The following is a 113424-nucleotide window of genomic DNA, read 5'->3' on the forward strand; positions in this document are numbered from 1 at the left end:
ATGGTGAGCGAAGGAGTGTGAAGTCAATGGTGTGCGAAGGTGGGTGAAGTCAATGGTGAGCGAAGGAGGGTGATGTCAACGGTGGGAGGAGGGTGAAGTCAATGGTGAGCGAAGGAGGGTGATGTCAACGGTGGGAGGAGGGTGAAGTCACTGGTGAGCGAAGGAGGGTGATGTCAACGGTGGGAGGAGGGTGAAGTCAACGGTGGGAGGAGGGTGATGTCAACGGTGGGAGGAGGGTGAAGTCAATGGTGAGCGAAGGTGGGTGATGTCAACGGTGGGAGGAGGGTGAAGTCAATGGTGAGCGAAGGAGGGTGATGTCAACGGTGGGAGGAGGGTGAAGTCAATGGTGAGCGAAGGAGGGTGATGTCAGCGGTGGGAGCAGGGTGAAGTCAATGGTGAGCGAAGGAGGGTGATGTCAGCGGTGGGAGCAGGGTGAAGTCAATGGTGAGCGAAGGTGGGTGAAGTCAATGGTGAGCGAAGGAGGGTGATGTCAACGGTGGGAGGAGGGTGAAGTCAATGGTGAGCGAAGGAGGGTGAAGTCAATGGTGAGCGAAGGAGGATGATGTCAGCAGTGGGAGGAAGGTGATGTAATTGATGGGAAAGGAGAACAGGGCACAGCCGGGCAAGGAGAGGCGAGCTCAACGGCGGGAGGAGGAGGGCAAAGCTTGCTCCGGCCGCCGCCGCCGAGCCGGCCTCTCTCTACCGACAGCCGCACTCCTCGGCCACCATGTCGGGGTAGGCCTTCACCTTCATGCCTTGGTCGTTGGTGAAGGTGACGATGATGCTCCTGGAGTACCTGACGGGGACGCAGCAGGGGGCTCTCTCCAGGGGCAGGCCCTGCTCCTGCACCCGCAGCAGGAAAAGCGTGTGCGAGTAGTAGTCGGGGACGCGGGACGAGAGCGGGAAGCGGCAGGGCCCAGCGCAGTTGTTGGCGTCGTACCACTCGGGGAAGATGATGTACCCCGTGGACACCAGCTCGATCCGCAGCTTGCGCAGCCGACAGTAGTCGTCTCGCTCCTGGGTGCTGCGGTTGGCGCGGGGGGCCGCCTTCCAGGACTCCCGCCAGCGGGCGCGCAGGGCCTGCAAGGCTTTGAGAAGCAGCAGGCTGTGGATCTTCCGCCGCCCAGGAGAGCCGTCTGAGGATCCCTCGGGATCGCCGCCACCGGAGACCCCGGGAGGGTAGTAGCAGAACGCCAGGAGGCCGTGGAAGAGGGTCTCGTGGTCCCGGAAAGACGGGGAGGCTGCCAGCTCCCGAATCACCTCCCGCAATTTCTGCAGCAGTTGCCGCAGCAGTTTCCCCTCCAGCGCCCAGTGCGCCAGGTGGCTCTCCATCAAGGCCTGGCTGTTTTCGGGGAACAAGACCACCAGGGGGTCTTCGGACTGCACCAGCCGCTCCAGCGCCACCTTCTCAGAGAGGTTGAGCACCCGGTGAGGGAGGGCTTCCATGGTGTCAAAGTTCAGCCGCAGCTGCGGCCCGGGGGCCGGTGGGGGCTCTCCGGAAGGGCTCAGGACCTTGTTGACGAACTGGGAGAGAGCGGCGAGGAAACGGCCGGTGCTGGAGGGTGCTGGGTGGGCGGAGGTGGCGTTCACCTGGGGCGCCAGGGAGGGCTGCACATCGGCCGTGGAAGACGTTGGGGGTACACTGCGGAGAGAAGGACGTCAGAAGGGCAGCTGCATTAGGCCAATGGCCTCACAGTGGCCAAATAAATAAAATAATAATAATAATAATAATAATAATAATAATAATAATAATAATAATAATAATAATTTATTATTTATACCCCGCCCATCTGGCTGGGTTTCCCCAGCCACTCTGGGCGGCTTCCAACAGAATATTAAAATACAATGACCTATTAAACATTAAAAGCTTCCCTAAATAGGGCTGCCTTCAGATGTCTTCTAAAAGTCTGCTACAGTGGTACCTCGGGTTACATACGCTTCAGGTTACAGACTCCACTAACCCAGAAATAGTGCTTCAGGTTAAGAACTTTGCTTCAGGATGAGAACAGAAATCGTGCTCCGGCGGTGCGGCGGCAGTAGGAGGCCCCATTAGCTAAAGTGGTGCTTCAGGTAAAGACAGTTTCAGATTAAGAACGGACCTCCGGAACGAATTAAGTACTTAACCCGAGGTACCACTGTAGTTGTTTTTCTCTTTGACATCCACAGGGCAGGTGCTACCACCAAGAAGGCCCTCTGCCTGGTTCCCTGTAACTTGGCTTCTCACAGGGAGGGAACCGCCAGAAGGCCCTCAGCACTGGACCTCCGTGTCCGGGCAGAGCGATGGAGGTGAAGATGCTCCTTCAGGTATACCCCATAGAACCTAGGGGTCCAGATAGACTGCCTCTGGACCTGGAGGTTCCATAAGGGCGATCCTTCTGGATCAGGGCAAAGGGGGTCCGTCTTGTCCCCCGTCCTGTTCTCGCAGTTTCCAAAGGGAAAGGCGCCAACTCCTGCCGCTTTGAATGTGCGTCACGTGCGCAGCCGGAGAGAGGAGGGAGAGAAATGCTGGTTTTCAAGGGAAGGAGATCAGCCGAGGTCTCCTGAGCATAGACAGAGTGCCCTCCCTTTTGAGCAAATCAAGCACAGCCCTCGGCGGGGAGGGGAGGGGTCTCACCTGGGGTTCAGGTAAGGGACCACGTCCAACTTGCCATCGGCGGCGAGGAAAGATGAGGAGGGAAGAAGGATTGGAGCGGCTCGGGGTCTCAGCCTGGCCAGGAGCAGCACAGCCGGAGTCATGCGGGTGAAGCACTTTGGGTCGAAACCGAACAGGAGGTTTTGGGTTTCGTGTTGGGAGAGGCCGGTGCCTGCAAGGGAGGCAAAGAGGAAGAGGAGGAGGAGGAAAGGTTTTCTTCCTGCAGAGTAGAAGAAATGGAAGGTCTCTCTCTCGGCTGTAGCTAATAAAGACCCCTCCTCTAATTCCTGAAAAGACGGCTGCTGCTGCTGCTATTATTATTGTTTTCTACTGCTATTATTTAACATTATCAAATGAGAGGCAGTGTGGTGCAGTGGTTAGAGCATAAGTCTTGGAAGACCAGGGTTCGAATCCCCCGCTCAGCCACATGCAGCTTAGTGGGGGGGGGACCTGGGGGGCCAGCCACTGTCTCTCTGCCTGTCCTACCTCACAGGGTTGTTGTGGTGGAGAGCATGAAATTGTAGAATTGTAGAATTGGAAGGGACCTTTGTGGGTCATCTAGTCCAACCCCCTGCAATGCAGGAATCTCAGCTAAAGCATCCATGACAGAGGGCCACCCAATAATAATAATAATAATAATAATAATAATAATAATAATTTATTTACACCACGCCCATCTGGCTGGGTTTCCCCAGCCACTCGCAGCGGCTTCCAACAGAATATTAAAATACAATAACCTATTAAACATTAAAGGCTTCCCTAAACAGAGATTTAGGGAGATTTTAAAATCTCTGCTTAAAAACCTTCAAAAAAGGAGAGAGTCCACCAGTTCTATGATTCTCTGAAAATAAACAACTTATGTCAAATAAAGTAATATTAAATAATCCGTTAGAATATAATAGCGCACAGTAAAATTAAACATCGGCAGATAATAATTAAACAGAACTTCACTCCTAACGGTCACAATAAACAATTTCCGAACTATAATCAATAAAATCCACGGTGCAATGCAAATTGGGAAGCAAAGGCACAAAACTTATAAAGGTATTTTTTAAAAATAAACATATCCCTGAACTCCTCTTCTAAACCCCATGTAAGTTCAACAGAGGATTTACTCCCGTGTAAGGATTGCAATGTGGTGAGGATTGGGCCTTTTGTGATCTCAGGTGCAGACGATGTCAAAGCATGTTATGCATTTAAAAGGATTTATTTTGATGAACTTTCTATGCAAGAATGGAGGCCTTTTGTGGACTATTTGGAAAAGCACTACAAACAAGTGAAATTGCAGGCAGGATCCAAGAGAGGAGCATTGGAAGGATAATAATAATAATAATAATAATAATAATAATAATAATAATAATAATAATAATAATAATACCCCGCCCTTCCCGGTTCAAAAACCGGGCTCAGGGCAGCTAACAACAAATTTAAAACACTTAATTGTAAAAGCACCATAAAATACAGTATAAAAACATGAATAACAGTAAAATTCAAAATGATAAAGTAATTGCATTACAGGGATTTTTGTAATAGGTAAGAGTTGGATATATAATGCAAAACGAAAACACTTTGGAGCTGGAAGTGAAAAGTCAATACATTAAATGTCTATTGAATTTGAAGTTAATTTGGAAATTCAATAAAAATACGTATTGAGAAGGGAATTTATTTTGCATATACTTGTGTGCTATGGAAAGTGCGATCCTGAGCGGTGCTCAGGATGAAAGCCCCCCCCCCCCCCAATGCTTGGCTTGCGTGTCAAAGGTTTGTTTCTATTCCATTTTATGCAATAGGGGTCCTACCATTGCTGCTCTGCCTCCTGATTGCCAAGGAAACCTCAAAGCTGAGCTGCCCCAGTGAATGTCTGCCTGACATCGCCGACCCCTGAAGGACAAGGTACTGGGTTCTGCTGGAGAGACAGACGACCTGTGGGGTGGAAATGAGACAGCATCCAAGATTTGCAAAAAATGGCTAAAGGCAGCAGCACCCCACGCACTTAGCATCGCCTCCGCTAGGCAGAAGTTCAACGGGTGACGTCTCTCTGCCAATGGCTTCCTCTAGAATTCGGGGTTGCCCAAACTCGGGTCTCCAGCTGTATTGGGACTACAACTCCCATCGTCCCTAGCTAGCAGGACCAGCAGTCAGGGATGATGGGACTTGTAGTCCCAAGGCAGCTGGAGACCCAAGTTTGGGCAAGGCTGCGGATGGCAGGGGAAGGCCTTACCAGTTGGATTTCCGCAGGGCTGTGCTTGCAGAGCAACGAAATAACAACAATGATAACTGAGAGTCAAAACATTGCCCTCATTTATGTTTCTTAAAGTATCAGTTTAGGAAAAACAGGGCCCAGGAATCTATTTAGGCCAGCTTTTATGCTCTCTGGTAGCGTGGTCCTGGACATGGAGGCTCCATTTCATTCATTCACCCAGCCTTTATTGGCACAATTCAGACAATAAAATCATAAAAGAGAAGCATGCATAAAACATTGGTGATCAAGGTCTATTAAACACGTGAAATGTACAAACAAATCAGTAGCCACCATTAAGTAAAATTTAGTAGTTTCAAATTTGACTTTAAAAATCTCGGCTGAATATCCTGAAACAACCTCAGTAGATCTGGGTATATCATCCCACAACAGATACTGGATTCCAAATTCTTTGCAAGCAGATACTTTAAGCTTCAAGAGAGTCGCCAGTAGGTCTATCCTAAGAATGTCGAAAAGAGGGAAGTCCAAAATTATACGGTATATCGTATCTGGCGTATTCATTCCACCAGAGCAAAGTCTATTCTGGAAGGGGATTTTCTGAAGCCTTCCAGGCAGTAAAAAGGAAGGGGATGCATTTGAACAGGCTAGCATAATAAATCTGCGGTGCAAAGGGGTATCTGAACCATGGGTAGGCAAACTAAGGCCCGGGGGCCAAATCCGGCCCAATCGCCTTCTAAATCCGGCCCCCGGACGGTCCAGGAATCAGCGTGTTTTTACATGAATAGAATGTGTCCTTTTATTTAAAATGCATCTCTGGGTTATTTGTGGAGCATAGGAATTCATTCATTTTTTATTTCCCCCCCAAAATGTAGTCCGGCCCCCCACAAGGTCTGAGGGACAGTAAACCGGCCCCCTGCTGAAAAAGTTTGCTGACCCCTGATCTAAACTATAAAAAATAGTTGGGTTCTATTTCCCTGAAATGGCAGCTGTATTGGAAAATTTATATAGAAAGGTTTATTGTTTTGTGTACATTCGATTGTAAGATAAAATATATGCAAAGGGACGTGACAGGAAGTCAAAGTTGAAGAAAAGATTTTGGAAGATAGAAGGGGGAAAAATATTTACTTTCATTATTATCATTTTGTGTGCAGGTGTGGGTGTCTGCACATATGTTTTTGTATGGAATGTTTGGGAGGAAATAAGACAGTAAATAACAAATAAACTAAATATTGATGCATGTAATTTTTATTTCTTGATTATATTCAGTGGTAGTATGGTTGTATTGTTTTTTGTAACATAAAATCATTCAATAAAAATTATTTTTTAAAAATGGCAGCTGATCTCTATCCATGAAATGGGCATGTCGCTTTAGGACTGGGAAGACCCTCGGGTTCAAATCCCAACGCTGCTCACCTGGTGACCTTGGGCCTCGCCTACCTCACAGGGTTGTCGTTTGAGGCTAAAGTCCAAGGGGAGCTCTGCATGTCTCACCCGAAGGAAAAGAGGGGTGTCCAGAACCATGAATGAAATAATCATCTTATAGTTGGATGGCAGGTTGAGAGGAGTTCCCTACCAGGACAGACTTTGTTCGTGTGCTCAAGACATCAATTCCATAAAACATATTTTGCTGCACTGTGCAAAATATGAGCAAGCCAGGGCTGAACTGATACTACCCTTGCTGGTACCTTTCCCGGGAAAATCAGAGGCTCACTATGTCAGGGTCCTATTGGAAGACCGGACAAATGCTAGAACATTAGCAGTGGCAAAGTTCTAATCGGTGGTTGCAAGAACAAATGATCCCTATATTCTGAACAAAATGCTTGTTTAACCTGGAGGTAGGCTGTCTGAATTGTGTATTGCTTTGTAACGATTTGTTGGGTCTCTGGACCGTAATAAAAATTGATGATGATGATGATAATCATCTTTCCAACAATTGCCGCCCCCCCCATCCCCGTTTGCATACCTGTTTAGGATGGAGACCTTCCCCTCCCACCAGGAATTTCTCCGGGGGGGTCCCGACGCCCCCCGATTCCTTTCCGCCTTGGTAAAATATCAGCAGGGCCAGTTGCAGGGACCTCAGGGAGCCCCCGGCGTCGTCCTCGTGGAAGGCCAGCTGGAAGAGCAGTTTCGTTTCCGCCTCCCATTTCACTGCAGGAAGGAAACTGGAGAATCAGACAAGGACCTGCTTCTTCATCCTGGGACAAGGGAGACCCCCACCTCACTCCCACCATCGTTGGTGTGCCAAATGCCAGCTTAAATAATAAACATGGCTCCAAGGGCACAGCCAAAAATCTTACACTTGGTATCGCTGGCTCTGCAGAAAACCAGGCGTCATTTGAGATCTCAATGAGGACTAGCGCCTCCAGACACTTTTAATATGGTTTTGCATTCCTTTCGTATACATATACAGTGAAAGTACCCTTTGAGATTTCACCTCCAGTAACTAATGGTTCTCTCCACTTCATATAGATTATAAAACGAAATAACAACAAAACCTTGCCTGCCTGCCTGCCTGCCTGCCTGCATTTTAAAAAAGCAACAGGCAATCCTATTCACACTGCCTTGGCAGTACACCCAACCACCTAACACCCAAGTCAAACCCTGATGCCATGCCGAGCCTAAGCTCTGGCCGAGAAGTACTGCACACCCGAAGAACCAGGCAGCATGTGTTGCAGCGGGCCGACTTATTCGCCTCTTTGCATTATGGCAAGTTGTTGTGTGTTTTTCTGGCGAAATTGCCATCGTTGGTCCTGAACAGAGGCAGGGAGAGAGCGAGGAAGACACCGTGAGTACTGCAATAAAAGGTTGCAGTGCACGGAGCACTTTCTGCCCAGTATCCCCTGTTCTTCAATATATTCTGTTCTTTTGGGGGAACTGAATAGATTCTATTCCTCTCCCATCAAATTCCCACCGCTGGCCCTGAACTGAGGCATATAGAGAGAAGGAGATAGGATGAGAGCTGTAACAAATTTGCAGAACGGCATCATGACCCTGGCAGTTTTGTTTTCAGTCCCTTTCCCCATAATCTGAAGTGTGGAAACAAATTGGTGCTCGCCAATTAAGAGCTCTCACGGAAATGGACACCTACCTTCTTCCAGGTGCAGCCACAGAAGCCGGTTTTCACCCGGGTCGTCCAGGTGAGCGCCGACCCGCTGTAGAGAGGCCAGGACACCCCGGGACACATCTGTGGGGCAGACCCCAAACACCTCCATATCCTCCTCGCTCCAGATTGATCCGCTCAGAGCCTTCAGGAACCTGCTGCCGTAGCTGGTGAAGAGACCCAAAACCTCCAGGGGACGGCGGCTCCATTCACCGCCCCGGTGCACCTTCACTCTACAAACAGGCCCCTGGGGGTCTCCGTGGGGCCTCAGCCGAAAGCTAGCCCTGTGGGGCCACAGACCTAAGGGCCCGTCCCAGTCTGCGTCCGTGGGATATAGGGCCTCCACCGCCATCCTGGGGTCTCCAAAGTCCGACGTGCCCAGGACTTCGTCCTCTTCTGGGGGACTGGGCCCCCCAGATTCCCTGGAGCTTGGAAGCTCAGGCCCTCCTCCTGCTAGGATCTCCTTCCCAGGCGCAGGGATAGACTTGATCATCAGCAGGAGGCTCAGGACGGCTGCTCCGATAACGGAACGCATGGTTTGTCTCAGGATGCTTCTAGGAAAGCCGCCGGACACTAGCAGCAAATGGAGACATCCTTTGAAAAAGGGGGTAGAGGAAGCGTCCACAGAGAGAGAGCGAAACGGCCGGCAAAGAGGTGTCTCGAATTCTCTCCTTTCAACCCGGCTGTCCTTGAATCAACAATGCACAGTGTTGTTCCCTGGAGAGATTATTGGAGGAGGAGGAAAAGAAGTTTGGCTCAAAGGAATCCTTCTCTGTTCTATTTTCAGCTGCTGGTTATCTCCAAAGGCCGGACGCTTTCACAGAACTCAAGCCACCCAGATGGTTGCAACCTTGGCTTGGCAATCTTCTTTATTCCTGCAGCCCCAAACCGGAGCAAAACAAGCGAGACGCGTCCCCCCTCCCGCCCCCAGAAACAGTCCCAAGATGGGCATGTCTGTCTAAGGACATCCGGAGGGCCCAAAAGGCTGGACCAACCAGGGGAAATAATAACAAGTGATTTATTCCACCCATCTGACTGGGTTCCCCAGCCACTCTGGGCTGCTTCCAACACAGTAAAACATCAAATTTTAAGAACTTCCCAATACAGGGCTGCCTTCAGATGTCTTCTAAAAATCAGATAGTTGTTTGTCTCCTTGACATTTGATGGGAGGGCGTTCCACAGGACGGGTGCCACTACCGAGAAGGCCCTCTGCCTGGTTCCCTGTATCCTCACATCTCACAGGGAGGGAACCACCACAAGGCCCTCGGAGCTGGACCTCAGTGTCTGGGCTGAACAATGCGAGCAGAGATGCTCCTTCGGGTATACAGGGCCCAGGCTGTTTAGGGCTTTCAAGCTCAGCACCAAGACTTTGAATTGTGCTTGGAAATGTACTGGGAGCCAGTGTAAATCCTTTAGGACTGGTGTTCTATGGTCTCGGCGGCCACTCTGTCACCAGTCTAGCTGCCTCATTCTGGATTAATTGTAGTTTCTGAGTCACCTTCCAAGGTAGCCCCACGTAGAGTGCATTGCAGTAGTCCCAAGTGGGAGATAACCAGAGGTTGGACCACTCTGGTGAGACACAGCGCAAGCAGGGAGGGTCTCAGATGGAGCTGGTAGACAGCCGCCCTGGATGCAGAACTGACCTGCACCTCCATGGACAGCGGTGAGTCCAAAATGACCCCCAGGCTGTGCACCTGGTCCTTCCAGGCATTTACCACTTTCAGGACCAGGGAGTCCCCCAAACCCACCCACCCCTTGTCCCCCAGAAACAGCACTTCTCTCGCATTGGGATTCAACCTTAATCCATTAGCTGCCATCCACCTAATGAACGATGCCACAATGACTCCTAAATTTAATTATCATGCCGTGCTGCGTAATGTACCAGATTTTACCAGGAACCCAAAGCAAAAGTCCAGATGGTTCTAATTCAGATATTGGACACAATATTATGTTTGCTGACTGGGAACAGTTATGGACCACAGGTATGAAATTCACGGCATGTAATGCCTTAAGAGATAATATTATGAAAATTATATACAGGTGGTACATGACCCCAGTCAAGCTAGCAAAAATCTACCATTTGCCCGATAATAAATGCTGGAAATGTAAAGAAACTGAAGGTACATTCTTTCACCTTTGGTGGACGTGCCCAAGGATTAAGGCTTTCTGGGAGACGATATATAATGAATTGAAAAAGGTATTTAAATATACCTTCTTGAAGAAACCAGAGGCCTTTCTCTTGGGCATGGCCGGCCAAGTGGTGCCAAAGAAGGACAGAACTTTTCTTATGTATGCTACAACAGCAGCAAGAATACTCATCGCAAAGTATTGGAAGACGCAAGATCTACCCACTCTGGAAGAATGGCAGATGAAACTGATTGACTGTATGGGATTGGCAGAAATGACGAGCAGAATCCGTGACCAGGGAGAAGAGTCGGCAGAGGAAGATTGGAAAAAATTTAAGGACTATTTACAGAAATATTGTAAAATTAAGGAATGCTGAATGATGTTGGATTGAAATTGAGTGGTTTCTAGCTGTAATGATATAAAGGAACATGGATGAAAAAAAAGGGTTTGGATAGAAAATAAGGGGATATTATAAGCTGTAATGCTTTAAGTTAAGGATTTGCTGAACAAATAATTTGAAAGGGAATACAAGAAGGGGAGGTATGAGGAGGTCAGAGAAATAGGTTACTGAAAAGATTGTATTATGAACTATATGTCTTTTTTAATTTTTTTGTTTGTTTTTTGTTTGTATAAAAAACTGAAAATCTTAATAAATATCTTTTTTAAAAAAAATTCAAACCCTGAGGAAACCAGGTCCCCAAATTCCTAGGCTGGGATCCCCAAACCTTCTAAGCTATAGAACTGTAGGGTTGGAAGGGACCATCTCACCCAAATCCTTGCAATGTAGGAATCCTTTGCCCAACGTAGGATTCAAACCCACAACCCTGAGTCTTATGCTCCACCAAGTGAGCTTTCCCAATGCCCCAGGTTTTGCAGTGCGTGCGCATGTTGTATCCAACTAAACTCTTTATTGTAAAAGTGTAGAAGACGACCTCCCCTATGGCGAACAGGCACAAAACTTAAAAACACAAATAAAAGGAAATACATGGCAGAGGTATATAAAATTACGCAACAGGTAGCCCGCCCAGCATGGGTCAAGGACTCTGGGGCTTGCCCAATGACCTTTAATTATTTTACTGATTTGTCTCCTGCGTGGCCTGGACCATAAAGAAGGCTGATCGCCGAAGAATGGATGCTTTTGAATTCTGCTGCTGGAGGAGACTCTTGAGAATCCCATGGACTGCAAGAATATCAAATGCATCCATTCTTAAGGAAATTAGCCCTGAGTGCTCACTGGAAGGACAGATCCTGAAGCTGAGGCTCCAAGACTTCGCCACCTCATGAGAAGACTCCCTGGAAAAGACCCTGATGTTGGGAAATATGGAGGGTGCAAGGAGAAGGGGACGACAGAGGACTAGATGGTGGGACAGTGTTCTCGAAGCTCCCAACATGAGTCTGACCAAACTGCGGGAGGCAGTGAAGACAGGAGTGCCTGGCATGCTCTGGTCCAGGGGGTCACAAAGAGTCGGACACGACTAAATGACTAAACAACATACATAACAACCACCCTTTGCTAAAGACGTTTAGAAGCCAGCGTTTGATTTCTTAGACGCAACGAAAGGCAATTCCAGAAATGGAAAGAGAAAAGGAGGAACTTGTTTTAAATGAAGATACAGGATTCCAAACCAGTGTGTGTTTTTATTCTAAAAAGGGGGTGGGGAGAGCGAGAAAAACAGAGGTCGGAGACAGGCACCGGGAGACGAAGGAAGTCCATGACGAAACCCCCAAACGGCTTTTTCAGCTGGTGGGGGGCGGTGGGGGGATGCTGCCGGGCCCTTCTGTGGGGAGCGGGGGCCTGAGCATGGGGGGCAGGGGGGCGGGCGGAGGGACGCCGGGCGCTGGCGGGAGCTGGGGTGGGCCTGGGGGCATGGGGACGGGCCCCGTGGGGGGCGGCAGGGGGGGCATGGCCATCCCTCCGGGGGGAGGCGGGGGGAGGGAGTCCGGGAGCGGGGGGCGGGGGGGCAGGCCGTTCATGAGCGGGGGCGGCGGGGGCCTCTTGACGGTGGCCGGCCCGGCAGGGATGCTCTGCGGGGCTGGGGGCTTCTCCATCTTGAAATGGAACTGCAGGAAGAACTGGGAGAGGAGAGAGGAAGAGAGAGAGTTACTGTCAAGAGCAGGAGAGCCTGGCTTCGTCCAGAATCCTCTTCTGACGGTGGCCAATCAGATGCCTCTTCTGCAAAGCCCACGAGCAGAATTCGAACGCAGGAGCAACTCCCCCTCCCGTGGTTTCCAGCAACTGAGATCAGAAGCGTTGCTACCTCCGGCACTATAGACAGCAACCTCTCCGCCACGAATATAGGAGCCACTGGGTACCAGCAGATGGACATTCAAAGAGGATACGGCTCTGGCGCTTAGTGGTCGTAGGCTCCATCTCCAGGAAAGCAAAATAACACAACAGGATGGCCAAGAACAATGGCACTAAACACTATTTATACAGGTGAAACTTGGAAAATTAGAATATTGTGGAAAAGAATAATGCAGAAGATGCTGTTGAAGCATCCTGGTCTTTCATAACACCTCTGGAGTGCCACAGGCTGATAGCATCCATGCCACGCCGCACTGAGGCAGTAATTGATGCAAAAGGGGCCCAAACCAAGTACTGAGTACATATGCATGCTTCTACTTCTCAGACGTCCAATATTGCTCTATTTGCAATCCTTGTTTTGCTGATTTCATTTAATATTCTAATTTTCTGAGATCGTTAATTTGGGGTTTTCATCAGCTGTACGCCATAATCATCACAATGATAACAAATAAAGGCTTGACATATCTCGCTTTGCATGTCATGAGTATCTCATATATTAGTTTCACCTTTGAAGTTGAATTACTGAAATAAATGAACTTTTCCACGATATTCGAATTTTTCGAGTTTCACCTGTAGACTAATACAAACAATCAGAAATTGCAACCAAAGTCTCTAAATCTTCTTCACCAGTCGCGGTAGAATAATTCAAAAGTTTGATATATACATAATTTGTCACCAAATATCGCCGGAACAGAGTTTCCGGATAACCAATCTGTTTCGTTCAATGCTTCATCAGCCAATCTTTATCAATTCAATCCCCCACCAGATGAACAGAGTTGAACATGTAGATGTTCATCCGGGGGGGATTGAATTCTGAGTTAGATTTTCATTGTTTTATTTAATTGCATTATCTGCCATGATCCACTGATTTGGGTGGGATACTGTTTTCATCTGGTTGTCAGGCATTCTTGCTGTTAATGTTGTGCTGTGTCTTTAAATTACCTTACAGTATATTAATTTTCACCTGTGGCTAACTATATTATGTTCTTTACAATTTGTTATCAGCATCAGTGACTACAGTATCATATGATCCAGAGCATATTTTCTACAGTGTTTGTTTACATGTAAGATTGGGTATGTATCTTAGTTGTATATATTATGCATTCTATTTTATACAGGCGCAGGTTTTATCGCATGTATATTGTAATTTCAGCTTGTTAAGAAACTGAACTGCATCCTTCTCACATTAATTCTTACAAGTCTGGCTGATGAACAATTGATAAAGATTGGCTGAACGAAACAGAATGGTTATCCGGAAACTCTCTTCTGGCGATATTTGGTGACAGATTATGTATATATCAAACTTTTGAATTATTCTACCACAACTGGTGAAGAAGATTTAGAGACTTTGGTTGCAATTTCTGATCATTTGTATAAGCCTATAAATAGTGTTTAGTGCCATTGATATTGGCCATCGTGTTGTGTTATTTTGTTCAGCTTGTCTATACAGTGGTACCTCAGGTTACATACGCTTCAGGTTACAGACTCCGCTAACCCAGAAATAGTACCTCGGGTTAAGAACTTTGCTTCAGGATGAGAACAGAAATTATGCTCTGGCGGCGCAGTGGCAGTCCCCATTAGCTAAAGTGGTGCTTCAGGTTAAGAACAGTTTCAGGTTAAGTATGGACCTCCAGGACAAATTAAGTACTTAACCCGAGGTACCACTGTATTGTAACACAGGGGTCTGTTTACAGATTATTGCATCTCCAGGGAAGGCAGAGAAGGTTCTCTCTCCCGCAAATCCAAAATCCTGAAGAGTCGGAGCAGCGCTGCTCGGATGCCCAGGTTAGGATGCTGGTGGCCAGTGGCTCCAGACCCTCCCAGCCCTGCTCTGCCCCCCAGACTCCGCTTACCTGCTTCGTTTCCCGGTTCCAGTGGGTCCAGAACTTGCCTTCAGCTTTGTCAATCTCCCTGCTTGGCACCTGGGCAGAGGGAAAGTGTTAGTAAGAATGGCTACCGCTTAGCCAAAGGGCATACAAGAGCAGAATATAACGCTAGCTGCATGTTGGTAGGTTTTTAAAACATCTGATTTAATCAGCCATTTTAACTGTAGAAGTTAGAATCATGCCATTGTAGAGTTGGAAGGGACCTTGAGAATTCTCTAGTCTGCAGAATTAGATAAAATGACAGGGAGATTTCGAAACCTGCGCGACCAGAGATTTACAGAAGATTGGAAGAAATATACAAACTATTTGAAGAGCAACTGTAATCAACAAATTACGCTAGTAGGACTACAAGACGTTTTGTAAGGGGAAATACCGTATTTTTCGTTCTATAGGGCGCACCGGCCCATAGGACGTACCTCGTTTTTTGGGGGGGGAAATGAATAAAAAAAATTTATTCCCCCCCCCAGCCGCGGCTGCCGCCCCAAGCCTTGCGCACACCTGCCCGAAGCACGGGGCGCCCTCCGGAGGGCTCCGCATGCTTCGGAGTGCAGGCTGCCGCCCCAAGTCTTGCGCGCCCGGCGGGAGCTCCCGCCGGGCGCGCAAGGCTTGCGAACACTCGCCCGAAGCACGGGGAGCCCTCCGGAGGGCTCCCCGTGCTTCGGGCGACAGGCTGCCGCCCCAAGCCTCGCGCGACCGTCGGGACCTCCCGCCGGGCACGCAAGGCTTGCAGACACTCGCCCGAAGCAGGGGGAGCCCTCCGGAGGGCTCCCCGTGCTTCGGGCGACAGGCTGCCGCCCCAAGCCTCGCGCGCCCGTCGGGACCTCCCACCGGGCGCGCAAGGCTTGCAGCCTGTCGCCCGAAGCACGGAGAGCCCTCCGGAGGCCTCCCCGTGCTTCGGGTGACAGGCTGCCGCCCCAAGCCTCGCACGCCCGTCGGGACCTCCCGCCGGGCGCGCAAGGCTTGCAGCCTGTCGCCTGAAGCACGGGGAGCCCTCCGGAGGCCTCCCCGTGCTTCGGGTGACAGGCTGCCGCCCCAAGCCTCGCGCACAAGGCTTGCAGACACTCTCCCGAAGCACGGAGAGCCCTCCAGAGGGCTCCCCGTGCTTCGGGCGACAGGTTGCCGCGCCAAGCCTCGCGCGCTCCCGCCGGCGCGCAAGGCTTGCGGACACTTGCCGGGGCTGCAGGCTGCTGCCCGCAAGCCTTGTGAGCCCGCGGGAACTCCCGCCGGGCTTGCAAGGCTTGCGGATAGCTTCCTGAAGCCTGGAGAGCGAGAGGGGTCGGTGCGCACCGATGCCTCTCGCTCTCCAGGCTTCAGCGAAAGCCTGCATTCGCACCATAGGATGCACACACATTTCCCCTTCATTTTTGGATGGGAAAAAGTGCGTCCTATGGTGCGAAAAATACGGTATATGAAACATTGCCAACTAGAGAAAGAATAGAGATATTAGTTATGAGATTTAAATGTAATAGTGGAAGTAAAAAATGTATATTAAGTGAATAGATTGGAAAATTTTCAGATGTGATTGATGGAAGTAAAAAAAAACTGTATAAGATGTAAAAGTATGTTTAATTGCTGTTGAAAATGATATGTTTAAAAATAAAAAATAAAAATTTATTCGTTTTTTAAAGAGAATTCTCTAGTCGACCCACCTGCAATGCAGGAATATGTCGCTGTTCCATACGGGGATCAAACCTGCAACCCTGGCCTTATCAGCACCACGCTCTAACCAACCGTACATAAATCAACTGACAAGCTAGAAAAAGTCTCTCAGGGTTCCCCATCTTGCCTCTTAGAACCTCGTTACAGCTCTCACCCTCGGCCAAATAGCGCAACCTCGCACGTTTGCGGCAGGGGGGGCTTTCAGGATGTCGGAAACTGTCATATACTAAATGCGTCTTCTGTTTCAGGTATAAGCTTCCTCCATCCAGGGCGAAGCAGCCCCTCTCTGGTTCCACACAAGTCTCGGAATAAAAAACCCAGTCCCACTTTTGAAATTCCAAGCCGAATTTTGTTTCTCGCACCCAGGTCTTCCCCACTTTTTATTTTTTAAAATACCGTATTTTTCGCTCCAAAAGATGCACCTGACCATAAGACGTGCCTAGTTTTTAGAGGAGGAAAGCCCTTTTTTTGAGGATCAGCTCAAAGTTGTCAAGCTTACTGTTCTGCAGCTTCTTTAGGAAAGGAAAGCCCTTTCCACAGTTTCCAGACAAATAATCTAATCAGCCAGTCACATGTCACTGGGGAAACAAACAGCCTCCGTCTGCAGAACATACAACAATGGCGGCCTGGGCAAGGGGCCGGGGCTGGAAAGGGAGCCAGCGATTGACCACACATTCGCTCCATAAGATGCACAGACATTTCCCCTTACTCTTTAGGAGGGAAAAGGTGCGTCTTATGGAGCGAAAAATACAGTATACGGCCTACTAAACAAAGAGGATAACGGAAGCACCGCTCACCTTGAACGCGATGGTCTCATAGGGCTCTGCTGCCATCAGCAGATACTGCCAGCGCCGGTCGGGGGGTTCAATCCTCTGCTCATATGCGGACATAAAACGATGTCTGGGCATGATGCTCTCGGCGATCTCTGGGTAATCGATCTGCGCCATTAAATTTGTTTGCTGGATTTAGGAATTGCTCCCCACGTCAACCAAGAATATGTATTTATCGACAGACTGTGCTCGTATCCCACCTTTTTCTCCCAAAAGCTCAAGGCCTTTTCTGTGGTGGCTCCCCAAACATTTATCTTTGTGCATAAACACTCACACACCTATACATACGGGGGGCTGCGTCTCCCCATATGAACCAGACTCTGCAATCATCGTCTGGGGCCCTTCTTCCTGTGCCTCCTCCTCATGAGGGCTGAAATGTGGCAACACAAGAACGGGGCCTTTTCTGTGGTGGCTCCCCTTTTGTGGCATGCTCTCCCCAGAGAAGCCCACCTGGCGCCATCATTACATGTATTTAGACGCCAAGCAAAAATATTCCTCTTTACCCAGGCCTGTGGCCGTTAAATAATTCATAGCCTGTAAATATTGGGGGGGGGGCTGTTTTATGATGACTATTTTGTTATTAGGATTTTGGTCACTATGCTTTTTATCTATGTTTTAATTATGTTTTAATTATTTATTTTTTGTGATGTGTTTCCAAGGTTGCACACCGCCCTGAGATCTTTTGATAATGGCCTGCATATGAATGGAACAAATAATAAAATGGAATAAACAATAATACAATGTTTTCCTCCTCATTTAATGCCTACAAGAATCCTGCGAGCTGGTCCTCCCCCACAAGGTTACCCAGCAGGCTTCTTGGTTGTGTGGGGACTTGAACCCTGGTGTTAAGTCCCCTGGTCTTAAGATTGACACTCTAACCTAGTGATTCACAAACTTTCTTTTTTTTGGGGGGGGACTGTCCCCTTGAATCCATAAACTCATCCCTACAGTATAAAGAACATTATTCAGAATAAAAGTAAAGGTAAAGAGACCCCTGACCATTAGGTCCAGTCGTGGCCGACTCTGGGGTTGTGGCGCTCATCTCGCTTTATTGGCCGAGGGAGCCGGCAAGATGTGGCCAACATGACTAAGCCGCTTCTGGCGAACCAGAGCAGCGCATGGAAACGCCATTTACCTTCCCGACGGAGTGGTACCTATTTATCTACTTGCACTTTGACATGCTTTTGAACTGCTAGGTTGGCAGGAGCAGGGACCGAGCAACAGGAGCTCACTCCGTCGCGGGGATTCAAACCGCCAACCTTCTGATCGGCAAACCCTAGGTATTCCTATTATTCAGAATAGTGGTTCGCAAAACCCTCTATGAAAGATAATAAGGCGAAAAAATTCAAAGCAGTAACCATTAATTGTCCGTTTGTTTGAAATCCAGTTAAAACTACTTTGGTTAATTCAACAAAATTGATCAGCTTGATGCAGCGATGCCAGTTTTCCAAAGTTTGATAGTAATTTACACCTCTAGCAGCACCCTCGCCCCTTAGCGAGCCGCCAGGTAATCCCACCACAACCACCTGGGGGCAGCCCCACCCACTTTGTGAACCATTGCTCTAACCACTACACCACACCACACTAGGTATTCCCAAGGTCAGGGACAAGGAGGGAGGAGGGGAAGTGGGGTGGGCAAAAATATTTCAGAATTAATAAGCTGTCTTAAGTCACGTTGGCAACAAGGGATGGTTTTGCCCTGGCGACATCAAAGTCACTGCGAGGCAACAGGTAGATGAAGATACCTGGAAGAGGAGACTCTGCTGTCCCATCTCTGGATCCCTCTGTTTGGTCACTGAAGGACAAGAAAAGCAGGTGGAGGTTAGTATGGCTTTGCAAAGAGGCACAGGACGCATTGGCTTTGGGGCTGTGTGTTCCTGAAAGGAGCACACCCAGCTTCCGCCTTAAAAATGGACAGTAAAGTTTCTAGACCTCATGAGTGCACTTCGGAAAGTGCACGGCACTGCTTGCTCGTACCTGAGACACCAGACTTTCTTGAGGATCCTTGCCTGTCCCCGTTACTCAGAATAAGTAATAATAATAATTATTATTTTATTTATACCCTGCCCATCTGACTGGACGGCTTACATCATACCTAAAAACATAATTAAAAGTATCAAACAATACCGGGCTGCCTCCAGGTATCTCCTAAAAGTCACAGTTGTTTATCTCCTTGACATCGGACGGGAGGGCGTTCCACAGGGTGGGTGCCACCACCAAGAAGGCCCTCTGCCTGGTTCCCTGTAATCTCACTTCTTGCACGGAGGGAACTGCCAGAAGGCCCTCAGAGCTGGACCACAGTGGGGGTGGTGACGCTTCTTCAGGGATACTGGGCCGAGGCCGTTTAGAACTTTTAAAGTCAGCACCAACTAGGGTTGGGAGGGATCTAACTTTTAACATTGTGATATATCACTAGCTAAACAATGTCTGATATAAGGATGGAGCTATATAGAGGCACTGGCTGGCTTCGCAGTTTCCCCCACATTGTGATTTTTGCATAACAAATACACTCGCGTACACATCACAATTTGTAATATATTGCCAGGCCCAAATTTATGAAACTGATATTGCAATATGAACTTCCAACTGCTTTTGGATGATAGCCCTAGCATCAACATGCAAAGAAAACCATGCAGAGGAGCAGTGTTTGTGTAACTGAACCTGGATGCAGAATCAGAAATGCAGTTAAAGTATGTGCACACACAAACACAGCCCCACCCCAGTTTATCACGACAGATACAAAGTGGTCTAGGTGGCCTGCCAGGACCTGAGCATAAGAAGGGCCTGCAGGATCAGGCCAATGGGCCCTCCAGCCCAGAATCCTCTCCTGACACAGGCCAGCCCGATGCCTCTTCTGGGAAACGCGCGATCAGGATTCAAACACAGAAGCCCTCTCCCCCTCCTGCCGCTTCCAGGAGCTGGTACCCAGAAGAATTGCTGCCTCGCCTCTCTGGCTAGCAGACACCGTTAGCCTTATCTGGCAGGGGAGGAAAACGGAGCCCCAAGGAGCGAGCGGGGCGCTACCTTTGTAACCCGGCCGGCCGATTTTCACAAACTTCTTCACCTCGACCTTGACCTTCTCAGGGGCGGGTTGGGCGGGGGCCTCTTTGGCTTCTTTAGCCGCTCGACGAGCTCTAAAAAACGAGAAAGAGGAGTGGGGGAGAGGGAAAGCAGCTTTTAAATAACTCCAGGGGGAAGAAGAGGGGGGATGCAGGATTTTTTCATAGGAAGCTCTCTACTGTTGACACTCGCTTAATTATTTTTCTGCCAGACACACTAACCTCCTCCAGTCGACTTTTGTTCCAGAAGTCTTAACGCAACTTTGCAAAGATCAGCCGTGCCGCTATATTCTTTTTAGAGAAAAGAGGCTTTGCTCCTGGCAACCCTTCCAAACAAACAGCACTTGTTCTGCCATGAACGTTTAACATTTAACATGCCAACTGAGGCCTGTGTAGCCCGAGATGAAACTCTTGGGTTTCTTGCAATTCCTCTGAGCATCGCACGGTCTGACCTTGGGGTGAATTTGCTGGGACGTCCACTCCTGGGAAGACTGGCAGCTGTCTTGAATGTTTCCCACTTTTGAGTAATCTTTCTCACTGTAGAATGATGGGTTTTAAATTGGTCGCAGATGGCCTTATAGCCCATCCCAGTTTCATAGGCGGCGGCAACTGCTTCTCTAAGAGCATTGCTGATATCTTTCTTCCTTGGCCTTGTGTCATAACGCACCTGAATACTCCAGCCCATCAAACTGCCAGAACTTCGGCTTTTATTGAGGTGGGAGGACTGGCTGGTGATCAATTAAGCACAGGCATTTCATTAGCAGCCCCTGTCAGCAACTTAGCCTCTAAATTCCCATGGAAGCCGTAAGAGTGTACTTAGTTTTTCACACATGGCTTCTCCCTTTTGGGTTTAAAATAAATGACATGGTGTAATATGTGATGTGCTGTTGTTCATCTGAGGTTGTATTTACCTAATTTTAAGACCTGCTAAGGAGGGACGTGGGTGGCACTGTGGGTTAAACCACAGAGCCTAGGACTTGCTGATCAGAAGGTCGGCAGTTCGAATCCATTTGACGGGGTGAGCTCCCGTTGCTCAGTCCCTGCTCCTGCCAACCTAGCAGTTCGAAAGCACACCAGTGCAAGTAGATAAATAGGTACTGCTCCAGCAGGAAGGTAAACAGCATTTCCGTGTGCTGCTCTGGTTCGCCAGAAGCGGCTTAGTCATGCTGGCCACATGACCCGGAAGCTGTATGCCGGCTCCCTTGGCCAATAAAGCGAGATGAGCACCGCAACCCCAGAGTCGGTCACGACTGGACCTAATGGTCAGGGGTCCCTTCACCTTTACCTTAAGGAGCAGATGATTGTTATTAGACCTTGATATGTAGAACCACAGAATTCAAAGAGGCTGTACTTTCTTTTTCCCATGACTGTGTATACCAAAAAAACCAAAAGCCCACTTGTCTTTTTAGAGAAGGCAGACGCTTTCTCCGAACTGCCACGGGAGGAAAGCTTGTGATTGTGTGGAGGGCTGTCTAAAGGATACCTTCCTCAGCTGCCTCAAAGGCTGCATGTCTGCCAGAGGCGGCACACAGCCTTCCTTGCCACATTTCAAGCAAGGAGCATTTCCAGCTTCTCAGGATGTCCCTTACCCCACAGTGACAGCAAGTGAAGAACGCCAGAAGAGAATTTAAGGACTGGTGGATCAGGCCAGTGGGAAAGCCGCAAACAGAATTCTAGCACAAAAGCACTCGCCAGTCCTGTGACTTCCAGTAATTGTGATTCAGAAGCACTGTTGCGCCTCACTGTGAAGGCTCTTGTGGCTAGTAGCCATTGACAGCCCACTCCTCCGTGAATTAGTCCCGTTCTCTTTTAAAGCCTTCCAAACTGGCTCCTGCAGCAGGGAGTTCCATAGTTTATCTGTCTTGGCCAACTGGGGCCCATTCAACCCAGCACTCTGTTCTCGCAGTAGCCAATCCAATGCCCGGTTTTCAAACCATTGCAGCTGCTTCCAGCTATCTTTAAAAGCCGACTTGAGCAATGAACATTCCCCCTCCCTCAATGGACACAGAAGCCCTTTGGAGGGAATAAATCTATGCCAGCGTTTGGGAGACATCGGCAGGCACTGAGATAATGCTGGACTCCAAAATCCCATTGGCCTGTGCTGGCTGCTGGGGGCTGGAGTGCAACCTCTGCTTTCCCCATGACTGGTCTAAGAAGAGGAGAGGGAATGCCTCTTATAAACTGAGGCATTCTTCCAGCGGTATCTGCAAGGCCACAGGCTCCCCGTCCCTGGTCTAAGAATGGGTGAGAATGCTTAAGCAGAATGTTAAGCAGGAGGCATTCTTCCATCTCTGGCAGGGGGTAAGGAAATTCTGCTTCTCATATCAGGGAAGATGGCATTTTACCATTGCGCTGTGGAGAGTGTATTAACTTATGGTCTGTGTGTGTGGTTTGGGAGCTGCACGGCCAGGGAAAAAAACAATGCTATCCAGGGTTGTAAAGACTGCAGAGAGAATAATTGGGTGCACTCTTCCCGCCTTGGATCAAATCTACGCTTCCAGGTGCCATAAGAAAGCTGCAGAGACAGCGCAGGATAGTGCGCACCCTGGAAACAATCTCTTTCAGCTTCTGCCTTCTGGAAGAAGGTACAGGGTTATAAAGGCCAGGACTAGCCACCTGAGAAACAGTTTCTACGCAAATGCAATTCTGGTTCTAAATGCAGCATAAGGGGTCTCTATAGTATAATGTATTTTTTAGTATAGTGTATTTTATAGTATAGTATAGTATAGTATAGTATAGTATAGTATAGTATATTTTAAAATGGGGTTTCAGAGTTTTTAGGGGTTTTTGAATGTTTTATGTAGTTTTTCAATTTCATTGTTCTGTATGGGACAATGACAATAAAGATATCGTATATCGAAGGGGAAGATTTAAATAAAAGTAAGTGTAAAGAAGACAAAGATGAGCACATGTTCAGAGTTGGCAACTTACAAATTGGTCTGATGCTTCTTCCCCTGAGTGTGTGCCAGGTAACTTCCCTATAAGAAGAAAAGGCAGAAACAAATTGATTAGGAAGAGGGGGCCAAAGTCTTGGGCTCAGGATTTACTACAAATGTTCCTGGCTATTGGGTCATAGAATAATAGCATTGTAGAGTTGGAAGAGACCACGGAGGTCATCCAGTCCAACCCCCTGCAATGCAGGAATCTTTTGACCAACATGGGGCTCGAACCCACAACACTGAGATTAAGGGTCTCATGCTCTACCGACTGGGACCCTTGCATGCTCTAGCATGGAGCTACAGAGCCCTCCTTAAAAGCAAAACAAGGCGCCAGACCTCATGGTTCCATACAAATATGGCTGACAGCACTAAGATTAAGGATAGAAGCCATCCAAAGACTCAAAATGTAAAATAAGAAAAACAAGGTGTCTAACAGGCCTGATGCCCTCGCATTTTAGGAATGGAGGAAGCTGCCCTATGGGCTGTGTCAAGCTCATTACTCTCTACAGCAGAGCTGCCCAAACTTGGGTCTCCAGCTGTTTTTGGACTCCAATTCCCATCATCCCTGACCGCTGGTCTTGGGAAACCCTAGTCTACAATGACGGGCAGCTGCTCTGACAGGAGTCTTTCCCCAGCTCTGCTGATGCTGAAGATTGAACCGTGATCTTCTATGTGCAAAACAGATCTCTGCCATTGAGCTTCGGTTTGTCCCTCAATCTCTCTCTCTCTCATAAGATTCCAGTCCTCATGACCTTGAATGTATGGATGATTTAAACAGAAATGCAGGAAGCTACCTTACACAGCTGGGACATGGGTGGCACTGTGGGTTAAACCACAGAGCCTAGGACTTGCCGATCAGAAGGTTGGCAGTTTGAATCCCCATGACGGGGTGAGCTCCCGTTGCTCAGTCCCTGCTCCTGCCAACCTAGCAGTTCGAAAGCACGTCAAAATGCAAGTAGATAAATAGGTACCACTCTGGCGGGAAGGTAAATGGCGTTTCCGTGCGCTGCTCTGGTTCGCCAGAAGAGGCTTAGTCATGCTGGCCACATGACCTGGAAGCTGTATGCCGGCTCCCTCTGCCAATAAACCGAGATGAGCGCCACAACCCCAGAGTCGGTCACGACTGGACCTAATGGTCAGGGGTCCCTTTACCTTTACCTTACACAGAGTCAGTCAGGCCTCTGGGTCTACCTAGCTCCTTTATGTCGGGTAGCAGCAAGATATGAAGCCCTCCAGTTGCTCTTGGGGCAACGATGGAAGTGCAGGCGTAAAAGAGAACAGAAAAAGTGGGGGGGGGCAGGGAACGCTCACCTCGTTGTTGTGCAACGTAAGACAAAGCTTGCATTCATAAGAGCCCAAGTGGTTTTTCATAAAGTACGGATCCTGGAGAAAAGGGAGGAAATGACGGTAAGCTGGGAGATCTGGAAGCCACACCCATACACAGCAAGTACACATTCCAAATGTTTATCTCTGCATTTAAATACACTCCATTAATGTTAACCCCGTTAATATATCAAGTAGCAGGTCCTTGTGAGCCTGCACAGGCACCCCTCGCCTTCCCACATGCAAAGCACTCCTCTTGCTGGTAGGTGGAACTTTCTGTTTTACAGACGAGTAATCCCACCTTGTTGATGTCAATCGTTTCCAAGGCCAGCTGCCTCAGCCGCTCCCGGCGGTCCCTGTTGCTCTCTGAGGCGGAAGCGACGCCTCCGCTCCCTGTCTTCCCTCCGGGACGGTGCTGGAAATCCATCGTGGACGATCCAGAGCTTCAAAACAGATCCTGGAGAAAAATCTTGTTGGGGGGGGGGGGGAGAGTGGCAGAGATAGAGAGAGAATGCAAGTTATTAGCTCCCAGGATGGTTGCTTTCAATTCATGGCAATCCAGGGTTCATTTTGTAGGTCTGAGGGTGAGGTCAGGGGGACGTGAGACGACTTTGCTGCTCACTACCAACTTGAAGCCAGCGTGAAAAGCAGCCACCTTGCATGAAAACTTTCTTCTCCTCAATCTTTCTTCTCACTCATGTGATCGTTTCCTAACTCTGGCCCATCTGGGTTAGGCCACAGAATCGTAGAACTGTGGAGTCGAAAGGGTCCTCTTAGGGGATCATCTAGTCCAAGCCCACTTGCAATGCAGGAGCTGCAGCTTAAGAGTCCCTAAGAGATGGGCCACCCGACCTCTGCTTTAAGACCGCCCCCCCCCGGCCAAGGACAAGCATGGGAATGAATGGGCCTGTTACTCGTATCCATTCGCTTCTGTGGTTTCGACTCCAGGTAGAACTAACATCTGTATAAAAGTCTCTCTCTTCCTCGCTTTTAAAAATTTCTAGTCCTCATGACTGAAAAATAAAGCACTGTACAGATTCTGGGTCGCAGACTCTGGGTCTGAGGAGACTCGATGAAATGGGTGGACACTGACCCTCTAGAGGTCCCTATTTCGCATGGACAGCCCCGGATTTACAGAAGCCACCCTGGTTTCTGATTTGATCCCGGAATGTCCCGCTTTCCCTTAGGATGTCCCTATTTCCGTGGGAGAAATGTTGGAGGGTCTGGAGTTATGGGACCTTTGAGCCAAGGAGATAAGTAACTAGACAACCTTCTGGAGACATCGAAAGGCAGCCCTGGATAGGGAAGTTTTAAAAATGTTTTGTTTTTATCTATGTTGGAAGTCTCTCAGAATGGCTGGGGCAACCCAGTCAGACAGGTGGGGTATAATAATAATAATAATACTATCTTTATTGTCATTGCCCCCTCTCAGGGACAACGAAATTACTTATTATATTATTATTATTATTATTATTATTATTATTATTATTATTATTATTATTATTAAAATATAACCATAATAAATTGATGATGATGATGATGGGATGGGGCGTCCCTATTTTCACCGGAGAAACGCTGGAGGCTCTTCGGCCAAGGCTGGAAACCCTAATTAGCCAATATTCATAGCTACCAACGTTTCCCTTTTCTTAAGGGAAATTCCCTTGTTCCCAATAGGATTCCTCGCGAGAAAAGGGGAAAGCTGACAGCTATGCCAATATTGGGGGGCGCCCCTCCCCCCTACCTGCTTCGGCCGCCGCCGCCCCCTCCTCCTCCTCTTCCTCGGCCTTCGCTCTTCCCTCCTTCCTCCCTCGGAAGCCAAACGGAGCCGGCCCGCCGCGCCACAAGGAATGCACTTCCGGGTCATTCCTCCGCCGTCACCCGGAAGCCATGTCGGGGAAGGCAGGCCGGAAGCGAACGGGAAAGAAACTGCGCCTGCGCGGAAGGAGGCACTTCCGGCTCCTCCCGAAGGCCAGGGCGGAAGTAGAGCGGAAGTGGGAGGCTCGCGAGCCATAGAGCTGAGCGGGCCAGAAGGGCGGGGAGGAGGCGGCGGCGGCGGCGGCGATGCGGTACAACGAGCGGGAGCTGCTGTCTCTCTCCCGGCAGCCAGCCGAGAAGGCGGCCGAGGTCCTCATGCGCGCCCCGAAGAAGGGAAGCGGTGAGGAGGAGGAGGAGGCATGGAGGGGGGGAGGGGTGACGTCACGAGAGGAGACCACCGCGGCGTGACGTCACCAGGCGGGTTGGGTGACGTCACACCGGCCAGGGGGTGGGGGAGGAGGAAGAGGCGGTGGCGGCTCCCGTGGCGTCATCAGAGTTTATTGGGTTGGGGTGGTAGCAGAACTCCCAACCCCGGGGGTGGCTTGTCTCGTCCTCACTGAGGACTAGCACCTTTAACTGTTTGCAGGGGGTTGATCTGGATGACCCTCATGGCCCCTTCTAACTCTACCGTTCTATGATTCTGTTGCTCCGGTTTTTTTATTTTGCTCGCTTGCCCAGAGGTGTTTCCATTCCCTCCTGTGTTCTGCTCTTACTGTCATCAACGTACAGTGGTACCTCGGGTTAAGTACTTAATTCGTTCTGGAGGTCCGTTCTTAACCTGAAGCTGTTCTTAACCTGAAGCACCACTTTAGCTAACGGGGCCTTCTGCTACTGCTGCACCGCTGGAGCACAATTTCTGTTCTCATCCTGAAGCAAAGTTCTTAACCTGAAGCACTATTTCTAGGTTAGCGTCTGTAACCTGAAGCATATGTAACCCGAGGTACCACTGTATTGCGACGTCCTGTTCTGGATGCATCCGCTCAGATTCCTGCCTTGCGGGTGGTTGGGCGAGATGACCCTTGGTGGAGGGCTGAATTAGTAAAAATCACCAGTTGTGGGAACATCTGCCTTGAGGCTGCAGGAGCTCAACTTCGCTCTCCCAAACTTGGACATCGTAGAACTGTAGAGTTGGAAAGGACGCCAAGAGTCACCTAGTCCAACCCTCCACAATGCAAGAATTGCAGAGCTACAAAAATACTGTATTTTCTCTCCTATAAGACGCACCCGACCATAAGACGCACCTAGTTTTTAGGGGAGGAAAACAAGAAATAAGATGCCTCTTGCCCTCCTGGCTTCAGCGAAAGCAAGCCTCCTGGCTTTCCCCCCACCTCCCGCACATAGCTGTCATCCGTCCCTTATTTGGCGGGAAACTCCCTTATCCCAGCTCTGTGTCCGGCTGCTGTCCCTTATGGATGATGTCCCTTAAATTTCCCGGGTTTCAAAGGAAGCAGCTCCTCTCCCTCCCTCCCTGCCGGCCAGGGAGGAGGGAGGCTCCAACTGTGTTGCTTGGCTGCGTTGCTCACCCAATAAGGAGTCTAAGAACGACTGGGGGGTGGTGCTTGCATGCCTTGTGCCCATCAAATCGGCCACGTTGCCTGGGGACTCGCCTTTGCTCAGCGCTTCCCAGCGGAGAGGTGACGGTGGTTTTCCTTGCTGCATCCCCTTTGCCGGGTTGCTGCGCTGTGGGAACCACCGCTTGAGGCTTCGTTTGGCTGCTGGCTGGGCTTTCTGCCTTTGGCTCGGAGGGGCTCAGAAGTTGAACACGCCTGTGCCCCTTGGGAAATCCCTTATTTTGGCTGCTGATCCCTTATTTTCAAGGCTGCTGGTCCCTTATTTTCAATTCTGTAAGTTGACAGCTATACTCCTGCAAGAGCCATGCGCTCTTTAAAGGGAGCACGGCTCTTGGGGGCTTTTCTGGGAGGTGGGGGGACAGAGTCGCACACTCTGTCTCTTCCCTCACCTCCCACAAAAGCCAGGGATAGCCCAGCAAAGCCTCTGCAGGGCAGCGGGATGAAGGCTCAGCTAAACCAGAAGCTAGAACAGCTAGAGGGAGCGCTGCGCAGCAATCCCTCTTGCTGTTCTGGCTTCTGGGATAGCCCGCGAAGCCTGCATTCGCTCCATAAGATGTACACTTACTTTTTAGGAGAGGAAAACTGTGTTTTATAGAACGAAAAATACGGTATGTGTCCAAGAGCTCTCAAACAACTCCCTCCATCTCGTTTTTCTCCACAGCCTTGAAGAAGCGTTTGGTGAAACTGGTCGTCAACTTTCTCTTCTACTTCCGAACAGATGAGGCCGAGGTATTTTTGCTCACTACTTGCAGGGGAAATTACCCACTAGCAACTTTGCCAGATATAATAATGATGTGAAGCCTGCTCAGGTTACTAGTCCTCAGGTGATGAGGTCCTCTGGCAAGTTGTGGCGGGTGGTAGGAGGATGATGAGAAGGTAGTGCCTAAAATAAACTCTTATTTTTATTCTAATAAAGAGCTTGATCTTATTACAAGAGTCTGGCTCCTGGATCTAGTCCTGTTCTTGGAGAGCAACCAGAATAGGATTTTTTTTAGGAGGGGGTCCAGCAATCTCTAGATGTTCCCCAAACTCTCTCTAAACAACTTTGTTTTTATATGTCTATTTATTTGTTTTGCTTATTTAATAAAATTCATTTACCATTTGACTGTGTAGAAAAATCTAGAAAAATATATAAAGGGGTTGTCTCCAACACTGGCCGCCCTCTGAGTAAAACTACTGAAATGCACAAATAGGACCACCGGGGATCCATTGATTTCATTGAGTCTCCTCTTGAGTAGAACTTACTGCAAGACAAGACAAAAGGCGGCTTTTTACAAGGGTTTATCTGAGAATATATTAAGCCCTCTTAATTTTTCTTTAAGAAAGAAAAATCCTTGTGCACCTTTCAATTAAAAGCAGGGTTGGGAATATACACAACGTAGTTACTTTTAAAAGCTTGAGCGAATGTGGAAAGTGATTAATTAATCTGTGTGTATGTCTCTTTCTCTCTCTCCAGCCTATCGGTGCTTTGCTGTTGGAACACTGCAGTATCAGCCAAGAAGAAGGCAAAATATTTTCCATTAGTGAGTCTTTGGGGTATTGAGGAGACAGACGGGAGGAAATGGGGTTTACTTTTCTGGGAGATTTTTCTTTATTTTTTCTCTTTTTTATTCAATTTTTTACAAATCGGTCACTAATCAAAGCAAATCTAACATTTTTCCAAATTGCTCTCTGAGATGTCTGTACCCATTTGGAACACATTCCCAGCTCACAAGTACCCCCTTTCCACCCACAGTATTCAGAGAGGTCACTCGGCCAAATGTACTTGGCACTAGATTTCAGGACAGCCAAAAGAAATTCTTCGCAGGCCAATTTGGAATTTGCTGCTGTGGGTCAGAGCGGTGACTGCTGGTTTTAAGATAGTCAAGTCAGTTTATTGTGTTTTAGCAGACATCCCATTAGATACATGAAAATGGTAATGGGAATAATAAGAACAAGAGACTGACATTTCTGCCCCTTCACCTTTACCCCATACCCCTTTTAGGTTTATTAGCATGGATTTGTAGAGCCTTAGTGAGAAATTTAGATATTATGAAGGATGTATGCCTCTCTACATCAGGCAGCAAAAAACAAGACTTGTTTATCTTTGAAGATAGCTTTTGAAAGGGAGTGGATCATAGCTGTCAACCATCCCTTATTTGGCGGAAAAGTCCCTTATCCCAGCGCCATGTCCTGCTGCTGCCCCTTATTGATGATGTCCCTTAAATTTCCCGGGTTTCAAAGGAAGCAGCTCCTCTCCCTCTCTCCCTGCCGGCCAGGGAGGAGGGAGGCTCCAACTGTGTTGCTTGGCTGCGTTGCTCACCCAATAAGGAGTCTAAGAACGACCTGGGGGTGGAGCTTGCATGCCTTGTGCCGATCAAATCAGCCGTGTTGCCTGGGGACTCGCCTTTGCTCAGCGCTTCCCAGCGGAGAGGTGACGGTGGTTTTCCTTGCTGCATCCCCTTTGCCGGGTTGCTGCGCTGTGGGAACCACCGCTTGAGGCTTCGTTTGGCTGCTGGCTGGGCTTTCTGCCTTTGGCTCGGAGGGGCTCAGCAGTCGAACATACATGTGCTTGGAAAATCCCTTATTTTGGCTGCTGATCCCTTATTTTCCATGGCTGCTGGTCCCTTATTTTCAAATCTGTAAGTTGACAGGTATGGATTGGATATGTACCTCACAGCAGCTGAAGTGATAAACTTAATCCAGTGACACCAGCTTTTCAAAGTCTGATAGTCATTGGCACTTCCAGGGTCCCCTTGCCACCCTCTTAGGACTCCCCACCCAGGGAAAGCACTGCCCATTTTGGGAACCACTGCTCTCAAGGGACTGGCTGGGGCAATCCAGTGTTTCAGACTCTGAAGGCATAAAGGGGACAGATAATGAGCAGTTTGAAGGAGGCTGGGAGGCAAAGCAGGGAGCCCAAAAGCTCGCGTCCCAAGCAGACATGGTGCAAGAAGATCTTCCAAGCTCTGAAAAATCGATTTCATATGTTTCAATGCTGCTTTTCATTCCAGTGAATCGCAAAGCAGCTTCAGACCATAAATAACAGTAACACAAGAGAACACCACAAGCAGAGCACAAATCAAATAGAATAATGAACAAATCACCAGTAAAACAATTACAAACCACCATTAGAATAATGAACAAATCATCAGTAAAAACCATTGCAAATCATTGTTAAAACAATCCTTGAAATGCAGTTTCAGTTTCTTACGGTCGTAGACCTGCATTTTAAAAAGAGCTAAAATGCAAAATTGTAAAAGCAAGATACGATCATTATAAAAACAAGCCAGAATAAGAGCAGGGAGACAAGAGTTATAACTATTGCTAAAGTGATCCAGGTGTAGACTGGGGAAGAAGAGTCGTGTGTCTGAAAGAGGAGATTTCATAAATGGAATAGTAATAGTCCCTCTATAGGGCATGTTAACATAAATGTAATCTTATGTATTGCATTTTGAAAAGGCCTAATAAAAGAGGCAGAATAAATCCTGCATTACCTTTTCTAGATTCAGGTAGGTAGCCGTGTTGGTCTGACGCAGTCGAAATAAATTAAAAAATTGTCCAGTAGCACCTTAGAGACCAACTAAGTTTGTTCTGGGTATAAGCATATGGAAGCTTATACCCAGAACAAACTTAGTTGGACTCTAAGGATATAGGTGGCACTGTGGGTTAAACGACAGAGCATAGGGCTTGCCGATCAGAAGGTCGGCGGTTCGAATCCCCACGACGGGGTGAGCTCCCGTTGCTCGGTCCCTGCTCCTGCCAACCTAGCAGTTCGAAAGCACATCAAAGTGCAAGTAGATAAATAGGCACCGCTCCAGCGGGAAGGTAAACAGCGTTTTCGTGCGCTGCTCTGGTTTGCCAGAAGCGGCTTAGTCATGGTGGCCACATGACCCAGAAGCTGTAGGCTGGCTCCCTCGGCCAATAAAGCGAGATGAGCACCGCAACCCCAGAGTCGTCCGCGACTGGACCTAACAGTCAGGGTCCCTTTACCTTAAGGTGCTACTGGACAATTTTTTAATTTTTGCATTACCTGTGTAAAACAACAACAACCCACTGAGAGGTAAATTAGGCTAAGAGATCCTGACTTGCCTCCCTCTGTCTTGGGAGGGTCATGTTTGAGCTGTTTTCCCACATGAGCTGTACTGCCCTTGTGCTTTGCCATAACCCTTGTCCAACAATCATAATTTTATTAAAGTTCAGTAGATAATGAGTCGTAAGGCTGATGGCTCGGCGTCTCCGTTTGCAGGTTTCCTCGAAGAACCCGAGAGAAAGTACTTCTTCGAATGTGATACAGAGGAGCAGTGTTTGGAGTGGGTCGAGGTTCTCCAGAGGGCGAGGTGAGGCCTGACGGTCAGCTAGGTGTTGGGGATCCCTTCTTCCCCATTTTTTCAAGGGGGTGGGGACCATGTCTGCCAGCCCAGAAGGGACAGAGCGCAGGCTGCTTGGATCTCTGCGCAGCGCCCAGGGGAAGCCAGCCTTCCTACTTCCCTTCCTTGGAGGTTTTTAAACAGAGCTTGGATGGCATTATCTGCCATGGCTGCTTTAGCTGAGATTCCTGCATTGCAGGGGGTGGGGCTGGATGACCCTCGGGGTTCCATCCAACCCTACAATTCCATTATTCGACTTGAATCCTCGCTGCAGGTAAGAGCAGAGGCCCATGAGCACCGCATGCCGGTGGTGGGCGGGGACAGAGTCAAGAGTGGGTGGAGCTACACATGTAAAGTTTGCCCTCTCCGCAGGTTAGTTTGAACATCTCCCCCCCCCTTCCATCCAGACACGATCAGAGTTCGGTGGTGCACCCTGTCCATCTGGCTGGGTTGCCCCAGCCACTCTGGGCAGCTTCCAACATATGATAACACAGTAAGACATCAAACGTTTAAAACTTCCCAATATAGGGCTAGTTACAGATAGGTAGCCGTGTTGGTCTGCCATAGTCAAAACAAAAAAATTTTTTTCCTTCCAGTAGCACCTTAAAGACCAACTAAGCTAGTTCTTGGTATAAGCTTTCGTGTGCATGCACGAAAAAGCATGCATGTTTTTTCAATATAGGACTGTCTTCTGAAAGGCAGGTAGTTGCTTCTCTTAATAATAATAATAATAATAATAATAATAATAATAATAATAATAATAATAATTTATTTATACCCTGCCCTCCCCGGCCAGAGCCCAGTTCAGGGTGGCTACACCAGTAAAATTACAGTAAAAACATAATAAGGAAAAAATGAAAAAATAATAATTTAAAATGCAGCCTCATTTTAAAAGTAGCCCATAGATCAAGACCATAAGGGGAGGGAAACATAAGGGTCAGACTAAGTCCAAACCAAAGGCCAGGCGGAACAGGCCCTGTGGAAAGATGTCAAGTCCCGCAGGGCCCTGGTCTCTTGGGACAGAGCGTTCCACCACGTCGGGGCCAGTACTGAAAAGGCCCTGGCCCTAGTTGAGACCAATCTAACCACCTTGCGACCTGGGACCTCCAAAATGTTGTCATTTGTGGACCTTAAGGTCCTCCGCGGGGCATACCAGGAGAGGCGGTCCCATAAGTCCTTGTCATAGAGTTGCCATACGTCCGGAACCCCCTGGACATATCCGGAATACTGCAGTTGGAAGCAGTGTTCGGGCAGAAATCCGGACATATCGCAGCCCATGTCGGCAGTGTCAATTTTGGCGATTTTCGTTAAAATTAGCACCCAAACTTTTTCTTTTTTTTTTTTTTTGCAAATTGTCTCAACAACTTTGGGCAAAAAACCTTTTCTGTCCAGATTTTCAGTGTTTGAAGATCCTCTGCCTGGTTCCCTGTAACTTCTCGCAGTGAGGGAACCGACAGAAGGAGGAGGACCTCTATGTCTGGGCTGGACGATGGGGGTGGAGACGCTCCTTCAGGTATACCGGGCTGAGGCCGCTTAGGGCCTTGAAGGTCAGCACCAACGTACTGGGAGCCAACATAGGTCTTGCAGGACCGGTGTTATATGGTCCCGACAGCCAGTCCCAGACACCAGTTTAGCTGCTGCATTCTGGATTAGTGGTCATTTCCGAGTCACCTTCCAAGGTAGCCCCACGGAGAGCACATGGCAGTAGTCCAAGCGGGAGATAACCAAGGCATGTACCCCTCTGGTGAGACAGTCTGCGGGCTGGGAGGGTCTCAGACGGAGCTGGTAGACAGCCATCCTGGATGCAGAATTGACCTGTGCCTCAATGGACAGTGGTGAGTCCAAAATGAAGGTCTCAAGGAGGGCCACATGGAGAAGTTTGGAGGGCCAGAGGCTCCTCATCGCTGAGGCAGAGCCTTAAAGAGCCCCCCACCACCACCACCTTTGAATACTCAAAGCTGTTGGCTTATCAGCTGCAAAACCACAACCGCAAATCCCAGAAGTGTTGGATCAGCTCCTCTGGGGTTGTTTTGTGTGTTTTTTTAATTAATTTTTATTCAAATTTCCAATAACCATTCCAATTATAATTTAACATCCAATTTAACTTATACATCTTTTAGACTTCCATCAGCCTATCTGACAATTTTCATATTTATCACAACTTCTCACATTCCTAAAATTTATGTTGCACTTTAACAATCCTTATTTTATCTTCTCCTTTAAGCGACATTCCTATCTATTCTTTTCACAGAGCTTCCTGAAATCCAACAAGCGTTATTTCCTGATCACACACATACTCTGTAAATTTATTCCAGTCCTCGGTGAATCTCTGATCGCGTTGGTTTCGAATTTTTCCCGTTAATTTGTCCATTTCTGCATATTCCATCAATTTCATTCTCCATTCTTCCCTCGTTGGCATTTCTTCCTGTTTCCATTTTTGGGCCAACAGGATTCTGGCTGCTGTAACTGCATATCTAAATAACTTCACATCTTTCTTTTCAACATCATTCCCTAATATACCTAGTAACAATGCTTCTGGTTTCTTAACAAAGGTATATCTGAACATTTTTTTCATCTCATTATAAATCATTTCCCAAAAGCATTTCACTTTCTTACATTCCCACCACATGTGATAAAATGTTCCTTCTTTCTCTTGACATTTCCAACATTTATTACTAACTTTAAACATCTTTCCAAGTTTCACTGGAGTTATATACCATCTATATATCATTTTCATAACATTTTCTTTTATCGTAGTACATGCGGTGAATTTCATTCCCTCTTTCCATAATTTAATCCACTCCTCTAATTGTATGTTATAACCAAGGGGTTGTTTTGGGGCGGATGTTCTCTAGAAATGTTCTCTAGAAATCTGGTTCTGCTGCCTCCGCCCTTCACGGTCGGATCCGTTCTTCTGCCAACAGCTACGAGTTCATGAGGAGCAGCTTGGTCTTCTATCGGAACGAGATCCTGAAGATGACAGGAAAGGTGAGTAGCTCCTGGGCTGGAAAGCAGGTGAGGGGGCTCACCCAGAGAGCAGGAAGTAACGGCCGGGACGAGGAGGTGCAGTTTCAGCCCTGGGTCATCCCGTGATTTTGTTACATTTTACTCCGAGAAGACCCATTCATCCTAAATAGAACCCAGTGCCAGGGACATGGGTGGTGCTGTGGTCTAAACCACAGAGCCTAGGGCTTGCCAATCAGAAGGTCGGCGGTTCGAATCCCCGCAACGGAGTGAGCTCCCGTTGCTCTGTCCCTGCTCCTGCCAACCTAGCAGTTCGAAAGCACGTCAAAGTGCAAGTAGATCAATAGGTACCGCTCCGGTGGGAAGGTAAACGGCGTTTCCGTGCGCTGTTCTGGTTCGCCAGAAGCGGCTTAGTCCTGCTGGCCACATGACCCGGAAGCTGTACGCCGGCTCCCTCGGCCAATAAAGCGAGATGAGAGCCGCAACCCCAGAGTCGTCATGACTGGACCTAATGGTCAGGGGTCCCTTTACCTTTTAAGGCAGATGTGTGTATACAAATGGTTTTTTAAAACGATGTGATCCCATTGGGATCCCAAAATGAAATGTTGGGAAGCGCCTAGAAATATGATGCCAACTTGCCTGCGGCTGCTCCAGGGTTTCAGATGCAGGGAGAGCGGGAGAATTCCCAGCCCTGCCAGGGGTTGAACCCGACCCCTTCTGCATGCTGGGCACCTGGTCTGCCACAGAGCTATGGACTCGTATACCCCACCCTTTCAAATTTAGCACCTCCAGACATCCAGCCCTCAAAGCCTCTCCTTTCGCCACAGGACCCCCTGGAGCAGTACGGCATCTCAGGGGAAGCCCGCTTCCAGCTGGGCGCACGGAAGGTATAACCCCGAGCACTTGGATCTGGGCCGGCACCTCACCAAACCACCAGCACCCTTGCGCAGCTCCCTGGGACTCCAGGGTCAGGACTGTACGCCGACCGAGTGAGTTGCTTTCACGAACTTGCAGGACCTCCCTCGCCAAGAGGGTGACACCACCCAGCCACCTGCTTCCTCCCAGCTTTGGGGGGTTGAAACAAAGAGTGGAGACTTGACTCCAGCGGTTGCCGGTTTTCTCTCCTCCCAGGGCGCAGAGAACCTGCTATTCAGCTCAGAATCGCGCTTCCTTGTGTGTGTAAATGTGCACTCAAACAACATGGGCAAGGGTGCTCCTGGAGCTGAAGGAAGGGGCGGGGGCTTTTTGGAATCGTGCTTGATTTTCATTAACATCCCAAATTGGGTTTGCGCCCAACTTTCGTGCTGAGATTTGAGATCTGTGGTGCACCCAGAATACCCCCGGCGGAGTTTCCCCACTGAGTAACTGCTCTGGCTTTGCACACCTTCCCATCGGCTGCCTGGGTTGGGTGGGAGCCACTATGCTGTCCCTGCAAGGGATACTGGGGTGCTGAATTACTTCCCCTGCACCGCACCCCCCCCCCGGTGAAATGGGCTGTGTGTGTCTCTGAAATCATTGCTCCCAATCCTCAGCCCCTCCCGCCCCCTGGCCTCCGCAATCCTCACCCAGGATGGGGCAACTCTTTACTTGCTCTGTAAGGAAACATTTTCAACAGGAGTGGTGGGAGCACACTCATTTTAATTCCCAAAGCAAGCATGCGCATTCACCTAGTGCAAGGTTTCCCAAACTTGGGTCGCCAGCGGGTTTTTTGGGCTACAACTCCCATTAGGACCCGTGATCAGGGATGGGAATTGTGTTCCAAAAACAGCTGGAGGCTCACGTTTGGGAAAACCTGAACTAGAAGGTGTTGGACAGAAGAATGCCGGACTACTGGAGCAACATGGCCCTCTCCCTCAGGTGCTCGGCCAACTTTTACCATTTTGTTGTGCCTTGCTGGCATCCCCTGCGTCAGAGCTGCTCTCTGCGCCTGGCAAAATAGGGAACTGAGAAGAGCCCCTTGCCACTTTCCCAAGCTCGGTGCCCAAACTGTGCGCGGTTCCAAGCTCACTCCAGAGGCGGTTCCTTGCTTGCTGGGGTGGCAGAAATCTCCCTTCCTCAAAGAAAAAAAATAGCTTGTTCTCCACCCCTCCTTGCTCTCTTCTTTCCTCTCTCTCCTCTGCCCAACTTTTGGGACTGGCAGCTGAATGTAATTTTTTTATATATATAAAAATCTGCTGTGAAATTTAGAGGTGTTTTAAAAACTCACTGAAAGCTGTGGTTCTCTGGCTGATATTGGACTTAAAACTCTGTCCCGGGGGCGGGCGCTGGGCTGCTGCTTTCTCCAACCCTGCCCTAAGAGGCTGAATTTCACTGCTGCAGGTGTGAGGCAGAGGACTGCCTCTTCTGCAAAGAGGCAGGGGAAACGACCAGGGAGTCTGCGATCCTTGGCCAGTGGTGTTGGACGATGGGAGCTTGTGAAATCCGTCGTCGACTTAAGGGGCAGAGTTTGGGGGACGAATGTGGGGGGAGAGAGAGAAATCACCGACAAAGGGTGGCTAGTTATTTAGAGGTTTTTAAGAGGCTGTAGAAATGTAAAATGTACTTTTATCAGTTTACATTCATCTTCTGTACTCCCTCCTGCCCCAAGACACCATTGCCTGCTGGATAATTGGCCAGTTTTATTACTTCTGTGCATTAAACCAGAAATTTTACTGTTTTGTTGACATGCCCAGATCCCCTTTTGTTATGTCCACACTGATTTTCTTGCCCCTCTAATAAACGAAACTACTGTCTTGTTGGTTGGCTTTTTGCCTTTTCTGTGTGAGAGAGGTGGAAATAGGCAGGGACCAGTTCTGCATTCAAAAGTGCATTCATGCAAGGATTTTTACCCCGGTGCATTGGGATAGCAGCAGCAGGAGGTCAGGCAACGTCTCCTCCCCAGTCAACACCATCCTTAAATTGCTGGAAAGGTGTACTTGAACTCTGCTGTTGCATTTTATTTGCCAGAATGGATGGAGGATTGTGGGGAGAGGGTATCACTGCAAAGAGCCAGTATCTTCAGATCAAGGGAAGTCACAGTCCTGTTCTATCTGCCTTGGTCGGACCACACCTAGAGTCCAGTGTCCACTTCTGCGCACCACAATTTAGGAAGAATGTTGACAAGCTGGAAGGTGTGCAGAGGAGGGAGACCAAGATGATCAAGGGTCAGGAAACCAGACCTGATGAGGAATGGTTGAAGGAGCTGGAAAAGAGACTGAGAGGAGATAGGATAGCCATGATGATCTCCTTCTACAATAGAAAGTGTCCTTTCCTACTGTATCACGGTGTGGGACGCTGGTTTGACATCAACTGATAGGAAGTGCCTACAGAGGGTGGTGAATACAGCACAAGGTATTATGGGCTGTCCTGTGAATCCACTGGATGACATCACGGAAGAACGTTGCCTCAGGAGAGTGAGGAAAATTCTCGGGGATGATTCACACCCTGGCCGGCACTTTCTTGATCTCCTGCCCTCGGGCAGAAGATATAGAAGCATGATTAGTCGCACCAACAGGGTAAAGAACAGCTTCTATCTGTGGGCTGTTAGGCTGCTGAATGAAAAGAGAACAACAGGGCAACTGGCTTTTGGGTTTGGTGGGTGTGCGTCAGTAAACGAGGTGAATTAAGACTAAGAGAGCTGAGTGGGGGGTGCTGGTGTAATCTCACTGTATACAATATGTACAAGTGACAATAAAGTATTTAAATTTCAATTTTCCAATTATCTCAAGGGCTGTCACATGGAGCAACCTTGTTTTCTCCTGCTTTGGAGGCTAGGACTTGAACAAATGGCTTCAAGTGACATGAAAAGAGATTTAAAAAACTTTCTGACAGTAAGAGCTGTTTGACAGTGGAATGGTCTCCCTCAGGAGGTAGTAGACTCTCCTTCCTTGCAGGCCTTGAAGCAGATGTTGGATGGCCATCTGCCGCCGATGATTTAGTTGAGATTCCTGCATTGCCGGGGGGGTCCCTTCCAACACTACAGTTCTATGATTCTACAAAGGTGAAAACTGCATTTATCGCTCAGTTGACCTCTAGCATGTGGCCCCAGGAGGGATCGCAGGCCTCTCTGGCTGTGAAACCTGGACGTCTCTTGCAAAAGAAACGAGACAACATCAGAAAGGATAGAAGCACCACCACAAGGGTATACAGTGTATTAAAATACATACATTTTTTTTTAATATAAAGACAAACTTCAAAGCCATTTTCTTTTTTTTCAATTACAAATCAGGGTGAAGTGCGGGGGGAGATCTGAAGTGGAAGTTAGAACAGAAAGATAAAACTTTTTTTTTTTTTTTGCAGTGCAGAGAATCGGAAGGAATGGAAGGGGCTGAAATATATAGATAAAAGATTATTATGTACATATATACACAACGCCAGAAGTAGTTCATATGGATCTATGGAAGAATGATGGACTGAGATTTCATGGAGCAAAGTCTCAAAAACAAAGCCAAAGAAACAAACAAAGAAACAAACCCCAAGATACATCGGATGAAAGACTGAAATTTGAATAGAATTCATTTTCATGGGCTAATGTATACAAATCAAGTTCCTAGTTGCTGGGAAAGAACGTCCCATCTCTAATAATATGGGTACTCCCTTCAATCCATTTACAAACGGATTCCTTTTATTTTACATTTTACAGATTTAATTCCTGAGCAACAGCAATTTCCATCACTGACTGAATACCGCCCCCCCCCCGCCCACATCCAAACTCCCTGTTTCGGCAAGGAAAAGCCTCAGTTCATTGTGGAGGGGGGAGGAACCAGATAATTCCTTAACCAGCCCCCCAAGGGCTGTTTCTGCAAAGCACGTTTCTCAAAAGGCTCAAAAAAACGCAAAGCACTGAAAGAAGGAGCTGATCTACCCCACATTTCTCCTTCCTATATTGTTTTTTAAATAGATTTCCATCCCATCAAAGCTAGAAAAGGGGAGGGGGCTAAGGTGTTGTTTTTTAAGGTTCCAATGTGCATGTGGGTGAGGAAATCCAGAATTATGAAGGGCTGAGCAGGTATCCAGCCAATACCTGCAGGGAGGAAGACCTGTTTTGAACCAGATTTGCAAAAACAGCCTCTTGCAGCCCAGACAAAAGATATTTTGCAAATGGGGTGCTTGCTGTCGACTCCCCGGCACCCACCTTTCTTTCAGAGTACCACAAATTCCTATGCTAGTTAAACACAGACAAGCAAGCCAGTTTCTATGGAAGTTCTTGTTGGATATTAAAATATCCGGCAAGGCTAATTTCAAACTTCACAGGAGATTGTGGCAGCCTGCTTAATGGACTGCATCTACTACAGTGTGTCTGTTAAAAGTATGGAAAGTAGTTTTTACCCTGCAAAAGGCTTTCCCCCCTGTGGGTCTGTTTCTAGGAGGGGTGGGGGGAAGCACCGTTAGCACCCAACCCCAGAAGCCCCCCGCCCTGCCCTGATTCTGAAGCAATTCTACAACTTTTAAAAACCAAGCGACTCCACAGGGTGCAAACAAATCCCACCATCGCTGCTGCAATGACCCGCACGCTTTCACAAAGAGTACGCACACCATCTCAAACCAAACCCAATTTGCGAGGACACACAGTCATTTGCAACCAATCCCAAAGTTTCTTCACCACTTTATCCAATTTGCAAAGAAGGGGTTTGCGGGGGGGGGGGAGAGAAGCAGAAAAGCACAGGATCTGCGTGTGTTTCAGATTCTGCGAGGGTGTGCGCTCCCCACAAAAAGAAAGGGGGCTGTCCAAGCTCATGCCACGGGCATCGCTCTTAAGATTTCAAAGCCAAGCACGCTAGACCTCTACGAGGTCTCGTGCCCAGCGGTTTAGGAAAAAGGTTGTGTTTGGAAATGGAATGGAAGAGGTTAGCCGCGAAAAGGAGGACCTCGTCCTGTGGTCTGCAGAGTCCGTTTGCCATTGCGAGGCCCCTCCAAGATGGTTTTGTACTGCCGAGGGAGGGGCCCCAAAATGGCAGAGGTTGGTCTAGGATAACCTCAGATCAGGTGGAGCCCTGATGGCTTAGGGAAACACAAAGACACCCAAGTAGCACCATATTCTGCACCAGAAACAGCGTCAAGCCTTTAAAGAGTTTTGCTGCTGAACTAATACTCTGCCCTCCAGAAAAGTAAAGTTAGAAGACGAGTTCCCTCTACGCCCCTTACACAACTTAACATAATCTCTGTGTGCTTGCGGGCAAAGTAAAAGCATCTTAAAGCAGGTTTTACTGGCAAAGAAGAAAATAGAATACCCAGCTTCCCTCCTTTCCTTGTGGCCTGTCGTCGCCAGGTCGGCTGGGTGAAAGGAATGGGGCCCCCGGGGGGGCGGTAAAAAAGAACCCGGCCAAGCACCTTAGGGTTTTGTTTAGCACCTAGCACCAATGAAGGGAAGCAGCAGCAGCAGCAGCAAATCCCATTCAGAAAAATAAATAAATAAAAACAAGGCAGGGGAGGTCCCAACAGCTCAACACAACAAGCTTCTCCCAAGAACGGCATCCCAAGAGAAAGTGGTGTGGGTTTCGATTTCAATGCACGGCCATGGGGGGTTGTTGACTGGGGGGCCCCTGAGATTCCATCTCTGTACCAGAAGCAGCAGGGCAAATATGACAATTGTCCTTTGGGGGTGATCTTTCTAGAGGCGGGGAGTCCCGCCCCAGCGGCCAAACGGATCGCCCAAGTGGATTTGTGTTTCGGCGTGGAGTTCTTGCAAACAAGACAGCACCAGCAAGAAACCTAGCTGAGTCCTCGAGGGGTCGGGTAAGGCAGGCTTTGGATGTGGGCACAGGACCTACTGCCCCAAGTCTGAACCGCCTGGTTAGTTAAAAACAGGCAGCTTGGCCAGCTCTCCTGTGCTTTTATAAAATCAAAACCCTGGGCTGGTCAGAGGAGAAGGGCCCACCGCCCTATGGCCTGCTTGGCTCAACACTGCTATGGATAGGGGCCCATCCGGCATTTTAAAGACTATATTCCGAACGGAAGATCAACGCATGAAACACACACTTGCAACCTCAAGAGTACTGAAAATGAGGAGACGGGTTGAGGGGAGATGGAGGAGTTTTTTTTAAGAGGGGGAGAGAAAGCAGTTGCTGGAGAGAGCTCAACTCAAGCGCAGCAAGTCATTGTTCCTGTGCCAAGTATGAGAAATTCGCACCCTACGAATTTAACACAGGGCGGAAGGTGAGGAGGTGAACCAGCAGAAATCCGTTTTAGTTTCAGACCTAGGAAAAGATTTGCAGTTGACTGGAGAAGATTTGTAAGAACCAGGCCTTCAAGTGGGATTCTTTTTCTTTTTAAAGAAAAGCAAGCTAAGTCTAAAGTCAAGGGAGGGAAAGGGAAAGAAAGCGCAAACTGTATCCACACTTTCCCCCAAAGTGGAAATTTGCAGGCATTGTGGGTCTGCAGGGGAAAGATACCCGAGTGTGGAAGGAGGGAAAGAAAGAAAGAGAGTGCTGCTGGAAACCTGGCCAGTGACGCAACAGAAGGCAGCGGAGATTTATCCAAGCAAGATAAAGGGTTTTGGCAGCCAGTCCACATTCATTAGGGGGTTATTTCCGTGCTGGCCCTGCGCAGCGGAAGGAAAAAAGGGTTGCCAGAGTAATGAGCTGTATCCTCCCTGTTCCTTCTGGGGTGGGAGAACCGAAGCCAAAAGGAATTCATTCGGCTTGCAATGAGAGTTTTAAGAAACCTGGAAATGGGGAGGTTGCGGTTCTCTGCCGATGCCGAGCAGTCGAACAGGGGCAAGGAAAAATAAGCAGAATGGTGAAAAGTCTTTATGAGAAGTCAGCTGTTTGCTCCAAGACCTTAGCGGAGGGGGGAGAGAGAGAGAGCAAGACAGATTCAGGGAAAAGCAACAGCAAGAGACTATCTTATAAAAGCCACAAGGTGGATCTTGGAAGTAAGGAAGGCAAACTTTAGGGACCACTGTGGTATTGAGGGGAGCAAGAATAATACCCTCTGCTGCGATCATCGCAGACTTTCTTATCTTCACGCCCTTGCCATTTCCTCCCTGATTTTAGGCACACCTGAGGAAACAAAACTGCTATTTGTCTCCCGTTTCCAATTACACTATGGACACAACCTGATAAAAAATTAGCAGAAAGCATACGAGTGTGTATGTGCTTTTAAACAGATATATCCCCCACACACACATCTCACCATTCCCAGAAAGCTGTGTGCCTTAAAAAAAAACAAAACGTAAGAATTATTCCTATGCACTGATCACCCAAGTCACAATTTATTGTTATAAAAAAATCAGCAAAGCACCAGTGTTCTCAGGCGAGATACAAAAAAAGTTAAGTTTGATTGCAGTATGCACGTGTGTGTGTGTGTGTGTTTTATCTCTGATGCAGGGGTGTGAAATCACATTTTAAAAACACGACCCACTGAGAAGCAACAAGGACAGAAGCAGTAAGCGGACGTGTCTCTGACGGAACGTACAAAGCCGCGTGTCTTGATCAAGTATCAAAAAATCTTGCTGCCGACAACACACGAAAAGGATGCCAGAACCCCGAGAAAGAGAGTTGGCAGCAGGCCCAGCGCAAGACTTGGCGGCCTGCTTTCTCAAGTTTTCCAGTGCAAGCAGCCTGGCCAGCGACACCAGCAGGATGCCTCTGGGTGGCCATCGCCTCCCAAAACAAATCATCCCTGGGGGAATATTCCAAGAGCGGGAGACGGACACAAACAGGAAGGAAAGAGCACCGGGCAAGGATGATGAGCACCCTTGCTTCTTCCAAGGAACAAAGCAACGAGCCAGACAGCCGGGGACCCAATCTGCTGCCTCCGAGGGGAGGACAAACTGGGAGAGATCCTCACCGAGGGCAAGGCAGAGCCCCCAAAGGTGGCATGATTAGAAAATTGTAAGCAATGGTTTTTTGTTTTAAAGGAAACCTAGAAGACTACAAAGCCTGGACCCGGGCCAGAAAGGTGCCCAAGCCTGAGGCGGAGTCCCAAAATACGGGCGAAGCTGCCCTTGGTGTGAGAAAATGCCTGCCAGTGCTAGGGTGGCTGGCGGAAGCCATTCCAGCAGGAAGGGAGGGGTTGCTTTCATCACCACCCACCCCAGAAGCCAGAGGGTCAGGGTCCCACCCCACCCCACCCCACCCCACCCCAAACTCCGAACACGACCCTTTTGGATTTCACAGTTAAGGCAGAGGAATCCCCTTCTCCTCGCTTCAGAAACGCACCTGGGGGTGTCGGTTTCTGGGGCGGGAGAGGCTATGTTTTATCCCCCATGAGCACCATATCTGAATTCTGCTGGGAAGCCGGGAGGGGAGTGTGATGGCCGTATCCCCACCTTCAAATAAGCATTGCATGACAGATCAGGTGGTCAGATCTACAGCATGGGGGGAGGCAGATAGCCAGACGCCCGTGCAAAACGACTGGCTCCGTTCCTCCCTGGCCCCTGCCCAACGCCAGCTACTGCCCAACGGCCAACTAAGGTTGCTTTTAAGGGCCCAGCTCCGAGAAGGACAAGCCCCGGATTCCTCATTTCCTTGGCTTCGCTACAGAGCGGAAGAGACACGGACGATGAAGTGGACCAGACATCTGGTGGGAGCGGGTGGAATAAATTAAGAAGAGTCAGACTCGCTCTATATATCAGTGTGGCTTGGTATTGGTCACACACACCCCCAAACACGCAAACAACCAGGCCTCTGCGCCCCACAAAAAAATGAAAAAACGAAAGCACCACGGGGAGCTCGGCCCAGAGAGGCACACGTCTGTCGGGTACGGATAGCACCAAGAGAACCTTTGGGATGTGTCTCCGCTTGTGTTGGCCAGTCCTTTTGTTATTAGCAGTATTTTGTTTGTTAAAAGTCCTCCTCCTCCTCCTCCTCTTCTCCCCCCCCCTTTCCCGGCGTGTTTTTTTTCCCAGTTCCAAGAGTTTGTGTGGAACGAACACACACACAAGAGCGGAGGGGGGGGTTGCCTTTTGTGAAAACACGTGTTCTCAAACTTTAAAAAATATATAAATATCTAAACTATATCAACAATACAAATCGGAGGCCGTTGTCGCCTTCTGCAGTTTGAATATATCTAGAAAGAGAGAGATATACATATACATATATATTATATAATATAATATACATATATATATATATATATATACACACACACAACACATATACACTTAAGATTTCACAGTAGCATTTTCTTCCGGCTTTTAGGCTTAGGACTCAAGGGTTCCATTCCGTTTGCCTGTCTCTTTCCCCGTCTGGTTTTCCTGCATGTGTCCAGTAGTAAAGAGAGATGGGGGGGGTGGAGGAGCAGAAGCCCCTCTCTACAGCGGTTGAGGGCAGCACCTTCAAGTGGAAGTGGAGAGGCGTTGGTCCAGGCTGGCCTTGCATAGGTCACGTGGGGGGTTGAGGTAGAAGGTCCTTAGTTACCTGTGGGAACAGGGGAGGAAGGAGGAGAAGCACACTTTAAGCCAGCGGATTATGGACCGTTCACGAAACCAGGAAATCAAGGATGGCGCGGGCAGGGCTGGGGAGGTTTGACCCAGTACGGCCCTCCAGAGCCACTACCTGGCCCTCAGAATTCTCACCTCGCTTGACCTGCAAGACAGAGCCAGTGTGGCACAGTGCTGTTTCCCAAACTTGGGTCTCCGGCTGTTTTCGGACTACAATTCCCATCATCCCTGACCACTGGCCTTGCAAGCTAGGGATGATGGGAGTTGTAGTCCAAAAGCAGCCGGAGGCCCCAGTTTGAGAAACACTGGGTTGGAGCGTCAGGCTGGACATGGGAGAGCCCAGAGTTCCAATCCCCCTCTCGGCCACCACGGCGTTCACTGGGTGAGCCCAGGGAGCAGCTCACAGACTTCTCTCAGCCTAACCTATCTCGCAGGGCTGTTGTTGCTGCTGCGCGGGGAGAACCAGTGCTATTTTTCTAGAAAAAGAGGTGCCATGAACACCTCCTTTATTCTCTTATAATGGCAAGGACGCCCACGCCCCCCGAGAAGTGCTGGGACAAGAGTTCTGGTGAGTTCCAGCTGAAAGAAACGCCCTGGGAATAACCAGGTACACCACACCTTGAGCCCTTGGGAGGAAAAGGTGGGATATGGATACAAGAATGATGAGGAGGAGGAGTTTTATTGCTTTGTGGGCAAACAAGGCCTCTCTCTTCCTCGACCCTCCAAACTCGGGTTCCAGTTATTGCAAATCATCGCCAGTTATTACCGTATTTTTCGCTCTATAAGACGCACCAGACCACAAGACGCACCTGGTTTTTGGAGGAGGAAAACAAGAAAAAAAATATTCTGAATCTCAGAAGCCAGAACAGCAAGAGGGATCGCTGCGCAGTGAAAGCAGCAATCCCTCTTGCTGTTCTGGCTTCTGGGATAGCGGCACAGCCTGCATTTGCTCCATAAGACGCACACACATTTCCCCCTTACTTTTTAGGAGGGAAAAAGTGAGTCTTATAGAGCAAAAAATACGGTAATTTTTCAGGTCCAGGCATGATACCATCTGCCTGGTAATAACAATTTAGTCAGGAAACTGCTTTGTGATGAGTGAGGCCACTGGTCCAACCAGCTCAGCAATGTCTGCAGCTCTCCAGAATAGGAGCCTCTCCCAGCCCTGTCTGGAGACGCCATTCTGCATGCGAGGGCAGCAGCTGCACTGCTGACTACCACCACCCCAAGGAAGGTAGTGAAAAGGGCCGTGAGATCAACCAGGAACAACAACAACATTATTTATGTACTGCCCATCTGATCAGGTCACCCCAGCCACTCTGGGCAGCTTCCATCAAATCAAAACACAGTAAATCAAACATTAAAAACCTCCCGATACAGGGCTGCCTGTCTTCCAAATGTTACCAAGAAGGCTCTCTGCCTGGTTCCCTGCAACCTCACTTCTCGCAGTAAGGGAACCGCCAGAAGACCCTCGGAGCTGGACCTCAGTGTCTGGGCTGGGCGATGGGGGTGGAGACGCTCCTTCAGATATACTGGACCGAGGCCGTTTAGGGCTTTAAAGGTCTGCATCAACACTTTGGATTGTTCTTGGAAACGTACTGGGAGCCAATGGAGGTCTTGCAGGACCAGTGTTATATGGTACTAGTTACCAGTCTAGCTGCCACATTCTTTATTTTCCGAGTCACCTTCCAAGGTAGCCCCACGGAGAGTGCATGGCAGTAGTCCAAGCAGGGCATGCACCGCTCTGGCAAGACAGGGCGCAGGCAGGGAGGGTCTCAGATGGAGCTGGCAGACATCTGCCCTGGACGCAGGATTGACCTGTGCCTCCATGGACAGCAGTGAGTCCAAAATGACCCCCAGGCTGTGCACCTGGTCCTTCAGGGGCACAGTTACCCCATTCAGGACTAGGGATTCCCCCACACCTGCCTGACCCCTTTCTCACCTCAATCCATTAGCCGCCACTCACCCCACAACCACCTCGCAAAGGGACAAAGTTTCCACACGGCCGCAAGGGCAGACATGTCTCCGAAGAAGCTGCCTGTCCCGTCCCACCCGCCCCTCCTGGCCAGCCTTACCTTACGGAGCACGAACGCTTAAAGGGTCAAGCCGAGCCCATTACCGCGGCTTAACCCCGGGGAGGTGCGAAGCGTAAGGAGACTGCAGGCCGAGCGTGACCCACATAGCGGGCGCGGCGGAGGCAGCGGCGCTGGGCTGCGGGATCCCGGGCGCGGCCTGGGCTAGCGCCAAGCGGGGCAGAGGCGGGTGGTGGACAGTGAAGGAAGGGCGGGAGGATTTGTGCTGGAGAGAAGCTAGCTTAATAGACAAAGCGGAGTTAGCGGGGGAAGAGGAGGACGGGGGCGGCAAGAAAGCCTCGGAGCCTGGAAGGGAGGAGAAGGCCTGCAGGAGGACGGGGTCGCTGCTGGAGGCGAGGAGGGGAGGGGGCGGAGGCAAGGAGACGTTGGGAGGCGGGGTGCGCCGGGACGGGTGCGCCAGGGTTCGCGCGAGGTGCTGCGTCTCGCCGGACGGGGGCGAGTGGAACGATGGGGAGGTGGGAGCCACCTGTAGAGGGTTTAGGCTCAGAACGGCGGCGGCGGCGCAGCTGGAGACAGCGCTGCTGCCAAAGTGGAGGGAGGAGGAAGAGGAGGAGAAAGACGGAAGAGAAGGCGAGGGAGCAGAAGAGGAGGAGGAGGAGGAGGCAGAAGGCACCACATGGTTAAAAATACCTGCAAACAGGAGAAAGAAACAGACTCAGCAGGCGGAACTTTGGCACGGCTCACAGTGAGAGAAGCAAAAACAACAACGTGACGCAACACAACCGGGGGGAAAATAAACTGTTTTTTTTAAAAGCAAGCAAGCAAACTTAAAAAAGATCGCAGCAGCCGCAGCCTGACAGACAAATGCGCAGCATGGAGAAAATGAACGACAGCCGCAGCGGCAAGCGATGAGCAGCGATGGTGTAGAAGCTGAGCGGGGTAGAGGCTTGCTCACTTACCTGTCTCCTTTCATGCGCCAGGGGGAAGGGACTTTGGCTGAACTCAGAGACCCAACAGTGCACCCATTTCTAAGGCCCTCTTTTTGGCGACAGCAAGCTAGTCTCAAGGAAGCTGCTGCTGCTGCAGCCACTCTGCCCTGGAAACACGACTTCTCCCAAAAAGAGAGGCTCTTAGGAGGAGGAGACCTTCAGGCACGCATGTTTGTGGGGAACTGGCATGTTTCCTCCTTGGTTCCCCTTGCTGGCTGGGGGAAGACACCAGGCAACATTTGGGGAAGGCACCAGGTAGGCCAAGGATGGTCTGTGTAGCCCCAGCCCCTCCCCCCCCACCTTTGTGGAACACAGCTCAGCACAAGCGGAGTGGGGGATCTCCCAGAAAAGAGCGCTTGAAAACCTGGTTTTGACCTATAAAGCCTTAAACGGCTCAGGACCGCAATACCTCAAGGATCGCTTCTCTCCATGTGAACGTACCTGGACCCTGAGAGCCTCCAAGACCCTTCTTTGGGTGCCAGTCCCACGAAAGGTCTAGAGGTTAGCAACACGAGAACAGGGCCTTTTCTGCAGTGGCTCCCCGCTTGTGGAACGCTCTCCCCAGGGAGGTTTGCCTGGTGCCTTCATTAAATACTTTTAGGCACTGGGCAAAAACATTCCTCTTCAACCAGTCCTTGGGCTGATAAATACCCTGCAGCCTTTTAAATGTCTCTGTGGGAAGGGGATTAGTGTTCTGCTGTTTTGGTTTAATTATTTGCTGGTGTTTTGTCTTGTATTTTACTCTATGAACTGCCCTGGGGTGTCCTGATGAAGGGCAGTATATAACTGCTTCAATAAATACGCATAAAGAAATAAAACCCACCTAACTGTGGAGTGGGGTTGCAGAGAGGGTGCGAAAAAGGCTGTCCCTGCCCCCCCTTCTCAGCTGTGCCCCCACGGAGGGAAGAACCCCGAAGCTCCGCCTTACCTCCAACTGTTCCACCTGTCACCCCAGGGGAGAAGCTGCCCATCGTGTGAGAGTTGGTCAGTCGGGTGGCAGCCGACGAGACGTGAACCAGACTGGCGGCTGGCATGGAGCTGAATAGGGACTGCAGTACCGAAGAGTTCGTCACCATAGGGCCCAGGGGGAACTGCGAGCCAGTGGTTAGCGAGTTCAAGAACGGGTGAGCCACCATGGAGGAGGAGGAGGTGGGCACAGAGGAAGGAGAACTGCCCGTGGGGGCCACAGACAGGCCTTTGCCGTTGAGCAGGCCGCCAGGTGGGGTGGCGGTGGCGGCAGCGATGAAGAGGTTGTGGCCGTTCTTCAGCTCAACGGCCTCCCTTTCCCTGCCCTTCCCGGCCTTGCTGCCGTGTAGCACCGAGGACTTGTCCAAAGCGGCTCCCAGGCGGGCGCTCAGCTCGCCGGGGTCTTTGCCCTTGAGGCCGCTGGGCCAGTTGGAGTCTTCCCCTTTGGCCAGAGCTCCCAGGCTCTCCAGATGCCTTTTGCTCAGGAAGGGGTTCGTCTCGGAGACCCCGCCGCCCTCCTTGCTGCGCTGCGCCAGGAAGCTCAGCGGCGAGCTGCCCGCCAGCGCCGCGGCCACGTCCGCAGCGGCCTTGTGCGGGAGAGGAGCACCGTCAATAAAGCTATGTAAACCGAGGTCGGCCGGAAGCCCGCTGTTGTAAGCAAATCCATTCATGGTCTGGCCGAGTCCGTCGAGGGCGGCCGAGGCCCCGTGCTTCCTTGGGTGGGCCGAGACCTTGTTGTCGCCCCCCGAGCCGTCCTCGGAGGGCGGTCGGAAGGCGAAAAGGGAGTTCTGGCTCAGCGACGGGGCCTGCAGAGGACTGTCCACTGCTTTGGTCAGGTTGATGTCGGAAATGGGAGAGAAGGTCGACTTCCACTTGCTGCTGTTCATGTTTTCGCTGGCCTGCTTCCTCCCGGCTAAGCTCATGCCTGGGATTTGGGGAGGCAGGGGAGGAATGTGTGTGAGAGAGAGACACACAAGGAGAAGCGGATGGGGCGAGGAAGGGGCAAAAGACACAAACAGGCAAGTGGAGCAGGAGTGAGAGAGGCAAAAGGAGAAGAGACAGAGCAAAGGGAAGCATCGTCAGCACCAAAATAGCCACAAAGGAAGTAGAACCTCCCAACGCTTTTAATATGCCTTTACATTCCTTCATTACATACAGAAGAAGCATCATTTTCAAGACCAGCCTGGCGAATCTAGAACGGTATTTGACAATCAAACATAGCTAATATTCTTTCCGTAGCTGAAGACAGCTTTTGTGCTCAGTTACCTAATGCGTATGGAGCTGCACTTGTTTTATATGCACCTGTTGTGAACACCCAGCACCACCCTAAGCAGGCAGTCCCAAACAGCTTTCCCCCCGACCCACACCAGCAGCCTCCACACTTACTGTTCTCCATCGGCTTCTGCGGAGATTTGCTTTCCAGTGATATCGTCGCGATTTTTCTCTCAATTCTAGGAAGGGAGGAAGAAGAAAAGAAAAGCCATTTACCTTAAGCCAAGGGTTCCCAAACATCTTCCCACCCCATGGGTCACGAGAAAACTGCTTGCGGTTTTAGTAGACCGCTTACATTGGGGTTTCCCAAACTTGGGTCTCCAACTGTTTTGGGGCTACAACTCCCGTCATCCCTAGTGGTTAGGGAAACCCAGGCTTACATGATTCTTCTCCCTGTCCTGGAAATTAAAATACCCTCTGATAGATGTTTTTTTTATTGTATTTCCAGAGGCACGTCTGGCACTTTTGCTATACAGCTTTGGACAAATGCTGAGAATGCACCACTGCACCCCGGCCTTTAACACCTGAGCTCCGTATTTCTAGAACAGGCATAGGCAAACTCGGCCCTCCAGATGTTTTGGGACTACAACTCCCATCATCCCTAGCTAACAGGGACCAGGGATGATGGGAGTTGTAGTCCCAAAACATCTGGAGGGCTGAGTTTGCCTATGCCTGTTCTAGAACCTGCATCATTTCTCAGATCATTAAGTTGTTCAAGATCGATTTTAACGTGTTTTGATTTTTGTAACCCTCCCTGGAACTTTAGTGTGAAGAGTTGGGTAACAATTTATCACCATCACCACCATACTCATCATTATTTATTTATTATTTTTATTATTATTAATTCAATTTATACACCACCCTTTATCAAAAGATCCCAGGGTGCTGTACAACATTAAAAACGCATTATAGAATGTAGTAAATGTGATAAATATCATTTATCAATGATAAAAACGTAACAGAAAGCATACTATACTGACAGACAGCCTAATAGTAAAATAGTCATTATAATAAGAACAGTCCTCTCCCTCACACTTTCATAGGCCAGCCATAGGCCTGGGTAAAGAGGAATGTTTTTGCCTGGCACCTAAAGGCATGTAGTGATGGCAACAGGCAAATCTCTCTGGGGAGAGCACCCCACAATTAGGGAGCCCCTGTAGAAAAGGCCTGTTCTCTTGTTGCCACCTTCCGAACCTCTCTGGGAGGGGACACACAGGGTCTGGGGAGAAGTTTAAGGTATTGAGTTCCTGAAGCGTACAAGTCTTTATTGTTATAAATTGTTATACTGGGAAATTTCTAATGTTTGACGTTGTATTATGTTTTCATATGTACTGGAAACCACCCAGAGTGGCTGGGGAAACCCAGGCCAGATAGGTGGGTATAAATGTTGTTGTTTTTGTTGTTGTTGAACAAAAGCAGCAATTAAAGTATAATTGAAAAATCAAGATGCATTTTTAACGGGGACATGCTGCGGACCACCTGAACAGAGCTGGCAGATCGCCAGAGGTCGACAGCCTTTCTTTTAAGCTGTTAAAAATCCTCGCCTGCCATGTAAGCCTTGAGGACAAAACGGGGGAAAGAAAAAGCCACCAATGAGGCAGATCAGAGAGTCACTTGATAGCTTTGGAACACAGAACAGAGAGGACACAATGAGGGAACCCCCTGCTTCTCGGTTGCAGGATCCGATCCCTGGCACCTCCGGACTCCCTTCCCAAAATCCTGGCGAGCAGCTGATGGCCAGTGTAGGCTTGGGAAAATCCAGCCAGATGGGTGGGGTATATGATGATGACGATAATTTATTATTTGTACCCCGCCCATCTGGCTGGGTTTCCCCAGCCACTCTAGGCTGCTTCCAACAAGGATTAAAAATACATAAAAATGTCACACATTAAAAACTTCCCTGAACAGGGCTGCCTTCAGATGTCTTCTAAATGTCAGGTAGTTGTCTTTGACATCTGGTGGGAGGGCGTTCCACAGGGTGGGTGCCACTACCGAGAAGGCCCCCTGCCTGGTTCCCTGTAGCTTTGCTTCTCGCAGTGAGGGAATGGCCAGAAGGCCCTCGGCGCTGGACCTCAGTATCCGGGCAGAACGATGGGGGTGGAGACGCTCCTTCAGGTATACTGGGCCAAGGCCATTTAGGGCTTTAAAGGTCAACACCAACACTTTGAATTGTGCTCGGAAACGTACTGGGAGCCAATGTAGATCTTTCAAGACCGGTGTTATATGGTCTCGGCGGCCGCTCCCAGTCACCAGTCTAGCTGCCGCATTCTGGATTAGTTGTAGTTTCCGGGTGACCTTCAAAGGTAGCCCCACATAGAGCGCATTGCAGTAGTCCAAGCGGGAGATAACTAGAGCATGCACCACTCTGGCCAGTCTGTGGGCAGGTAGGGTCTCAGCCTGTGTACCAGATGGAGCTGGTAGACAGCTGCCCTGGGCGCAGAATTGACGATGATAATAATAATTATTATTTTTATTATTAAAGTACTGAGTCAGGAAGGCCAACAAGCCTCACTCGTTTGAAGGCAGTTTCCTACGGCAGTGAGGTCTTTCCGACGTGAGACCAGGGCCCCCGCAGGGGTGTTCCCCCCACAAGGTGAGGTCCACACTCACCTGGTGCTGTTGTGGTCATCCTCTGAGCCCTGCTCCTCATCAGAAGTCAGCGGCGAGTAATGGATGCCATTGCTCTGGGTCAGGGGCTTCTCCTTTTTCAGCACGGGGGGCTGGTCGCTGTCCTGATAGGGAACAGGAGAGTTCTTCAGGGAGTTTTCAGGGGAAGAAATGGCTGTTATTTCTAAAGGCTGGTTAATGTTACTGACCTGAGGAGGAAAGACAGAAGAAGGAGAAGAAGAAGAAGAGAAGCGTTTAAGGATTGGAGAAGCGCTGCTAACGTTACGGCGTGTTTCGTGGGGGTTTTGCGCTCTTATTTTCTTGCTATTTATAGTGTTTATCTACCCCAAACTGCAGCCAAAAAGGACCCCCAGAGCACCTTTTTGCAACTGGTTAACAGGTGACCACCCCCTGGGCCTTAGAGCTTTACATTTAAGGGACACAGCAAAAATTTGTATCAGATCCAGAAATACAAAATTCACTTTCACTCCACCAAATCACAAAATTTAGCATTCGTGATCTGTTTTGTTGCTTTCGTTTTTTTCTACAGTTCCTGCTCCCTGTTTGTTTGGAAAACAAATACCATGTTCTTAAAAACTAATAGACATATATTAAAAGAAACTGCAGCTTCTGCATCATTCCTATGTTTTGTAACTTTGGTTTTGTGTTTTTTTTTGTCTGTCTATTCTATCTATCTATCTAAGCATAGCAAAAAGAGAAACGGACAAGGAAGGGAGAGGGAAGGCTGAAGAAAAGCTTGCCCAGCTTCTCTGTTCTAGGGGAGGAGGACAAATGCTTTACTTCAAAGGTGACATATTCTGTTGACCAACATTTCACTGTCTGTGGCAAAGGAGAAGATTATAGGATCAAAGACTCATAGAGCACCCTAACTGCACTAGCTATGAGGGGCTACAGGTTGATATTTATGGGGCGAATGCAAACCGCAAAGGGCTGCACTGAAAGGGGATTGCACAGTTTATTTATTATTGATTATTGTAGAATCTACGCACTGCTTATTGGAAAAAAGAAAAAGAAACACCTCAAAGCGGTTTGCTAAAGACAGAACAGTAAAAATCAAGGGGGGAAATCGCAACCCTACTTTAAAACATGCAAAGTTGAGATGCTAAAAGAGATTAAAACCTTTCTAAGCGTCTGGGTAGATCTGCCTAAACAGGAATGTTTTTAGCTGGCACCAAAACCAGCAAACTGAAGGCAGTGCTGCCTGATATCAATATGCAGGGAGTTACAAAGTGAAAGAGCTAAGCAATTGAGTTCTTACGGATGTGGAACATGCATTATGTGGCGGCAGCAGAAGGGCCAATTCCACCGACTGAAGCGATCAGGTGGACACCTGTCAGGTGAGGTGATCTCACCAATCCGCAGAGGGCTCTCGCTCTCTCCCTGTCTGAGTGCCTGGAGGCGACTCTGGCTTGCATAGGCTAGTGGCTGCATAAACCACCCCATCTGAAACCACCCGAAACAAGCAAGCAAGCAAGCAAGCAAGCAAGCAAGCAAGCAAACAAACAAACAAACAAACAAACAAACAAACAAACCACCTTGGTTCTCACCATGGAGTTGATATTGAGGGGAGACCCCGAAGGCTGAGCAAAGAGCCCAGCCACCGCAGGCAGCGGTTTGCGCTTGGGCGACACACCGGAGTTGGTGCCCGGTGCCCCTGTGGAGGACCGCTTCCTCCGTCCGCGCTTCTTCCCGTCTTGGCCGCACTCTGCCCGGATGCCTGCCGTGAGGGCGCTGTGCTTGCTGGGTGGGCAGTGCTTGACGGTCCCGGTGGCAGGTGAAATGGTGAAGATGAACCTCCTCTTCCCCTCGCTCTCGGGGTCGGAGAAGGCTGGCTCCATCCCTTGCGGGTCGCCCCTGGTGCCGCCGCCGCCCTCGGCCAGTGCCTTCTGGGAGTCCACGTACTGCAGGACGCCAGCCAGGCCCTGGGGGGCGCCGTTGAGCCTGGGGCTGGCCGAGTGCTGGTGGGCGGGCGAGCTCTGGGCTGAGGCCCGGGAGGGCATGGCCAGGAACGAGGGCTGCTGTGGGGTGGAGCTCCGGGACCCCACCACTGAGTTGAACAGGCTTCCCGAGCTGGAGGCGTCCTCCAGGGCCGCGTGGTCGATGGTGGGGTTCAGTGGGGCGGGGCTGCTTGGGAACGCCCCATTGATCGCCATGGAGCCAGACATGTAAGAAAAACCTGCAAGGTTGAAACAGATATATACCAAAAAAGCTGGTTTAATCTCTTGGAAGCTGCAATTGAATTGGACAATGCCGAATTGGCAAGTTTAGCAGGTAAAATTAAATATCAGGGTGAGACACACTTTAAGAAGGACTGGGAAACATTCGTATATCGTTTTAAAAAACTACTGTAAACATGCTGAAACACAAGTAGGTCCTGAATAAGAACAGTAGTTAAGATCATATTTGAGAAAATTCTAGTGAAGGTAAGGTGCAGAATAACTGCAATAAGCAGCAATATTTGAAAATTTGGGGAAATCATGGAGGGATAAAGGGGAAGTCCAATGTTAATTGACTGCTAAATGGAAAATGTTATATTCATTTGTTTTTGTGGGTTTTTAAAAAAAAAATTAAAAATTTGAAGCGCAGACAAAAGTTGGTTAATTTCTTTATGTATGCAACGACAGCAGGAAGAATATTTCACGTTCAAAAATGGAAAGAGGATGAGGTCCCAAAGAAGGAAGAATGGCTTATTAAAATGATGGCAAAGCTAACAACAAAAATTAAGAGATCAAAACGAGGAATTGTTCTTTGAGGACTGGAAAACTTTTTGTAGAATATCTGAAGCAGTATTGCGATTGCATGAAAACGCAATCAGGATTTGAAATATGAGCAACGGCAGAAAGACGTTAAGGCTAATAATTTAGGATGCAGATATATATGGAGGTAAAATATGCAGTGTCAAAGGATTAACACAGAACATCGGGGAGGGGTGAACGGGAGCCAATGGATAAATGAAACTTATTGTTGATGGCAAAGTATGCAAATATTTGAAAACTAAATAAACAAAAAAAAAATTAGAGGAAAATACTAAGAGAGATTAAAATTACCCCACCTTTCTAAGAATCTGGGTAAGCTAGTCTAAACAGGAATATTTTCAGCAAGCACCAAAACAGCTGCTTTAACACCCCTAGGCACCTGGAAGGGCTGAAATCCACCCCATTGGGGAAGGTGGGGTTGAGAAGGGAGATGGGGAACAACTCACCTGAGGTAGCCAAAGGTGGCATCTTTCCACCGGCGGCACTGCTAATGCCGTTATGAGAACTAGCACCATATTGTTTTTCAAGTGTCGAAAAGGAGTCTCGGATCTGGTGGACGGGGCTGGGGGTGCTTCTCTGGAGGGACGAAGGGGGGAAACGGGAAAGAGAGAGGGGGGGAAAAAGAGAGAGAAGGGTTGGTTGAGCTTCTGCAGAGGAAACAGACTTTAGACTGCTGCTCCTGTTAAAAGTGGCTGGACCGCTGGGCAGGCAAGCAAGCGACCGCAAAGAGCGTTAGTCACAGAATCATAGAGTTGGAAGGGACCCCCAAGGGTCATCTAGTCCAGCCCCCTTGCCGCTCTGCTCCTGCTCTGACTGGCAGCAACACCCCACATATCCCAAGCATAGGAAGGGTCTGCATTTAATTTTTTTTTTAAAGAAACAATTGCGGTGGGAGATTGCAGTGATCCCACTTCTCACCTCCTGCCAACTGAAGCCTCAGAGACTGCGGCTATTGAACCGGTCACTTTCCGCCGACTGAGCTGTTATCAACCCAGCCACCCGCAGGGGCGATCATAATCTAGCATGGTACTTTTCAATGTACAAACTACGGCGGTGAACCTGCAGCCCTGCGGAGGTTGTTGGACACACAACTCCGTTCAGCTCCAGGCAGCGTGGCCAAAGTTAGGAAGGATAGGAGTTGTGGTCCACTTTCTAGAGGGTACCATGTTTGTGTGTCACCAACACACCAGCCACTCTGGGTGGCCTCCAACTCTTCTTAGGTGGGGGGGCGCATATTATGCATCCCCCACCCCCCGTTGCCTTCACTCAGCTCAAGATTTCAAACGATGCCTACTGAATATCTGGCTGGGAGACGGACAGTCTCTGTACATGTGGATCAGGGCCTGTTGAGGATCTTGCACATTATATTCTATATTGCCCATTGTATGGTTCACCCAGAGCTAAATTTACCTTCCCTTTTCAGATTGCCTTAGAAGGTCAACCAGACGACTTGAAAATTAAATGGCTGTTGGTGGATGTTGATAAGCGCATCAGTTATAGGGTGGCACCATTCGCACCAGCGTCAAGAAAGTTAAGGGCAACCTTTCTGGATAGCGCAAGTGCCAAACCTCAGGGATGCTCACCAGAAGGAAAGCTTTTAAAATGCTGGACATTGTCGATTTGTCCTGGTCTGGTGCATGTAATGTCTTTCGTTCTGTAGTTGTGTTATCTGTGCTTATATTGTACAGTGTTTCCTCTGGATACGAACAGGATCCGTTCCGGAGCCCCGTTCGCATCTAGAAGCAAACATAACTAGCGATGGCACATCTGTGCACACGCGCGTCGCTTTTCGCCGCTTCTGCGCATGCACGTGATGTCATTTTGAGTGTCTGCGCATGCACAAGCGGCAAAGCCTGGAAGTAACGCACTCCGTTACTTCCGGGTTGCCGCACAACTTGAATGCGGTCAACCCAAAGCGCATTCAACCCAAGGTATGACTGTATTGTGATGGCCATTGGCTATAAACAATAAAATCTACTGCCATTGGAGGGAATACCTCCATTTAGAAGAGGCGTCCCCTCCTAAGAGCAGAAAACTCAGCTTCTTAGATCGTGGTGGGGGAGACTGGCTGCCAAGGGACCACAACTCCCATCAGCCAGCACGGCCAACGGTCAGCAGAGAGGAGAGTTACAAGTCCAACAATGTCGGGGTTGGGGGACGGGACACAGATGTTCCTTGCCCACGACCCTTTCTTAAAAAATAAAATAAATTCAAACAACCACTCTCCAAGAGAAGACAGGGGAACGAAAGCAGCAGCAAAACCAGGCACCTAGTCCAAAAGCTGCTTGGCCAGTTTTAACAGTAGAACAAGGATCCAAATTCTTCCACTTCCAAACCCTGCGTTCTAGTTTCTAGACCAGGGTTTCCGAAACTTGTTGGACTACAGTTCCCATCATCCCTAGCTAAGAAAGACCAGTGGTCAGGGATGATGGGAACTGCAGTTTCCCAAACTTGGGTCTCCAGCTGTTTTTGAACTACAACTCCCATCAAACCTAGCTAGCAGGACCCATGGTCAGGGATGATGGGAACTGCAGTCCAAAAACAGCTGGAGAACCCCTGTTCTAGATGATGGCAGGTAGCAGAACGCAGGGGCAGCTCTATGGGACCAATGAGGACTAACAGAGTGGCATTTTTTTTGTTTTTTTAAGAAGGGGGTTGGGGTAAGAAAAGGGAAGGAAATTTCTCAGGAATCTGTGCCACGCATCTGATGAACTGGTCTCCCTTCAGCAAGACTGGGAGGGAGTTCTCAAGGAGTCAAAACTTTGGGTCATGACTTCTTTGAGCGCAACCTGCACAGAGAGGACCATCCTAGGCTACTTTGCTCCTTTACGGGGAAAGGTCAAAGGAAAAGTACCTGGAAAATATAAATAGATATAAATATTGACAAGCAAGTCAATAAGCGAGCTAGCAGCCAAGATCCTCTCCTGTGTTCAAAGACTTTGTAGCATCTGGATAGCTCAGCTGGTTAGACCATGGCGCTGATAACGCCAAGGTTGCAGGTTCAATCCCTGTATGGGGCACCTTCAAATTCCTGCATTGCGGGGGGTTGGACTGGATGATCCTCAGGTCCCCTTCCAACTCTGCAATCCTATGATTCTAAGAGGATAATCCCAAATCCAAGTTGTATCTCATGCTTTTATCTATTGCACCATAAGCACGCCTGCGTTTCATCATGCTGTTATTTCTAACAAGCGCACGTTACGATCCTCAGCATTCCTATTCAGTTTTCGACGGTTCTGCGACCGAATAACAATCAATCAACTGCATCGGATTCCTGATTTTCAGATGCCAGAGGGGTAGGGCGGGAAGCGAGAACGAAAGCAGCTAAGAGCTGGAGCTATCCGTAGGGTTTGCAACTTAAAATATGTTGTTGGGAGCTGCTCCCAAGGCTCATCAGATTGGCTTTTTTTATAGCAAGGGGTGAGGAGGAGGAGGAGGAGGAAGAAGAGGAAGAGGAGGAGGAGGGGAAAGCACCCTTACTCACCACCTTCTCAATACGGCTAGGTAGGACTACGCTGGCCAGGGGGATACTAACGGGGAGTTTATTGGGGTGCACTGTGCTCAGGGGGATGCTGATGGGAAGGCTGGTGATGGTCTCCCCGTTACTCGCGGACGTCCTCTCTCGCAAAGCCTGCAGACACACAAAAAAGCAGAGAAGGCCAAAATAATGCAGCGCCCCCCCTTTCGCCTTCCGAGACGAGAAGCTCTCAAAAGGACGCTTAGCGGAAGGAGAGCACGGAAACGCTTGCAAGCAATTCCCCACCCCAACAAATATTTATTAAAAAGACACGGACAAGAGGTCAACTGCATCAGCCAGCCAACATACACACACACGCACAGTTTGCCGTTTCGGTCATAGTACAAACAGGGGTCCATTTAACCACGGTGGCCTTGGAGATGGGGAATATTACACCTGTTTTTGCTAAGATAAACAGACGAGCGCCAGCAATGTCGTTTTGGTTCCCCCATTCGCAAATGTTTGAGGCCGGGCTTTGGAAACCAGGGCTGATTGCAGCTTGGCGTTTCTGACACATTTAAAAAAGGGACAGTTCGGGGGGGGGGGGGAGAGAGAAATGCATTCCACACCCCACTGAAACCAGACAAGAGTACAGGCACATACTTCTGACACTGCAAGAGAGAAAACTCTGCATCAAACAAACCCAAGTCTAACCTCCAGAGTCGTGTAAAATGTATTTTAACATACAGCACTCTGAATCTGGGCACTTTATTATGCGGTGTGGGTTTTTGGGGTCCTGAGGAATTCTCTTTGGCTCGGGACACAACCTGCATTTCCCCATCAGTATGCTCTGAGCATAACCGACCAACGTCTCCCGTTGGCACAAAGATTTCCTCTGGTGCAATGGGACCCGCCCCACGTTCCACCCCATGGAGTTACTTCCAATCTGCTCTAAAGGGTTGGGGGAAACCCCAGAACTGAATTAGAGGGCCCACGGGGGGTGGGGGCGGGGAAGAGTCCCTTCACACAAGCAGAAATCCCTGCACTGAAGGGAGATTTACTTAGCATTGGATCCAGCCCACAACTTACTCGGCGTTGGATATGTGGGATAAGCAGCCACAAGTAACCAACATGCTTAAGTCTAATGAATGCATGAAGGGGTTAATACTAAAAAGCAATCTATCCTGCCAGGCTTAGCTATGTCACTTCCTTTACCTTGGGAGGAAACAGGTAATTCAAGCCTATTGTTTCCTCCAACCCCAGTCTACCTGAGAAGCTCAGTATGTGATGAAGCTTGAACTGGTTGCTGCAGCTCAACTGCATGGCTCTCACCAGCCACTCTTGAGTTCCTATACCAATAATCTTGGAATTTTGACTGCTTTATAACTAAGCTAAGTTTTACTACGCCTGTGCAATGTTTCTGACCAATGTATGGAAAAGTGCATAAACTGGAGCTTCGAAGCATTTGTGAGTAAACCAATCTTTACGTTACCAAACCTGTGGCTTTTTCATCTACGCTGGGGGAAGAGGGAAATTTTGGAAGGGCATATTTTAAAGGTCTAACAGCTTATATTTCCACCCTTCACTCTTCTGCATATTCTGTGACTTTAAATCTCTACTGGGGTTCTTGCCCTGAGACCTCCGGGTATAGGACGGTATATAAATTCAATAAATAATCATAATAATCTCTCACCAAAGAGTACTTGCTCCAAATTTGGGTCTTCACATTAGTAATATTGCACTGGAGACAACCCATAGTTCACTTAGCATTGACTAAGGTTCACTTAACGTTTGGTACAGCTCAGTTCCCCCCAAAAAACCCACACACCACACAGCTGAATACTCCCGGGAAGTCAACCTTATGGAAGCTGCGCCTGGAGGCTCAGGGACCGCCCCCCTTGCGGCTTCCTTACCTTCTCACTGGCTACTGACAAGGCTGCTGGAGAAGGGGGCTGGGGTTCCTGAGGGCTCATCTTCAGGCCGTTTGGCATCGCAGGGCTTGAAAAGGTGAGGCCGTTCTCTTTCACGTGCTCAGTCCTGCCAAAAGGAAATAATAATAATAATAATAATAATAATAATAATTTATTATTTATACCCCGCCCATTTGGCTGGGTTTTCCCAGCCACTCTGGGCGGCTTCCAACAGAATATTAAAATACAATAATCTATTAAACATTAAAAGCTTCCCTAAACAGGGCTGCCTTCAGATGTCTTCTAAAAGTCTGGTAGTTGTTGTTCTCATGGACATCTGGTGGGAGGGCGTTCCACAGGGCGGGCGCCACTACCGAGAAGGCTCTCTGCCTGGTTGCTTGGAGTTTCACTACTCGCCTAGGGTTAGGGAACTACCAGAAGGCCCTTGGAGCTGGACCTCAGTGTCCAGGCAGAACGATGGGGGTGGAGACGCTCCTTCAGGTATACAGGACCAAGACCGTTTAGGGCTTTCAAGGTCAGCACCAACACTTTGAATTGTGCTTGGAAAATAAAATGAACCGGATGCAAGAGTTCTGAATGTTTCCCCATTGCCAATGAAAAGCGGTCATCGTTTGTTGAGAGAGACATCCTGCCTTTCACCACGACATATCCCAAGCAGTGTTCAAAATTCACCAGGTGCCAGGCACATTTTGAACCTGGCTATCGGTCACTCATGACCAAGTGAAGATGCCTGGGTGCCAGGATGGCGCCTGACGTCTCCACCATCTGGGGATCCTTGGATCAGGGCTGTTTTCACACACTAAGGTCCCATCCTGTAGAATTCAATCTGTTATGTTTTATCTGCACAATCGGAATGAATTTCTGGAACCAAAATGCTTTTTCAGTGCAGCCTGAGCAGGAGAAGTGAAGAGCGTTATAGCGAATTGTTGTTGCTTGTCTTGGCTTTCCCCACTGCCCTGCTCAGAGTTGTGAAGGATATTCTTATGTTATGAATGGTTCATGTCACCATTAAGAAAAAAGAGGTCAGAAAAGGCCAGTAGATATGCAAACTATCCCTGGATGAAGGGACTTTTATTCTTTAGGTTCTCAAAGATTCTTAACCTGGCTCAAGGTTGTCCTCTGAACTAGACAGATGTTTAACTGAGAATCCATCACAGTCAGTCCACCCTTTGAAAAATAAGACTTTTGAGGCGTCTTGCCCCCAAATGGCAAATAGGCATTCCATTTTGGTGACTGTAACCTTGGTTTAGGGACGCGGGTGGCGCTGTGGGTAAAAGCCTCAGCGCCTAGGGCTTGCCGATCGAAAGGTCGGCGGTTCGAATCCCCGTGGCAGGGTGCGCTCCCGTTGTTCGGTCCCAGCGCCTGCCAACCTAGCAGTTCGAAAGCACTCCCGGGTGCAAGTAGATAAATAGGGACCGCTTACTAGCGGGAAGGTAAACGGCGTTTCCGTGTGCGGCTCTGGCTCGCCAGAGCAGCGATGTCACGCTGGCCACGTGACCCGGAAGTGTCTCCGGACAGCGCTGGCCCCCGGCCTCTAGAGTGAGATGGGCGCACAACCCTAGAGTCTGTCAAGACTGGCCCGTACAGGCAGGGGTACCTTTACCTTTACCTTTAACCTTGGTTTAAGTAGCCATTTGGTGCCTGGCTTATATATATTATGTTTTTATATGTGTTGGAAGCCACCCAGAGTGGCTGGGGCAACCCAGTCAGATGGGCGGGGTACAAATATTATTATTAATTATTATCATTACAGTGGTACCTTCAGGTTACAGACTCCGCTAACCCAGAAATAGTACCTCGGGTTAAGAACTTTGTTTCAGGATGAGAACAGAAATCGCGCAGTGGCAGTGGGAGGCCCTATTAGCTAAAGTGGTACCTCAGGTTAAGAACAGTTTCAGGTTAAGAACAGACCTCCAGAACAAATTAAGTTCTTAACCCAAGGTACTACTGTATCATTATTATTTACTATTACTACTACTACAGTGGTACCTCGGGTTACATATGCTTCAGGTTACAGACTCCGCTAACCCAGAAATAGTGCTTCAGGTTAAGAACTTTGCTTTAGGATAAGTACAGAAATTGTGCTCCAGCGGTGCGGCGGCAGAAGGTGGCCCCATTAGCTAAAGTGGTACTTCAGGTTAAGAACAGTTTCAGGTTAAGAATGGACCTCCAGAACAAATTAAGTACTTAACCCAAGGTACCACTGTACTACTACTAGATTAGATATGGGGAAACTTGGAGCCCTCCAGATGTTCCTGGCCAATGGCCAGGGATGAAGGGATGTTGGCGCCTAGTGCCATCCGGGTTTCAAGCAGGCAGGCTCCACACCAACTGTGGCATATCAGTATCCAGCAGTATCTGACGGGGAAACAGAAACCCTTCCTCCAAAGCCCTGGTTGCGTCAAAGAAGGCAGCCAGAACTTGGGAGATGGACGAGGGGGCCACCTTGTTTCCTCCTGCTCGGGACTCAAACCCATGGCTTCAGGTTACAAGGAAGGAGATTGCGACTCAACATCAGGAAGAGACATTCTCAACAGGGGAACGGTCTCCCCTGGAAGGCTGCGGACTCTTGGGGGCTTTTAAGCAGAGGTTAGATGGCCATCTGCCAGGGATGCTTTAGCATTGCAGGGGGTGGGGCTAGATGACCCTTGGGGTTCCTTCCAGCTTTACAGTTCTATGATTCTATGAACTGGCAAGTGAGAGAGAGCACCTCCTTTTGTCCGTGGTACTTGGCAAAGGGCAGTCTGCGTGGAGCAAGCGGGAGGAGGGAGCTGCCCCAAAAGGACCCCTTGCTTCCCCCAAGCCCCTCTGCCGCCGCCCCCCCTATATTATTGTATTGATCTTTATTACGGCCATTGGCCCATCACACGACAGTTTCCCATACCAACATAATGTACTTAAAGCTCCAAATTTAAAACCGCCAAAACTTACAAAAAACAGACAAGAACCAAAGCAAAACAAAAACAAAAGACCAACATCATACATTACAATAAATTTGTAACATAAACATCGCCCTCTACTCATAAATTAGTAGAAGACATCAATGGTGATATCACCTAATTACATCCTAAAACATAGATCATAGTTTAGAGGGATTATCCGAGCCACACAGGAGTCCGTTTCTCTTCTTTAGGGATAGGACGCTGATCAAGAATCTGGCAACCATGAGTGATCTTAGGGGGTCATCATCATTTAATAGATATCTCAGTTTGGCTTCATTCGTATCATCGGCAATTCCCTTTAGATATTGAGCAAGAAACTTGCTCCTGGCCGATGAGTGAAAAGCACAATCAAAAATTATGTGATGCAACGATTCCGGTGCCCCACAATTACAATCACATAAGAGCGATATCTGTGCCGCCCCCCCCTCTCACCTCTGGTGGTTCTCAGCGGGCGCTGCTTTCCCGCTGCCCACGTGGTCCTGGTTCAGATGCCTGCGGAGGGCGATCTTGGCCGGGGAGAAGCGGGTGTAATCCGGCAAGGACAAGCTAGAGGCCTTGTCCGGCTTCTGCCTGCCGCTGTGGCTGGGCGTGCAGGGGACTATGTCTTGGTCCAGGTGGGAAGCCGGATACTGGGGGGTGCCCTGCTTGGAGGAGGAGGACGAGGAGGACGAGGAGGCCGGGCGGCCAAGAGCGGCGTGGATCTCGTAGGGCGTGGCGTGGCCGTTCATGGACAGCTCGGGGCTCATGCCGTTCAGGTGGGGGCCCGCAGGGAACTTGGAGCACTCCAGCTCGGGGTGGAAGGTGCTGTGATCGGGCTCCGCCTCTCGGCTCGGGTGGCGCTTGTGGCGTGGGTGGGCGAGCGAGTCGTCAGGAGGCATGTAGGACTTCAGCTGCAGCAGCTCCTGCTGCCGCTGACTCTTCTCAAGCTCCACGATGCTGATCTTTAAAAGAAAAAGAAAAAATGGGGAGGAGGGAAATCAGGAAGTTTATGTGCAATGCACAAATTGGTTACGCCTGGGTTGGGGCGTCTTCCAACACTCTGGTCCTACGATTCCACGAAACCCTACCTTTCCCGCCCTGACCTGGCCACAGTGATCCATGCGACGGTCATCTCCAGGCTTGACTACTGTAATTCGCTCTACGCGGGGCTGCCCTTGAAGCTGACCCAGAAACTCCAGTGGGTGCAGAATGCTGCAGCGAGGCTCTTCACGGGGTCTCTGCCATGGGAGCATATTCACCCAGTGCTTTTCCAGCTGCACTGGCTCCCGGTGGAGTATAGGGTCAGGTTTAAGGTGCTGGTTTTGACCTTTAAAGCCCTTCACGGCCTAGGACCCTCGGACCTACAGGACCGCCTCTCCCGGTCTGCCCCACAGAGAGTCTCAAGGTCCATAAATAGCAACACCCTAGTGGTCCCGGGCCCTAAGGAAGTTAGATTGGCTTCAGCCAGAGCCAGGGCCTTTTCAACTCTGGCTCCGGCCTGGTGGAACGCTCTGCCTCATGAGACCAGGGCCCTGCAGGATCTGATTTCTTTCCGCAGGGCCTGTAAGACAGAGTTGTTCCGCCTGGCCTTTGGCTTGGAGCCAATTTGATTCCCTCCCTCTCTTTCTTTTTTCCTTTCCTTCTCCTGCGATGAGGCTACAATTTAATATTTTAATGTTTCAATATTTTAATGTTGTTTTTAAGTTGTAATCATTCAACTTGTTTTTATTATTGCTTGTAAGCCGCTCTGAGCCCGGCCTTGGCTGGGGAGGGTGGGGTATAAATAAAAATTATTATTATTATTATTATTATTATTATTATTATTATTATTATTATTACCTGCAGCTCCAAGCAATGCTTCTGTTTCTCAGAGATCTGGTTTTTCAGTGCTTGCTTTTCCTTGAGCAGATTCTCCAGCGACAGCGTCGACCAGTCCAGCTTCAGCTCTTCGCACCTGGCCTTCAGCTAGGATATGGGGGAGACAGACAAGGAGGGTGAGTTTGGACGTGAGCCACCCCAGCCCCCAGCCCCAAGACGCTGGGACTCCCCTTGGGGAGGACGCACCAGCTGCAAACTCTGGTTCCTGAGCTGGCCATTGTCTTTCTCCAGCTGCTTGGTCTGCTCCTTCAGCTGCTGGTTGTGAGCAGAGATCTCCTTCTGAGCCTGGATAAGGTCGTTGTACGTCAGTGCCTTAACACCCAGCTAGGTTGGTGGGGGGACAGAACATGGTTAGACCCCCACCCAGCAGCATTCCGGCGACATAAAACAGGGAGCATCAGTTTGGGAGCAGGGAGGAAGTTCAGGAAAACAAAAAAGAACGGCCTGTCTTCTCCTCGTGCCCCTTTCCATGCCAACTCAGAAAGCCATGACCCTGTTGCTGCAGCTGCTACAGAGACCACCCAGCCCACTGTGTTACAGTCTCCCCTTTTCTGGGCTAATGGTCCTGAGCATACCCTTGGGGGGCTTGCCTGGAGGGACTCAGGATTACATCTTTATTGCTTCGTGGTGGTAACTGTCCCTTTGTTTGGTAACCGTATGCTTCGATGTTGCAAGCTGCCCTGAGACTGTACAGTGGAAGGCGCTAAATCTGACCCAGACAGATTTACTGTATTTTTCGCTCCGTAAGACGCACTTTTTTCCTCCTAAAAAGTAAGGGGAAATGTGCGTGCGTCTTATGGAGTGCATGGCGCTGTGCAGAGAGGGAGAGCTGCGCAGTGCCCCTTCAGCGAAGCGCCTCTCCTGTGAAGCGGGAGGAAGAACGGAGCCCATTCTGTTCCTCCTCCCGCTTCGCTGAAGGGGCGCTGCGCAGCTCTCCCTCTCTGTTCCTCCTACGTTCCTCCCTTTTATTCCTCCTCCCGCTTCGCAGGAGAGGCGCTGCGCAGAGACAGTGGCCAGCACTGTGGCCACACAGTGACCAGCTTGATGCCTGTGGGACGCCCACAAGAAGTACATGAGCATCATAGCATCTCTAAAAACTAGGTACGTCTTATGGTCGGGTGAGTCTTATAGAGCAAAAAATACGGTGATGTGTCTAGAATTGTCCTGTCCTGATTGATATCAGGACCAATGCATGGGGCAGGGCGCTCTTCAGATCTGAAGTTTTCGCACAGAGTTAGGGAGCGGATAACAATCTGGGATGTGGGGGCCCCTGTACAGCTTGCGCAAAGACCATTGCACTGTGACTCCAGGCTAGAAATGGGTCTGGTGTGTGCAATCTAGATGTGGCCTGAAGGGAAAGAGAAATAAAAAATACCAGCTGCAAGGAAGATCGGCTATGCTATGGGCATGGGTAAGAGGGCAATTAAACCATTAAGAAGAGGACTTGGAAAAAGTGGGGAAAGTGGAGATGGAATGTAGAATGGTCCAGACCTGACTGCCAGAGGCCTTGGGAAAAGTGAGACAGAGGGTTTTACGCACGTGATATGCCAGATTAATAAATATTCAGGTGCAGAAAGCACATCCATGGTGTCGAGAGATATATCAGTTAATGTCTGAATGTAAGGCTATGGAGGATAGTAATGACTGGATAGTCATGCGTAGTTACAATCGAGCTATAACATGGAGGTCCTCTTTCGAGGGCCTTCTGGCAGTTCCCTCACGGCGAGGATACAGGGAACAAGGCAGAGGGCCTTCTCGGTGGTGGCGCCCTCCCTGTGGAATGCCCTTCCTTCAGATATCAAGGAAATAAACACCTACACAACTTTCTGGAGACATTTGAAGGCAGCTGTGTATAGGGAAGCTTTTTAATGTCTGATGTTTTGTTATCTTTTTATATAGGCTGGAAGCCGCCCAGAGTGGCTGGGGTAGAATAAATATTAATACAGTGGTACCTCGGGTTACAAACACTTCGGGTTACAGACTCCGCTAACCCGGAAGTAGTACCTTGGGTTAAGAACTTTGCTTCAGGATGAGAACAGAAACCGTGCGGTGGCACAACGGCGGGAGGCCCCATTAGCTAAAGTGGTGCTTCAGGTTAAGAACAGTTTCAGGTTAAGAACAGACCTCCGGAATGAATTAAGTTTGTAACCAGAGGTACCACTGTAAATAACAACAACAACAACAACACATGCTTTCCAGAGGGCATTCTCTGTCTGTCTGTCTGTCTGTCTGTCTCCCCCCCCCCCACCTGGCCAGGCCACTCCCCACTCCTACCTCATCCAGTTTCTGCTGGAACAACCGCTTGATTTCTTCCTTCTGAGCCTGGCAGTGAGTAAACAACTGTTGGGCCTTCCCCAGAAGTTGAGTATTCTTCTCCTAGAAGCAGGGACAGGAGAGGGTGGGGACACAGCAAGGTTAACAGGCGCATACAGCACATTACCCAGTGTAAAGAAATGGTACAAAAAGGGATTTGTAAGTAGATAAAGCAATACTGCATGTGAGATGAACCTTTTTACAAACATGAGTTGTAAGGCACTGTTGTATGACAATTACAGTTTCTCCAAACATCTCAAATTACCGTATTTTTCGCTCTATAAGACGCACCAGACCACAAGACGCACCTAGTTTTTGGAGGAGGAGAACAAGAAAAACATATTCTGAATCTCAGAAGCCAGAACAGCAAGAGGGATCGCTGCGCAGTGGAAGCAGCAATCCCTCTTGCTGTTCTGGCTTCTGGGATAGCTGCGCAGCCTGCATTCGCTCCATAAGACACACAAACATTTCCCCTTACTTTTTAGGAGGGAAAAGGTGAGTCCTATAGAGCAAAAAATACGGTATTTATGTTCCTTCTTTTGCATTCTGTTTCAGGCTTCAATGGTAAGAAAACTGAGAACTGCTGCAAGGCGGCATCGGTAGATTCCACTACTGCCTCTCGCTTGACTTTTCAAAACTGTGCTAATTATATCTTTCAGCAAGAGCTTAAATCAACAGAGCTTTGTTGCTTCTCAGGGCCAAGGGTTGAGTTTCAAAATTCCAAAAGGGGCGATTGCATTTCTACTCAGAAAAACTCCCTGATCAGGCTTAAAAGGAAGATCCTACACAGCTGCCGAAAGGAAGTTTGTCTCCTTACCTTTTCCTGTTCCAGCAGCTGCTGAAGGTTCGCTTTATACTGAGGAGTCTTCATGTACGTCATGAACTGCATGTACTGGATCTTGAACGAATCTGCGTAAGACCAGAGGAGATGGAGAACAGAAGAACATCGTCAACGACAGCCTTGCATTCAGAACCAGCCTTCCCCATCCCAGTCTCAGTAGAACAGCGGTCCAGACTGAGCTGGCGACTCAGAGCCAGCTGCAGCTCCTATTTAAGGGCTCAGTCCGAGGACCTCTGGTGCTGAAACAATATCTGAGCTCCCTTTATGTAGAATCTCTAGCCTGAGCCCTATATGAGCTGTCCATGGTGCTACTGAAGATAAGAGTCACAGGTCCTATTCAAGTCCCCCAAGGGCTGGTGCTGAAACAATATTTGAGCTCTGCTCATATGGAGCATCTAGCCCAAGGGTCTGCAACCTTTAAGACAAAAAGAGCCACTTGGACCCGTTTCTGAAGGAAAAAAAACTGTGAGCCGCAAAACCGGGAAGGTGACGTCGGGACGGTGCGTGACTAACGCACGCACCGCCCCCATGCGACGTCACAGCCGGTACAGTGCCTGCCACAGTGGGAAGTGTCGGGGCGCACAATGCGCCTCCTCCCCCTCGCTAGTATCCGCCCCAGAGCCGTGGCAAAGGTGTAAAAGATGTTAGGGTGTGAAACCTAAGACGCTGGCTGTTGGGATACTGCCAAGTTAGCAATGTCATGTGACTTTAAGTGACTTTAAGTAGTCAAGCTTGTTAAGTTGTTAAGTTGCTCAGTATATAAAGAGTGTTTGTTTTCTCTGCCTGTGGGGCGTGAAGCAAAAAAGTCTGAAAGCTCCGGAGGTGTTTCTGTTATCTTTCTGCAATAAACCTGTCTTTGGAAAGACAGGCTTCCCTGTGTCGTTATTTCTTTGCTGCTGAGACTTTGAAGCTTGTACTTCACTTCGTTATTTCTTTGCTGCTGAGACTTTGAAGCTTGTACTTCACTTCGTTATTTCTTTGCTGCTGAGACTTTGAAGCTTGTACTTCACTGGACTTAATTAAAGCTCTGCAAAGAGAACTGTTGCTGGTGGCGCAGCGGAAGCGTTTACTGGACCAGTACACAGTCGGTCAGTTGCCGACCCCTGATCTAGCCTGAAGCCTCCGTGGAGCTGTCCAGGGTGCTGATGAAGCCTCACACTTCCCTATTTGCACAAACCTGAACACACCCACACCCTCCCACACCAACCATGTGGGTTGGCCTGGTCATCGAGGAGGGGGGGGGAAGCCCTCTTACCTAGCAGCTTCTGGAGTGCAGGCGGGGTGGGGGTCACCAACAGCTGGTTTGACGAATGCCGCTGCACTTTAGGAGGTAGTTGGTAATACGGACTACGAGGTGACCTGTAAGCATCTGGAAGGGAGATGACGCAAGGCATTAAGTTCCTCACTTTGCTTCAGAAGCCCCCCCCCCCAAGGAAAACAGGAGGTTGTGGAATTGTGGAGAGGAAACAAGCTGGGAGATGGCTTGAACCACAAGTGGAGGAAAGATGTGGTTGAACACAATCAAACACTGGTGAGGGCTCATTGCCAAGCCTACCTATGAAGCCGTAAATGGCTCAGGACTGCTAGCACACACACACAATGTGGGGGGGGGGGGAACGTGAAGCAGCTAATGCTACTCTAGATTCCTGCGGCCCCCGTTAACTCTGCCAGCTCAGATCTCCCCTGCAGGGGCAGCGAACCACGAGGGCAGGGTGTGGGGAATCCGTGAAACCAACCAATGCCTCTACCTAGCTCCACCCTTATTTCAGACACTGCATCAGTATATCACGATGTTGAAAACCAGCTCCATCCTTATTCCAGACATCATGATGTATCGGAATATTGTGATGTTTAGCTGGTGATATATCGCGATGCTGAGGGCCAGCCCTAGTAGAAGAAAGAAGATTCCACCTAAACATTAGGAAGAACTTCCTGACAGTAAGAGCTGTTTGACAGTGGAATTTGCTGCCAAGGAGTGTGGTGGAGTCTCCTTCTTTGGAGGTCTTTAAGCAGAGGCTTGACAACCATATGTCAGGAGTGCTCTGATGGTGTTTCCTGCTTGGCAGGGGGTTGGACTCGATGGCCCTTGTGGTCTCTTCCAACTCTATGATTCTATGATTCTAAGCAAAATCCAATTGCACATTTAATGAAAGTAACACCTTTTAAACTAGCTTTATTCTGTGAACTGCCCTGAGACCTCCAGGTATAGGGCGGTATATAAATTCAATTAATTAATAATGGCCCACGCCACAAGGTGAAGGGTGGCAGGTGGCCAGGTAACACCAAGCAACTTGGCAGCTCACCCTGAGGAGAAGACGAGCAGGCCTGCGAAACAGTCTGAGCGTGGAGGAGCTCCAGGGCCGCCTGGTTCCTCTTGGGCTTCCGCTCTGAGCTCACAATGTTCATCTTCTTGGGGCGCCCGCGCTTCCTGCCGGCCATTTTCCTCCCCTTCTTGCTCAGCTTCTTCTTGCGGGCTTTGGACGGAGATGGCTTTTTGATGGCGTTGGCCCCGGGGGCGGCCTCTTCTTCAGCACCATAGTCCTATGTTCAACAAACAGATAAATAAGAGGACACGAAACTCAAGAAAAGCAGAAGCCCTCCCTCGAGAAGTTGCCCAAGGGCTCTCTGTTGCTCCCAGAGGCGTGAGGACTAGAATATTGTGCTATACTTATAGGAAGGGCTGGTTACTGAGAGGAAGTGCTTGTTTGCCTGTACTTCCGATTTCAATTTTTTAAAAAAAACTTGCTTGAAAAGACTATTTAAAGAAATATTACAGTATGATGAACTCACGACTGGATTTGAGCTATGAGCAACAGAAGTAAATAGATTATAATACTGTGGTTGTGATTTGATAGATAGAAGGAGCAGTAGAAAGGGAGCAACAACAACATGGAAAACGGGGTGGGAAGTCAACAAAAATAAGAGAAAAGCTTTGATTGTATATGTTCGGAATGTTGGAACTTAATAAAATATAATTGGGGGGTGGGAAGGTTTGTTTAAAGAAATGTCATGTTGTAGATGTTGGGATCCCCAGCACCACCCAGAAACATGCTGCCCCTCTGAGGTGTGCCTGAGCCTGGCTTTTAGGAAACTGCAACTGTCTACACACAGCGGATTATTTGTGGGATCAGACCTTGGTCTCTTGGGCCTTTGTTGGCGTGGTGGTGTTGCTCTTGCTTTCTCGTTGCTGGCGACGTCTAGCTGCCTCTTGTTCCTCCTGCGGAGTGTAAACATTGAGAGCGTGAGCACGGAGAAGCCTGGGAGTTGGGGGGGGGAGAGAAAAGACAGGAAAACCCCCCCTCCTTCCAAACAATAAGAGGTGGAGGACACACAGGAAGAGCGTGTCATTTCTCCTCTTGAAAACGGGCAATTCCACCGTGCGTGAAAATGTGAGCCTATCTCCCCGCAGCCTTTCCAACATAGGGCATTGGAGGATTTGAAACAGACATTGGATAGTCAACCCATCAGGAATTATTTAACTGTGATTCCTGCATCAGAGGAGTTGGACTAGCTCAGGGATTTCCACACTTTGTTCTCCAGCTGTTTTGGGACTACAATTCCCATCACCCCTGACCAATGGTCCTGCTAGCTAGGGATGGTGGGAGTTGTGGTCTAACAACAGCTGGAGACCAGAGTATTGGAAACACTGGCCCAGATGATTCCTTAGGGTCTCCTCCAGCTCTGCAATTCCATGATTCCATGCATACCAGCCACGGGAGAAGAGTGCTCAAAGAGTGCTTTTGCACCCGCATTACGTGTCTCAGAGAGGCTGCACTATTCTGAAGCTTCCACGACTGCAGTTAGGCTTAAAAAGTAAAACGGCTATTGTTACGCTACTTACCCTGAGTTTTGGATTTTTGAGACTAGAGAAGTAGTTTTCAAGCTAAATAGCAACGACAAGAAAAATAGATCAGTATAATAAATAAATGAATAAACCTCCTCAGATGTTCCAGGTGTTTCAAAGGAGCATTCAGGCATCGTCTCCCTAAAAACTGCACCAAGAACTCGCCCTTAAAATATCATCACACCAGCACTGGCTCTTTTAGCGACTTGGGACCAACAAAACGAGAAGTCTTGTTTATTTTTTCCTATGAAATTTATATATGACTTGATTGTAAAAAAGCAAAAGCAAAAAAACCAAACCCCACGACTCTCAAAATAGTTTACAGAAAGCAGCGTCTAAGAAGCCGACAGAGCTTGTGTTGATGGACCACAATCACAGTGCAATGACTGAACAATGGGAAACTGCAGGCGCTGTGTTCTTAGGAACCGCAAGAAGCGACAAACCGTCAGGGCGGACGGGGGGGGGGGCGGGGGACTTGCCACCTAAAATCACCAAAGATAAAAGGTTGCAATCCAACCAAATAAATAAATGCAAAAGAGAGGTGTCAGGGTCCTATCGCAGAGCACCCAGGAACTTTGGGTCCCTTCCAGCTTGACAATTCCATAATTCTAATTCTCTGCGGAATGTGGTTTGTGGATTTCGCTTGCTACTGCTCACCCCGCCCCTTTTATTTTTATTGTATATATTTATTAAATTTATATGCTGCCCTTCGTCAAAGATCTCTGGGCGGTTCACAGAATGAAATACAAAATAAAACACAAGTAAATAATTGAACCAAAACAACAAAATAGTAACACGCCCTTTCCTGATCCCACCAGGAACACAAATGCACAACATGAAAACCGGTGTTGGGCTGAACGTTGATTCTTGGTATAACACAGTAGGGTCAATAGCATTGGCTGAGAAACTAACGTGCCAGGTGAGAGGGGCAAAGGGCAAACACAATCCATATTCCTTTTATAATATATGGCAAAGGTTTACTGGATACATAAATTGTTCAGACTGTGGCAGGAATCCACCCAGCGCTCATGGGAAAATGTGGTGTGATCTCTTAAAGCGTAATCAAATGAAACTTTTAACACGTGGGTACGCTGAAAGTCTGCAATTTTATCAGGACAAGTTATTTGTTGTTTACTGTTGTAACAGCTACTTTCCCCAAAATTATCTTCTGTACCGTGAAAATAAATAAAACTTTTTTTTTAAATGCACAATAAAATTAGGCTGGTGATGCTCACCACTGCCGTTTGCAAATAAATTAATGCACAAACTCATTCACACTTACACGCACACAGCCCGCCACCCACCCACCCACTGCCCTGTGTGCGCCTACTCACTATGGTCCGATCAATAGTATGCAGGTAGTAAGAAACAGGTTTCCCAGTCCATGAGACAGACCCTTTGAGTGGTGACAGTTCTACGACTCTCATAATAGTGCCGATATCTTTTGGGGGAGGAGAAAGATGGGAGAGGGTTAAAGAGGAAAGGGGAGCGCCAGCCGCGGAGCACATTTCAGAGTCACACCCCACCCTTTGTGCTGTTTCACTAGGGAACTCAATCCCACAGGAGCCAGGGGTGGACAGCAACTTAGATGGCTTTCAAAGAGGACTGAGGGCCAAATTGACGGAGGGAGAAGGCTGCCAAGCCACAATGGCCGGAAGCAGTAAGTGCTTCTGAATACCAGCTGCCGGAAGCCGCAGAAGGAGAGAGAGCTCTTGGGCTGGGGTCCTGATTGCAGGATTCCCACAGGCGTCTCGCTGCAAGAACAGGATGCTGGACAAGAATTGGCCTGATCCCGCAAGCTCTTCTTAGGTTCTTTAAAAAAAAACAACCAAAAGCCTGTTTCCATACACCAAAGATCGAGCATCTCTAGGCGTGGCTGAGTAGAAGGTCAACGGTCAGGGGTGCTGCAATTTGAGACTCTTAACATAGGGCTTCCCAAACGAGGGCCTCCAGTTGTTTTGGGACTACAATTCCCATCATCCCTGACCACTGGTCTTGCTAGCTAGGGATGATGGGAGTTATAGTCCCAAAACAACTGGAGGTCCAAGTTTGGGAAACCCTGCTCTGACAACATCGGGCAGAGGGATCAGAGACACACAGAAATTTCCCGTCCCGACCTAAGAATTAGCATTTGTTGCGCTATCATTCCCTCTTGAGAAGACGGGATGCCTCTTCTTAGATGAACTTCTTAGAGTTCTGTTAGGATTTCACCGCTCCCTAGGCTGCAGTTATAGGATTGTTGGACCACGTGTCTGTATGTAATGCATTTCAGCTGCTGATTGTTAGAGCTATATAAGAGGAAAGGGAGATACACTGTTTGCTCCCTTCCTCCCACTGTTCTCTCACACTGATGTTTCATTTCCGCGTTCTCTCCAAAGGAAGAGAGAGAAAGAGGAGCCATGTTTACTTTGTACTGTTGTGTTTGATCTTGTTGCAATAAATAAGGACACCCCAAAGCTAACGCTTCCATTTTGGACTCTGCTAGTCGTGTGCTCATATCCCAGGAGGATATGGGTCGCATCAGTGTGATGGGAGACCAGAGTGATGAATCCCGGGTGACGCTGCATTGGGGGAAGGCACAAGGCCTCGGCATTATCTCCCAACAAGTTCAAGCCCAGGGACATCTGAGGGAGCAGGCATAAAGGCTGCACACCTAGCTGCTCACGCTCAGTTCAAAACCTAACACACTTTTAAAATAGACAGAGGTCTTACCACTCAAGTTTCGACTGTTTATTCTAAAGTTCAACGGTGCAAAAGGTTTCGAGGATACAATCTGACCACCTGTCAGGGGAAAAAGCAGGAGCAGGGCCCCCTCGTTAGTTACCCTAAAGCAGTGGAAAGGGCACAGGTCAAATTTGTGCCTTCTTATGTCAAAAAGGCAAGGCTTTAGGAATCTCTCCTTTCCCCCAATCATTGTTCCTTGCTAACGTAAAATCAAAAAGCACAGGCAAACAAAAGGCAGGGAACATAAATCAAAAGTAAACAAACCACAGAGAGAATGCATTTGGCCAAGAAACTGAAGAGTTGGCCCTCTCTCCCTGCGGTGCAGGAATAGGTGGACTCTGGCTACTGCAGGGACAAGAACTTGCAATGACACATTTCCAGGACCTGGAACATTTCCCTGCCATCGGGTGGGGTTCCACTCCTTACGGGTCAGTTTCAGATATGTGCCACACTCTCTTCCCCCGCTAAATTGCAAAACAAAAAACAAAAAAGGCTTCTCGTGCTGCATTGATTTTTCTACATTATCTGCTCTCTGTTAATTTCGGAAACACGGTGTTGCTACTGCGCTCTGCACCTCTAATCATGTTTCCCCTCTTTTTTCCCCGCCTGCACTTTTGATTTCATGTTAATAACCATTTTGACAATCTTACCATCAGGGAGGTTCGTGGGTGCCGCACGTAAACCGTCTTAACTCTCCCCCCCCTGACTCACCAAGTTGCATGGGTGGTTGTATATGAACTGTGGGCATTAGGAGTTCGGCCATGACATGTGAAGATAAGGGATCCCCTATCCACCCCAAATAACCTCTGAAGTGATTTGCAGAGCTCAAGAAAGCTTCCCTAATGGCTGCATATAAATTGTTTCCTTTTAGGTCACAGGTTAATTGCTCTTTATACCGAGGGCAGAGAAGGGCGGGCAGAGACCGGTGGCGTTCTGCAGCAGCGCCCCCTCAGCCTAGTGAACCATATTCACCAATTAAGTGTACTTGCGGTCTTTTTTAAAAACAACAACAGCACAGGTAAATACAGCAATACAGAGGACATGAACACTTGCCACATCTAAAGCTAGACCTTTTGTCTGAAGAGCTGAATGAGGGAAAGGAAGAGCAAAACAGGGGAACAAAAAAACATTGTGAAAGCTTTTAAGCAATAAATATTGGAGCAGCCGAGCCACACTCACACACAGGCACACACATGAACATTCAGATCAGCCCTAGTAAACTGGGCCCAGCCCTAGCCGCAGAGGCTTCTGGCAAAATCTCACTGACGTGAGAGCCGTCTTTGAAATTAGCCAGGCGCCAGGAGCATTTTGCTCCTGGCTTTCGACCACCTGCAACCAAGTGGACATGCCTGGGCGCCACAATGGTGCCTGGTATCTCCACCATCTGGTGGTGCATGCCTGGGGATCACTGGAACAGGATTGTAATTCTCCATCCTGTAGAATTCCATTCTTAAGGAAATCAGTGCTCACTGGAAGGACAGATCCTGAAGCTGAGGCTCCAAGACTTTGGCCACCTCATGAGAAGAGAAGACTCTCTGGAAAAGAACCTGATGTTGGGAAAGATGGAGGGCACAAGGAGAAGGGGACGACAGAGGACGAGATGGTGGGACAGTGTTCTAACTGCTGGAAGTAAACAAGCAAATTGGTCCCGTCCCCCCATATGTAGGTGCTGGACTTGTAAGAAAGCCGAGGGTATTTTGGGATAGGATATATGATGAGATAAAAAAGATGAGACGAGATGGTTGGATAGTGTTCTCGAAGCTACCAGCATGAGTTTGACCAAACTGCGGGAAGCAGTGGAAGACAGAGGTGCCTGGCGTGCTCTGATCCAGGGGGTCACGAAGAGTCGGACACGACTAAACGACTAAACAACAACAACAACATCCTGTAGAATTCTATCCGTTGTATTTCATCTGCGCAATCAGAAAGAATTTCTGGAACCAAAATGCTTTCTCTGTGCAGCCTGAGCAGCAGCAGTCAGTGTAAAGAAAAAGAGGTCGGAATGGGCCAATATATAAGTGGACCATCCCTGAATCAAGTGACTTTTCTTCTTTAAGATCTCAGAGCTCTTAACCTGGCTCAAGGTTGTCCTCTGGACCAGCCAGATGCTTAACTGATAATCAATCGCAGTCAGTCCTTTATTCGGAAAATAAGATTTTAGAGCAGTCTTGCTCCGAAAGGTGTAACTAGACATTGCATTTTGGCAACTGTAATCTTGGTTTCAGGAGCCATTTGGCACCTAGCTTTTTTTTAATCAGAGTTTCCAACACTGCATCAGAGGGAGATTTATTCTGGATGCCTATTTGTATATATATATAAAAATGCCAGCCAAATGCAGCTTTCTGCTTTTTGTTACATCAATCTTCCTATATTATTCTGCCAGATGGGTTAATAGGCACCTTGATTTTTTTAGTTGTATAGCTATGGTATTTTTCTCTTACTCGGTCATATCACTAGAGAGAAAAACATTGTAACGGATCTGCCAGAATGTGTAATATTGTGATATATGTACTTAGAAATTGGCATTTTGGTTTTAATACAGGGTGAGTCTTTTAAAAGAGCCCCGTGGAACATGTAAAATCAGCACCCACGAGGCGTCTTTTAAAGGACTCACCCTGTATAAAATTCAGTTAAAAATTGCACACGCACACAAAATCACCCAACTGGGGTGGAAGGAAAACCCCAAGACAAAGGGTGAGAAGAGAACAAAGCTTTTGCCTGACACCTGTGGAAGAGAACTTCTCCCTGTGACAACACCCATGAGATCGAAGAAGCCTGGCAGGCTGAAACAAAAGCGCCTGGGCGGGAGTTTCACAGCCACAGGACTCATCAAGGCCACCAGATCGCATTTCAAGAGCAGGTGTCAAGTCCTCATTTGTGGGTTGTTATAATTTTTACAAGGTGAGATCAACCTGAGCCAGTTTTCTGCTGAAGGACAAAGACAAGGACTGATAGCGGCTGTTTTAAGAGAGGGTGAAAGGAAGTGGCTGGCCACTGTGGGAACAGGATGGGGGGCTGAGAAGGCTATTGACAAGCTAGAAGGTGTGTAGAGGAGGGAGACCAAGATGATCAAGGGTCTGGAAACCAAGCCTTATGAGGAACAGTTGAAGGAGTTAGGCACATTAAGCCTGCAAAAAGAAGAGACTGAGACAATAGGATGGCCACCTTCAAAGATCTGAAGGTGGAGCAAGCTTGCTTTCTGCTGCCAAACCAACAGATTCAGATTGCAAGAAACAAGATTCCAGCTAAACAACCTCCTGGTGTTAACAACTGCTTGAGAGTAGAACGGACTCCCTTGGAAGGTAGCAAACTCTCCTACAATGGAGGATTTTAAACAGAGGTTGAGTGGGATTCTTTAGCTGTGATTCCCAGATTGCAAGGGTCCCCGTTCATATATCTATGAGCTACAGCTCCCTGAGCTTCGGCTGTGCTGGCTGAAGGGAGCCAGCGTTCAGGAACATCTAGAAACACGACATCAGTTGCCCCTGCCGATATCCATTCTAGAAAGCCCATTTATTGAGGGCAGAACAGCCACCTCCAACACACAAAGAACATACTCATTGCTGCCACCACACAACTGAAAAAGCACAACTGTCATCCCAACAGTGGAGAGGACGCAACTCATTACCTTCCTTCATGTTTGCGAATCGCTCCTTCAGCTGATGATCCACCTCAGGTCCAAAGGCAAAGTTGTTCACAAAAATAACACTGGAAGGTAAGAGGAGTTTTAGTAAAACGTGGACATACACTGTCTTGCTTTTGCTGCAAGGGGTGGGGGAAAGGGTGCATGTTTGTGTGCGTACACACACATGCGCGTGCACAGACGTGCACACACATGTACTTTGTTGTCAAGGCAAGGCATAGCAAACTCTCACATGTGTTTCACTAAAGTCACCCCAGAAAATACAGGGGAATGTGTAGAATAACTTAAAAGAAAAGACCAGCCACATGGAAATGCTGCTGCAATTCAGCGGTGCTCCAAGCAACATGGTCTGCGTTTTTTAAAAGCATTAAATACATCCCAGTCACACAAATCCAAGCCTCACACTTCCCATCCCCCCGGTTTTAGTACCTGAATGCCCACTTCCTTCTCTACAGACCCTCTCAGGTGACGAGATCAGCAGAAGAGGCCCTCTTGGCAGTTCCACCTCCCTCAGAAGTTCAGGGGTGGTGGCTCCCCCGGCGGAGAGGGCCTTCTCAGCGGTGGCCCCAAAGCTGTGGAACTCCTTCACCACAGAGGTGAATCAGCCTGGACACTGGGGACCAGCTCCAAGGGCCTTCTGGCAGTTCCCTAACCCTAGGCGAGAAGTGAAGCTCCAAGCAACCAGGAAGGGGGCCTTCCCGGTGGTGACACCCACTCTGTGCAATGCGCTCCCATCAGATGTCAATGTGACAAATGACTACACAACTTTTAGAAGACACCTGAAGGCAGCCCTGTATTGGGAAATGTTTAATGTTCAATGTTTTATTATGTTTCCATATGTGTTGGAAGCCACTCAGAGTGCCTGGGGACACCTAGCCAGGTGCACAGGGTATAAAATTATTCTTATTCTTATTGGAACCTTCAGCACACAGCTTCTGGAGGAATCACAGGTTTTTGCCCCAGACCTTTGGCACCCGAAGTCCATATTTTTAGGACCCACATCTCTTTGTGGCCCCTGAGTTGTTCCAAACCGTTTTAACTGCTGTAACCTGCATGGGATCTTAGGGTGAAGGACAGTTAAATAGCAACCACCACGGCCACCACTAGCCAGGTGAGCCCCTGAGCAAGATGCCCTAAGCAACAAATCACTTTCTCCTTGCAAAGAAATGAGACGGGGGCAATATCTAGCATCCAATGAATAAGAAGTGGGGGCAGGACAAGGAGATGAACCCCATTCTGCGCCCGGGCGGCCGTACCTTGTGTTTGCGATCCTCTCCCGCCATTCCTCCGAGAGGAAGTCGCCTCTTTCCAGCTAAGAGGAGAGAAAGAGAAAGAGAAAATGGAGTTTGACTTTCTTGTTTTAACTCAGTTACAGAAAGGTAGCCGTGTTGGTCTGCCATAGTCAAAACAAAAAAATTTTTTCCTTCCAGTAGCACCTTGAAGACCAACTAAGTTAGTTCTTGGTATGAGCTTTCGTGTGCATGCACACTTCTTCAGATACACTTGAAACAGAAGTTGCCAGATCCCTCTATATAGTGAGAAGGTGGGGAGAAGGTAATATAGTGAGAAGGTAATACCCCTCCCCACCTTCTCACTATATAGAGGGATCTGGCAACTTCTGTTTCAAGTGTATCTGAAGAAGTGTGCATGCACATGAAAGCTCATACCAAGAACTAACTTAGTTGGTCTTTAAGGTGCTACTGGAAGGAAAAAAATTTTTTGTTTTGTTTTAACTCAGCCAGCTTTTACATCCCTGGCAAAATGCAGCTGTGCTTGCTACCATGCCTGAAGAGGGAGGGAACATCTTCCTAAGACCAGCCCGTGATACAGATTTCTGACTATATTTGGGCCACTGACAAGGCACTGAAATAAGGAGACCGAAAGGAAAAGTCACACCCCTCTTATCTTCAACTAGACTCTTCCTACTTTTTGGTGCGGGGGGAATAGAGAGATCGGAAGAGAAGGCATCACATACACAGGCTCCTATTAAACTGCTGTGTGTCTCCTCCCCTCCACCCAACCTTCCCCGTCTTGTTTCTCTGGTCGCAATGGTGGAAACATAATCTGCTTAGCGAGCAGCAAAGGAGAGGCTCCATCTGCACCAGATATTTCCATCTTCCCAAGGCAAGGAGGGAGCCAAAAGACAGCAACTGGCTTGGAGGATATCCACCTCAAAGCTCTCTGTTTATGCAAATCCGTGAGAATAAATCTGTGCCTCCGCAGAGGAATGTTCAAGGCGGCTGACTCTTCCGTTAAAAAACCACAAATCCATGTGCAATAATCAAAGAAAATGTTCTTTCCTGTATCGGCTAATTGTTGGAGGGGTCGTGATAAGCTCGGCGCATGTTATCATTCAATGTCGGAATGTATGTTGGTGCAAGATTGCTGGAACTTAATTTTGGAAGAAATAATATTACTAAAGAAACTGCGGCTTGCTGTCCGAAATTATAGTTACTGGTTATTTTTGGTGATACAAATTGTAGAGATATGGTCAAAAGAATTGGTATTAAACGGCTCAGGACCACAGGACCACGAGAACTGCCTCTTTCCATAGGAACCTGCCTGGACCCTGAGATCATCTTCTGAGGCCCTTCTTTGTGTGCCTCCTCCATGAGAGATCCAGAGGGTGGCAACACGAGAACAGGGCCTTTTCTGTGGTTGCTCCCCTTCTGTGGCTCACCTGGCGCCTTCATTTTGCAACTTTAGATGCCAGGCAAAAATGTTCCTCTTTAATCATTGACATCCAATGCGCTTTTAAAATGTGGCGGTTTGGGGGGATGCGTTATTAGGTTGCTCTTGTTCTGTTTATATACAGTGGTGCCTCGCAAGACGAAATTAATTCGTTCCGCAAGTTTTTTCTTCTTGCGAGTTTTTCATCTTGCGAAGCACGGTTTCCCATAGGAATGCATTGAAAATCAATCAATGCGTTCCTATGGAAACCGCCTTCAGACCAGGTCCGGGGACAGTCTGTCCCCCGACCTCTTCTGAAGGCTGGGGGGGGGGACAAGGGCTTTTCTTCCCACCGCCAGGTGGGAAGAAAAGCCCTTCTCCCCACCTCCCACCCCGCAAGCTCCGGGGACAGGAGGGCTTTCCTCCCGACTGCCAGCATTTTAAAAGCCCCCAGGACAGCGGAGACTTCTCCGCTGTCCCGGGGAGATTTTAAAATGCTGGCGGGCGGCAGCGAACCTTTCGCTGCCGCCCGCCAGCATTTTCAGATCGCCCCGGGACAGCAGAGAAGTCTCCGCTGTCCCGGGGGCTTTGAAAATGCTGGCGGGCGGCAGCGAAGCGTTCGCTGCCGCCCGCCAGCATTTTCAGATCGCAGCCATCCGAAGGCTGCCGGTGGGGCGGAGAGACCTCCTCCCGCCGCCAGCCTTCGGAGCAGCCTTCCGAAGGCTGGCGGCGGGAGGAGGTCTCTCCGCCCCACCGGCAGCCTTCGGAGCAGCCTTCCGAAGGCTGGCGGCGGGAGGAGGTCTCTCCGCCCCGCCGCCAGCCTTCGGAGGAGGTCCGAGGACAGTGGGGAAGACGCGCTGCGCTTCCCCGCTGTCCCGGAGATTTCCCTATGGGCTTTCGTCTTGCGAAGGAAGCCCATAGGGAAATTCATTTTGCGAAGCGCCTCCAAAACGGAAAACCCTTTCGTCTAGCGGGTTTTTCGTCTTGCGAGGCGTTCGTCTTGCGGGGCACCACTGTGTATGTGTGTGTGTGTATATATATATATATATATATATATATATATATATATATATAGTGATTTTATCTTGTGAACCGCACTGAGACCTGCAGGCATATAGGGTGGAATACAAATTTAATAAATAAAAAATAATATAATTTAATAATAAACATGCTATTGGCAGCATGAATAGTAATTTCAACTCAAGTCGGAAACTGACTGTAAACCTCACATTGGGCTCTTGGTGCCGTTCGCTCTGGAGCAGAGCTATAACGGGAGAAAATTGCACATAATTTGAAAACCAGACTTTCCAGACGCTTTACATATGAACTCCTAAGCCCTTGGTCCCTGACCACCAGCCAAGTCTAACAGCCCCTGCAGGGAAGCTGCCCATCCCTGGGGTCTAGAAAAAATAAATCATAGAATTGTAAAGTTGGAATGGACCCAAGGGTCATCTAGCCCAACCCCCTGCAATGCAGGAATCTCAGCTAAATATGCAGCATTCCTTGCTCTCAGGAGAGAATGCCTCTTCTAGACGGAGGGATCCCTCCATCTCTCGCAAGCGGGAGAAAAGGAATTAAGAAGCAGCACTTTGAACTGGGGCTTGGAATCAAACCAAAATCCTGCAGAAGCTAATGAACCGTTCCAGGTGACACCATTCTCCCCAAACTCCTGTTTCAGTGGAGATTTTCAATTCAGCTGGAATTTTCCAAACTTAGCCAGGAAACAAGTTCCTTTGCACACACCCTACCTCCCCACAACACAGGGTCTACCCAGCAGAGACCGCAGAAGGAAATCACGTTTCATAGCAGGCAGGGGGTGTGATTTTGCCAAGAGAAAGTGGGGTCTGTGCAAAATACATTATGAAGGAGCAAGGGCAGATTTCCAGCGGTCTATGGAGGTCCTACGGAGGTGGGGGCTGCAGGGGAGGGAGTTTTGGAGTCCAAAATAAATCTGGACTCCAAAATAAATCTGAAAAGAAAACCCTCCGTTTGCAGCAGGGGAGAAGTGTGGCCAGGCTAGCTGGCGGTAACGTAACGCAGACATGGAAGGGAGGAAAAACCCTGCATTCCGAGAGCCCTCTCTGAGCACGACACTTGGCTCACAAAGACCCGTTTGTTCTGCCTGGAAAAGCACACACAGCTATTTTTGAAATAATAATAATATTTCTTAGACACACACTCAAGAGCGGCAGGAACCCAAAGCTACGGAACGTGGCTCTGTTTCAAAGCTATGGAAGCCGTTGGAGGAGGGCTTGGGTATTTTGTACCTCCTCTCTTTCTTTTTTTCAAATATCTGAGCGGTAAAAAGTTCCCGCTCAGGAGGAAAAAAGAAGCGTTAAATCCGGAACGGCTTAATACCTTGCAGACCTTTTCTTTTTCCTTTTGCTGCAAAAGGAGCAGACTGTTAAAATTACCTTTCTTTTTTGCAGGGAGGGGAGAGAGAAATGGCACTGTGTACCCTTCAGTGCTTCCAGGAAAAAAGCACTGGACTCACACCCCAAAACCCACCAAGTGTTTTTTTTGGGGGGGGGTGTGAAGTGACTCCCAATTCGGAAACTAACAACAAATTATCTGCACACTCTGCAAAAGAATGCCAGCTTCAGCTTGGGTTTCCCCCTCCAAGAAAAAGCTGTACCAATTTAGGAGGTTTGAAGACCCTAAGTCAGGGGTCGGCAACCTAAGGCCCATGGGCCGGAAGCGGCACGCAGAGGTCGTCTGACTGGCCCACGAGTCGCCCCAGAATCAAGGTTCCCGCTCGCGTGCTGCACTAAACCGGTGCAGCGCAGTGCGGGAACTTGCTTCCGCGGCGCCAAAAATCGCGTCTGTACAGATGCCGAAAATTGTGTCTGCGCATGTGCCAAAAATCACGGGCGCACGCACGATCCGGCCCAGGCAAGATAAACCTTGCTGACCCCTGCCCTAAGTGGTGGTGAGTGACCTGCCCCATCTTAACGTGTCAAAGGCAGGAAGAGAAACTGGGGAGAAGTACGCAACCACCTTGAGCAATTGGGAGGATAGGTAAAGGGACCCCTGACCATTAGACCCAGTCATGGCCGACTCTGGGGTTGCAGCGCTCATCTCGCTTTATTGGCCGAGGGAGCCGGCATACAGCTTCCGGGTCATGTGGCCAGCATGACTAAGCCGCTTCTGGCGAACCAGAGCAGCGCACGGAAACGCCATTTACCTTCCCGCCAGAGTGGTACCTATTTATCTACTTGCACTCTGATGTGCTTTCGAACTGCTAGGTTGGCAGGAGGAGGGACCGAGCAACGGGAGCTCACCCCGTCGCGGGGATTCAAAAGGACCTTCTGATTGGCAAGCCCTAGGCTCTGTGGTTTAGACCACAGCGCCACCCGCGTCCCGGGGAATTGGGAGGACAGATGTGATATATTGGCTGTTTTTGCTGCTGCTGCAGATAGGCTGAAATGATGTCCCTCTCCTCCTCCTGAATTACCCCGCAAGTTCTCCCTCCCACACCCTCAAAGTCATTAAGCTAATCAGCCGATTTTAATTTCCTCTTGCAAGATGTGCCATCTAATGCATATAAACACACACAACTTATTTGGTCATTAGAGAAACCTTGAGGAATAGTGACAGGTGGGGAGCATTTCAGAGGAGAAAGGGCAGGGGAGGGAAGGAGAGGCAGGATGACCTCATTGCAGGAGCCATCCAGGAAACAACCACTCAAGCGCTCCAACATCCCATAGGTTCTGCGTCATTAAGCTCCCCCCAGATACCTGGACAGCATTCAGGAGGGGATACTTCCGAGTAGGAACCGCCAAGAAGTGGGGGGGAGCACCATCTGTCAGCATTAATTGCCAACGAGAAGCTTTCAAGCCTTAACTCAATAATGGAAATGGGAGCAGAAATTCCCTAGGAATTTCTAGGGAGGAGTTGTTCATGAGCTAAGCAGAGGCTGCTTGCTTTAAAGAAAGGAGCTCCTGAAGCTCTGAATTCGGGAAGCCCTGTTTAGGGAACTTTACAATGTTTGATGTTTTATTGTGCTTTTAATACTCTGCTGGGAGCCGCCCAGAGTGGCTGGGAGCAACCTGGTCAGATGGGCAGCATACAATATAATAATAATTATAATAACAATAATAATCTGAGGATCTGGAACTTAAAGGAAAAGCCCCTTTTGGACAAGCAGGAATCCAGAGGCTGAGCCAATCTTGCAGGGAGGGCTTCCTTCCCCAACATGAGAATCAGAACCCCATTTCTTTTCGTTTTCTAAATGGATTTTATTGCTGCCATCACCTACTATACATTTTGCAAAGCTATTTGTCTTTTATCTTCCCTCTGCATGTGGAGACCTCTTAAGGAATCGCAGCCAGATAGGCGGGGTATAAATAATAAAATTACTACTACTACTACTGCTACAGCCAAATTTTGCATGGTGGCTTCTGAGATGCTGGTGGTAGAGTGTCCACCTTTGCTAGGATATGACTGGACGCCACTTTGAATCACAACGGCCGGCTGGACCTTGAATAACTGCACTGGTTTGTTTCTTAGAATTCCCCACTGACGACGGGTGCAAGGCTTCTAGTGACCTAGGGTGTGTGTGAGGTGGGAAACCTTGAGTCTGTGGGCTGAATGAGGCCCTCCAAGCCCTCTCTACCTGGCCCTCAGGACTCATGTTCTCTCTCTGACCCTCTGCCACACACACACACACACACCTGAGTGCTTTTGCCTTCCTCTTGCTTGCCTGCAGGGAGAGATGAATGTGTAGAACCTATGGCAGCTGCAGGAACTAGGGCTCTGTCCACACCGTACATTTTTCAGCCACTGTAATACCACTTTAAACAGTCACTGCATTCCCCACCCCCCAAGAACCAAACCCTCCAACATTTCTCTGATGAAAATAGGAAAATCCTATTCTATTATTATTATTATTATTATTATTATTATTATTATTATTATACTATTTATACCCCTCCCATCTGACCTGATTGCCCCAGATACTCTGGGCAGCTTCCAACATATATAAATAAAATAAAAATATATTAAAACATCAAACTTAAAAAAAAAAACTTCTGTATGCAGGGCTGCCTTCAGATAGCTCAGGGGTCACATTAACTCCATACCCTCCAACTTTTCTCCGATGAAAATAGGGACGCCCAAACGAAAAGTGAGACATTCCAGGATCATATCAGAAACCGGGACGGCTTCTGTAAATCCAGGACTGTCCCTGGAAAATAGGGACACTGGGAGGGTCTGCCAAAGCGCTTTAGCAATCAGTGCCTCTTCCCAAGAAACTCTGGGGGTGGGGAAAGGGATCCCCAAGCCGCTCCAAGCCCCCTTAGCAAACTACAGTTCCCAAAATTCTTTGAGGGAAGAATCCATGACTGTTTACAGAGATATCATAGCGCTTTAATGTATAGTGGGCATGTGGCCTAGGTGTAACCTTCCACAGAAAAAGTCTGAGAGGAGTCACATCTGTTTGTCCGCCCGTTCTGGCTCACCCACAATTGTGCCCTCCCCCCCCCAAGACTAGAAAAGGTTCTCTGCCCCTACACAAAGGTGTAGCCTCTGAAAACCCGACACCACAACAGAGGGGGAAAGAGGGAGATTTGCAACGGGGGTTTGGTGGGAGGTAACGTTTGCAGTTCCGTTTCAACTCACTGTGTAATCTGCATGTTTTTTCCCATACCATTTCATCCACTTTCTGAATTCTTTGTCCATCGTCTGGAAAGGCAGGCAGCCGGAAGAAAGAAGAGGGGAGGAGAAAGAAGGTGTGCTGTTAGTAGTAAATTGGATAGTGACCCGTTTCCAGCAACTTGGGGGAACACAGCAACTGCGGCAGAGATCATTAACCACCAAGGACTTGCACCAGCAGAGAACATCTTTTTTTTATAATTAACCTGTGTTGTATTGACTGCATTTAGTGCTCTGTTTTCACCTGTAGGGTTTGTGGCACACAACCCAGATATTTTATACAATGGAAAGAAATCTGAATATATATTTTTAACAGTTCAAAGAAGCTGCTGCTGGACGCCCTATTGTATCAAGGCAGAATTTAAAGCACAAGATTGCAGGCTTGGGGTATCTACATGTGCACAAAATGGCTGAAGTAGCACCATTTCTACAGGCTGTAAGAGGAAGAGGAGGAGTTTGGATTGATATCCCGCCTTTCACTCTCTTTAAGGAGTCTCCAAGCGGCTAACATTCTCCTTTCCCTTCCTCCCCCACAACAAACACTCTGTGAGGTGAGTGGGGCTGAGAGACTTCAAAGAAGTGTGACTGGCCCAAGGTCACCCACCAGCTGCATGTGGAGGAGCGGGGAAGCAAACCCGGTTCCCCAGATTATGAGACTACCGCTCTTAACCACTACACCACACTGGCTCTCTTGTAAAAGGAAAGAAGTCAGGTTCTCTCAGTGCAGATTTCTTTCAGATTCTTTAAAACGAGAATGCACACCCCTCGTCTAGATTTCTCTACATTGCACTAGGCTTCTAATCATAGCTGTCAACTTTTCCCTTTTCTTGTGAGGGATCCTATTCGGAATAAGGGAATCTCCCTTAAAAAAAGGGAAACATTGATAGCTATGTTTCTAATGTAGGTCAAAGGATGCTCCCACTTTCTAACCACACAAACACACACGAGCTACGTACCTCCGCATATTTGGCCGGAATATCTGCTTTCTCCACGCCATAGTGATGCTTGCAGTTTGTGGCCGCTGCTACCTGAAGAACGACTTGGCCCACACCTGAGACAAGAAGAGGAGAGGAGACAGGTAGAAACGGAGCAGAATCGACTATACCCTTCCAGTAAAGGTAAAGGGACCCCTGACCATTAGGTCCAGTCGTGGCCGACTCTGGGGTTGCGGTGCTCATCTCGCTTTATTGGCTGAGGAAGCCGGCGTACAGCTTCCGGGTCATGTGGCCAGCAGGACTAAGCCACTTCTGGCGAACCAGAGCAGCGCACGGAAACGCCGTTTATCTTCCCACCAGAGTGGTACCTATTTATCTACTTGCACTTTGACATGCTTTGGAACTGCTAGGTTGGCAGGAGCAGGGACTGAGCAATGGGAGCTCACCCCGTCGCGGGGATTCGAACTGCCGATCTTCTGATCGGCAAGTCCTAGGCTCTGTGGTTTAATCCACAGAGCCACCTGCGTCCCTTCCAGAGTGAATGCTAAATACGCCCACCTCTCCCTCCCAATTCTGCTGGTCATTAGTGGAAAACGACAAGGTCAGTTCGGGGGTGGCTTGGGGGCCATTTAAACGACCCCCGTGGGCCGCAGGTTGCCGACCCCTTCTCCAGGACATGAGGAAAGCAAAAGGGGACCAAAAGCACAGCCCTGCTAAAGAAACCGTGGTTTGAAGAAGAAGAGAAGAAGAGTTTGGATTTGATATCCTGCCTTTCACTCCCCTTCAGGAGTCTCAAAGCAGCTAACAATCTCCTTTCCCTTCCTCCCCCACAACAAACACTCTGTGAGGTGAGTGGGGCTGAGAGACGTCAAAGAAGTGTGACTGGCCCAAGGTCACCCAGCAGCTGCATGTGGAGGAGCGGAGACGCGAACCCGGTTCCCCAGATTACGTGACTACCGCTCTTAACCACTACACCACACTGGTTTGGCCATCACATCCAAAGTGGGCCATTATTTACACAGCTCAGCTGCTTCCAAAGCAAACTGGTAGACGCTGCTGAATGTTCTACAGGAGAAATGAAACAGTTTTGCGTAAAGATAGGTTTCATGGCAGAGGCAGGAGAGGGAAGTGTACGGAAACCACTCACCGCTGCCCAAGTCTACAAACAGGTCATCCTCGGTCATTTTTATCTCATCGATCATCTGAGCAACCAGGTCAAAGGAAGTTTCGCCATACACCTCCGGGGAAAAGGGTTCATAGTTGTTGAGTTTTTCGGGGTCGGTCACCGAGTGGTTATAGACTTGCTGCAGGATGTGGCGCAGGAGCCCATTGGTGGGGCGGGTGTTCAGTTTCATGGGCTGCGTGGTTCCTTTCCACTGGAGAACAAAATGGGAGAGGCGGGAGGGTGAGGGGAGAGAGACACGCATACACACACTGTGCCACGTGCGGCAGGCCAACAAAGGCGCTTAATAATAAAAAATTAATAAAAATTATATATAACAAAAATCAGGCTACCCACCCCCATCAAAACAACAACAACAACCCAGAAGCCACGCAGTGCGGATGGGTGGGGCACATACATACCAGCTGGTGAATGCTATCGATGGCGCGGTTGTATTTGTCACAAAGCCTCTGCATGCTTTCAAAGCTGAAGATCAGAAGAAGAGAGGAGGGCGGAAGGAGAAAAGAAAAAAAGTTAAAGCAGTCAGGCAAATTAAGATGGGCCTAAGCTTTCTAGGCGTGTCTTCCCAAAACATAATACATGCTACACAGATGCCTAGATCTTCCTTGGAGTTGTAATCCTGTGCCACTCCCAAAAGGAATGTTTTGTCTGCAAAGTCTTCTTTAAAAAAAACCCAGCGCCTTCTGTAGCCTGGGGCCATCCAGATGTTGCAAGACATAAATCCCATCATCATCACCCCTGACCACTGGCTATGCTAGCCGCTGGGAGACCAACGATGTCTGGAAGGAACCAGGCTTAGGGTGGCGGCCCAAAATCAACAAGGATTCTGGGATGAGCATCTTGGTTTTCCAGAGTCTTCCTTCCCAGCGAAGGCTCTGCGCTTCAATCTCCGGCGACAGGTGGCCAACTCCACCCTGCCCATCAAAGTGGCCCTTGGAAGGCTGGCATCTTTGGGATCTGGCCCACCAGCCGGATCCAGCTCTCCACCCCACCCTCCCCATTGCATTCATCCACTCAGGTTACCGTATTTTTCACTCCATAAGACGCATTTTTTTCCTCTTAGAAACTAAGGGGAAATGTCTGTGCGTCTTATGGGGCGAATGTGTGGTCCCTGGAGCTAAATTGCCGGAGTGCGGTACACTCCTGAACTGCTCTTTGGGGCTTCCCCCGCCAGCCCTGGGAGCAGCGGGACGGCTGCACGCAGATACCCCGCGCTCCTGAGCAGCTCTGGGGTAGCCCGCGAAGCCTCCGTAGGGCAGCAGGATGAAGGCTCCCCGCTGCCCTGCGGAGGCTTTGTGGACTACCCCAAAAGCCAGAACAGTGCTGCCTTCATCCCACTGCCCTGCGGAGGCTTTGCGTGGCTATCCCTGGCTTTTGCGGGAGGTGGGGGAAGGGACAGAGCGTGCGGCTCCACCCCTTCCCCCACCTCCCAGAAAAGCCCCCAAGAGCCGTGCTCCCTTTAAAGAGTGCGCGGCTCCTGCGGGGGGTGGGGTGAAAGCCAGGAGGCTTGCTTTTGCTGAAGCCAGGAGGGCAAGAGGGATCGGTCCACACCGATCCCGCTTGCTCTCCTGGCTTCAGGGATAGCCCCGCAAAGCCTCCTGAGCGAAGAGGGAGGAGCGCTCCCTCTTCGCTCAGGAGGCTTTGCGTTCCTTTCTTATTTCTTGTTTTCCTCCCCTAAAAACTAGGTGCGTCTTATGGTCCAGTGCGTTGAATAGAGCGAAAAATACGGTATGTCCCACAGAGTTCCCTTTAAGTATATGGATCAGGACTGTAGCCTCCCAGCCACTTTAAGAGTTCCAGCCAGAAAAGTTTGAAAGCCAAGTTTAGAAATATTTTTTTAGTGAAATGCTTTGCGCTATACAGTTCCAGTTCCCCATCATTTCCAGGGTTGGGGTGGGGGTTTGGAGGACTAGGAAAGATTCTCCCCCCACCTCTAAAACCTGTCAGTCTCTGCAGACAGCACAGGTGGCCTGGCTTGGTGCAAGACAGCTTATTATTCTTATTTCTTATTTGTTTTCTTTATTGAATTTGTATAGCCTCAGGTCTCAGGGGCGGCTCACAAGATGAAATCGCAATACAAAAACACAAAGCACGTAATCAAAATAAAAACAAGAACAACTCAATAATCCTCCCCCAACACATTTTAAAAGGACACTGGATGTCAATCAGCCTGGTTAAAAAGGAATGTTTTTGCCTGGCACCTAAAAGTGTATAATGAAGGCGCCAGGCGGACCTCCCTGGGGAGAGTGTTCCATAAACGGAGAGCCACTGCAGAGAAGGCCCTATTCTCATGTTGCCACCCTCTAGACCTTTCATGGTACAGGCAAAAAGAAGGGTCCTGGAGGGTGATCTCAGGGTCCAGGTACGTTCACATAGAGAGAGGCGATCCTTGGGGCGTTGCGGTCCTGAGCCATTCAAGGTTTTATAGGTCAAAACAGCACTTTGAATTATTATGCCCCTTTTTAAATCAGCCCTTCCTTCCGAACGTTGAGGACTGGAATCTTGCTTCCTGTTTAATGAGGGTGGGGGAGCTATAACTCAATGGGAGAGCACCTGCTCTGCTCTCCTAGCCTCAATCCCAAGCGGCATCTTTACATACTTTAACCCCTGTCTGCAACCCTAGAGAGCCGCTGCCAGTCAGTGTGGACAATACTGGGCTAAATGGAGTGAGGATGTGAGGCTATTTGGAGACCAGAGGATGGGAAATTTAAGGGGAAGGCCTGCAGCTGAGCAACAGAGCATTTCCTTTTGCACACAGAAGGTCTCAGGTTCAGCCCCCACCCCCTCCACGTAGGGACAGGAATGTTCCTGTCCCCGAAACCCTGGAGAACTGCTGCCAGCCAGTGCAAGCGATACTGAGCCTTGCGGCAAGTCAGCTCCTTGGTCTCTAAAGAGACTTGCTGAACAGGGCTGCCTGGCTGCTCTGAAAATCCCTTCTTTTTCTTTTTTTTAAAACCAGGATTAAAGAATCAGCTCAGGACAGGAGATAGGGAAAGGAGGGGCAGCGCGGGGAAGTCATGTGCCCCATTGCATAATCAGATTTCAAGCATCAAGGGAGGAGGGAGAGAGAGGAGAGCAAAAATCAGGGCTGCTCAGCCATTTCAGCCTCTTCATCAACTCCTGCAGTCAACAGCCCAAGAGGGTTTTTCCCCTCCACCCCAGGTGGGTTCCTCCGCCCAAGGCAGTTTTTCCATCTCTATTTTCACATGCACTTTGTGGGGTAGGGGGGAATAACCCAGGACACTCCCTGGCCTGTTTGGAAACCCCTCCCTTCGCATCCTTGCAAGGAGGACATGGAAGCAGCAGGAAAATCTCCTCCTTGTTTACATTTGTGAATAGGACAAATTAACCGTTCAAATGAGTAAAGGGAAGGGGGAGGGGTGAAGGGCAGGGCAGGAAGGGAGCCCTTATCAGAAAGGCTGTCTTTATCAAGCTCTCTCAAACATGCAACCCCTTGCCAAAAGCTTCCAACTTCCAGAGTGAATCTACAACAAAAGGGACACAACAGCACCCCCCCCACTGCCCCCCATATCACCACCTGAGAATTTGGAGCTGGTTTAAAATAGAAGAGAGAGCCAGTGAATCGTAGAATTGTGGAGTTGGAAGGGACTCCCAAAGGTCATCTAGCCCAGCCCAGCCCCAAGCTGTCCAAGACGACAGTTCCCATCATCCCTAACTATTTGGTTGGGGCTGACTGGTGCTGTGAGTCCAGTGATGACATCTAGGGGGAGCCACGGGGGAGGAAAGTAATGAAAACTAAGGAGACTCTTATCCTTACCTTTTAGTATCATAGTCAATTAAAACATAGTTTTCCATAGCAAGCTTCAGGTCTGGAATTTCTTCGCAGACCCACCTGAAAGGAAAAGAGGGTGTAGGTGAAATAAATATGAAAATAACGCCCACGCCCCCCCCAATCACTAGATCATTTCCTCCCCCTTTTGGCAAGCCCACCTCTGCCCCAAACACATGGATAATTTTGTCACGTTTGCTTGTTTCTATATTCTGCCTTTCTCCCAAGTTGGGATCCGGGGCGGCTCCCAACACACAAAGCAGTAACAACAAACCCAGTTGACAAGAATCATGAAAATACATCACAGCATGCAGAGCCAGCAGTTCAAATCCAGTTTACCCTGACAGCAACCCTGTGGTGAGGAGGGCTTGCACCTCCATTTCCAAAGGAAAATCTTGATATTATCCTTCCAAAGGAAGGATAGCATAGAGGGAGACAATCTGACCTCTCTAGGGAGGGAATTCCACAATCTGGGAGGAGCTCTCCACGTCACTACCAGTGGTGTCTCTGGTGTTGAAAGGGCAGTGTGGAGGTGCACACCTGAGGATCTTAGCACCCCAATGAAGGTTTGCATGGTGACATTTTTAATATCTTTAAAAGAGCCTGGTCCCAAGCCATAAATGGATAGGGGCTCACTGGCAGCCCAAAAGGCCAAAGTTGGCTACTACTGTTAGGTTTGTCTCATCTGATTGTGTATTTTGTGGTTTTATATTCTGATTTTATCCTGTGAACCACCCTGAGACCTGCAGGTATGGGGCAGTATATAAATTCAATAATAAAGTATACTGCCATCTATGCAGGTAAAAGGTAAAGGAACCCTGGACGGTGAAGTCCAGTTGAATTCAACTAGGGGGTGCGGTGCTCATCTCTGTTTTCAGGCCAAGGGAGCCAGCATTTGTCCGCAGACAGGTTTTTCTGGTCTTGTGGCCAGCATGACTAAACTGCTTCTGGCACAGGGAACACCGTGATGAGTGCCGGAGCGCACAGAAATGCTGTTTACCTTCCCGCCGCAAAGGGACCTATTTATCTACTTGTACTGGTATGCTTTCGAACTGCTAGGTTGGCAGGAGATGGGACAAAGCAACAGGATCTCACCCCATGGCATGGATTCGAACGGCCGACCTTATGATTGGCAAGTCCAAGAGGGTCGGTGGTTTAGAACACAGCACCACCCGCATCCCCATCTATGCACACTGTGATTTATAAAGAACAGGTATGACTGGCCCCTCTCCCAAGGTGTGAGAAGGAACAGTGATCTGGCTCAGTAAAAGACAGCATGCTAGATTCTTGTTTAAACCAAACCTTTTAATGAGATTTATGAGTAGGATCTCACTTGGTTTTTAAAGGAAGGGTCAAAGCCAGGGTTTCCCAAACCTGGGTCTCCAGCTGTTTTTGGATAACAACTCCCATCATCCCTAGCCAGCAGAACCAGTGGTCAGGGATGATGGGAATTGTAGTCCAAAATCACCTGGAGGACTCAAGTTGGGAATGGGAAACCCTGGTCAAAGCTCAATGGCAGAAAATGCTTTGACCGCCCAACACCTTCAATCCTTTTCTAGGGGAGGCAAATGTGACTTTAAAAGAAATGAACCAATTCCTTCATACTAAGGCTGCGCAGAAACATGACAGCTCCCTGTCACTTTTGAAAAGGAGGCATGTGACCTCCCTTCTCCAGACCAGCTAATCAATGCAACATACTGTACTCCTACTTAGACAAAGCTGTCAATGGCGGCTTTGATTCAGACTATTTACGAAAGCATGTGCCCTTTTCAAGACAGATATAGCCTCATAGTCTTATTCCCAGTTGGGGAATGAAAGGCACTTGCCCCCACTGGCTGATACTGGTCTGGGGACCCCGGTATGGTCCTGACCTGGTTAAAAGGCAACCCTTCAGTGTTTTAGGCAAAACCGGGTTTTCATTTTAATGCAGGGTAAAACATGCACCATGTTGCAGGAAGCTGTGATTACAGAGCAAGGATATAAAAAGGAAAATCCTAGCAAGAACAGTGTCACTATCACTACTGGCAGATGGGTTTCCCAGTTTCCACAAGCTGCAGAGGAGGGTGGGGGTGAAAATATCTGGTTGCAATGCAGATCGGCTGCTGCTTAGCACCTACCGAATTGTCTCAATGATTTCGTGAGCAGCATCGTGGTGTTTGTCCTGAAACAACAACAAAGAAAGAGAAGAAGGTGGTTTCAGGAACTGTCTGGAAGGAGAGATCACCCACGTTGGCTGGCGGATCACCAAGGCCTGTTGGCTTCTACAAACCCCTCATTATTTGCAAATACGGATAAATGAAAACTGGGCCAGGGTAGTGATCAAAAGTAATGTTTCCTAGTAGATGCATGTGTTGCGGCTGTTATTTTAACAGGCTAGCTCTATGCTATCTAATTTCCCCGTGCCCAAAGAGGACCCATTTCCAAAAACTTTCTCCTTGCAGAGATGGGGAACCTGTGGATCCTTCGGATGGCACTGCAGTGTTTGGAATTAGCCAGGAGCATTTTGCACCTGGCTTTCAAACACTTGCGACCAAGTGAAGATGCCTGGGCACCAGGGTGGCGCTTGACGTCTCCACCATCTGAAGGTGCATTCCTGGAGACCCTCAGATCTGGACTGTTTTCACACACTAATACCCCATCCTGTAGAATTCAATCCATCAATCTGCACTATCAGAATGAATTTCAGGAACCAAAATGCTTTCTCTGTGCAGCCTGAGCAGGAGCAGTCAGCATAAAGAAAAAGAGGTCGGAATGGGGCAATATATATGTGGACCACCCCTGGATCAAGTGACTGTTTTTCTTTAAGATCTCAAAGCTCTTAACCTGGCTCAAGGTTGTCCTCTGAACTAGCCAGATAATCAATCACGATCAGCCCATCATTTGAAAAGTAAGTCTTTAGAACCCCTTTGCCCAAAAATGGCTACTAGGCATTCTGTTTTGGCAACTGCAACCTTGGTTTAAGGATCCCTTTGGTCCCTATCTTACATAGCTGAGTTTCTAACGTTTTTGTTAGAAACAGCTGCTGGAGGGCGCTTCATTGGCTATCCCAGTACAGTGGACGCTCAGGTTGCGAACGTGATCTGTGCAGGAAGCACGTTCGCAACCCTCAGCATTCGCAACCCGCAGCACTGCGGGTTGCAATTCGGCGCTTCTGCACATGTGCAAAGCGCGATTTAGCGCTTCTGTGCATGTGCACCCGCTGAAACCCAGAAGTAACCGGTTCTGGTACTTCCGGGTTTCAGTGCGTCCGTAATCCAAAAAAACGCAACCTGAAGCGTCTGTAACCCAAGGTATGACCGTAGTACGCAAGTAGGGAAGGAGAGAATTGCTCCTGTGAAAAGTAAGGAGGCCTAGGCCGCAACAATTGCACGCCAAGTAAAATCTACACAAAGTAAGAGTGGCGACCATTCACACAAAACATTTCTGCTTGCAAAGCAGGCTCTGCAGTTTGGCCAAGTGCAGCCACCGCCTCCCGGCTTAGAGCCAAGGAGGAGGTTGTAAACCAGGCTTACAGATTAACCAGTACACTAGGGGGAAACCTCGTTTATTTATCCAAATATTTATCTCCCGACTTCCAGGGTTTCCAAGGTGGCTTACGACATAATACACAGCCCAGTATTTATTTATCGAAAGACACACAAATAATAGTAATGACAAAACTCAAGCAACAGTGAAGCAGTTCAAAGTTTGCAGCTAGATAGCACCGATCATATATTTCACATCTTAAATAACCAGGCGTCAAAAGTGTCAGGCAAACAACCCCACGAGCCCTCCTCACCCTTTCCCCTCTTTTCTTCCCAACCGAATAGTGCATGCAACACTGATGTCTCACAACGAATGTAACTGATCTGTAGAAAACACAACTGGAAAAAAGAGACACGGATTTTTGTAAACTAAGAAATCTTTAATATTTTAATTTTTTTAAGTTTAAGGCAGGGTGGAGTCCCTTTTTCGCTTTGTCAGGGGCCTCGGGGCTAATCTGCTGGGAAACTGCACTCCATTCGTGGGCAGAGCTGCGCTTCTTTTCTCTCACAAACACATGCACCTCTCCAACAACAACAACAACAATTTATTATTTATATGCCTCCCATCTGACTGGGTTGGCCAAACCACACTGGGCAGGTTCAAACAAATTAAAAACATTTGTCACAGTAAAACATGTGCAAACATTGCAAACATCTCTATGCAGGACTGCCTTCCTATGTCTTCTAAAACTCAGGTGTATATTTCCTTGACATCTGACGGGAGGGTGTTCTACAGGGTGGGCGCCACCAACGAGAAGGCCCTCTGCCCGGTTCCCTGTATCCTCACTTCTCGCAGTGAGGGAACCGCCAGAAGGCCCTTAGTGCTGGACCTCAGTTCCTGGGCTGAACAATGCAAGGAGAGATGCTCCTTCAGGTGTACACACACATTCACACACACCTTCTCTACCCTCTTCCCTCTCCCAGCAGGCGGGAGGAACACTGATCACTTCCATGAGCACCTTTCAATATTCACTGGGGAAGGTGTTCCAAGGCCTGGGTGCCCCACAACCAAAAAGCCACCCCAACCCACCGTCTTGAGTAGCCAGCCTGAAGGTAGAATCAGCCAGGGCAGGATGCCTGCAGGTGAACTTAATTTATATTCAGGCAGGATCCCCTGGGACTGAGTAGGCAAATGCCTTTTCTTCTTATGAAAAGTCAAAAACCAATAGTGACTGGCTGTGTTTGAAATTCGCACCTGGCTATCGGTCACTCGTGACCAAGTGAAGATGCCTGGGAGTCAGGATGGATGTGGCCTCTCCCCCATCTGGGAATCCTTGGCTCCACCCCGTAAAATTCTGCCAGTTATATATTATCTGCAAAATTGTAATGAATTTCTGGAACCAAAATGCTTTTTCTGTGCAGCCTGAGCAGGAGTGGTAAACAACGTGATAGTGAATTATTGTTTCTTCACTTCCCCCAACCCACTGTCCTGCTCACAGCTGTGAAGAATACCCCAACGTTACGAATGGTCACCATTACGAAAAAATGGTTGGAATAGGCCAATATATATGCAGACTATCACTGGATCAAGTTGACTTTTCTTTTAAGTTCTCAAAGCTATTAAGCGAGCTCAAGGCTGTCCTCTGAACTAGCCAGATGTTTAACTGAGAATCAATCAGTCTCAGCCCATCATATGGAAAATAAGACTTTGCAGTCGTCTTGCCCAAAAGGGGCAACAAAACATTCCGTTTTGGCGACTGTAACCCTGGCTCAAGGAGCCATTTGGCACCTAGCTTATTTTATATCTGAGTTTATAACACTGCCTGGGTGCCCCACAACCAAAGAGGCACCCCATCCCCCGGTCTCGAGTAGCCGCCCCCCCCACCCCTTCTGAATGTACAATCTCCCAGAGCAGGATGTCTGCAGGTGAACATAATGCAGAGTTAGGCAGGATTCCCTGGGACTGAGTAGGCCAGGGGTCAGCAATCTAAGGCCCATGGGCCAAAGCAGCCCACAGGGGTCATTTAACTGGCCCACGAGCAGCCCCCGAACCGAGACACCCACTCGGTGAGTCCCCATGTGCTGCACTAAACCGGCGCAGCACAGCGACTCACTTCCGCAGCGCCAGAAATTGTGTCTGCGCAGACGCAGATGCTGGAAATCGCAGGCTGGTGTGCGATCCGGCCCACGGAGCGATCGCCAATGGAGTGAGCCAGCCCAGGTGAGGTAAACCTTGCTGACCCCTGGAGTAGGCCAAGGCCTTTTCTTATTTCCAAATGTAAAAAACCAGTAGTGCCTGGGAACACCGTTAGAGGCCAGGGCAGATACAAACTGTTATCAAACTGGCAAGATCTGGGTGATAACCACGGTTAGGCAGGCAGGAGTTTTAAGAAACATATAAAGGCGGGATTAAAAAGTGAGTTAGTCGGCTCTCCCCCTCACGGCCCCCTGATTCCAGGCCGGCCATGAGCCACTGAGTGACTAACTCAGGGCAACTGGGACGCCTGCCCACGCTCTCTCTCTTGTGGGGTTTTACATGGAAGGGTGTCATTAACACCGGGCCTTACTCATCTCTGTGGTTAACCTTTAATGAAAATGTTAAGAAGCAAGGCTGCTCACTCACTTGCCTGGAGGGGAGGAACACCCACCCAAAAAGCAACACAGCAAACTTGGAACACTCATTTCAAAAAAGGAATCTGACTCAGCTCCTCCCCTGCCCCTGAAAAGGAACTAATTCGGTTCCAGTTCAATTCACAGGTCGTTCAAGACTTTTACAAACTGCTCTGCTAAAGTATAAAAAATGCAAACGCACACACACACACAAATGGTATGTTAGCCGTTGTTTTGTTTATTTTGCAACAATTTTGATCCTTGGGCTTCAAAAGCAGCATTGCTTTTCAGATGGGTAGAGTGACAACTAGACATATCATCACAGCAACCGCAACCCGAGTTTTAAGGTGCCATTTGGCAATTGGACTATAGCAGGGACATCCGACCAGTAGATCGTGATCTACCGGTAAATCCTCAGCTGATCCTGGTAGATCGCAGGATCCTTATCATGTACAAAAAGTTACAGAAGGAAAGTAAAAGAACTCCTCTCCTTAAAAAGCTCAACAACTCTGGGCAATCCACCCACCCACCCACCCCACGCACGTTCTTCCCCCCTCCAATGACAATGCGTAGATCACTGCCAGATTTTTTATACTGGGAAGAGATCACAGTCTCTTGGGAGTTGGATATGCCTGGACTATACTGTGCATCTGAGTTTGTAACACTGGCTGTAGTTCAAGACACCTGGAGAATGCCGGATTGGGGAAGGCTGGCACCCAACATCTGCTGAGCCAGAGCAATTGTTGCTCTCACGCAGCGTCAGCCAGGGCAAGTGTAGTTTACAGGGCCGGGAGGGAGAGAAGCACATGGGCACCTTTCTGGCAATTCTAAGATGGGAAAAGCCACAGCCCAGTGGGAGAGCACTTGCTTGGAATGCAGAAGGTCTGAGGCAGCATCTCCAGGAAGGGCTGAGATAAGAACTTCAATCCTAAAAAAAGGTCAGTAACTTTGGTCGGCCCTCATGCATGTTCACTTCATCAGATCTGGCCCTCATTGAAAAAAGTTTGGGCACCCCTGCTGTAGAGCCATTGCTGGTCAGTGTAAACAGCACCGAGCAAGGAAGAGGAACGGTCTCTGACTCAGTGCAAGACAACTTCCTGCGGTCCTAAGCCACATCCATCCTCCAGAACCAATTCTGCTCTTGAGGACCACAGCAGATCTTGGGTGCCGCTTAAAACTGACCTTCTGCTCAAATGATTATAAAGTCCTCCCTGTTCCAAAAAAAGCTTTTTTTTATCTCTAGGAGTTTACGCTCCTGTTTCCTATCTCACCTTTGCTGGGTGTGAGTGTGTGTATGTAAGGAGGGAGCAATGAGAGTGTTTGCAAAGGACTCCTAGCAAGTTGAAAATAAAGAAAAACTACTGCTGTTATAAGGGCTGTAGCCACAAATGCAAAGGGTGGCGAAATTAGGAAGGATTATTCAAACTCTGCACGATTCATCTTAACCAGATAAGAAGAACTACGCACTGTTGATTCATGAGAGAGAGGAAAAAACCCTTCATGTTCCCTTTCAGGAAATAGGGAGGCGGGGAGAAGAGGGAGTCACATCGTTCAGTGTTACATGAAAGCCAGTGGGAGGGGGCATCTAGAACACCAAAGGCTCTGTCCTCCCAATGCCTTAATTAGCAATATGGGGGGGGGGATACATGCTTTCACGTCACCCTCCGAGCTCTGAACATCGTGACACCAGCAGCAGCTGAGCAATTATGCAAATCCAGCTGTGAAGGCAGCAGTTCCAGATTTATCATCCCAAAGTACACAGGGTATAGACGTACAAACACGCAGACATGTTTCAATTTTAAACAGGCCCCAGCCATGACAAGCAACGCTGGCCAATGAGCTATTCAGGCCAGAGAGCCCATCTCTAAACCATTCAACCTGGAGGAAAATCTCAGGCTAGGGGTGGGGAGTTGGAAGCCAAACGGGTGTTAGAAACTCAGATATATAAGCTAGGAGCCAAAACATAATGCCATGGCCCTTTTGGGGCAAGATGGCTCTAAAGTCTTATTTTCCAAATGATGGCCTGACTGTGATGGATTCTCAGTTAAACATCTGGCTAGTCCAGAGGACAACCTTGAGCCAGGTTAAGAACTTTGAGAACCTAAAGAATAAAAGTCACTAGACACTGGCCTATTCCAACCTCTTTTTCATAATGGTGACTCAGACCATTCATAACATAGGAATATTCTTCCCAACTCTGAGCAGGGCAGTGGGGAAACTAAAGACAAATGACAACAATTCACTCCAGACAAATTTTGATATATCTTTTTGTAACTTCTTGGGCATATAACACTACCTATTATCGGGATTGATTGAAATAAATACAACATCTTTGGCAAGACATTCATCTTCATTGCTGCTATCCTACCTAAAAGGGAAAGGTTCATTCTATTCCAAACTTCCAAGTTCTTTTTAATATCAATTCAAACTTTCTCATAATTGTTGTTGTTTAGTCGAGTTTGACTCTTCGTGACCCCATGGATCAGAGCACGCCAGGCACTCCTGTCTTCCATTCTCATAATTAGTAAAGGTAAAGGGACCCCTGACCATTAGGTCCAGTCGTGGCCGACTCTGGGGTTGCGGTGCTCATTTCGCTTTATTGGCTAAGGGAGCCGGCGTACAGCTTCCGGGTCATGTGGCCAGCAGGACTAAGCCGCTTCTGGCGAACCAGAGCAGCGCACGGAAATGCCGTTTACCTTCCCGCTGGAGTGGTACCTATTTATCTACTTGCACTTTGATGTGCTTTCGAACTGCTAGGTTGGCAGGAACAGGGACCGAGCAATGGGAGCTCACCCCGTCGCAGGGATTCGAACCGCCGACCTTCTGATCGGCAAGTCCTAGGCTCTGTGGTTTAACCCACAGCGCCACCCACGTCCCTTATTCTCATATTTATCTTTATATAAATTCAGGTTTTTATTTGTAAGCCAAATTCCTAGATATTTGACTTTCTTATAAATCTCCATGTTTATCATTACTCCCTAATCTCTTTTTTGCAACTCAGTCATATTTTTAACTATCATCTTAGTTTTTCCTTTATCTTAAATCCAGCCACCAGCCCAAATTCCTGAATTTTCTCTAAAAGTATTGGGAGTATTGGGAGAGATGTCCTTGGCTCTTCTACTGTGATTACTAAATCATCTGCAAATGCTTTTAATTTAAATTCCAAAACAGTTCGGGTCCAATGATCCCCAGATGGGGGAGACATCAGGCGCCATCCTGGCATATTCACTTGGTTGCAAGTGGCTGATAACCAGGAGCAAAATGCACCTGGCAAATTTCGAAAGCTGGCTTGTGGGAAGGGGAAGCTATCAGCTGCAACAGGCAGCCCTTTTCAGGCCTAATTTCAGCAACAGGGCAGTGGCTGCTGACACAAGGCATTCATGGATGAATGGACTAGGAGCCTTGAAAGGTGCAATAAAATATCCCCCAAACTCTTGTTTGTAGGAGTGGCCGAGCTTCTTTAACTAAGGTGGGCAGATGCACACTTCATAAGCAAAATTACACTGTTGTGGCGCACTGCTGTTTCCGTATTTGAAATTTCACTGCAGTTATATAGCTAAGTAAGGCCAATGTTAAACATCAGAGCAAGCTGAACGCAAGGTGTGTTACGTTGGAAACCACAACTTCTGTATTGGGGGAAGCTGAAATGCTGCAACCCCAGTAAATTACGCAAATAGGCTGAGCATGCACAACCTTATTTTGCATATCCAGCATTTGCGTTTTTTCCTTCTTCAGTGTATTCTGGTTGGGTAGCCTTGGAAAGGGGAACTGAGTGTGCCTTGCAGAACTTATGACCCCTCCTCCCCATGTCTGCATTTGATAAATTCTAGCATGCACACACGCGCACACCCCTAATGATAACTTTCTGGCAGAACGCAAACATATCAGGGACAAAGTTCAAGGACTGATTCTCTGCTCCTCTGTTAAAGAGCTGCTGAGTTAAGCAGGGCTGAAAGAGCGATCGCTGTGATGTGGTGGTCAGGGTGCCAGACTAGGACCTGGCAGAGACCAGAGTTCAAATCTCTCACTCAGCCACAAGGGTGACCTTGGGGGCCAGTCACTGCCTCTCTCGGCCTAAGGTACCTTATAGGGTCGCTGTGGGGATTATAAGGACTTGAAGAAAACCTTGTACACTAGTGTTACTCAACCTTGGTTCCCTGGGTTTAGTAGGACTACAAATCCCATCATCCCTGACTATTGGTGAAGCTAGAAGTGGATGATGGGAGTTGCAGTCCTACAACACCACAGGGCCCACAGTTGAAGAACACCAATGTTGCCCCCTGAGCAACTTGGGAGAAAAAGGTGAGATCCAAATATATGCAATAAATAAAAATAATGTCTGGTTTATTTAAAGACTCCCACTGAGAACACCCAAATACAGTGGTACCTCGGGTTAAGTACTTAATTCGTTCTGGAGGTCCGATCTTAACCTGAAACTGTTCTTAACCTGAAGCACCACTTTAGCTAATGGGGCCTCCCACTGCTGCCGCACCGCCGGAGCACGATTTCTGTTCTCATCCTGAAGCACAGTTCTTAACCTGAAGCACTATTTCTGGGTTAGCGGAGTCTGTAACCTGAAGCGTATGTAACCTGAAGTGTATGTAACCCGAGGTACCACTGTACCTAGAATCATAAACGCAGAGCTGAAAGGGACCAAAAGGGTCCTTGCAATGCAGGAATTTTGTTCTCTGCAATGGGGCTCAAACCCACAACCCTGCAATTAAGAGTCTCATACTCTACCAACACACACACACACCCCTCAATTGCTGAGTAGGTCTCCTCTGACTGAAAATCCATACCACAATCCCAAAAGCTCTGCTTCCCTCGAACAGAACCTCCAGCAAAGGAAACAGAACAGTGAAACTAAGAGACAGTCTGCTGACGTCAGAAACCTCAGCTCTGAAACCACAAGGGCACCCTTCTTTCCTTCGGTGCCAGAAAGCTTCTAAGCCTGGGGAGGAGAGAATTTTATTTTTATCTATTTTTTACAGCTGACTATATGTCAGCAGGCTAGCTAATAGTGCTGTCCAAAGTGGAATGATTTCTAAAAAGCCTTGCGGAGTCCCTGCATCGTCCCTCATCTCGGTAACGGACTTGGATGCACAGCGGGGGGAAACGCTGCGGGTCAGGGCGACAGATGCAGAGACAGGCGAGAAGAAGGCACTTCTTGTGCACACATGCGCCCAACGCATGACTTATACGTGGAAGACACCATCGCGGGATATGGTAATGGGCTTTAAGAGGGGACTGGACGGAACAAGCCGTGGAAAGCAGGTCTAACGGAGCAGCGTTCACCACCAGGGTCAAGAGGAAAATGCCTTCCTAGTGCCAGATTCCGGAGGCTGTGGAACAAGGGTTGGTCTGACTGACACTTCGACAAGGGGGCCAAACCGGCATGACTGAAACCTGAGTGGGTGAGCCGGGCGGAGCGAGTCTGACTCAGCTCTGTCTGCCTGGGTACTTGGCGCAGGAGCAGCAGAGGTTGGGGTGCAGGGGAGGGGCCCACTATGGTCCTGTTGCCCCCACCAGGTAACACTTTGGGACCTGAATCTGGTGCTGGAGGCCACAGAGGCAGCACAGGGAGACGGCTTGTTTACTACCCACCCATCTCTCTACTCGAACTAGTGGAGGAGGTTGCACAGGCGGGATGGGGAACCCAAGGACAGTGCTTTGAGGTCCATACTGGGATCACCTTAACAGGACCTGAGAGGCACCATGGAAACCTGGGGCTCTCTCAAAAGGTCACCTATGCATACTGTAGGGCTTTAGATTTGGCACGGATGCAGAAAGCGGGGTGGTCTGAGCTGCGGGGTGCTGGTGCTGACTGGGACTACCCCATTGTCGCGGTCAGGCCATTTCCTGGTAAGGTTTGGACTGGCAGCCAACCCGATTGCATGCAGGGTTGGGGGGACCGACTAGGAAGGTCCCCCGCCCCGACTTGCAGGATCTGATTTCTGAATGCCCTGGGAGACTCTTCCAGGCGACGAGAAATATACACCCTAGTGCTGTGGTTTGTTTGATGTGGATTTTCAGGGCGTACCATAATTTCACTTTGTTCTGGATGTTTCAATTGGGGTGTCTCCAATTAAGTTATACTCGGAGCAGACGCAATGGAATTTATGGGCCTAAATTAGGCAAGCCCATTTATCTCAGGGTATCTACTTGGAGTCATTGGGTACTACAACCCAATATCATCCTCAGTAATAATATTTATTCTGTACATTAATTAAAAATATTATTAATAGAAGGTTGTTTCCAATAGTCATACTCAGAGAAGGCCCATTGAAATTAATGGGCATGATTAATTTAGACCTATTAATTCCAATGCGCCTAGTCTGATTAACTGCATACAACCCAAAATGTATTCTATATAATTTTTCTAGGGCAGGCATCCCCAAACTTGGCCCTCCAGCTGTTTTGGGACTACAATTCCCATCATCCCTGACCACTGGTCCTGTTAGCTAGGGATGATGGGAGTTGTAGTCTCAAAACAGCTGGAGGGCCGAGTTTGGGGATGCCTGTTCTAGGGGACTTACACACACTTAAAAAAAAAGTTTAACAAAAAGAGCTTTACAGATTCTTAATTCCACCCCACAGCCAGATTTTACTCTAAAATAAAAGTTTCAATTTTAAAAAATGCACTGGGTTGGAATGTCAACAAACTGAGATGGTCTTTTGAAATGAGATTTATTACTCTGTGCAAACCAAGCTTGAAAATAACCCAGTGATGAAAAGAAACTAAGCAGAGAGGCAACTGCACTTTCGATTTCTGTGAAAGCGTTAGGAACACACACGAACACACAGAGCTGCCCAAACAGGAAAGGGGACATTAACCACCATGCACTGCTCCCTGGGAACAGCCTAACAAGACGATCAAAAATAGCGCGCCCTCCTAAACGGGCAGGATGTTTTGGAAACCGGAGTATCCACAGCACCGAGATGACAGAAAGCCAAGGCTAACACCAGCGTGCAGCGGGGCTTGCCCTTCTCTCCTTAAAAACAAACAAACAGTCATTCCTCAACCACTCATACACTTAGCAGCTGACCTGGGCAGTGCAGATCTCTTACAGCCACTGGGGTCTCCACAAGGCATTTGGGACCCTGCCTCATTTTAACCGCTGAGAGGCATGGAAACACAACTGACGGAAATGCCATAGGCCACAGAAATACGGTACTCAAATAAGCTCTGTGCCAGCTAGAAGGAGGAAGAAGAGGAGGAGGAGGAAGAAGAAGAGGCCCATTCTCTGGCAAGAGAATGCAAGTCCTCTGACCCAGCTGAGATGCTGAGCACAGCAGTCTTTTGAGAAGCAGTTCTCTCTTTCACGCCCACCATATTATACTTCCAAAAATGTTATTTCTCTGGGGTTAGATCCGCCCCAAACACTATTATTCATAAGAGGGAGGGAGGGGGCAGCCACATTCGTGAGATGTTTAGAATGCTACACAGACGCACCATTGCAAAAATGAAATGAGGCGTCATTGCCAGCGGGCTCCAAAATAACCAAACATGGATCACAGCGGGGAGAAATTTGCAGGCATGTCTCTTCCATGAAGGAACAGGAACTGAAGAACATTCTTTACTTAAGTCTGCATCCCTCGTTTCGCTCCCCGTCCCCACTGCACATCTTCTTCCAACCAGTGGAAAACCCACAGGTAGAAAATGACCTTAGGGTTGCTTTTTATTCAACAACAACATCATGAGAAAGTTACAAGCATTTCCATATATCCTGTGGGATAGCCCAGTCAGTAGAGCAGGAGACTCTTAATCTCAGGGTTGTGGGTTTGAGCCCCTCACTGGGCAAAAAGGTTCCTGCATCGCAGCGGGTTGGACTAGATGACCCTTGTGATCCCTTTCCAACTCTACAATTCTATTATTCATCTCTCAGTCCAAAGCCACTCCAGAAAACACAGCTAATTAATTCTATTAATTTGTTTTTCTGCACTTTATCACCTCCCTAAAACAGAAGGGCCCTGTTACCTAGCGATGAAGAAACAAAAAAGGAACCTAATCCTTTATATCAGTTTTGCACAATCCATGCAGCCACAGAGTATTAATTGTTCCTCACAGCAGCTTATCCAAAATGAGTGACTGAGTCCAAATGTTGGGGGAAAGGAGGTATGCAACACTGGATTTGGGTTTGGAAGAAGAAGAAGAAGTCTGGAAGGGGAAACCCTTAATTATCCCGTAATAATTTAATGCTCTTGGGAAGCAGATGAAACACGCCTCTCCAAGAGCACACATTACAGCAGGCAAAGGATTGCGAGGTGTGGAAGTGTCAAAGGGAGGAACAGGAGGCAATAACTAAATGTTTGGGGTGTGGACCTAGAGGAGTATCTGCAAGTGGGTGAGTCATCCACAAACAGGAAAAGTAGGATTACTTTGAAATGGCTGGCCTGGGATGCAAAGAATGTCTGGGACTCAAAAGAGTGTGTATGTGGGGGAGCAAGATAGGGTGGGGAGAGCTGAACAGAAAAGGTTGGCAAAGGACCAAGCAGGCAACAGCTCTGTGTCCTGAGCAATGGGGTCAGGACAAAGAGAGCAAGGCCAGTGACAGTTGCATTCAGTGGGTCAACTGAGGATTTGGGAGGTTAAAGCAAGGAGATTACTGGGTGCAAAATAATAATAATTAATGTTTTGGTTACACTAAGTAATGAACACACCACACCAGGATAGCATCTGACCGCAAACGGGAGGGATTAATGAGAAGCAAGGGGGAAATTTCCAAACAATCTACACACACAAAAATATCTTATCAAAGATGATTAAGGGCAGGGAGGAGTTTCTTTCTACACTAGAGGTGGCGGCAGCAGGAGGATCTCTTTATCTCTTGGGCAACTGCCCAGCCATCCCTCCTCTTCCTGCCAGTGGTGGGCAGAGATAAAAGCAGTTGGGACAATGAATGTCAATTTTACCAGGGGGTGGGGGACATCTCAAGGTTCCCCAGCCCTGGTGTATTATGTATTTATCAGCAACTTTACTCAAATGACTCAAACTTACAAACCTAACAGAAACACTGAAGCCAATTGCAACACACACACACACACACACACACACACCCCACATCTATACAATTGAAAGGCAGGTCTAGCAGGAGATGCTGTCTCAGCAAAGGAGGCCACAAATACTTTAAATCTTGAGGGCCAAAAGCATGGGAGAAAGGGGAAGCTTTCGTGCCAGAACCAGGCAAGGAAGGCAACTCAAGCCGTATCTCATCATTGCTCCCCTACAACTGGAGTGCAGAGATATGAAACCCTCACATGTTTACAGAGTCAGTCCATGGTAAGCATAATGACTAGCAGCCAAGATGCGTTTCCCTCCAGAAACGTGTCTAATTTTCCACTTAAAAGCCATCTAAGCTAGATGTCCCTGGCAAACTGCACGCAAGTCAGGAAGCAAGGAGCACGCACAGGAAGATGTACCAAGCTGTGTGTGGAAGGCAAGCCCGGAAGGGGAAGGGATGGCAGCCAGTGGGTGCAAGGAAGTAGAGATCACTTTGTCAGGAGTTGAGAAGCAGAAAAGGGGAGGGTGGTGTGCGTTCAGCCCCAGAGAAGCTGTTCTGCGCAGGAGATTCAAATGGAAGAGGTTTCCTTGTGGAGGATTTCTGAAGGGGGGAAAGTCAAGATCAAAACACTGGGGGAAGACATAAAAGCACACAGAACAGAGGAAAGCACTCAAGGATAAAGGACAAGTGTGGCAAAGACACCCCTGAGCCCTGTAGTCAGACTGGCTTAATTTGACATCAGGATCATTTCCAGGAAAAAGTTTTGAGGACAGGAAAGTTTAAATATTAGAGAAGGTGCTTGTGTGGCAGTGTGTGTGCCACAGGTCTTGCACAAAAGGCAAAATTTGCATCCATTGCTCCTCTTACTTTCACCTCTGCCCCCACCCACCCCTGGTATGTGGCCCTTGGCAGATTACAGGGAAGGTAACATGGCCCTCGGGTGCAAACAGTTCACCACTCCACCTGGCATTATAAGGGGGGTCAAATTTTAACAGGGGAACACGTAGAACGCTGAGACAGAGTTCTGCAGGAGTGAGGAGCTGATGCAGTCCAAGTGAGACATCATGTGGATGAGTAGCACTGGGGAGCTGAACCAATTTCTAATGCACATGTCTGTATAAAGAGTGTGAAGCGTTTGGTGTGAAGGGCGACCTTCAGAGAAAAACACCGCACATATGACCTCCTTGCCCTTTGCATAACATTCTCTGTTTCCTCACTAAGAAACATCCAGTTGCATCCCACATCCGTTCCCCCCCAACATAATACCTGCCCTGGCAGGAAGGGCCCCCCCCCAACTTAACACACACAGTTTCTGGATAGCCCCATTGTGTAATAACTCCAACCCAAATTCACCCCCCCATGGAAGTTCCATTTCCAAGCAGCCAAACTTCCCCCATATAACAGCCCCCCCCAATGCAACCCACTCAAGAGGCAAAGCGCTCCCCATTCACATAGCCCCCCACCCCCATGTTTTTGCACAGTGGAGTTCCTGACATAATTTTGTCACATTCCTTCTCCCCCCCTCCGCTTCTTAACACTTCCAATTGCTCTCTACCCCCCTAGCCACATAGGCAGCAAATTATTCCACACAACATATGATTCCCCCCCTAATGGGGTACCCCTAGACACCCATTTATTACCACAAAACATCCCCAATTGTAGCCCCCAGAGAGGATAAAGAAACCACCCCTATAGAATAAGCCTCTATGAAGCTTGTTTCCTCCTTATAACCAACTAAGTTGCCCTCTCCAAGTCCCCCCAAATAATAACCCCAATACCATAGCAGCCCCAAAATCTCCCTCCCCAACTCCCAATATAGCAACCATCTCCCTCCCCAACTCGTCCCCACATAATCCTACAAACTGACACTGCATCCCCCAAGCCCCCCATACGGCAACCCCTTAACCTTATACACCCCCCTTCCCAATATAGCAACCCCTGAAAATCCGTCTCCCCAACTCCCCCATACGTCACCCCCAAAAAACTTACACATCCCCCCAAATACCCCATATGGCAACTCTGTAAATGCTCCTCCCCACATATAACAACCCTTCAAAACCCCTCTCCCCAACTCCCCCCTAAACACACATATCTCCCAGATGACAACTCCCCCAAAATTTCTCCCTACATAGAGCAACCCCACCCCATCAACACAACCGCCCCCAATGCACTCAAATCCCAAAATACCCCACATAGCAACCCCCCGTACCCCTCCCCGCATACAGCAACCTCTCAAAAGAAAAGCAGAAAAACTCAGGTGACACAGCAGCCCATCAAATCCCCCACCCCAACAGACTCCCCCCAAATTCCCCCATATGGCAACCCCCCCAAATACCCCTCCCCACAACTAGCAACCTTCCCCCCCCAAAACCCCACACAACCAAAAGCCTCCTATCACCCCCCAGGTGACACAACAGCCGCTCGAATCCCCCCATAAAAATGCAGGAGATAAGGCAGAGCCCCCCAACCCTGCCCCCTTCGCGGGGGGGCTCCCCTCCCTGGCCTCCCGCCTCCCCCGCCACTCACGTAGACCGGCAGGGGCCACGGGTAGACGGCCGGCTCGGCTCCCACGGGCGACTTGAGCCGCAGCTCCAGCCTCTCGCCCATGTTGGCGGCCGAAGGGGCCCCGGCGCGGCGGCGGCGGCGGCGTCGAGGGAGCAGGAGAGGTCAGGTCGGGGCGGCGGAGGGGGCCCAGCGGCGGCGGACCCGCACCATGCTAGACCGGCGGCGGCGGCGGCGGCGGCGGCTGAGGAGGAGCACCAGCGAGAGGCGAGGAAGGAGGGGGCGGGAGGCAGAGAGGGGAGGCCGCTCCTTCCCCTGCTCTCTATTGTCGTCGCTCGCGCCGGGCCGGGCGCCTCGTCAGCCGCACCAAGAGCGACGCGGCCGCCATTTTGGGCCGCTCGCCCCCCCTCCCTCGCGCGCCCGGCGGCGTCAGGGAAGGGAGGGGCCGCGGAGGAGGGCAAGGGCGGCCAAGCTAACAGGGGCGCCAAGGGAAAGGAGGCGGGCGGGAGATGCCAACCAATGTTATTTCCATAGGTTGTCTCGCTACTATCGTGGTGGTGGTAAAGCGCAGAATGGGATAAGTCGCGGGCGGGCGGGCGGGCGCGCGCGCAGGGAAGGCGAGGACGCACGCGCGGGCGGATGAGGGAGAGAAAGCGCGAACGCACGACAATGCACGGAGGGAGCGCGCACGGGCGGGGGGCGTGACCAACCACGAGAGTGGGCGGAGCTTCTCATCTTACTCCCAAAATTAAAAAAAGGAGGCGCGCGGGTGCCCAGGAGGTGGGCGGGGCCAACCACCAGAGTGGGCGGGGCTTGTCTTCTCTCTCCTCGACATACCCAATAAAATAGTAATGAGAAGCGCGGCGCGCGGGAAAATGTGAGGGGTCGCGCGTGCGCGCTGAGGAGAGGAACGCTGAAGGGGCGCGGGCGGCCGAAGAGAGAGAGCGCGCTTCTGAGGAGAGAGAGTGACAGCGCGCGTGCGCGAGCGAAACCTTCCCCCCCCCCCAGCCCGCGCGCTCGCCTCTGCGCGTGCGTGGCTTGTCCTCAGTTGCCCTCAGCGACGGCGCTGCCTGTCAAGAGGCGGCGGTTGAGGCGTCGGGCGCGCGCCTCGCTCAAGGTGTCTCCCTCACACGCGGGGGGGGGGCGCGCTCCGAGCCCAGAGGGGCTCGCAGAGGCGGAGACACGTGTTTCCTCCTCAGAGGCGGGTTCACACGAGACGGACAGATATGCGGGTCGGGTTCAAACGAACCAAAACCCTCCACGCAACCTCTGAGGAAAACAGGCTGATAAAGGAAAAAAAAATGCCTGAAGTGGTTAGGATGCATGTATATAAAATGTTATTAATGTATTAATAACTGGGTGTCCTCCAGGGTATAATTTAACTGCATACAACCCAGAATGTGCCTCCTGAGTGCAAACCTTCTAGGATCTCATTTCATTTCCATTTTCTTAATTGAAGTTACTAGTCCTCAATACTATTTATCTATTTTATTTTAAACATTTATATACCAGCTCACTTATATTTCCATTCATATAGTCCCTTAGTATATGAATAAGTTAGTACAGGGTGAATCCTTTAAAAAAGGCCCCATAGATACAGGCTGCACATGTTCCACAGGGCGTCTTTTAAAAGACTCACCCTGTATATATAAATATGGTGGTATATAAATTATAAGCAAGTATAAACTTATATTTATATGCTAATTTAGGTCAGTTAATTTAAGCAGGCCTGCTCTTGAATATAGACCAGTTATATAACATCAGGAGGTGGGGAAGTGTGGCCCCCAGGCCTCTCTATCTGGCCCTTGGAAGTCTCTGTAAGCCACACCCCTCGCTGATCTGGCACCACACCCTCCTTGAATGTTTCCTGCTTGGCTGGGATGTCCTTGGATTCTACTCATGCCTTTGGGTGACATCCCACCATACAAAGGTCAAATCCACATTGCATGTGGCCCCCAGAAGCTTCCCCAGAAAGGAATTCGGCCCCCAGGCTGGAAAAGCTTCCCCATCCGTCATAATCAATATGTTATCAAATCAATATGTTATCTGTCAAACGAGCAGATTTTTCTGGTCCTTCCGTATTTCTTTGCAGGCAGATTTGTTAAATTTTGTGGGGCTGGTGGAGTGCGGGCGCACGGTTTGCAGAGGAGGGTTTGAGAGCAACGTTTTGGACGTGCGGCAGATGCTCCGTCTGCAGCTGCTGGAACAGAACATTGCAAGGGGGGCGTCTTTGGAAGGGAAGGAGAAATAACAGCTCAGATTGTCTCGGCAGCTCTAGTCCAGCAGGGGGAGGAAATC

The 113424-nt window shown here is 48.9% G+C and overlaps 4 protein-coding genes across 7 annotated transcripts; 1 reads left to right on the top strand and 3 right to left on the bottom strand.

Annotated features, from left to right (window-relative positions):
• Nucleotides 1-253: 253 nt before the first annotated feature.
• Nucleotides 254-9662, bottom strand: AMH (anti-Mullerian hormone). The gene is made up of 5 exons (XM_053372481.1): nucleotides 7921-9662; nucleotides 6796-6980; nucleotides 4432-4555; nucleotides 2615-2804; nucleotides 254-1642 (listed from the first exon to the last, which is right to left on the bottom strand). Exons 1-5 carry the CDS (start codon nucleotides 8465-8467, stop codon nucleotides 700-702), a joined length of 1989 nt encoding a protein of 662 aa, XP_053228456.1. The 5' UTR covers nucleotides 8468-9662; the 3' UTR covers nucleotides 254-699.
• Nucleotides 9663-11677: 2015 nt separating this feature from the next.
• Nucleotides 11678-25917, bottom strand: SF3A2 (splicing factor 3a subunit 2). The gene is made up of 9 exons (XM_053372523.1): nucleotides 25802-25917; nucleotides 24362-24529; nucleotides 24049-24120; nucleotides 22730-22776; nucleotides 19764-19873; nucleotides 18485-18534; nucleotides 16707-16847; nucleotides 14218-14286; nucleotides 11678-12132 (listed from the first exon to the last, which is right to left on the bottom strand). The coding sequence occupies exons 2-9, from the start codon at nucleotides 24485-24487 to the stop codon at nucleotides 11797-11799; spliced, it is 951 nt and encodes a 316-aa protein (XP_053228498.1). The 5' UTR covers nucleotides 24488-24529; nucleotides 25802-25917; the 3' UTR covers nucleotides 11678-11796.
• A 149-nt stretch (nucleotides 25918-26066) lies between these two features.
• Nucleotides 26067-37496, top strand: PLEKHJ1 (pleckstrin homology domain containing J1). The gene is made up of 6 exons (XM_053372531.1): nucleotides 26067-26215; nucleotides 28108-28175; nucleotides 28903-28969; nucleotides 31675-31765; nucleotides 34720-34783; nucleotides 35587-37496. Exons 1-6 carry the CDS (start codon nucleotides 26122-26124, stop codon nucleotides 35650-35652), a joined length of 450 nt encoding a protein of 149 aa, XP_053228506.1. The 5' UTR covers nucleotides 26067-26121; the 3' UTR covers nucleotides 35653-37496.
• Nucleotides 37497-44203: 6707 nt separating this feature from the next.
• On the bottom strand, nucleotides 44204-111234 carry DOT1L (DOT1 like histone lysine methyltransferase). Of its 4 annotated transcripts, none has more exons than XM_053372470.1 (29): nucleotides 111151-111234; nucleotides 95666-95709; nucleotides 93537-93611; nucleotides 90160-90223; nucleotides 89723-89951; nucleotides 88597-88691; nucleotides 87608-87670; nucleotides 80575-80630; nucleotides 79304-79383; nucleotides 75664-75732; nucleotides 74286-74392; nucleotides 72949-72990; nucleotides 72241-72324; nucleotides 71411-71648; nucleotides 70363-70476; nucleotides 69084-69175; nucleotides 68228-68329; nucleotides 66140-66277; nucleotides 65915-66040; nucleotides 64529-65037; nucleotides 61137-61260; nucleotides 59251-59397; nucleotides 56213-56342; nucleotides 54558-55186; nucleotides 52993-53114; nucleotides 50497-50561; nucleotides 49073-50035; nucleotides 47198-47845; nucleotides 44204-45099 (listed from the first exon to the last, which is right to left on the bottom strand). In XM_053372470.1, exons 1-28 carry the CDS (start codon nucleotides 111229-111231, stop codon nucleotides 47238-47240), a joined length of 5196 nt encoding a protein of 1731 aa, XP_053228445.1. In that variant the 5' UTR covers nucleotides 111232-111234; the 3' UTR covers nucleotides 44204-45099; nucleotides 47198-47237. The 4 variants fall into 4 exon arrangements, with proteins under 4 accessions (XP_053228445.1, XP_053228444.1, XP_053228446.1 ...); XM_053372469.1 differs by having other exon boundaries at nucleotides 52993-53198; XM_053372471.1 differs by lacking the exon at nucleotides 59251-59397 and having other exon boundaries at nucleotides 52993-53198.
• Between the last annotated feature and the right edge of the window lie 2190 nt (nucleotides 111235-113424).

The sequence above is a fragment of the Podarcis raffonei genome, chromosome 18 (genome assembly GCF_027172205.1).
Source record: "Podarcis raffonei isolate rPodRaf1 chromosome 18, rPodRaf1.pri, whole genome shotgun sequence".
In the NCBI taxonomy this organism is placed as follows: Eukaryota; Metazoa; Chordata; class Lepidosauria; order Squamata; family Lacertidae; genus Podarcis; species Podarcis raffonei.

What these genes read in the sequence shown, in the direction of transcription:
- AMH (XM_053372481.1), bottom strand. Translation starts at nt 8,467, where the DNA reads ATGCGTTCCGTTATCGGAGCAGCCGTCCTGAGCCTCCTGCTGATGATC. An exon ending in GTGGCTGCACCTGGAAGAAG is followed by an intron (nt 6,981 to 7,920) that starts GTAGGTGTCCAT and finishes TCCTTCCTGCAG; the next exon opens with TGAAATGGGAGGCGGAAACG. An exon ending in CAGGAGGCAGAGCAGCAATG is followed by an intron (nt 2,805 to 4,431) that starts GTAGGACCCCTA and finishes CCTCCCTTGCAG; the next exon opens with GCACCGGCCTCTCCCAACAC.
- SF3A2 (XM_053372523.1), bottom strand. Translation starts at nt 24,487, where the DNA reads ATGGATTTCCAGCACCGTCCCGGAGGGAAGACAGGGAGCGGAGGCGTC. An exon ending in TTACGTTGCACAACAACGAG is followed by an intron (nt 22,777 to 24,048) that starts GTGAGCGTTCCC and finishes TTCTTCTTATAG; the next exon opens with GGAAGTTACCTGGCACACAC. An exon ending in AGCAGAGTCTCCTCTTCCAG is followed by an intron (nt 16,848 to 18,484) that starts GTATCTTCATCT and finishes TTAATGGCGCAG; the next exon opens with ATCGATTACCCAGAGATCGC.
- PLEKHJ1 (XM_053372531.1), top strand. Translation starts at nt 26,122, where the DNA reads ATGCGGTACAACGAGCGGGAGCTGCTGTCTCTCTCCCGGCAGCCAGCC. An exon ending in GAGGTTCTCCAGAGGGCGAG is followed by an intron (nt 31,766 to 34,719) that starts GTGAGGCCTGAC and finishes TTCTGCCAACAG; the next exon opens with CTACGAGTTCATGAGGAGCA. An exon ending in TCCTGAAGATGACAGGAAAG is followed by an intron (nt 34,784 to 35,586) that starts GTGAGTAGCTCC and finishes CTTTCGCCACAG; the next exon opens with GACCCCCTGGAGCAGTACGG.
- DOT1L (XM_053372469.1), bottom strand. Translation starts at nt 111,231, where the DNA reads ATGGGCGAGAGGCTGGAGCTGCGGCTCAAGTCGCCCGTGGGAGCCGAG. An exon ending in TCGATAGCATTCACCAGCTG is followed by an intron (nt 89,952 to 90,159) that starts GTATGTATGTGC and finishes TTTGTTCTCCAG; the next exon opens with TGGAAAGGAACCACGCAGCC. An exon ending in AGCATTGCTTGGAGCTGCAG is followed by an intron (nt 65,038 to 65,914) that starts GTAATAATAATA and finishes TTTCTTTTAAAG; the next exon opens with ATCAGCATCGTGGAGCTTGA.